The sequence below is a fragment of the Nyctereutes procyonoides genome, unplaced genomic scaffold, assembly GCF_905146905.1.
Source record: "Nyctereutes procyonoides isolate TBG_1078 unplaced genomic scaffold, NYPRO_anot_genome, whole genome shotgun sequence".
Taxonomy (NCBI): Eukaryota; Metazoa; Chordata; class Mammalia; order Carnivora; family Canidae; genus Nyctereutes; species Nyctereutes procyonoides.
Window position 1 is genome coordinate 49,999,837 of NW_026575126.1, and position 144,179 is coordinate 50,144,015.

Genomic DNA, 144,179 nt, shown 5'->3' on the forward strand with positions numbered 1-144,179 from the left:
AGTGTTATTTCATCCATAGGTTACTGAACAGGGGTTCTGATATGTGCCATATCAGAAATATAATACAGAAAGATGGTTGCTCCATGCGAAATGAAAAAAAGAAATTATAATACAAAGTAGGCTATGATATTTTTTGAAAAACAAACAAACAAACAAAAGAAGTAAATGCTTAGATTGGAGAAAGTAGAAAGTGGGGAAAGAAGTAAAATCTTTGCCGTCCTCTCCTGGGTCTTCAAGCCAAGTGTGTGTTCCCAGCTAGTAGCTCTTTTTGGAAAATCCTCTATGTGACATATATGCATAGATGAAAAATGGAAATGTACTCCAGCCGTAATCATGGGAATTCTAATTTTCTTTTCTTTTTTCTTTCTTCCTTACTGCCACAAGCCATGTATTCCTTTCAAGAGAGAGAGGAAAAGACAGCTTTTCCAGATAGACACAGTTACTCACTTTGGATGAAAAAGTAAAATCCTCTGCACTCCCCATGCTGCCTTGTCCCTTCTCTGCAGATCTTTCACTCCTGCCTCCTGTATGCCCTCCACTATGTGGGTTCCCCCTTCCTTTTGGGGTTTCTTGACCCTGGTCTGGGGCCCTAAGCCAGTCTTCAGCTGTCCTCCTGCCTGAGTCTTCTAGAAGAGCAGGGACACAAGGAACAAACTCAGTTGTGAAGCTAAGTATGGCAGGTCTGCTCTTTACATTTATACATTATGTCTGTTGATTTGAGGTGATTTTGGTGGAGGCTGATGGAAATTAGGGGGAAGACTTGAGCCCTCTCTCTCTGGGACTCTGCCTCCAATGGCATTGCCACAGTTCTAGTGCTTTATTTTATTGTAAATTTGAAGAGGGATTTGAGGGCAATGATGAAAATTTGAGAGGGAATATTCAGAAAGTGAGAAAGAACACAGAGGAAATCAGTTGGGTGAGCCAAGAACAGATCTCAGGGATCCCAAGGCCTACTTTCCAGTCCTCTGAACAGTACATGGCTGCATGCAGAGCCCTAGACAAGTCCCTTCCCACCCCCCAGCCCCGGGTTCCTATTCTGCGAGGTAAGAAGGTTCCATAGGCCAACATTTCCTAATTGGTGGCTTTCAACCCCTTGGGAATTTGCCAAGACAAACCAGGAATTTGTGCTAGGGAGAGGAAAGGGCATCTGTTTCTATCGTAGTTATGAATAACAAACCCCAGGGGCACCTGGGTGGCTCAGTCAGTTAAGTGACCGACTCTTGATTTTGGCTCAGGTCATGATCTCAGGGTCATGAGATCAAGCCCTGCATTGGTTTGCACACTGAGCATGGAATCTTTTTGAGAGTCTCTCTCTCCTTCTCCCTCTGCCCCATCTCCCTACTCTCTTAAGTAAATAAATAACCCCAATAAAGAAAATAATTTAACTAGTTTCTCTTTATAACCAAACACTTGAGGATTCCACTGTATTTCGAGAATGCAGAGTGAGAAACGGAGATCAGATGCACCCATGATTGAGATCCTCTGTGGATGTGTCATTCCATTGTAGCCGTTATGAAAGTTTTGTCCATTGCATAGTTTACACTCTCTGTGGTTCAGAGTTGTACATTGCTTAAGTCTTAGTCACAATGGCAAATTCTAGTGGGAATTTTTTTCTCTTACCTGGTCATGTAGAAACAAAATATAAAAACTATCACAATAAAGCACCTGATTCTTTAGTAGGACAAAATGGAAGAATTCCAATATCAGGTCAAAAGAGCAATTTTTGTCTATTTTGATGTGGTGATTTGCAGCTAAATTCAGTTTTTGTCATTGTAAACCTCTAGTCTTGGGACAAAACACCAACATGCTGAGATTTGAATTTATTTTCCGACAACTCATGCTTCAAGTCACAGACAGTGCAAAGTAAATTCACTGCTTGCATCTCTTGCTTATAGGAGGAAACCCCTCAAACTTGTTTCTTTGCAAATGTTATTAGAGCTGAGATTTAAATAAGTTCTAAATACACTTTTTAAACATTATGCTGATCTTAAATGACCTATGCATTGCTTTTAAAAAAGTATTGATCATTTATCACAGAAAATGCACCGGCTTAAATTCCTAAAGGTTTTTTTTTTAAGATTTTATTTATTTATTCATGATAGGCACACAGTGAGAGAGGGAGAGGCAGAGACACAGGCAGAGAGAGAAGCAGGCTCCATGCAGGGAGCCCAATGTGGGACTCAATCCTGGGTCTCCAGGATCACGCCCTGGGCCGAAGGCAGGCGCTAAACCACTGAGCCACCCAGGGATCCCCCCTAAGGGTGTTTTTGAGATTACATATCACCTGTGAAATATATGTGTCAAAAAGATTCGGGAAAGTTGTTGGCTACATGCATCAACATGAATTTATTTATTTGTGAGAGACACAGAGAGAGGCAGAGACATAGATAGAGGCATCACGACCTGAGCCAAAGGCAGATGCTCAAACACTGAGCCACCCAGGCGTCCCACATAATTCAACTTTGGAGTTTTTTTTAAAAGCTTTATTGAAATAAAATTCATATACAAAAGATTGCACCCTGTTGTGCCCAAGATTGTGAATCCGAGAAACCACTGAGGAGCTGACACCGAGGCAAACACACAAGGGTTTATTTACAAGCTCGAGTTTGGGTCCAAGTGTACCCAACACAGTGGAGCAGGGACTTGGACCCCGAAGTGGGTTACAGCTGTTTTTTTTTTACAGGCTGGTCTAGGGGATTTTCAGAAAGGGTGGAAGAATTTCTCAAGTTCTGTTTACATTCTGATGTGGGTCTTTCAAGGGCATGGAGCTCCGTTCTCATTCTAATATGGGACTTTCTACCACGGGCGTGGGCTCTGTTGTCTTTCTGATATGGGATTCCCTGCAGAGGACATTCTGCAGTTTTTCCTATAAAGTTCAGCTCTTATTCACAGGGGCCTAAGATGGCTGTACTTGTGTTAATGCTAAACTTGAGGTGGAATGGCCTTGATTTTTCTCAGCCTCCACACACTCCTTGAAATAAGTCAGTCGGAGAAGGACAAACATTATATGGTCTCATTCATTTGGGGAATATAAAAAAATAGTGAAAGGGAATGAAGGGGAAAGGAGAAAAAAATGAGTGGGAAATATCAGAAAGGGAGACAGAACATAAAGACTCCTAACTCTGGGAAACGAACTAGGGGTGGTGGAAGGGGAGGTGGGCGGGGGGTGGGGGTGAATGGGTGACGGGCACTGAGGGGGACACTTGATGGGATGAGCACTGGGGGTTACTCTATATGTTGGCAAATTGAACACCAATAAAAAATAAATTTATAAAAAAATAATTGCCAAGAAAAGCTAAAATGCTCAAGTGCTAAATGTTAATTATTGATTAAAGGAAAATTTAGTTAACATGAAAAAAAAAAGATTGCACTCCCTTAGTGTCCATCTTGACGGATTTGGAGTTTGTACCCTATACCGCACCGGCTAGACGGTGCGCGGAGTCCTCCGAGCCTGCAGGGGGCACACGTGAGCTCGTTTTTGTTGCCGAGCATGCGCTGTAGTTACCTGGTCGGAGCGTGGGCGTGGCGGCGGGGCGCGCACGCGCGGTGGCGGCGGGGGGGCGGGGCCTGGGCTGTCAGCCGCGGACCGAGGAGGAAGCGGCGGGCCGCGCGCGGGGCGGGGGGCGGACCCGGGAGGCCTGCGGCGGGTCGGGCGGCGGACCCGGGAGGCCATGCGGGCGCGCGGGGCCGCGGGGCCGCGGGGGCCGGGGGCGGTGGCCGCCGCTCTGCTGCTGCTGCTGAGCGGCGCGGGCCCGGCGCGCGGCTCCGAGGACATCGTGGTGGGCTGCGGGGGCTTCGTCAAGTCGGACGTGGAGATCAACTACTCGCTCATCGAGGTGAGCGCCGGGCCGGGCGCTCCACCTGTCGGCGCTGCGGCGGCCTCGCCCGGGCCGCCACCTGCTCCACGCTCTCGGAGGAGCCCTCGCCGCCCTGGAGGCTCCGCTTTGCGCGGGCGCTGCCCCGGGCCGGCGCCTCCCCGTCGCGCTGGCGAGGGAGGGCGGTGGGGGGAGGGGAGGGGGATGGATCGCGCCCTGGGGTCACCTGCCGAGTGGGGCCGGGGGGCCTTCGAGGATGCGCGCACGGGGTGGGGGGCGGTGTTGATAGCTCCCATCAGCTCCCTCAAAACGAAGGATTCCCCCCCAAATCAGGACACCCAAACTCCAGAAACCCCCCCCCCCAAATCCGGATCCAAGATGCTAGGGGACTCTGACCGTCCCCACAATCCAGGCCCCAGATCTCTTAAAAGCCACTCTCGGCAGGACCCAGACCCCCACATCCTCAAAACTCAGATCTCCTGGAACTTAGATTTCCCCAAACCCCGAGTCTGGAATCTAGAGGCTGCCAAGTCTGGACCCTGGCCCCACAGCTCAGAGCCCCTCCAAATGCAAGTCTGGACCCCTGGCCCCACAGCTCAGAGCCCCCCCCCAAATGCAAGTCTGGACCCTTGGCCCCACAGCTCAGAGCCCCCCAAAATGCAAGGCTGGACCCCTGGCCCCACAGCTCAGAGCCCCCCCCAAATGCAAGTCTGGACCCCTGGCCCCACAGCTCAGAGCCCCCCCAAATGCAAGTCTGGACCCCTGGCCCCACAGCTCAGAGCCCCCCCAAATGCAAGTCTGGACCCCTGGCCCCACAGCTCAGAGCCCCGCCCCCCCAAAGGTCCTGTTCCACTCCTCCTAAAACTGCCCCCCCCCGGGGGGGGATGCTTTTAGGGGGATCCCAACCCTGTACATGTCTTGGCATCTCTGGGGCTTGGAATCCGTGTTTTTAATCTCCCGCATCCCTCCCTTGGGGAAATCTCCCATTTTCCTCTGTGAATGGAGAGTTGTCTGCTGCCCTGATTACCTTGCTGGGTGTTGACTGGGGTGACACCGGAGATTTGTGCAGAAGTCTTTGTGTTAAGTTGTAAAACCCCATGCAGCTACGTGATTATCAGCCCAGTGAGACTGTGACCCAGAAAGCTTTTGCAAAGAGGAAGGTCACTTGTCGGGATAGATGGGAAGGGACCTGATGGAGGGCTTGGCCTCTATTTTAGGAGGGTACTGATGATGGGGCAGGAGAAGGGGATTTGAAAGGGGATAAAAGAAGGAAAGAGGCTTGGAGATGCCGGAGAGAAGGGATGTTGGGGGGACCTCAGACCCCAGAGACTGCCTGAAAGCCTGGTTGAGCCACGCCAGTGCTGGCAGCGGAAGGGCAGCGCTGAGGAATTAAATGTTCTTCGAATCTGGGTGCGGAGATAGGTTTGGGGAGGGGTTGAGGATCGTTTCCACACCCCACGAGGTCTTTCACCTGGCCTCGTTTTTGTTCCTGGAAGATGGGGTTGGGACAGAAGCAGCCCAACCCAGCACGCGGTGTATTTCCTAAAGAAGACCCTTCCGTCTGTGGCTGTGGCTCCTCTGCCGTGTCTGATCTTAAGTCAGGTGTTTAGCGAACCTGCCCACCGGCAGTTGCAGGGTTCCTAGGTTCTGCTGGGTCCCCGTGCCACCTCCTGGATTGCCTCCCAGTGTGTGGGCACAGGCAGTTTCAGAAGCTGCCTTGCAAGGCTTTTTGCAACTTGTAGTTTCCTGAGGCTCTGGGAGAAAAGTGAAGGCAGAGAGGAGATGTGAGTAATACAACATAGTAATATAGTAAAATAATAGTATTTTGTTTTTTGAATCATGCTCTCTGCCAGATGCTTAAAATGCATAGACGTGATCCTGTATAAACACAAAGGGAAGTGGCTCTTTTCCTTGCCCCTTATAAAACTGGACCTCAGGAGGCAAATTGACTTGCCCGAGGTCACACAGTACAGGGAAGACCCAGACTTTGCTGGGACATCTTAAAAAGTTAATAGATTGTGTTTGGAAATACCCAGGATGCAAGAGCTTTAGAGATCCTTGAGAAGACCTGTATTAAACCTCCTTTGCTTTGTTTTTGCCAGAGAATGAACATAAGAGAGAAGATTAAAAGTTTCTAGATGAGTGTTACTCCCAAGTATTTGGAATCATTTGGGGTTAATAGTTTCAGATCCTTGGCCCTCACCGCAAACCTAGTTTAGAAACAGACATGGGGCTCGGGGATTACATTTTAATAAGCACTTTACTAACAGCAAATTTGAAAGTTTGTTCTAGATGGAAACAACATAGGGACAGCCACTAAAAATAAACTGAAAAATATGAGTTTTGGAGGTAGTCTTTAGATGGTTTCTAACCAGAGAAATACCTAATCACATTATTTTTGGGATACTTTGTCTTCTCTCTAATGCCTGGTGGTAATAGCAGCATGTAGTAGGTCCTCAGCAAACGCATACTGACAGATTGCATCCTGGCATAATGTATGTAGATAATTCTCTTACGACTTCTTTCCTTGCTTTCTAGATAAAGCTGTATACCAAGCATGGGACTTTGAAATACCAGACAGACTGTGCCCCTAATAATGGTTACTTTATGATCCCCTTGTATGATAAGGTAAGAGACTACTGTAGTCATTTATGATGGGAAGTAGTAAGTGTGGCCCTCGGCACTGCACGAACCGGAGCAGTCTTGATTTGCCACACAAGTGAAAACTCATCTCTTTTGTAAATTAGAAGTGGTATTTGACAATTCTGGCCAAATTTTGAGGGGGACAGTTTCTAAACTGGTTTGATTGAATACAGTGGCTCCTCAGTGTCTGCAGGGACATTTGGCAATGTCTAGAGACATTTCTGGTTGTTACTACTGCTTGGGGTTGAGGGAGTGCTACAGTATCCAGTGAGTAGAGGCCAGAAATGAAGCTCGACTTCACATCATGCTGCACAGGACAGACCAAACATCAGCAGTGCGGACACTGAGAAACCCTGATTTAACAGGGTTAAGTTTGCAAGCAGCTTAACACACTGTTTAAAAAATTATACAAGTGATACGAGAATTTATGAGCTTTGTGGAAAACAACAAAACAAGGTCTTTAGAAGTATACGAAGTAAATTTAATCTTTACCCCCCAATTTCTCATCCCCCAGTAATGGTAATGGGTAGCCCCACTGATAAAAGTTTTAGTGTGTATCCTGAAAGACTGCTTTCTGTGTGCTGTGATTATAAAGATGTTTACATGTGTGCACGTGTGCATAGATGTATATCTGCCAATTCCTACTTGCAACCCAGCCTCCCCTCCTCCCACCCCCGCCCCCCTCCCCATATCAACTTTTTATTTGGAAACACAGATTTGAAGCACATTGAAGAAATAATCAATAGGCACACATCGTTTTGATTTTGGTTTTTAAAATATCAAATGGAGTTAAACAATAGAAATCATTCTGCAGTTTGGTTTTTCTTTTCCCTGTGATAATATCTTGATATGCTTTCAACATCAGCGTGTATGGATCTGTTGCCCTCTTTTTAATGGCTGCACAGCACATCAGAATCAAATGAAAATTGTAATTTATGTAACCACATCTCTGTTGGTAGGCATAGAGGCTTTTCCCAATTTAAAAAATTTATTACTGACAACACAGCAATAAATATTCTTGAACTTAGGTCTAGGCACAATACATAGGACTGACTTCTACAGGTTGATCTTAAAATTTGGTGTTTTTTTTTTTTTTTGTTGTTGTTGTTGTTTTAACATAGTCCTATCAATCTCAAGAAACCAGGGTATGTGAGTAACATCTAGTTTTCAGCAATGACTTTCATTGCTAAGGATACATGCTGACACTAGCAACCTGGACACGGGAGGGGTTAATAGACTCCATGAGTAGTGCATTTGATATCAAAAGACAATGAGTGGCTAAATATAATGCATTTAGAACTTTTCCATGGGCACTAAGTTGGTATTTTCTGATTGGTTGGATGGGGACTTCTGGGCATTCAACTTCAGCTTGCCGCATCTGAAGGCAATCAGAGAGCCCACAGCTACTTAGAATGGAGCGTGTGCTTGGAATTTCATTGCAGGTGTATAAATCCTAGATTAAATAGTAGCACTGTATTAAACTAGTTGAGAGGTCATCAGTTTTCATCTCTCTTTCTTTCTTCCCCTGTCTTAGGGAGATTTCATTCTGAAGATTGAGCCTCCCTTAGGGTGGAGTTTTGGTAAGTGAACTGAATAATTAGATACATACTCTGTACAGGATTAGATTATATGCCGAATATTAATTTAAATTGGCAGAGGGATCCCTGGGTGGCGCAGCGGTTTCGCGCTTGCCTTTGGCCCAGGGCGCGATCCTGGAGATCCGGGATCGAATCCCACGTCGGGCTCCCGGTGCATGGAGCCTGCTTCTCCCTCTGCCTCTGTCTCTGCCTCTCTCTCTCTCTCTGTGACTATCATAAATAAATAAATTTAAAAAAAAATAAAAAATAAAAAAATAAATTGGCAGAGTGCAGACACTGTTAAAATACTAAGGACTTATTCCTAGTGAGGAACAAAGCTTTTTCCCCTCCTTGTTACTTTAGAGTAGATTGGATTTACCTTGGACTTACCTTATCATTATTATTTTTAAAGATTTTATTTATTGATGAGAGACACACAGAGAGAGGCAGAGACATAGAAAGAGGGAGAAGCAGGCTCCTTACAGGGACCCCGATGTGGGACTCAATCCCTGGACTTGGGATCCTGGCCTAGGCAAAGGCAGACACTCAACCGCTGAGCCACCCAGGTGTTCCTACCTTGGACCTATCTTAAGGTTTTCTGTCATCTTTCTTTCTTTTCTTTCTTTCTTTCTTTCTTCTTTCTTTCTTTCTTTCTTTTTCTTTTCTTTTCTTTCTTTCTTTTCTTTTCTTTTCTTTCTTTTTTCTGTCATCTTTCTTGAGATAGGCATCTTGTCCTGAACCTTTCTCCAGAAGCTCTGCTTTTGTAGTTCTGTTCATAAAGTGGTAGCACAATGGTATCTAGAGTTCAGGAGTTGGGACTTTTTTCCTGTCCCAGGGTGGCTTCTTAGCCCCCTCGATCCTTTTTAGGACCGCAGTATTAAACATGGTGAAATTTCACATGAAAATCTGGATCTGCTTCTCAAAGGATATCAGAACATCTATCTGGTGACCTTGAGCATTACTGGTTCTGTGATGACCTTGGACAAACTACGTCCCCTGAGTCTGTGTCCAGTCTCCTTGCTAGGGGGCCAGGAGAGTGGTAGTAGCTGCCTCACAGCCTGACTTGGAGAACTAATGGGCCAGTGTATTTACAATGTTGAGAAAGACTGGCACATAATGAGCCATGAATAAATCCTTAAAAGCATTCTGCACACGTACAAACAAGAACTCAGAACTTACCTGATAATATCTGCCTTTTAGCAGAGCTGGAGATGTGGGAAAGGGGTTGAGATAAGAAGAGAGGGTTCTGCTCTGCCATGGCTGACGTTTCCAAAGAGTAGGTGTGTTGTGATCCCAGTTCTGTAGCTTCAGGAGAGGGGTCGGGGGCCATGGCTGTTTGTGTCAGGCTTGCTTGTCAGTTGGAGGAGGAAGAATTTAGTTCCAGTCATCACAAGGGCAAAGTGAAGCTCAGGTCAGCTGACAGCCAGTTGGACTCTGAGGGAGGTTCTTTCTCAGTTTATAGTAGGGGGCACCTGACCCATGCATTCCAGAGAGCAGCAGAGGAAGGGAACTCAACACAGTGCTAAAGCAGAGGTTGCAGATCACTGGCCTGTGGGGGTGTTTTTTCTTTCGAGAAGTTTACTTTATCGAATTGTACTTTCAGAAAAGTGTAGTCGTCGTAAGGGTATCACGTGAACGTTCCCCAAGTGAACACAGCATGTAACCTCTACCCGGATAACGACGTAGAACCAGTACCCCAGTGGTGCCCCCTTGCAGGCACTCCCCAACCGCTCCACCCCACCCGCAGGTGACCACTGCCCCGACCTCCTAAAGTTGTAGATGAGTCTTGTCTGTTTTGAACTTGTTATAAATGGAATCCTAAAGGGGTACATTTTTGTGTCTGGTTTCTTCCTCCCGACATTGTTAATGACACTCATCTCTATTATGTGTGTGGCTTCCGTTAGCTCATTCAACTGCTGTGTGAGTATAAAGTGACTTACCCCTTCTGTTGATGGACGTGTGGGCCGCTTCTCAACTTTGGCCACTAAGTGTGGTGCTCCTGCGAATGTCCTTGTTCTGGCCTTTCAGTACATGTGTTCTTGTGTTTGCATTTCTGGTGAGTATATACCAGGAGGGATTGCTGGGCAAGAGAGCACTTACCTGTGCAGCTCTCGTGGATAGTGTGAGGTATCCAAGGCGGATGTCACAGCTTCCGCTCTCCCAGCAGTGTGGAAGAGTTCTAGCTGCCCTGCAGCTCACCAGCACTTGGTAAGGGCAGTGTTTTTTCATTTTAGCCATTCTGGTGGTAATGTGGTGGTCTCTCACTGTGTTTTTTAAATTTTAATTAAAATTTTTTTTAAAATTAAATTCAATTAATTTAGTAGTAGTAGTAGTAGTAAATTAATTAATAATTAATATAGTAGTAGTATTAGTTTCAGGGGTAGAGATCAGTGATTCATCAGTCTTATATCACACCCAGTGCTCATTCCATCATATCCCCTCCTTAACGCCCATCACCCAGTTATCCCATCCCCCAAACCTCCTCTCCTCCAGCAAACCTGAGTTTGTTTCGTATCATTACCAGTCTCTTATGGTTTGTCTCTCTCTCTCTGGTTTCATCTTGTTTTATTTTTCCCTCCCTTCCTCTATGAGCCTCTGTTTTGTTTCTTAAATTCCACACGAGTGAGACCATTCTCATTGTGGTTTTGATATTTATTTATTCGATGGTCAATGAGATTGAATGCTTTTTTTTAAAATATGTTTATTGGCCATATGGATAACCTCTTTTGTGAGGTGTCTGTTCAAGTCTTGTGTGCATTTTTGTATTGGTATCTTCCCGTGTGTATGTAATTAATCATTTTACCCAAAATTCTCTTGATTTTCCCTTTTCTCTATTTAACACTCTACACTCTTCCTAACTTTTTAAAAACTTTAACCCTTATTATGATGACCTTTTCCGTCTTTTAGACAATTTGAATTAGTTGCTAATACTGAAACATCAGGAGATGACACATAAAATCCAGATGTCTGGGGATCCCTGGGTGGCGCAGCGGTTTGGCGCCTGCCTTTGGCCCAGGGCGCGATCCTGGAGACCCGGGATCGAATCCCACATCGGGCTCCCGGTGCATGGAGCCTGCTTCTCCCTCTGCCTGTGTCTCTGCCTCTCTCTCTCTCTCTCTGTGACTATCATAAATAAATAAAAATTAAAAAAAAATTTTCTAAAAAAAAAAAATCCAGATGTCTGTTTTTTCTTGAAAGTTTGAACCAGTGGCCCATCCCCTTCTTGGTTCCTGTGGGCATTAGAGTTTATGATCCTGGTTTAATGTGGCTGAGCTCATGCGGTTGGTCAGGACACAGTTTGGAGCCAGGCTTCTAGAGGTTGAGTTGGGGCTCCATCACTCACAAGCTCTGTGACTTTGGCAGGGGATGGGGGGCCCTTTAACCTTTCTGTGTGTCAGCTTAATCCTCAACCTGTTAAAGTAGTTGTGAGGTGCATATGCACCTAGCCCTGTATTGGGTATGTGATAAGCATCCAATAAATAAAACAATTTGGTGCTTGCTGAATTTTCAGTGGGACTCTGAGATAAGCACAGCCAAAAGACTGTTATAAAAGCATATTATTGGGACGCCTGGGTAGCTCAATGGTTGAGCATCTGCCTTCGGCTCAGGTCGTGATCCCAGGGTCCTGGGATCAAGTCCCACATCTGGCTCCCCTCAGGGAGCCTGCTTCTCTGCTTATATCTCTCCCTCTCTCTCATGAATAAATAATTAAAAAAAATTTTTTTTTAAAAAGCATATTATCCTCCACACACTGTTTCACTCTGGGACAGGAAACTGGGTGTCCAGGGGAAGAGGCGAGAGGGAGATGTCCCTGCATCCCTCTTGGTACCTTTGGGTGTTAAATCATGAGGGCGTATTAAGTGCTCAAAAATAAACTGAGGATTGACCAAGAAAAGGTGTTTTGCCTAGACAGGTTCACCTTCTGTCAGAACTAAACTTGCTCTTGTGTCTTGTACCCTGCTCCTTTCCCTCCCCCCTTCATTTCTTAGAGCCAACGATCGTGGAGCTGTATGTGGATGGCGTCAGTGACATCTGTACCAAGGGCGGGGACATCGACTTTGTGTTCACCGGGTTCTCTGTGAATGGAAAGGTTTGGCTTCGGAACATGGTTATTTTTAATGTTTGCTCTGTATCATGTATTGAGTCTTTTCTGACCTTTAAAAAAGCAGGACGTTTTAATGTGGGGACTCTTGAGTTCCCAAGAGACCCACAGACAGACTTCAGGAGGGTCTCAGAATGGGTAAAATTTGGTGTAAAAGGTAATGGGTGACTAAAACCCAGTCAGATCTGGGCTACTTGTCATTCTCTCGTGAGGGCAGTTGTAAGGGAATGCGAGGCCATTCCTCTGTAAAGCTTGGCTGAGTAACTTCCAGGGATGGCCCCTTCTGGGTGCAGGCTGGGAAGAGCGCAGGCCTCAGGACTTCTGGCAACCTGTAATCACCGTGGGCAAATGAAACCAGTCTCCTGCAGATAGGATTTGCATTTGCTTCATCCACTCCCCCAGGAGTTGTCTCAGTAAACTAGATTCTCTAAGAGGTTTTTGGGGTACCTTGGTGGTGTGAATTTAGGGGGCTAACCTGTGTGAATGGCAGCTCCAAGTTCAGATATTTCAGGGGAGTTCTTTTTCCTCCCTCCATCTGGCACCATGGTTGACATGTGCGAATTGCCCTGCTATTCGTTTTTTCACGGCAAGTTGATTTCTCCTTTGTCTTCAAATGAGAGTGAGGTGCTTGCTCTCAATGAGGCAAAGTGGTCCTGGCTTCATGTGTAAGTTTCTTGCTAGTGTGGAGGATCATGGTACTTTTCTTTCTCCATAGATTGTAAAATCATGGTGCATCTTTAGCTGATGGTGTCTTAGATTCGATGAAATAAAGTATTATTTCACCATTACCGTTGGCTCACTCAGCACCCCAACTAATCCCAGGGAAGGGTATGCATCATTTATCTACTCTTTGTGAAGGAGTCTTGACCCAAAGAAAGGTATAAGGTCCATGCAGGGAGCATGAGCAGGGGAACTCTGCTGATGGTTTGGGTCCTGATCTCCTTCTCCTTGACAGGTTCTCAGCAAAGGGCAGCCCCTGGGCCCTGCAGGAGTTCAGGTGTCTCTGAGAAACACAGGGACTGAAGCAAAGATCCAGTCCACAGTGACACAGCCTGGTGGAAAGTAAGTTGTGCCTGTGTCCTCCTGCCTCACAGCTGAGGGGAGGGAGGGAGGCTGTGACTGGGCCTGGGAGACCTGGGTTCAGATCTTTATTTGGCCTCTTAACTGCAGACGAGTTCATGCCTCTCAGGGCCTCAAGCTCTTCATCTGTGAAATGGAAGTTATCTGACCCATCACCTCTAGAGTTGACGGGATGATCAAACATGAGTTAATCTTTGTACAGCACCTGCTGCAGGCCTGGCACATAGTAGGCCTTCATTTAACAGTGGGACTGGCTCTGGAGCCTGAAAACCTGGGTGTGAATCCAGGTTCCTCCACTTACTGGGTTTGATCTGGAGCAAGTTACTTAATGCATTTGGGCCTCAAGTTTCTTATTTATAAATGATGATGATGGTGGAACCCACCCCTAAGGTTAGCAGGAAGATTAAATTAATAGTATTATTTCAAACTGCCTGGCATGGAATAGAGTGCATAATAGTGTTAGCTCAATATAGATTTGGTCAGTTATGATTTTTTTTTTTTTAATTTTTAAATTCTGTTTAGAGAGTGCATGGGAGGGGAGGGGCAGAGGGAGAGGGAGAGAGAGAATCCCAAGCAGTTTCCATGCCTAGCACAGAGGCTGGGGCTCAATTTCATGACCCTGAGATCATGACCTGAGCTGAAATCAAGAGTCAGATGCTCAACCAATTGAGGTGCCCCTTAATTATGATTTTTAAAAATCACATTATCACTATTATATCAAAATTATTTTGTGGTTGGAACTGACAACTATTTAATTAACTTCACTGAGTCAGATTTAAAGTGTTTAATGGATTTATATCGTTGAGTTGTAAATGTTACCAGATGTGCCAAGATTAACTCAGAGTAGTTCCAACTGATAATTTTGAAAGCATTCGAATCATTACTCCTTCAATACAAAAAACCAACTTAACTGCAGATTAGAAGCTTATAATGAGTCTGTTGCTCTCCAGTTTTTCAATGAGGATTGTTGAAATTATTTTTTAGTTTGGGGATAACATGTCTACTTGATTGATGCCTGCGGGAGGAATGCGGAGCTTCTATTTTCTCTGGGCTAGCAGTTTGCTCTTGACCTCCCTGGGTGAAGTGACTTGAACTTGTTCAGTCTCCTTCATCTGCACTGAGTAAAACAATGATCATAACTTGCAGGAGTAGAGGCTGTATCTCCCCACGGCCAAAATCCAATAGTAATTTCAATTTTATTGTAGCAAAGTGATTTCCAAGTCATACCCAATTATGACAGGCAATACTTGATATAATGAAATAGCACCACAGGAGAAGAAATTAGATGGATTTTTTTGGTAGTCTATTTTACTAGAATGAGCACTCATTGTCTGGTGCTTTACACATTTAAAAGGGTCAAGTGTATCAGACAGTGTTTCCAGCCTCAGCTTCTGTCACTCTGGTCTTGATTTGCCCATGGTTACTTAACTGGTATTCATTAGTGTCTGGTTTGGTCATTGTAGTTTGTGCAAGAGTCCAGAATGGCTCATTCTGTATTTGTTTCTGATAAGAGATCTAAACTCTTCTGTATAGGATTTGAAGCCTGTTATCATTTGCCCTGCCCACGTCATTAACATCAGCATAGGCCTCAGCCTTTCAGATCTGTTCTCTCTTCTGCACCCAGGACTCTTTCCTTCCCACTGTTCCCCTGGACACTTCCTTCCCTTCTCTTTGCCTATTCATGCCTATCACCTCTGCTCAAAGCAGACTTGAATGTTTTATGACTGATCCTTGCTGAACCAGGGACTGGTTTTTGTTTTTTTTAAAGATTTTATTTATTTATTCATGAGAGACTCAGAGACAGAGGCAGAGACATAGGTAGAGGGACTTGATCTCAGGACTCTGGGATCATGCCCTGAGCCAAAGGCAGACACTCAACCACTGAGCCACCCAGGTGTCCTCCCAATATCTGGTTTTTAAGGTCAGAAATCCTTGGGGTTAAGGGGGTTAAGGGAAACATAAAACCTTCTTCCTGGCAGCACACAGAATACCTGTTCTTGTACACAGGAAGTATTCAATAAGTGCTCCTTGATGTGGATTTGTATAGTGAACGACTGAATTTTTGTTTATGTTCATTTAACCAGCCATTGGCAAGTTTGTGATAATCCAAATATTATTTTCTTGTTCTTACAACATTAGCTATAAATTAGAACACTTGGGCTGTTGAGAGAAAGTTAATTGGTATTTTTTATTTCTTAGGTTTGCATTTTTTAAAGTTCTTCCTGGGGATTATGAAATTCTTGCAACTCATCCAACCTGGGCATTGAAAGAGGTGAGTATTTCAGTTGTTGATAGCTGTGCCAGCAGTGTTCTGGTTTGGAGACAAGGATAGAGGGCTCATTTCAGGGTATGAAATGAGTTTATGGTTTTTCTGGAAGTAAATGAGAAAAAAGACAATGCTGCTGATTGATTCGGTGGTATTTATAAGATAAAACTCACTGTAGCAGATGTTCCTTCTGTTGTTTTTGGTTTTAGGTGACAATACTGTCTTCCTGCTGTGAAATAGGTCTGTTATTAACTATAGCTATTTTAAGCTGAATCAACACCAGAAGGACCTGATGAGATTTATTTGTTCTTTTTCCAGTCTGAAACAGCAATCTATAAACATACTTAACATTCTAGAAACCATTGCACGTGTGCCCAAGGAGAATGTAAAAGAATGCCTATCGCAGTTTTGTTTATACTAGCAAAATATTATAAGCGACCTAAATGTCCATTAAGTAGAGAGCAGAATGTGGTTTTATCACACAGAATCTTGTAGGACAGCAATGAGTGAAACAGAGCTACGTGGATCAGTAGGAGTACATTTAAAAACATAAAGTTGAGGGAAAAAGGCAAGTGGCTGAGGGTAAGGAAACACAGTATTGTTTATACAGTAATTAAAAACACTCAGGGTACTTCCACTTACAGATAGAGTCCTATGTAAAAAAAGTATGAGGATGTGCATGAGAATGGCAGACACTATATTCATTATGACACTGACATCTATAGAGGGAGGCAGGAAGGGATGTCGAGGTATGCAAGACTCTTGAATTATACTTCTGCTTTTATTTCTTAGCTGGTTAGAGTGTGTATAGGTGTTCTTTAGAGTAGTTTTTATATCTTTTTTAAAGGTATTAGAGATACAGAGCGCAAGTGGAGGGGAGGGCAGAGGGAGAGGGAGAAGCAGACTCCCTGCTGAGCAGGGAGCCTGACATGGGGCTTGATCCCAGGATCTGGGATCATGACCTAAGCCAAAGGCATATGCTTAACCCAGTGAGCCACCCAGGCACTCCCAATGATATCTTTTTATTTGATGGAAATAGTTTATGATAAAAGATCAAAAAAGGAAGAAACAGACCCCAGGTGAGGTTTTGTAATCACTACAGGAAAACAAATTGAAGTAAGATTTAAAGGACATTTCAACACATTAACTTTTATTAGTTTTGAGGCTGTGTTTTGTTCTTGCTAAGGAACTATTAGAATCAGTATTTTAGTTTTTACTCTATAGTTTTTAAGCATTTAGAGTTGATGGTATGGTTTCACACCTCTACTTATCTGTATACTATTTATGACTGCAAGTTTTCAGGGGGTTAAAAATGTTTTATTTAGAACTCATGGCTTATACATTGATTAGAATAAATTTTAAGGCTTATATTGTTAATTGTATGTATAAAGGAATTTGAATCTATTAACATAAGATTGTATTTCAAAGTAGAGCATGCTATTAAAAGTCACGATAATGATTGTCTTTGGCAGATAGTACCTGGAAATTAGTGTGAAGGGGCTCCTGGGTGCTGGTTACAGGGCATGTTCAGTTTGTGAAGATCACTGCTCTGTACCCCTAGACTATATGCATTTTTTTCTCTGTAAACTGTGCTTCGACAGCTTTAAAGTCACATGCATATATACCATCAAACATGGAAAAAAGTAAAGGATGCTCATTTAAAAAAATTGCAACAGATAGACCAGAGTAAAGGAGTGGTAACAGAGGTGGAACATTTGGAAGGTGGAAAAGTGTAAAACAAACCGTTAGCGACGCAAAGGAGATCATCATTGTGATGGACATTTTGCCACATTTCATTTTATTTTATTTTATTTTTATTTATTTATGATAGTCACAGAGAGAGAGAGAGAGAGAGAGAGAGAGAGGGGCAGAGACACAGGCAGAGGGAGAAGCAGGCTCCATGCACCGGGAGCCTGATGTGGGATTCGATCCCGGGTCTCCAGGATCGCGCCCTGGGCCAAAGGCAGGCGCCAAACCACTGCGCCACCCAGGGATCCCACCACATTTCATTTTAATTCATTTTGCTTGCGAACACGTGGTTGTGATTCTATCACCTTCCCAGTTTTCCGTGTTACTCCCCACACCCTCATTAATATTTTAGCTTAAGCATATCTTCACGGTTGTTAAACACTCTGTGAGGATTTGTTATCTGGGAAGTTAAAATCACCTTCTTCCTGTAGGCAAGCACCACTGTGCGGGTGACCAACTCCAATGCCAACGCCGCCAGTCCCCTCATCGTGGCTGGCTACAACGTGTCTGGCTCTGTCCGCAGTGATGGGGAACCCATGAAAGGGGTGAAGTTTCTTCTCTTTTCATCTGTAGTTTCCAAAGAGGTATGTAAAAAAGAGCCAAGAATGGGTGAGATTGTGAGAATGCAGGCTGAGAACACACTGAAAATGCAGGCCAAGGTAGGGGTACAGTCTCTACATGTAAAAGCTTTGCATTTCTTGGTTGACTCACAAGAACCTGAATGTCTGTGGTGGGAGTGGGCTCCAGTGGAAAGTGCACAGGCTCTGAAATCTCAGACGCAGGTGCAGACAGATCACAGCTCTGCATCTTGCTGGCTGTGTGAGCCTGCCACCTGTCCTTCCAGAGCTCTATTTCCTTGACCGCAGAATAACGCCCCACTATAGGGAAGGACGATGACATCGTTTGTTCCAAGAAGACCAGGCCAGTTTTTTTAACTTCCCAACTTGAGTGTAAAAGTTTTTGTTCATTTTACCTCCCCTACTATGCCGTGGGTTTCAGAAATATGTGTTTTGTGATGTAAAACTTAGAAGAATTTTCTGCTAGTGTGGCCATTTGATGGTAATGAGAACGTAGGAGTAGAAAAGGAAGTCATTTTCTTTTCTCCCCTTGACATAGGATGTCCTGGGTTGCAACATCTCTCCAGTGCCTGGCTTCCAACCCCCAGATGAGAGTCTGGTGTATCTGTGCTATGCAGTCTCCAAAGAAGATGGCTCGTTTTCCTTCTATTCCTTGCCAAGCGGGGACTATACTGTGGTGAGTGGAGAATATTTGTGTTTTCTGGACATTGTAGACTCTTCAGACACAGAGAGAGTCAATGCTATTTGGGTGTTAAGGGGAAAAAATGATTGCCTTGCAGTTTCGCGACCGATTTCTTTAGCATTGTTATTTTGGACGAGACTCAGACTCATCAGTCGTGGCTGCAAAAAGTTTGGGCCTTCCTCTTTTAAGATCAGCAGCAGCTATGATTAATAGTTTCTCTTGGCTCACCTCGAACCCCTTGTCGTTTGTGGCTTCCTGGGTCGATTATTAATATTGATCGTTGAATCATGTTGTGGGCTCTTAGTAATTAACAGACCCTTCCTTCTAGATTCCCTTTTATAGAGGGGAGAGGATTACCTTTGATGTTGCTCCTTCCAGACGAGACTTCACAGTGGAACATGACAGCCTGAAAATTGAGGTAAGACCTCCCTCCAGAAGGGACAGGTGTTCGGGTTTCCCATCTCTGGGCACAGGTGTTGCAAACATGTTTACGAAAATCAGTATTTTATCTGGAAGGGCTGGGCTGTGGGAAGAAACCAGAATCTTGTGCTCTGTTCCAGTTTAGCCTGGGATCCACTGTCACAGAATTTCTTCACATGAGGAATGTGGAGGCCCCAGTTATAGCTACTTTGTTCGTTGAAATGTATTTATTGAGTGTCAGTCTCAGGTGGCGATTCAGGTACTATTCTAGGGGTGGATGTACCCTGGGGACCCAAAAAGCTGCAAATTTCTATTCTTCCGGAGTGCAATGGCAGAAAGAAACAATGCACTTATAAATAGGTATGTTAGGTAGTACATTAGGAGGTGGCAAGTGTTCCATAGAAAAATAAAGAAAGGAGGTGACACACTTCCAGGATTGAGACAGGCTGCAGTCTTCCTGGGTACTTGTAGGCAGTCCTTGCTGTGAAGGTGATGTTTGAGCGAAAACCTGAAGGGGGAGGGGGAGAGGTGTTGTGCCACACAGACTTCTGTGGGAAGAGTGTTCTAGATGGAGAGAGTGACATGTGCAAAGATCCTGAGGCTGTAGTGTGCTTAGAGGGTGTGGGGTGCCCCAAGGAGGCCAGAGTGGCTGGCGTGGAGGGAGTGAGGAAGGGAGAGATGATGAAGCTGCTTATACAGGACCCAGTGGGTCACTCTGGGTGAAGTTCTGAGCAGAAGAGAGGTGTGATCCTCTGGCTACCATGTTAGGAAGAAGTTGGCAGGGGGCAACATGGAAGCAAGTGACCAGTTGGGAGGCTGTGGCCATAAACCAGGGGAGAGCTGAGAGCTTGGGCCGCAGGGAGGGGGAGTGAGAGGTGGGGTGATGGATGGGGTGATACATGGCTTGACAAACTCCCTAGATCCTAGAATAGATGGCACATGTGTTTTCCATTGCATTTATATCTTTAATTACAGAAGTAGATAATGGCTACGATAGAAAATTTGCCAGATAGAGCAGATTCCCCAAAGAAAATAACAGTCTTTCATAAATGGACCTCCTAGTGTTACAGTTATTGAAAAAATTAGATTTTAATCGCGTTCTTTTAATGTTGCATTTGAAAGTACTGTGTTGAAGTAGCTGCGGTTGGTAGAAGCTAGCTTTTAGGTCACATGCTCAGTGGGGTTCTGACGGCTTTTTAAGATTCCTTAAATCACTTGCCGGCTTTGTGCACACTGGAGGTGGATGGGGGTGGGGAGGTGTCCTTGCTTGCTTTGTGGGGGGCTTGTGCATTTGATCTCGACTAAACACCAGTTTTTAAGTTAGAGACATGAATGAAATTTCAGGGAGTAGCCTGGAAGCCGCATGAGGTCAGGTGCATTAGTGATGTCTCATTCTTCACATATTCCTAAGGTGATTTAGTGCCTGGCACAGAGCAGGTGTCTTGTAAAAGTAGTTGTTGAGTGAATGCAGGAATTGGTAAGTAGAGAAACTACATCTTTTTAGAAGGATCAGGAAGGGCTACCTGAATTAAAAAAAAAAAAAAACATTGAATTTTTTTTTAAACCATTGAATTTTTAAGAAATCTCTCAAATGCTCTTGTATGTATGCGTGCATTCATTCATCTGTTCTTGGATTCAGAAGTTATTCATTCAGTGCCTACTGTGTACCAGCTGACTAAGACAGAAAAGGTCACTATATTCACGGAGGTTACATTCTAGTAAGAGGTAGACAAAGGAAGATAAATCAAGGACATTTGAGATATTGATAAAAGTTGGACCAAGCTAATGAAATAGGCTAGTGTGATAGACAGTGAGTGGCTGGGGTAGAAAGCAGGGGCAGGGGCCCCTGAGATGGGATGGATAGTCAGGGAAGGCCTCTTGGAGGTGGTGATGGCTTGAGTTGAAACTGAAATGATGGGGATCCCTGGGTGGCGCAGCAGTTTGGCGCCTGCCTTTGGCCCAGGGCGCGATCCTGGAGACCCGGGATCGAATCCCACATCGGGCTCCCGGTGCATGGAGCCTGCTTCTCCCTCTGCCTGTGTCTCTGCCTCTCTCTCTTTCTCTCTCTGTGACTATCATAAATAAATAAAAATTTAAAAAAAATAAAAAAAAAAAGAAACTGAAATGATGAGAAGGAGGAGCTTCCCCCCTGATCTTGTCCAGAGGTGGGAGAGAATGGTCCAGGCTGAGAGGGGCAGCTGGTGTAAAAGGTCCACGGGAGGGATGCCTGTGGTGCATGCGTGTAGTCAGCTTGAGGACCCAGGGATCAAGGTGGCTGGAACATAGCGACTCCAGGGAGAGCAAAACCATGGTACTCACGAGCTGGAGCATAGACACATGTAAATCAAGCACAGGGTGTGATAGTGAGTGCGGAAGGTGACCTCGGTGGAGTGAACCAAGATTTGAATTCAGGTTATGGTGGGAAAAGACAGGACACCTGGCAGGGGTAGGATGCATAGGATGGATTGATGTTGGAGTGTGGGGAGGGGGTCCCAGGTGACGCTGGGGTTTGAGGTCGGAAGACTGGAGGTGATGTGGTTCACCATATTGGGGGCATCTGGAGGGGAGGAGGCAGGACGGGAGCAAGTGTTATGTGGTGACGGGGGGAGCAGGAGGCTTTCAAGTTTGACTCTGTGATCTTTAACTGAGGAAGTAAGCCTGTAGATCTTTGGTACTCAGTTATTTGACAAACATCAGTGTGACCAGAGTGTAAGAAGCAGACAGACCCCCGGGGAACATGCAGAGATGTGGGAGCAGCAGGCGTCGGGGGAGCGGGTTGGGACCCGGCTGGGACTTGGGACTCCTGCACCCATGGCTGTGCTGAGCGCTGGTGTGAGTGGACAAGGAGGGCCTTACCACTCCGGCACATGCGAACCTTCTTCCTATTCTTCATCTTCCAGCCTGTGTTCCACGTCATGGGATTCTCTGTCACTGGGAGGGTCTTGAACGGACCCGAAGGCGAAGGCGTTCCAGAGGCCGTAGTCACTCTGAATAACCAAATCAAAGGTCGGCAGCTGTGTTGACCCCCCAGAACTGTTTGCCAGTGCTGGATTTTGATCCCAGAGAGAAGTGGAAGGGAAAATATCTTAATGGTGCTGTGAAAATATGCCAGCTTTTTGTCTCAAGAGGGGCTGGACAGCTGTCTTTGCCTCATCTTTTATTTGCATCTTTTTGTTTTATAGTCAAAACCAAAGCTGATGGCTCATTCCGCCTGGAAAACATCACCACGGGGACGTACACGATCCACGCTCAGAAGGAACACCTCTACTTTGAAACCGTCACCATCAAGATTGCACCCAACACACCTCAGCTGGCTGACATCATTGCCACAGGGTGAGGTCATTGTGTTTGGGTCTGGAAGTGCCTGTGTGGACGTTGGAGAACAAAATTACCTTTGATCTGCCTGTGTGTTTCTGCCAGGGATCCACATGGGGTCTTAGTCACCTGTGAGAAATTCAGGTGGGGCCGGGGAGGAGTGACCCCCCGAGGAAGATTAGTGCTAAGTCTTACAAACTGAAGGTGCTACTTATATGTGGATGCTTAGGGAAAACTGTCTTGCTTCAAAGTTAGAATGAGTCTAAGTTAGAAGAAGATCTCTCTATATCTGACTTCACATCTGCAAGACCTTCCATGGCTTCACTCTCGAGGACTTTGGAAGATAGTATAGTTGTTTGAGAAAGTTTGCTGTGAGATGCTTCCAGTCTTTGCGACCATTCTTCCTGCTTTGCTGTACTTACTGCGAGTATGAGAGGGGACATCTGGTAGTTGAATCTGTATGGTCTTATCCTACAGTGATACCATGTGGTGCAAAGAACCTGGGCCTTGGAGTCAGATCTCAGATCCTTCTCTCACCTACGTGTAACCCCTGGAATGGGGGAGCTGCATCTCTCTCTGAGATAGCACTGGATACTCACTGAACTGTAACTTTAATGGAGTTAGGGCAGGGTCTTCCTGGAGAGAGGTGGCAGGAGCAAAGGCACTCAGTCTAGAACAGCACAGTGTCTGTAGCCGGGAGCTTATGACTTGGTGTTGCTGGGCAGGCCAAAGAGAGTGACAAGGCTGGAGGGACAGATCTCAGAGGACCTCTGGACACCCCACTGGAAGAATGAGGCTTTCTCCAGCACGGTCAGGGGGCCAGTGATCCATTTTGAGCATAGAGGTGACATGATTAGATTTTTGTTTTCAGGGACACCTGGGTGGCTCAGTAGTTGAGCGTCTGCCTTTGGCTCAGGGCGTGATCCCAGCTGGGGTCTTGGGATCGAGTCCCACATCGGGCTCCACACAGGGAGCCTGCTTCTCCCTCTGCCTGTGTCTCTACCTCTTTCTGTGTCTCTCATGAATAAATAACATCTTTAAAAAAAAAAAAAAGATTTTTGTTTTCAGAGAGGCACCTCGGCAGTAGTGAAGGATGACTATGAAGGGGAAAAGATTGGGGCTCAAGTAGCATGAAAGCAGACTTGATGGGGGCTTGCCTTAGGGGGAGATCAAGGTCGGGTTGGAGTTCCCAGTTTGAGAAGCAGGATGGCTGTGGGCAGGGAGAGGAGCCTGTTAGGTGCTGAGGGTTGAGCAGGACCACCAGGTGGCGCTCTGCGCAGATGCCTGGGCAGGTTGTAACCCAGGGAGACCCCGCCAGGCAGCAGCCAGAACCCTAGATGTGTAAAAAGCAAGTAGAATTAGAAGAGCAGGCCCCAGATGGAATGCCGGTGTCCGAGGGGTGGCCTCAGGAGGATCCAGGCAGTGGGTTGTAGCTGTGAGGTCGAACCTGACGGTCAGGGAGGCTCAGGAGCTGAGCCTCGAAAGCACGCTCCATTGACTTGGTTACTGAGGAGATGTCAGCGACAACTTCTGTAGACAGGTGGGGGTCAGGGTCAGGGATTCTGTGACAAATGAGTGATTGGGAAGTACATCACCTGTGGGAACCCTGTACATCATTGCGTTAGAGCTTAGAAAATCATTTTGGATTCACAGCCTGCCTTCTTTTCCCTCATAAACATTTTTGAGCAGCTACTCTGGGTGAGGTGCGGTGACAGAGGCTGGTGTGTAGCAGTGAACTCATTTGGCATTGACAGAACCAAGGATTTCATCTTACTGGGGAGACAGGTTTGAACTGAGTAACTTGTGATTGTAAGTTCTGGTAGGTATGCAGGGAAGAGGGGCTTGACACTGAGAGGACTCGCACTGGGTCACTGAGCCCAGGGAGTAGCAGTTAGCTAAGTGAAGCACTTCCCAGGCAGCAGGAACAGCATGTTCCAAGGCCTGGAGGGGAGGGAACAGAGCTTTCTGGAAGGTGGCCAACATGGCTGGAGGCAGCTGGTGAGGTTGGAGAGCATGTAGCTGGATTGTGGAGGTGGGCTCTCCGCCCCCCCCCCCCAAATGCAATGGAAAGCTGTTGAGAGTTTTCAGCAAGGGAGCGAGAGGGATCAGGGCATTTTTAAAACAAAAATTTTTGTTTTCTCTTCTGGCTGCTATGTGGAGACAGGATCGCAGGGAGGCCAGGGTGTGAGTGGAGGGACTCGATTGGAGGCAGTGATAGTTGTCTGGAGATGTGGTGGTGACGGCATCCGGGTGCCGATCAGGAAGGGTGAGAGTAGTGCATTTGACAGATACTGTGGGGAGGGAGTCAGCAGGCCTTGTGCTCTTGAGGTCCCACATTTCTTATTTGAACAACTGTATAGATGGAAGAGATGCTATTCATGGAAATGGAGAAATATATTTATGTTTATTTTTTTCCTTCAAGTGGAATATTTGGGACAAAGAAAAATGATATCCTTGAGCATATTTGGGAAAATTCATTTTCCTTTTGGGTCACCATAGCACACTTGCCTTTTAATTCATTCTTATTTCTTACTTTAAAAAAAAAAAATCCCAATTTATTTGAGAAGGAAATGCTTTGGCTTCTGTCCAAATGACTAATGAGACTATAGTTATCTTGCAATGCACCAGAATTCCCAGGTTTTATCCATAAATCTTGATGAAGAAATTTTGTGACACAAATCAATTTTTAAGGGCTTCAGTATAATAAAACACCTGTCCTACCAGCTTTTTAGTTCAGTTTTTTATGTTTTTGTTTTTGTTTTTTTTTAACTAAAGCCAATATACATTTGAGGTTTGGGGTAACTGGCCACTTCTCTTTGAGAAAATGAGCAAAAACAGGTTGGATGGTTAGAATATTTAAAACTTGGAGAAGCAGAGAAGTTCAACGTGGATGAATAAGGTGACATTTCCTGGGATGTGTACACAAATCAAGAGACTATGACATAGATCCTTAAGAATAACTCCTCAATATTCCCTTTCTGCCCTTTTATTCTGAAATGCCCAGAAGAGGGAAATGAGAACCAAAATGTGTACCTTCAAATCTAGATCAGAGACCTGCACACTTTCTGTGTAGAGGGCCAGGGAATAAATATTGTAGGCTTCCTGGGCCATGTGGCCTCTGACAAACCCACCGGAACCAGCTCATAAATGGATGGGCGTGGCTGTGTTCCAGTTAATCTTTATTTGGAACAATGAAATGTGAATTCCATATGATGTTTATGTGTCAGGATATTACTATTTTGATTTTCTGCCCCTCTTAACCCTTCAGAAGTATGGTTGAGCCCAGTTGGTTGAGCCACTCCTGATTTTGGCTCAGGGCATGATCTCAGGGTGAGATCGAGCCCCTGTCTTGGGCTCTGCACCGGGCGTGGAGTCCAAGATTCCTCTCTCTCCCTCTCCTTTCAAAAAAAAAAAAAAAAAAAAAGAATGGAAGTAAAAGTGGGAACGACATTCCTAGCCCATGGTCCATGCAAGAGCAGGCTGCTGGCTGGACTTGGCACGTGGGCCCTCGTTCCTCGCCCGCTGCTCTTGATCGTGAGCTCATGTGGCAGGCTGGTCACTTTGCTCTAAAGAGGTGATTGGGTCGTGGTCATTATTGTATTTCACACACACAGTCTGCCACCACTTTGTTGTTTTCTACCACTTTTTATTTGCATCGGGGAGGGGTGGGGTGGGGTGGGGGGGTGTTCCAGCCTCGAATGTACCCCCATAATTATCCAGCATTCCCAGCCACCTTTTCTGACTCTCTTTCTGTCACAAGTATCAACTGATTTTTATCCAAAATGACTCTTGATTCAAAAATACAACCTTTAGTCAGTGGAGGAGACAATCATGGCCTCGGCTGTGGTGCATTATTACACTTTAACAGGTCGACTGCTAAAAAAGTGAAGAACGGCACTTAAGGATGATGGTCTTTCTCAGCCTGGGGATGCGCCTTTCATGCCTTTCTCTGGGTGCACTTTCCAGCACTGCACGCACTGCTCATTTAGAACCTCCAATCCGAGCCATGACCTGAATCCTGAGCCTTTCAATTTAAGTCGATTTTGTGGCTCCTAGCTCTTAAGGAATTCAGTTTCAGCTTTGTAATTATTTTAAACTTAATTACATTTTCTGTTCCCATCTCCTCGATCGCTTTTATGCACGAATTATATATAATCACAGGCGAGGAAGGCGTCTTCAGGGACCCTGCCCTGTTTCACGTGGCTGGTGCCATGGGTTTGGAGGGCTGCTTACAGCCCTTGCATTTAAGCTCTGGCCCACATTCTCTGTCTAGGGCTGCTATACCATCAATGATCCAATTTACCTGAAACATTTTTATCATCTACAGATTTTCTGAAAATTGCTTCTGCAGTGGGGGGTGGCACATGTCCCCCAGAATGCACAATCAGCCCCACTGTGGACCTCTGCTGTGCCTTTTCCCTCACACGGGGAGGGGTTCAGCCTTCCTTCCAAAGGTTGCTTTTTTGGAACTGGAGTCATTTGGGCTGCTTTTCTATCTCTCTGTTAGGGTTAAACTTGTCGCCAGGAGTGGGGCAGGAAGAGGGATGTGCAGTTTGGGTGGGAGGCTGCCTTTCTCCTGTTTTAATTGAGTTCTCATGCTGGAATGAATGGGCCCCTTGTTGCAGGTTCAGTGTCTGTGGCCAGATATCAATCATTCGCTTCCCTGACACTGTCAAGCAGATGAGTAAATACAAAGTTGTCCTGTCGTCTCAAGACAAGGACAAGTCTTTGGTCACCGTGGAGACAGATGCCCATGGATCATTTTGTTTTAAAGCGAAGCCAGGGACCTACAAAGTCCAGGTATGATGAGTTTTATTCTATATAAGATATTTGAAAAAAAACAGTGATTTTTTTAAAGGGTTATTATTAGCCAAATTGGGTAACAGTAGGGGCATTTCTAGTCCCCATTTCTTATTATGAGGTATTTATATTCCTGCATGTCACGACAGAGCAGACAGGCACCCAGTCTGGAAATGATACACAGGCTTCTCTTCCTTCCAGTCTCGATGTTTATTAGGAGTTAGTTCCAGGCTGCCAATCACACCTCCACCATCTCATGCTTTTGGCTACTCTAGAACATCCATAAGTCCCCAAATTAACCCTTTATTAGTGGCAGGTGCATGGCTGCTGGCACCCAAGGCCAAAATACAGCTGGTGTTTCTCCACCTCGCCCAGAATTGAAGATGGCTGATTTTCCCGTTGCAGCAGGCAGAGAAGCTGGGGATACCCTGGCGTGGGGTCTCACTGTGAGGGTGAAGGCCCAAGCACGGTTGTGGGCAGCAGGCAAGAGACGAGACAGAGTCAGGGGTCAGCCCACTGAGCCTCTCGGTGCCATGGCTGTGCCCACCTGCCAGACTGTGTCTCATTGGAGCTCAGTCTCCCATGTGTCCAGCCAGCTGCTACTCTTCCTCCCTGAGGAAGGGCGGAGGGGGGTAGGCTGGAAAGGGCCCCCCTGTGCCTGTGCTCTTCTCCAGAGCAAGTGGGATCCCCCTGAAGGAGATGGGGTGGGAGGAGATTGGTTTCCCTGTTCCCACCAAACAGTGTGGTGTGCGAGTTCATAGCTCCTCTACCAGGTAGCCAGCTCTTGTGAAGTTGGCCACATCGACAAGCCTTTGGAAGCCCTTTTGAACCATAAAGGTCTTTTTCAAGGAAGAGCAACTTTGGAGTATAATCTTTAGGGGACCACCTCTTCCCCAGCCCCTTTTCTTAGCCTAAGAAAGGACACAGAAGAAAAGGAAAAAGAAGGAGCACTGGGTGGCTCAGTGGTTGAGTATCTGCCTTTGGCTCAGGTCATGATCCTGGGGTTCTGGGATCGAGTCCTGCATCAGTCTCCCTATAGGGAGCCTACTTCTCCCTCTGCCTATGTGTCGTGTCTCAGGGATAAATGGATAAAATGTTTTTTTAAAAAAGCAAAAAAGAAGAAAGTGGCTTCTTTCTGCCAGGGGGACATGCAGTAGCATTGACAGACTCCTAGCTTACGTTATGAGTGACCTCAAGCCACTGGGGAGAAATTCTGGGGTTTAATGTGGTTTCCCCCCAGTGTACAGGTGACCTATGACAGCCATGTGCCCCTGGGGAGTGATGCCAGCTATACTTTCATGCACTTCGTGACAGGGCTGAAGGCTAGTTCTTCTGTATCTGAGTAGAAACACGGTTTCTCACCATGGCCTATTTGGGGATTTGTTGTGATTATAACACCAGGCCCAGAAGTGAACTTCTCTCCTTCAAGTATTTAGCCTTGGGCCCAAGGGAATGTTCTGGTGCCCTGGAGGCCGGGGAAGCCGCGCCTTGACGCAGACACTGACGTCCTGTGTGTCCTTGCAGGTGATGGTTCCCGAGGCAGAGACCAGAGCGGGGCTGACCTTGAAGCCTCAGACTTTCCCTCTCACTGTGACTGACAGGCCCGTGATGGACGTGGCCTTTGTGCAGTTCTTGGCATCAGTTTCTGGGAAAGTCTCTTGTTTGGGTAAGATGTCACTTGAAAGCGAAAACAGGTGGGATTTTGGTGAGATTTTCCCTGGTGGGTAGCGTTAAAGGTGAATGCCAAAACCACGCCTGGAGGTAGTTTTAGAATCCATATCGCATACGGTTCTGAGTGCCACACGGCATCAACTAGAAACATTTCTCTTGGACTATTTCTGCTTTGGCTCCTAAAAAAACCACATGGGTTGCTTTTTTCCCAGCTCTGTCACTTACCAGCTATGAGACAGTAAGCATTTACCTGCCCAGCCTCAGTTTTTCTTCTGTAGAATGGGAATACTATGGCTCTCAGAGGGTTTTAGTGAGGCTTTAATACCATCATGTTGGGCACTGTGGCCCAGATGTTAACACCCTAGAGTCTGAAACCAGACTGCAGGGGCTTGCACCCTTGCTGTGTGACCTCGAGCAAATTACTTAACCTCTCTGTGCTTTGACTCTCTCATCTTTCATATGCAAGTAATGACAGTACCTGCCTCACAGGGTGGTTGTATCAAAGGAATTAGCATATTAGGGCCTGTGTGAGGACCTGGAGCACAGCAAGAGCCATGTAAGAGCCATGTAAGAGCTATTATGAGTAATATTATTACAATGACAGGGCCCAGTTCTGTGCCTGGAATGAAGTGGGCATTCAGCCAAGCTCAGTCATCTTTCTTTTCTCTCTTTTTCTCTGGCTTATGCTGGTGTTCCATCAATACTCTTTCCCCCGTTTCACCTTACATCTGACTTAGTAGGTGCTCTGTAATATGGTTAGTAGGTGCTATGTAATATGGTCCCTCTCCTGCCTTCTCCGACTGGCACGAGATGTTGGATAAATAACAGGGTCACTTTCACTATCAGTGGCTCCATTGTTTGGTACTGATGACCTGCCCCAGGGGAGGGCTCTCAGAACCCAGTAGATGCATGATGGCTGTAGAGGAAGTCTGCTGGCACCGCCCCTCAGGATGTATGCCGTGGCCAGCAGCGCCCACAGGTGGGGGGTTCACAGCAGTGCTGTGGCTCATGAGGGCAGCCGAACAAGGCCCTCCTGCCTTTTCTCTGCAGATACCTGCGGTGACCTGCTGGTGACGCTGCAGTCCCTGAGCCGCCAGGGCGAGAAACGGAGCCTCCAGCTCTCCGGCAAGGTCAACTCAATGACTTTCACCTTTGACAGCGTGCTCCCCGGAAAATACAAAAGTAAGAACCAAAGACAGCATCTTGTGGCCCTCACGTACTTCCTGTCTTTTCTAAACTTTCCAAAACCCAGCTCTCAAATTGCATCCCAGATGCGTACTTGTCTTCCTTGCCCCTTGACCTTGAATGTGCATTATTTAGCAATGGGTGGTAATGCAAGAATCAGTGGTCCATGCGCTCACTGCCACCTTGTCAGGACAACGCGCACGTGTCTTCTGTTTGCAGAGGGTGCCCTCATTTGTGCCATTTTATTTCTAAATGCCTGAATAGAGAGCACGAAATAATCACACTGATGTGTTCCACCACTGAGCAGCTGTGTGACCATGACACTTGATTTCTTTGAGACTCAGTTTCCTCTTCTGAAATAGGAGTGATACAGTCTTTCTGTAGAGTGCAAAACAAATGAAATAGTTTGTACAGTGCCTGGTAAGTAGTAGGTGCAGGTGGCCAGCCTTAGTTCTCTTTCCCCTGCTGTTCTCGAGAAGCCACCCATTGGCTCTATTTCTGCTTTTTCCAAGCTCATTTTGGAGCTGCTGGCAGTGAATAGCTTAGAAGATAGGCTGTTTTATCTGGGGAATTATATTTTCTGTTCTATCAGATGTTGGCAAACTATGGTGGGGGGACCAACTGCCTGTTTTTATAAAGTTTTATTTGAACACAGCCACACCCATTTGCTTCTGTATTACCTACAGTTGCGTACATGCTACAAAGGCTGAGTTGAATATCTGCATGATGAGCAGAGTTGAAAATATTTACTGTCTGGCCCTTTACAGGAAAAGTATGCTGATCCCTAAATATCTTCTTGTGAGCGTGCTCTTTAGACACCATTGAATTTCTTTCTTGCTGATGTTAATGATCACTGGTTTCATTTTTCTCTTTAATACTTAAACTAGTTTTAAATATTACTGGTTTGTGTGTGGGTGTGTGTGTATGACATACATGTTAAAAAAATTAAGTCATCATAATTTTTACTCAGGGAGGTGATATGCATTATGCCCATGTGTGTCTGTGTTGTGGCTTTTCCAGTAAGCATCATGCATGAAGATTGGTGCTGGAAGAACAAGAGTCTAGAGGTGGAAGTTTTAGAAGAGGATGTATCAACAATTGAGTTTAGGCAGACGGGCTACATGCTGAGATGTTCCCTTTCTCACGCAATCACTCTGGTATGTGTGACTCCTGAGAGTTCTCTTGTTTATAAGGTCTTTTGGGAAGTGGGAAGGTACTAGCATGCCAAGAATATTATAATCATAGTTAAGTCAGATTTCCTTTTCTGCCCTCCGCTCACCCCCCTATTCAGGAAAGCATAGTCAGGAAGCTTTTAAAATCCCTCCATAGAAAGATGCCTTTGTTTGGGAGATTTTCATGTCCCGGCCCTGCATTAAATTCTAACTTTGATGAGTGATTTGGGAAAGCCATTGATGTAGCGTAGAACACATTGTTTTTATAGCCCTGGGATCTTAATACCCACTTCTCAGGGTTGTAGTGAAGTTTAAGTAAATCTCTTATGTATTTGGTTTCCTTGGCGTATGCTGCTATTATTATTAATAGGTCCCGCTGAGTCACTTTCTCTAGTATATTCTGGGGCAAAGGACGGATCGGGTACATCTTACTGCCTTGTTGATATAGTCTCCCTGATAGGCAGTGTGCCATGTGGGTTTCAGGAAAGAGAACACGTGTGTAGGCCTGTCTAGGACCCTTTGTGAGTTTTATAGAACTTTTTGGCTTCATGCAACAGTAGATGTCATTGTTGGGTTCTGGTGGAGAAACTGAGGCAAACAGCAGTTGAGCCACCGCTTATGTTAGACACTTGGCGGAGTGGTTGCTGGTGTCTCAGCTGCCAGTCAGCTGTTCTAACTACCACACCACAAATACTCAACAAGCAGTGTTGCTCCAGGAGATGGGTTCGTTGAAACCCAGTTGAGAGTAAGTGGTAGACATTTAGGAGATTGTTCCTTTCCTCAAACTGTTTAGCAGGTTTCTGGTTCCCTTAGGATAAGATCCACATTCCATAACATTGGCCAGCAAGGCCCTTCCCTAACCCCCAGCCTCCTCCCTCTCTCTCCACCTCACTGCCTGGGTCCTGGCATTCCAGCCTTCTCTCCATTTCCACCCCACGCTCGTTCCCTCCTCTGGGCCTTTGCACATGTGCTTTCCTCTGCGTGGAATGCTGCATCTTCTCTGGGCATTACACATGGTTGGTTTTCTGTCATTCAGGCTGCAACCCCAGTATTGCTTACTCAGGAGAGGTCCTACTCTGAGCCTGGCCAGCTGAGAAGCTCCTGCCATACTCATGCTTTATCCCACTTCCCTGGCTATTTTGCCCACCGCTCTATTACTTATTAGCTGAAATATAATTTCTTTGTGGACCACATTTATTTTCTGTCTTCCCGTATTAGAACATAAGCCCCTTGAGAGCAGGAGCCACATCGGCCACCAAGGCCCAGCCCTGGGTCTATCACATAGCAGGTGCTCAATAAATATTAGTTGATTAAATGAAAAAGAGCATGTTTTCGTGGGAAGTTTTTGAAGGTTTTTAATTTTCCTGTGGCACCCAACTGCTCAAATGATAAATGGGTAAAACAGATGACTGGTTCAGAAACAGAAATATTATTAATCATCTTGGTGTCTCCATCTCCCCTAGTAAGTCATTGTATTGGCTTTGGTCCCTCAGGAATTTTATCAGGATGGAAATGGACCTGAGAACGTGGGGATTTATAACCTCTCCAAAGGAGTCAACCGTTTCTGCCTCTCCAAGCCCGGTGAGTCTGGAGGGATTGATGGGCTCTGAATTAGAGAAATGGAAAGGCACCAAGGATTGTGGTAAAGGCCTTTGTTTCTCCTCTTGGTTCTCCTTGTGTCAGGCTATCAATTTCGGTGATGGTTAGCGTACTCTCATTTTTCTCTTTCTGCTGGAGAGAGTGGTGTTTTTACCCAGAGAATTAGAGCTGGGAGTTGGAGAGTGTTCCTGGTCTCCTGGGTTTGAGTTTGGTAGAGACAGTTGAGCCCTTTCCCCCTGAAAAATACTACAGCCAGTGAGCCATGGTCATCTTTTTGAAGATAAAAATTGGACCATCTCCCACCTTGCTTAAAATCCTCTAGTGGCTTATCTCCCTTTTTTTTTCCTCTCCCTTTTGAACAACTTTATTGAGGTGCAGTTTGCAGACCATAAAAGTCACCCATTGACAGCATACAAGGATTTTTAGTAAATATACCGAATTATATGACCATAGCCATAATCTGGTTTAGGGCATTTTCATTACCTTGGTGATATTCTTCATGCATATTGACAGTTCATCTCTGCTCTCAGCCCTAAGCAGCCACTAATCTATTTTTTTGTGTATAGCCATTGGCCTTTTTTGGACATATCATATAAATGAAATCTTACCATAGTGATATTTTGTCTGGCTCCTTTCACTTAGCATGTTTTTGAGGTTCATGATAATGTTTTGAAGTTCGTGTTGGAGCAGATATTAGTAGTCTGTCCCTTATCATTACCAAATTCCATTGTGTGGGCATATCACATTTTGTGTGTCCACTCACCAGTTAGTGAACATCCCCGGTTCTTGGCTCTCACAAATAATGTTGCTATGAACATTTGCATACAAAAGTCTTTGCGTGAATATCTGTTTTTATTTCTTTTGGGTTGGATACCCAGGAATGAAATTGCTGGGTCATATGGTAAATTTGTTTCATTTTTTTAAGAAACTGCCACATGGTTATGTGTGCCAGTGATGTTCCCACCAGCAGCGGCACAAGGGCTCCTGTTTTCCCACATCTTCATAACATCCGTTACTGTCTTTGTGATTTTAGCCATCCTGATGGGTGTAAAGTGGCATCTCATCGTGGTTTCATTTTGTATTTTCCTAATGAATAATTCAGTGACTTTTCTTGGTTCTCAAGATAAAATACACAATCTTCCCCTCAATAGCAGTCCCTAGCACAATACCTGGCCTGTAGTAGGTGCTGGTGCTCTGTCAACATTTGTAGGCTGAAAGAGGAAACAAAGTGAATGGAGAGACTGAAGTCTTTTTTTCTGCTGATAATTGCACAGGGGCTTATTCAGCGGGATGGAAACAGCAGAGGTAGTTTGATCTAATCGCAGGTTTTTGTAGGAAGTATGGCCAAAAGGTTGGCTCATGATCGTTCGGGAGAATAAATTGTTAAACTTCTCTCCTTCCTGAAATTGACTGTATTCCTTTGGCAAATGACTTACTCTCCTAATCAGAGTCGTTACTCTATGTGGGCTCACAGCATCAAAGTGTTCTCTGTGAGCGTTCCACAATTTTCTAGGTCTTCCTCTGCCCCATGCCCTGTTTTCAGACTATTTCTAGGAAGGAGAGCAGGCTGTGGCTGTCTTTTGGGACTTTAACAGAATCTATTAAGTGGAAAATTCTCAGTCTCGTCTGCGGTAGAAATATACTTCCCATTCCTTCACATGTCCCTATTAGCTGGGTTTTCACAGACTAAACTAGCATGAGTTGTTCAATTATGGAAAGTGAAATCCTGAGTTTGTGAGGGGCCATTACCAGGTCATTGGTAAGAAGCAGAAGCAGCAGCAGAAGAGGCATCTCTGATGCCATTATTGCACATCTGTGCGTTGTGTGTTCAGGTGGGAGGCTCTGCCTGTGGCTTCCCAGTGCTAGCTGGGTGTGCTCAGTGTGATAGACGCCCTCCTCTGAAAATGGCTTTTGATTTCCTGGCTGCAGGTGTGTACAAGGTGACCCCTCGCTCCTGCCACCGGTTTGAGCAAGCATTCTACACCTATGACACGTAAGCTGGGTGTTCACTGCCCTATAGTGTTTGTGAGCCTCCTGTGGAGTTAAGTGGACACACATCTCTTCTTCTGAACAACATAAGGAAATTTTTTTCTATATTTTTTTTCTGGAAGAGGTAAAGTTTAGGGCTATGTAATTGAAAAGGTTAGCAACACCAAAAAAAAAAAAAAAAAAAAAAAGAAGAGGTAAAGTTAGGTTATTAAAAGGAATTTCCATGTAAGGATTTTAAGACACTCGGATAAATTATCATGATTATTATTATTTTTCATAGTGAGAAGCGTGAGTGAAAGGTGGGAGGGACAGAGGGAGAGAGAGAATCCCAGATAGGCTCCATGCCCAGCGTGGAGCCCAACATGGGACTTGATCCCACCACCCTAAGATCATGACCTGAGCTAAAACCAAGTCAGGCGCTTAACCAACTGAGCCTCCCAAGTGCCCCAACCCTTGAATAAATTATTGAGGAAATGGAGCTGGGATCTGTTTCCCCAGAATTCTATAAACCCAGGGTGGAAGGCTGCAGTTCTCAAGTGGCATGACTGTCCTCTTGGTTAAATCTTCCAGCCCTCACTGATGGGTGTTTCTCCAACCTCGGCGTCCCATTTTTACATTTTTCTTACAAACACTCTAGGCTTTCACCGGGAATTGGAGGTGTCAAGTTTTGGAATGGAAAATTAGTTTACCCTTTAAAACACTGGTAACCACATCAGGAGTTACCTCATCCCAAGCTTAGAGCAATCTTGTATTTGTGTACTTCAGGGTCAGAATGGTTGCCCATTAAGGGTGTGTCTATGATCCTTTGAGAACAATGAGGTGATGTTGCTAGTGTTTTCTTTCCACTTTGATTTATAGGTCGTCACCCAGTATCTTGACATTGACAGCCATTCGCCACCATGTCCTTGGAACTATCACCACTGACAAAATGCTGGATGTCACTGTGACAATCAAGTAAGCCTCTTGCTCCACGGTGGTCTGAGCATGGGAGGGTGGTGTGGTGGACGAGCACTGGGGACTTGTCTAACAGACACTCTGAAAGTTATTTCTGATTTCTCATCTCTAGGTGTGCGTACACACGGCCTTCTCTTACACGACAGAGCTGTAAATTCACCACAGCCTTGATCCTCTCCTTTTATGATTCAGGAATTAACTATGAATTGAGGGAGAGCCTTCTGACAGCTCGTTGCAAGTGCCTTAAATTTCTGTTTGAACTCTCTACACTTCCTGTCTTTGCTAAGGGGGAAAAAAATCTCTGGCTTGTTCATTGTATTTCAAGTGTTTTAGCAAATTCAGAAAAATTGTCTATTTTTCTTGAGACCTTTTCTTGAAGACTGGGGAAATAGAGATGGCACCTGATATACGAAGGGTCAGGAGGGAGAAGGTATATGAAAGGCAGTCCCTCGCAAGGGTCAGGTTCATGCGAATGTCCCCTTTGAGAGGACTCTTTGCAATGGGTGAGGTGCATCTGACACCCTAATTTTCTTGAGAAATGACAGTTTTGGCCGCATGACCATCTTTGTAAGAATGGAAATCTGAGTAACTTTCCCTCTCCTTACCTTAAGCGATCTTCTCAGCTGTGTCTCTTCTTTTCTGTCCACTGCCTTTTCAACTCATCCACCCATGCAGAAAATGTGGAGAGTGTTGAGGGCCAGCCCCTGTGCTCACGGGACTTAAAGTCTCATGGGGGACATGGACAGTTGTCTGGGTGTCATACACGGGACTGTGAGGTTACACCTATAATGAGGGCTTTGAATTGGACCCCATGGGGACTGCGGGGGGGTGGGCACACAGGGGAGGTAGGCCAGTAGGACCAGCCCATGTTAAGGGTCTTTGCTTTGTCGTGTGGACACTATGACATGTTTTAAGTAGAGGGATTACTTTTTTTGCTTCAGCAAGATCCCCCTGGCTGCTGAGTAACCAAGTAGAAGCCACCTACGAGTGAAAGTTACTTGAGACTGGAGTCCAGGTGGGTTCAGCCAGACATATGGTAGTGGATGGGGAGCAGTGGACGGCTGGGAGGTTTGTTGAGCAGATGGAATCAACAGGATGTGGCAACACACTGACCAATGGGGTCAAGCAAGACGAATGTCTGGCTGAATAGTGTGGATTAAAGGAGTGCCCATATTCCTCAGGGTAGTCAGGTGTCTAAGAGAAGGACTTGGGAGTATTTCTTGTAGACCCAGGACTGTGCCTGGTGCTGGAACAAAGCCTTTTACTATTTTCCTGCCTGGAAAGTAGTAATTACTGGTTGGACTGGAAACTCATGTACTTACCAGTCGTGAACCCGTATTACTTTATTTTCAGTCTTTATTGAATTCATTTTTCTAACCTCAGAGGAAGTTTTGTTTTATTTGCTTGTGCTGAGGATTGTATGAGATGCATGTTCCAGCTGGACGTGGCCACCTGGATCCCTCAAGGGGATCTCAACACTCGCTGGATCCCAAACTGGACTCCTGGTTGTTGGCCTCCCCAGACCCCACTCTTTGTCATCTTTCTAGATGGTCCTTGACTCTCCTTTCTCCAGCTTCCTGGTCTCCCTGTTTGGGCTGTTGTTGCATGGTGACAGTGTGCTTTCCATGTGGAAGGCAGAGTTTATCCTTTTAAAGTAGAGATCACGTCATTCCTCTGTTTACAACTCCAGTGGCTCTCCATCCCACTCAGAGTGAAATCCAGGGTCCACACCAAGGCATACAAAGCCACCTGCTCCCTCAGGATCGTCTGACCCATCTGACTCTTTGCTGGGTCCCTCTGCCCAGGCTACCTCAGTCTCCTTGCTGTCCCCTGAACATGCCAAGGGAGCTCCCTCCCAGGCTCCAAGGGCTTTGCACTTGCTGTTTTCTTGCCCAACATACTCCTCACCCAGGGACATCAATAAAGAATAGTGCCCCCATGTGTCCAGCCTTCTCTCCTTCCAGGCTGCTTTATTTTTCTACACTGTACTTACCCGATATTGTTTTCTGCTGCTTGTCTACCTCTTCCCACTGGAATGTGGACTCCACATGGTTAGGAAATGTTGTCTTTCCAGCTTACTGGTTCTCTAGCAGAGTGGGTTCTCTGTTAATGATTGAATGAAAAAAGATGGTGGTGTGCAAAAACCTCCATGTCCTACAGGAAATCTGATATTTCTTCAAGACATAAAGCATTTCATCCCAGCTGAAAAGCTACTGGATACTGCCACCATCACAAAGAAGTTCAGTTTTTATTTCTTAAAAAATGATTGGTTTTTTTTTTCAAAACAGGAGCGGAGCATGCCACCATGGTGGTGTTACAGGGCATTTTGGTTTTTGATGGAGAGATGACTCCATATAGAAATGTCAGATTGCCGCCGACTGCAGGGATAAATAACCACATATACTCTGAGCTACTCCTTCCTTTCTTGCAGATCTTCCATTGACAGTGAACCTGCATTGGTCCTCGGCCCCCTGAAGTCTGTGCAGGAGCTGCGGAGGGAGCAGCAGCTGGCTGAAATTGAGAGCCGAAGGCAGGAGCGGGAGAAGAGTGGCAAGGAAGACGCTGGGGAGGGAAGGACCAAGCCCCCTGTCCAGGAGATGGTAGAGGAGCTCCAGGGCCCCTTCTCCTATGACTTTTCTTACTGGGCACGGTAAGCTCTGTCTCTTCCATGTCCTGTATGTCTTCTGTTTTCCAGTGGAGGGCAGAACTGGCCACGTGGAAGTATTTTCATTGTTTTAGGTCTGGAGAGAAAATCACAGTCACACCCTCGTCTAAGGAGCTGCTGTTCTACCCTCCTTCCATGGAAGCCACTGTCAGTGGAGGTAAACGTCAACTCATTGAGCCAGTGACACATCTCTACAACTGTTCATTTACATGCCTTTAAAAACGTATTCCATGTTGTTGTTCTCACAAAACTGTCTTTGTGAGGCTCCTTAAATCCCCTTTGGCAAAGAGCTGTGCCTACGTGGTGTGTGGGTGAGTGAATGGAAGGTCTCCATCGATGAAAGTAACTCTGGTAATTAGAATTTGGGCAGTCGTTCTGGAGAAGGACCCCTGACTTCTTCCTGACGTTTTTAGTTTGCCACCAAAGGTAGACAAAAAGCACAGATGTTACTTGTTGAAATGTGATCATTAGCCATCATATGTCTGGTGTTTATACGTATTGGTAGGGGTGAGGGAGAGTGTTTTTGGGACTGGACAATTAGAAGTGGTGGCTGTTGGAATATTTGTCTTTTGGCTTCCGACCATCTCCTCTAGCATTGTGGGTTCATTAGATCCTGGACATTTATGTGGTCTGTGTTTAGAAGGAAGGCATATTGAATAGTGTGGCTTTCCAGCAGGCAGCCTGTTTGGGGTAGGCTTCTGCCTCGGGTCCAGCCGCATAGCCTCCTATGCGCCAGAAAGACCTTGTGACCACAGACAGAGGGGTAGTGAGAACCCAGGCTTTGTTAGGTTTAACTGTTGACATTCCCAGCTGTTGAGCAAGGGATGGAGGCAGGCATGGGTCCCCCCAGTTATTGCAGTTTTATATAGTAAACAACCTCATTAGGGATGCCTGGGTAGCTCAGCAGTTGAGCATCTGCCTTTGGCTCACGGTGTAATCCCAGAGTCCCAGGATCGAGTCCCAGGATCAAGTCCCATATCGGGCTTCCTGCATGGAGCCTGCTTCTCCCTCTGCCTGTGTCTCTGCCTCTCTCTGTGTGTCTCTCATGAATAAATAAATAAAACCTTAAAAAAAAAAAACCCTCATTGGAACTAGCTTCAGATACCTCCGTTTCAGGCCCTCCCTTACTGGGAAGCCCCTGGCCCAAATGCCCCCTCCCACTACAGCTAAGTCTTGGCCTTCTGTTTGTTTCCTGTTTAGAAAGCTGCCCTGGGAAGCTAATTGAAATCCATGGGAAAGCAGGCCTATTTCTGGAAGGCCAGATCCACCCAGAGTTGGAGGGTGTCGAGATCGTCATCAGTGAAAAGGGGGCGAGCTCCCCACTGATCACTGTCTTCACTGATGACAGAGGTGCTTATAGGTAAGCCCTGATGAAGAGGCGACTTGCTGGGGACCAGGTGAAGAGCCCAGGCTTGTGTGGGGCCGGCAAGGCCTCCTGCAGGTGTGTGGCACTGCCACCCCCAGCATCTCCTTGCTTCTGTTCAGTGTCGGGCCCCTGCACAGCGACCTGGAGTACACTGTGTCCTCGCAGAAGGAAGGCTATGTTTTGACTGCGGTGGAAGGAACCATAGGAGACTTTAAGGCGTATGCTTTGGCCGGCGTAAGCTTTGAGGTAACACATTTTTAAAAGATGGTTTTATTGAGGTGTAATTGACATATAGTAAACTGCACATAAAGCATATGATTTGGTTGTCTCAACAGAGGCATACACTCATGAAAATAGTGAGAATCTGGCACCCCACTGTTTCCTTGTATCCCTTAGTACGCTCTCCTTCCCACCCTTCCTGCTGATCTGATCTGCCTTCTGTCACAATAGATTAGTTGGCATTTTCTAGAGTTTACACAAATGGAATCATACAGGATGTGCTCTTTTAGAGGGTTTCCTTTCACCCAGCCTAATATGGAGGCCTGCTGACCTCAGCTCATCTGCATACCTTTTGGCAAGTGTTTCGAACTCTCATCTTTAACTGTGTTCTGTGTAAAAACACAGAATGTTCCTATAGTGGTATTTGATGTCATTTCTCTCCTCTCCATCCTTCTTGGGAAGAAGCATGCTGTGTGCCATCCAGAGTACGGCTGGAGACCCTTGAGTATAAATATTTTCAACATAGAGGTTCAAGGAAAAGAAGTATAGATGACATCCCATACAAATTTCAAATTCTATTGTGCAGGATGTGTTTTTTACTTTTTTTTTTTTTTTTTAAGATTTTTTATCTTATTTTTGAGAGAGTGAGCAGAGGTAGTGCCAGAGAACATGAGTTGGTAGGAGGGGCAGAGGGCAAAGGAGAAGCAAATTTCTCCTCAGCAGGGAATCCGATGTGGGGCTCAATCCCAAGGCCCCAAGATCATGACCTGAGCAAAGGCAGATGCTTCACCAACTGAGCCACCCTGGTGCCCTGCAGGTTGCATTTTATTTACTTACATTTTAATTTAATTAATTTAATTTAATTTAATTTAATTTAATTCAGTTTGCTAGAATATAGTGCAGAATGCATTTTAAAGCATATCAAAAGACATTCCAACTGGGAAGAAATCTTTATGCCATAAATAATATCCTAGATTATCAGGAACTGCTAAAATTGATAAGAAAATGACAGCCCCATAGACAAAAGAACAACAAAGCATATGAAAAAGCAATTCACGCAAGTCCTACAAGTGATTAATAAACATAGAAGAAGTGCCCAACTTCCATGGTGACTGAGGAACTTGAAGGAAGTTACCATAGGAACACGGGGTTTTAGATTGCATTTGCAGTGATGACGGCAGCGTCCATGTTTTGGAGAGTGTATGGTCCCACGTGTAGATAATTCACAGAAGTATAAGTGGTCACAGCCACTCTGGTGTGCAACGTGGTGGCATTGTTTTGAATTCAGAGTGCACGATGCCCAGCAGTTCTCCTAGGAATAGAGGAAAACATAAATGCACACAGATACACACATTCTAGGATGCTTCGATGGTCTCCTTTTCTCTTGGAAAAGCAGGTGGCTGGTCTGCATGCGTTGGTCGGCCGCACCGTGCTTTAGGATAATGTGCATTAAGACTCGGTGTGTCAGATGTGTGTGGACTGGATGGGAAGCCAGGACCAGTGGTTGGAGGAAGACGGCCGGGTGTGGGGCTGTGTGGCAGTGCCCCATGTTGAAGTAATACCCAGTATTACTTCAAACCCATGATGAAGTTCCGCCCTCCCCTCCTGCACCACAAACTTGCTGGTCAGTCAGCACTAGCCATAACGTTTGTATGTTGGTGTAGGCGTAGAAGCAGTTCTGGAGCACCTGGGTAGCTCAGGGGTTGAGCATCTGCCTTTGGCTCAGGTCGTGATCCCGGGGTCCTGGGATCGAGTCCTGCATCAGGCTCCCCGCAGGGAACCTGCTTCTCCCTCTGCCTGTGTTTCTGCCTCTCTCTCTGTGTCTCTCATGAATAAATAAATAAAATCTTTAAAAAGGAAGGAGCAGTTCTGGAGGGCTACACAACACCTATTAATGTTAGTTACTCCTGGGGACAAGGAGTAGACCTTATGTTCCCCCCCACCTCCCATGGATAACAATAAAGAAAAAACAACCCAAAAGAGTTACCTCTTGACTTTCAAAATGTTCTCTTCAGTTGGTAATAGGCATCTACCTTGCTCTGCTGTTCCTTTCTCACCCCCAGATAAAAGCTGAAGATGACCAGCCCCTCCCCGGCGTCCTCCTATCCCTCAGCGGTGGTGTGTTTCGTTCCAACCTCTTGACTCAGGACAATGGCATTCTGACATTCTCCAACCTGGTAAGGTGTCCTGTAGTTTACCACCGGTGAGCGTGCAGGGACATGGCATGCGGGACTTGTGTAGTGCTTGACAACGTGAGAACAGAACACCAGCATGGAGTGTTTTACGTTTCTTCGGGGACCAAATGTAATTAGAGTACTGCTCTTACTAGAACTTACTGTTGCTGATTCATGTTCCCTTCCGCACACACTTCTTGTTTTCTGGCCACCGGCTTGTCACTAAGACGATGTAATTAATTACCTTGGCCACAGTGGCTCCCCTCTTAGGCATCCCTTTGTTAGACCACAGCATCACAATGTTTATGATGCTGAGTCTTGGTGGTGGTTAGCTTGTGTTTCTTCTGCAAACCACGTTCCACCTGGTGGGGGAATAGAGATGTTATCTGGGGCCCCCACTGGTTGGAACTCTGGAGGTGTGTGTTAATTGGCCCTTCCCTAGAGTCCTGGGAATAAAGTGACTGCTCCGGGAACGTCAGTGAGGCGTATCTGAAAGATCATGCGCTGTGCAGCTTCGAATCTTCCCTCTGCTGCTCACTTGCTGTGTCATCCCAGGGAAGTTACTTGACCTCTCTGAGCCTCAGTTTCCTTATAAAATTCAAATTGGTTTCTGTATCACAGAGGGACTATAAGGCCATAATGCTGGCTGCTATTGGAGATGTCATTGCTGTCTCCATAACCCACTCACTGGAGAGTTAGAGTCATCCTTTCTGTCTGTGCAGGAAGCCCTGGAGTTCTGGCCACATTCCCGTGTGTGCTGACCTCAGTCGCCTCCTGTTAAGCCATTACCTAGATGTGGCAGCAGGGGCTCAGTATGTGGTTGTCTCTTGGCAGAGCCCTGGCCAGTATTACTTCAAACCCATGATGAAGGAATTCCGGTTCGAGCCGTCCTCACAGATGATCGAGGTGCAGGAGGGGCAGAGCTTGAAGATCACTGTGACCGGGTACCGAACGGCCTACAGGTGCGCAGCCAGCCTGCTCCCCAGGCCTGTAGAGTCCTACTCGGGCCTCTGTTTCCCGGGAGCTCCACCTTGCTCCCCCACCCCACCCCCCATTTCGGGTTTTACGTGGGAGCCAGATGAGATGAGATAGCAAGTCTAGAGACTTTTAACTGCTGCCTTTTTCTTCTGATCCCTCAAATTAGTGATTCCGTCACAAAGTCCCTATTCTGAAATGGGCCTGAGAGAGCCCATTTCATTGCTTAAAAATTTATTTTTACTAGAGCTTGAAACTCAAATGTTTAAAAAGGAAGAAATGAACTCACTTGAATAAGGCTTCAGAATATTGAAGAGCGTATAAAATGTCAAGTTTTCCCCCATTCGTTGTCTCCCAGCCACTCATGTTTTCCATCCAGAGACGGTTTGCACAAATGGTTGTATACATATACAAAACATTGTATGTTAGCCGTATCAGCATTATGTAGCTAAATATATTGATCTACACACCATACATATGTATTTGTAAACATACAAAAACCCTTGAGATGAAGGTTGATTAATCAAAAAGTTTAGAAAAAATGGGCCATTTTCAAATGAATATGTAGAATGAGAAAGAAACTGATTTCATTTTATTGAATGTTTCATTATTTAGAATAAAGCTTAATGAAAATAAGATAAAATGGAATAAAATAAAGTTTAGCCTTTCTTAATTGGAATTTTCTGGAGCATCCCTTAAAATGTAAACGAAGAAAAATTGACAGTCTTCTGCCCAGCTCGAGCCTTCGGGCGGGAAGGCCGGATTTGGAAGTGATACAACCAGGACTGAATTGGCTGGGTCATCGGGGTACAGTTCTCCACTGGGCTATTCAGCACTGTAAATTGTTGGTAAACGGAGGGCACTTTACCACAAATCCTTTGTGTGCTTCAGAAAACCACGGGAATATCATGTTCCATTTCTTCTCTTGTCATTCTAGTTGCTATGGTACAGTTTCTTCCTTAAACGGAGAACCAGAACAGGGTGTTGCCGTGGAAGCAGTCGGACAGGACGACTGTAGTATTTATGGAGAAGACACCGTGACAGATGAAGAGGGAAAGTTCAGGTTACGTGGATTGCTGGTGAGACTTCGGACATTCTTTAGGAGTGGGTTTTTTCATGCTGTGTTTAGAGGTGACTGGCGGTGCCCCCAAGACTGCTAGGAATAAGCTGAGCAAGGAGTTAGGAGTCTGGAACCCTCCTAACCCCTTTCACCTGGCACAGCTTACCTTTCATTGAGCGGACACATTGGGTTGGAGTTTTGTGACAAAATACGGTTGGAAAATGGGTTTGGTGCAGCTTTTGCCTGGTTATGGGATAGGCCAGGGCTCTCAGACCAAATGCCTGTGGCCAGAAGAGGCTTGTGAATGGCCGAAGGAGGTGTGTGCTCACCTAGGGAGTGGTGAGTGTGGTCAAATCCAGAGGGCAGGACCCATGGAAAGGGGGCAGCTGCCATCCAGCTCTTTATAGCCACGTGGGAAGATAGGCTCGGCACTGCTAGATCATTTGAGTTGTTAAAAGTCAGAAGTTCAGAATTCCACGTGAAGACTCCTGACTTTTTGGTATGAACAACTAATGAAAAAGAAAAAAAAAACACCCCACAAACTCCCAACTTTTTTTGTATGGGAGCCAACGCATTTGCCCGTTGCTCAGTTGCCACATTCAGTTTAGGTTTTCTGGTGCTGCATCCTCCATTTTTATTTGTGCATTCACTCTCTTGCTCATTCAGCAGACACTACCTCTGTACTGTGTGGTCACTGAGAGCATGTGGGTTGGACAACAATGGCTGGATTGGGCCCCTTGGATCTCGGGTTGGATCCCTAGGCTTTTAGATTCACACACTGGATATTCCTAGCTGACTGCAGAGGCGCAGCGCACATTATCTCTGCAATGGGCTAATGTTTGCTCAGATCACAGGAGCTGAAACGTAAACCTGTTTTCAGTTTATTTAATAGGTTGGGGCAAAGCTCTTCTTTCCCCAAAACAAAAATATTCGTGTCCAGGGCACCCCAGGGTCAGATCCTGGGGTACCTGGGAGGCAGGTTGGAAGGTTGCCTGGTGAGCTTGGGGTGTTCAAGGGGAAGGGGGAAGGATGGACTTGGGTGTCTTCCTGGCTGTGCTGAGGACTGGAATTCTCATGGTCCAGCCCAGTGCACACCAACTGGGTGGGGTCCCCGCAGCCTGCTCTGCCCACCACGGGTGTGTTCTCACCAGTCATCAAGATGACGCTTACCTTGCTATCCTTAGGGGTCTGCACAAGCCTTACTGCCATGCTCCTTTCTAGCTATCCTCTGCCCTGCAGGAGGGCTCTGGCTCTGAGGAACATGCTGCCTCCAGGCCTGCTTCCCTTCCTGTAACGGAACAGACAGGCGGAACACCATGGCCTCGCACTCCTGCAGCCAGGGCCCAGGGACAGGCGTCAGGTCTCCGGGGCCAGGTCCTCAGAGAGCCTTGGCCTCACCAGTCCAGTGTGAGCCCAGCCTTTGCAAGTCTGTTCTTTGTTGGCCGCACGAACGAATGCCCTTCTGTCATCTGCTTGGGTTTAAATCCTGCCTCCGTCATTTCTTAGCTGTCTACTTTCAGGCAAGGGGTCCATCCTTTCTGTTATCTGCATCCTCATCTGTGAAATGAGGATGAGAGTGACACCCCCCCTCATAGGTGGGCTGTTGGTGTTACAGAAGTTCACATGTGCAGACATAGCAGTCCTGGCATAGTGATGCAGTTAAGTGGTTAACAGAGCCTTCCCCTGGGGCGGCCTTCCCCCGGACTGCCAGCTCTGGTTTTGGTGTTGCAGCTTTCTGAGGCCACAGCTTGAAAAGGGGTCTGGATAGGTGCCCGTGTAGGTCAGGCTTAGGGGAGCCTCCCTTCCCCTGGATGGACTCTAGCAGCGTCCTTGGCTTACATCACTCTTAAAGTTGTAGGAATGCAAAATCTACATCACCTCCTTGATTCCCTCAGCATCTTGAGAGCCCAGACGTGTTCTTCTAAACCCACCAACCTAACACATTGTTTAATTAAACTGAATATAGTTTCCTTCTCCAGCGCAGATTTCCATTTTAATTAATGCTCTGAAGACACCCTCATTCTTCTAATAGGTGTTAATTTATTAGCTCTCACAGTAGTTTTCGGAGTCACCCTGGTGGCCGCCCACACCTGCCACGTGCCAGACCACACATTCTGGAGGAATATCCTTAGCTATTCCTCGGCCAGGATTTGGGGCTCGAGTTTGCCAGTCTCCCAGAGGGTGCCAGGTTGGAGATCCCTCACTGAAGGTTTTCTAAAGATTTTAGCCCCAGTCAGGATGCGTTCATTCATTTCCCCTTTCCTGGCACTGCTGTCAGGCTGTCTTAGCCAAGAGACTGCAGCACTAGATTCCACTGCCAAAGGATGAAGGTGAATCCAGGAGTTGGTAGGCCTGAGCAAGGAGCGGTCCCGTCGGGATGGAACAGCCCCCCAAAAGGCTCCCACTGGCCCAGGTGTGGGAGTGAGCGGCCAGTGCTGTCCCCTTTCCTGCCCAAGTGACTACTCACATCCCTTCCTCTCTGGGGTGCAAATAGCTGTTTTGAACTGAACTCAATACTACTGTAAAGTCCTAACTGAGCTATAAAGTCAATGAATGTGTCTACTGGTGATCATAAATTTGTTCTCAGTTTTTAAAAAAAATAATAGTTTTATTGTCTTTGTAAAGATGCCCTGTGCTCATTATAAAATAGCTCAAGCAACATATCCAAACAGACAATCTTGAAAAGGAAAAAACAGCCTAAAGCTATCAAAGCACACATTATTTTAGGAGACCAGACTCTTTTATCCATGCTAGTTTAAAAATAAATGATTATGTCTTAGGGTTGTCCTCATTAGTGGCATATAGACACCTCAGAACTCAGCTCGATGCCTTAGATCCTAATGTGTGAGCGGATTAGTTATGCTATTGATCGGAAATTGGTCACTTTGAAAGCTTTCTTAGAGTAATGATTTATTTGGTAAACTCCATGTACACCTGTAAAATTGAGCAATAGAATACAAATCTTAGAACAGATATTTTTAAGAAGAAAATTCTCAGGTATCCCTTGGCAGAAATCCTGTCCATTATAAGCATTCGGGAATCTCATTGCAGTTGTCTCCACGCATATATGCGGGCAGAGGGGAGGAGTGGACAGCCAGGCAAGAATGATTTTTATCAGAAGAAGCATGTTGTGCTTAGCAATTTTAAAGTAGGAAGCCAAATCTAATTTTTCTTGGGGATTGAAGGAATCACAAACTTCCAGATAAATGTTCCTTCATCAGGGTGCTTCTAAAAGGGATTCTTACGAAGGTTAATAGGCCACAGACTGGAGGTGGGGTGGGAGTGGTGGCGTGGTCGTGACGAGGGCCTGCTTGGTCAGGGCAGGCTTGGGTCAGGTTCTGGGCGATGTCCCCTTTCTAGAGATGTGACCTCTGGGTTTGCTTGCAGCCGGGATGTGTGTACCACGTGCAGCTCAAGGCGGAAGGCAATGACCACATCGAACGGGCCCTCCCCCACCACCGGGTAATCATGGTAAGGCACAAGGCACCAACCTCTGGGGGGGGTGGGGATGGACCTCTGTGGGGGATGGCGGTGCGGGGGATGGCGGTGTGGTGGGAGTGCTTCCCCAAGCAGAAACGCTTTAGCACTCCCCTGGCTGGCTGCCTTTCATCTGTTGCGGGGGGAGCTCCGGGTCCTAATTAAGGGTCCTCTTAGAACAGTGTCATCTTCACAAGCGGCGTCTCCTGCAGGGTTTTAATGAGCAGCATCACTGTCATGAATGCAGAGGAGAAATTTGAGCTGTTGTCTCCTCACTCCCCGGGCAACCTCTGATCATTATTCTCCAAGTTGAGGATCTCAAGGTCTAAGTGGCATTTCAGATCAAGGGAGGGTAATAAAGACAACATGGGCTTAATTGGTGGCAGGGCCACCCGATTTTCTTATATCCAGATGACCTTGTTTTTTCCACTTGGTGGTGGAGTCTCTTAATATTCCGGATCACGACTGAGCTCATTGATCCCTAAAGAGGCAGCCGTCCTTCCAGGTCACGGGAAGGAGCCCAGGAACCATTTGAAGTGAAGCTTATCCCCCGTGGAGTGATTCTCGTTTGCTAGACTGAAGGGTTTGGATGAGATGGGGGAGGGGGTGGTGGAATCTCGGTGGCTTGATTAGGTGGCATTGGCATGAAGGTTGTGAGAGGTCAGGAGAGGGGTGGGCCATTGAGGACCATTTGGCTGAGAAGTAGGTTTTCTTGATGTCCTTATGGCATCTGGTATTTTAAATGGCTGTGAGGGTGGGATCTCACAGTTGTAGGTTTCCCTGCCATAGTGGGCAAAGGTCAGGGTCATGGGCAGTTGTGGGGACTACGGCCTGGCAAATATGAAAAAGTGACAGATAGGAGGGCACATACCCAGCTCCTGCTGTTGGCTGCCAGGCAAGTACATCTTTCTCTCTCTTTTTTTTTTTAAAGATTTTATTTATTCATGAGAGACACACACACAGAGAGAGAGAGAGAGAGAGAGAGAGAGGCAGAGACACGGGCACGGGGAGAAACAGGCTCCATGCAGGGAGCCCAATGTGGGACTCGATCCCGGGTCTCCAGGATCAGGCCCTGGGCTGAAGGCAGACATTCAACCACTGAGCCACCCAGGCATCCCTCTTTCTCTATTTTTAAGAGAAGCTGGAAAATCTGGCTTTTTTTTGTGTATGAGATTTCTCTTTAAGATTTTGGCAAATAATGGAAACTGAAGAAATATCCTGTGCCAGTCAAGCAGAATGTCTCTGTGGGCCAGCTGTAGCCCACCTCCATACTGCCAGCGTGTGCCGTTGGACTTGGGCCACTTCAACGGCAAAGTTCATTCCTTTCCTGAAGAAGTGAAGTTTGCTATGAAACAGCTCCTAGGACATCATCTAGCTAGAGTGGAAGTTCCTCTCCTGGCTTCCTCACCACCAACGTTGTTCTTGGTCTCTTTCTAGGTCGGCAACAATGACATCGATGATGTAAGCATCATAGTTTTCCGGCAGATCAATCAATTTGATTTAAGTGGAAACGTGATCACTTCCTCCGAGTATCTCCCTACATTATGGGTAAGGCCAGTTGTTTTTTTTTTTCCTACGGTTGTTTTGTTCTTTTCGGCTCTGAGAAGAGTGGGAGTGGGGTATGTGGGCTTGCCTGGCACTTGCTTTAGTGCGCTGTTGGTGGAGGTGCTGAGGGCTGAGCTTGAGATCCCAGCACATATCTAGGAGAATGGTTGCTGATTGCCCGGAGAGAAAGGCTTCGTACTTTGAGGTAACTTTGTTTAGCTGGCCATAGAAATAAATCTTTGGAAACATTGTGGTAGAAGCCTAACTAATGCTCCATTCAATGTAGAGTCTAAAGCAGGAAGGATAGTTTTCAGGCAGAGTGCCTTGTAACTTTTAAAATTCTGTCCAGGATGGAGGTGGTGGGCAGGGGACAAGGAGTCGGGCAGTCTGAGCTGTGTCCTGCCCACCCCACTGCCACGGGCAGGCCCTTCCTTCCTGTGGACCGTGGTTTCCTTCTCTGTGAAACGCAGGAGTTGGACTCAGTGACCTCTTAAGATCTCTTCAGGTTCTAACAAAATCTCCTTGCCTGCAGTTAACAAAATGTTTATACCATGCTCCAGGATCCCTTGAAAAATGTCAGTGAATTGTCATGGGAGTGTGTTTTTCAAAGGCGCTTGTAATTTTATGGATGATGACATGTTTGACTTGGGTGAGAATGTGCACTGAGTTTTTAACTCCCCTCTTAACTTGCTCTTCATTCCAGGTTTGCCAGCATGTTGCCTGTGGGGGCCAGGCAGGCAGCGCCAGGATGAAGCCGGCTGGGCGGGCTGTGGGCAAACTGAAGCGGACGGGAGGGGATGGCACCACTCCTCGGCTCCCTGGGATTGTTGTCGTGTTGGAATCCTGGCCCAGGGTTGGGATCACTTCCCAATTTTCCAGAGAAGCTGGAAATCAGAATTACTTAAAATCACCTGGTTTTTAAATAGAGGCAATGAATTCATATTTGCTTAGAACATCGTATAGGACAAAAGAACGCATATGTGATCTTGGATGTGACCCACAGGCCTCCAGTCTGTGACTTTCGTTTTAGGAAAACACCTTGTGACTTGTGTGTTCTATGTAAAAGTGTCAGTGTGGACCCTGAGGAGGGGTGGCTGTGGCATTTTCATGGCAGAGTGGAGCCCCCAAAGCCTTCAGCGTCAGCCAGGACTGTACCCCCTTCACACGTCCCATTGCTTATGGCAGTGAGAATGAGAACAGGCCAGAGAGAAAGGCTAGAAACACGGGACTGAACTGCTTCTGGAAGCAGCCTGGATAACCAGATGCAGAAGGGGATTGCATTTTGAGTTTAAGGAGTTTGAGGAATACAGCCTATGGAGAGGCAGTGCCGGGTGGGCCAGACCCTCAGTGATGTGTTGTGTCCCAGGCGCCAGCACGTATGAATCGTGTGCCTTTAGGAGATACAGGCTCCGGGCCTCCCTATGGGTGACAATGATGCCTATTCAGAGCCAGGGTTGGTGACCGTGTATATAAAGTGCCTGTTGCTTGCCCGGCACATTCTAGCTATAGTAGAAGCTATTCCTTTTATTATTATCAGTATACTAACTATTACCATTTTGAACATTAACATAAATTGCCAGAATCGATTTTAAAATCTTACATTTCTATGCAGGTCATGGAACTGTGAGTCTCCAGTGATTGAGGAATGTATTATGTATTCCGGCCGGGGGCAGGTGGTTTCTCTTTCAAATATCCACCTTTCCAAAGATCCTTTTCCCCCCGAAGAGATAAGTTATTCTGAGCATGAAGTGAAATCTTTAAAACGAAATGTTTATTGTGTTTTAATTTCAAAAGCACGTCCTGCTTTGTTTCTCCTCTCCAGGTAAAGCTTTACAAAAGTGAAAACCTGGACAACCCAATCCAGACGGTTTCCCTGGGCCAGTCCCTCTTCTTCCACTTCCCGCCGCTGCTCAGAGACGGCCAGGTAACTAATGCCTGTGGCTCCATTCCATCAGGTGTCTTTGAATAACTCCACTTCCGAGTTTAAGGAAAGTTTTTTCATTTTCCCCCCAAATACCTCTCTGCAGAAATGGTTGATGTGCTCTCCGACTCAACAGAGGTCGGGCTCTGTAGGGTTTATTTTTTAATTGGCTCTTTTCCTGTTTACAAAATAATACACATTCATGGCTGGAGATTTTTTGGGGTAAAAATCAGATACAATCCCATCATCTAGAAATAATCCCTGTTAATGTGCTGATAGGTACTTTGGTCTTTTTTCATTGTGTGTGCGAACATAAATATACATTTTTATGTATTTTAATATTGCAAGGCTGGGATTATTTTGTACGTTTTATAATCCGCACTTTTCAATGAAGAATATATTAGAACTCTTTTTCCCATCATTAAACCTTTATGACATGATTTTTCATGGTTGCCCAGTAGTCTGTCATATAGGAAATGCTATAATTTATATAACCAAGGCCTTACTTGGTGTCATCATTTACTGGTTATTTTTATTATCAGTTGTATTTGGACAGAGTCAGCTGTTGTAGTTGTCATGGTGAGAGCAAACTTTGCAAAGAATTTGATTCTTTCCTGATGGGCCTGGCATGCATTCATTAGTAGTGAACCTATGTATGCTGTTCTGTCTCCTTGCTTCTTACCACCTGCCATGGGAATGATAAACTGTGGCCTTTTTTGGGCATGAAATGGCTGTAAAATAATGAAATAGGTTGCAATGGACGTTTGGAGTCACTCCCCGTTTCTCGAGATGCCCTTTGAAATAGCTGCCGTATGCAGCACTGTGGAAAGAGCACAGGCTTCAGTGTCAGACTCCACCTGGACCCACCGCCCACTGTGAGATGGGAGCAGTAAACCCGACCTTGTCAGTGGTTGATAGCAGAACAGGTGTCTGCCTCATGTGGCGCTCATGGTGCCTGGCACACAGCCGGGGCTCTGCACACAGGGTTTGTGACCGCCACCGGTACCATTCCAGAGGTGCTGTGTTCTTAGAACTTGCCAACTAATGAGCCACTTAAGTATCGTCCCTTAAAAGTCAACCTCATTTTGGATTGAAAGCAGCCTTTCTCGGTTGGATCGTGTATCTCCCTCATCAGAAGTGGCTCGTAATAACTTGCTGTGTTTCATGAAATCAGATCCTCAAAGGACCACAATTATATTGTGGCTGAATGTGCTTATACGGAAGTGCCGCAGGCTCTGACGGCTTTATCAGAAGATGCTGGGGACACACAGCTGTCCCCGGTAGAAGGGCCAACCGCGGTTCCTGCTCTGAAGTTAGCGACCTTGGTTTGGATGTGTAACCTTGTGGGGTTCTATAAAGCATAAAGTCCTTTATAAATGGAACTTCTTCTCACTTGTACACAGAATTACGTTGTGCTGCTGGACTCCACACTCCCCAGATCCCAGTATGACTACGTCTTGCCTCAGGTTTCTTTCACGGCAGTGGGCTACCACAAACATATCACCTTGATTTTTAACCCCACGGTAAGGAGAAGGGGGAGTTCGGGAACAGCCTATAGGGATGGTGAGAGGAGGAAAACTGTGCAACCTGTGGTCCGGGTATTAGTGGAGGGAGGACACCTGTTGCAGGGCCCCCAACTTTGGGTCCCTTTTGCATTCTTGATTTCCCTAGATCCTTTTCTCCTGTTTTGAGTGCTCATGCCTTCAGTTCACTTTGAGGAGGAAGCCGTCAATGAGGGGAGGGGATATGTGTAGGTCAGTGGCTCAGGTGTGACTTTGGGGGAGAAGGTCACCGCTGTGTCGTGGTTGAGGGTGTTGTGGTCCTTCAGCCGGAGACACAGGACACCCAACCTGCCCAAGTTCCTAGAACCAGGTGCTGGTTTGTGAGAAATAGGACACAAGAGCATATAAAGGATGCCATGGGGTTGTGGGAAGCTACGGGACATGAACCTGGCACATGATTTATTTGACACATTGCAAGAGAGAAAAAATCCTACACAATGGGTGGGATACCTGTAGATTAAAAGGAACTTGCTCATTTAAAAAGTTTTTATTATTATTATTTTTATTTTTTTTAAAGATTGTATTTGAGAGAGAGAGAGAGAGCATGAGCAGGGGGGGAGGCAGAGGAAGAACTAGATTCCCCGCTGAGCCAAGAGCCTGACACTGGGCTTGATCCCAGGACCCTGAGATTATGACCTGAGCCAAAGTCAGATGCTTAACTAACTGAGCCACCCAGGCACCCTGAAACTTGCTTGTTTTATCAATTGTTTGCCATACATAGCGTCATTGGATCCTGTATCAAACAGACCAAAAAAAAACAACAGAACAAACAAAATACACATTCATGAGATAGTTATTTAGAACAGTGCTTCCCATAGCTGGCGTGCGGTAGGATCACTTGAGGATTAAACGCACAGAAGCCACAAAAATGGGCCCCAGGGCCCAACCTCAGACCTACTGATTCAGAACTTGGTAGTAAGGGTGGAACCCAGGATCTATGGTAAAACAGAAATCTGGCCTCCCAGCTGCCATATTGGTTATTGTCTTAGGGCATTTCAGCTCAAGGGTCAGAATTCTATTTTTTTTTTAAAGATAATTGTGCAGAGGAGTACATTCAGCCACTCTCTTTCCTTTTTAACAACTGTGCTACCTAGTACTCCTGTGGGTGGCTATTCCGTAGTATATTCAGTTAGCCCCTCTGCTCAATAGATGTTTGGGTTATCGCTCATGTTCTGCTGTTATAAACAACCTGTTAATGATCGGCCTCATGCGTGCATGTTTTTGAAAGTTTGTCTGTGTCTCGAATAGACTAAGAAGTAAAGTTGCTGACTCACAGGGTCAGTGCGTTTGGAACCTTGCTGGATGGTGCCCCTCCCTCCAGGGAGCTGTTCTATTTGTGTTCCCACCAGCAGTGCATGAGAGCACCTCCTTTCCCCAACAGAGCGTGTGGTCAAATTAAAGAAATTTTGCAGTCTGGTGGATGAGAAATGGCATCTCCTTGGAGCTGTCCTCTGCATTTCTCATCCTTCCACATGCTTAAGAACCATTTTTTGTTCTCTTTCTGGAACTGCTTACTTTTATCTAAATTGTTGGTCCTTTTCATTTTGGAAGCCCTTTGTATATGAAGGAATTCTAACCTGTTGTGATGTATGCTGTACCTATTTGTCCCAATTCGTTTTTTCGTTTTGATTATGCAAACATTTATTTTCTACGCTAAATGTATCGGTTTTCCTCGTTGCTTCTGAATTTTGAATCATAGTTAAGAAAATCTCCCCCACTTTTCAGTTTTTAGAGGAATTTCTTTTTACTCTAGGACTTGCATGGTTTCATTTGGTACATTTCCATCTCTGTCCGTTTGGAGTTTTTCCTGGTGTAGGGTGTGAAGAAGAGTTCCAAATTTATCTTTCCCCCATGCAATCAAGTTATCATTTTGTGCTTTTCAGAACACCATCCTAGCTGGGAGGTAGGTAGGAATTATTCTCCATCATCTAGAGATGAGACCCAAGGAGACATTGAGCAATCTAGGTCCCCAGCTCGTGCACAGCAGTGTAGGACTTGAACACAGCTCTTCTGCTGCTTTCTGGGCATCTCTGGCCAGAGGCTTGTGCTCGGTGTCTTGGCAAATAGGATCTTACCTGAAGTAGAGAGTCTTTCTGACAGACTCCAGGAGGAAGCACTTACCTCACTCCCTACAGAGGAGGCCTGGTTAGGAGAGGCCAAAGAGATGAGCATGTAGGGAACCATCTGTCTCTGTGTGGAGGCACACTGCCAGCCCAGTGAGAGCAGAGGGTCTCTGTGAAGGGCACTGATGGTAGCCGTCTGCGATATTCCCTGGGGCCCCCACCAGGAGGTTCATCTGGATCCAGGGAGACACGTGGGCAGCTGGTGGGGGGAACAGATGCTGCTGGTGGTGGCCAAGCAGCCACCACGCCCCAGAGCTGCTGCTGTGATTGTGTCTGTCACTTCGCTGCATGTGAGACACCTCCAAGTGCAGGGAGTGCCTGCTCCCACAGGGTCTGTGCAGGGCATTCACTCACAATGATCCTCACAATGGCCCTTGTGGGGATGTGCCTTTCTTGCATTTTACAGAAGCCCAGAGAGAATGAGTAACTTCCCTGCAGAGCCAGGACCAGAGCGAGCTGGTTTGTCTCACATCACATAGTTTCTAGAACACTCCACCTCCTGATGGGTGGCTCAGCGTTGTGCATTTGTGAGGGCCTTCCTAAGTACTCCACTTTACTCTTCTGTTATATGTAAGCCACATCATTGATTTTTTTTTTTTCTCAGTATTTCCTGCACTGCCTGGCACTTTACATTGCTAATCTCATTGAACCTCACCTTCCAAGACTTGAGCCTTGGAACTCATTGTCTTCATCCCTCTGCAGTGTCCCCAGTAAGCATTTACTTCTGGGGAGAATACAGTGGGATCTAAGACATGTCAGATGATCCAGGAGTAGGGAGCTGGAGGTGGAAATCTGTTCCCACCCGGAATATTTCATTTTTAAGAGACCATCCCATTCTGGCTCAACCATTCTTGGGTAAAATGGACCCAGAGTCATTCCCCAGCCTAGATGCTCTCAGATGTTTTATTTCTCAGGACCCTCTTACCCTGTTCAAAGTTGTTGAGAATATGAGAGCTTTGGTTTAAATGTGTGTCATCTGTCTTGATTTATTATATTCCATTAGCTGCCAGAGTGATGACACCATCACACGTGGCTTCTGGAACAGTCCACTGTTCACTTGGGAGAGAATGAGAGCGAAAAGGATGCGTAATATCTTAGCATTGTCATGAAAAGTTTCACCTTGAGTATCCCCTGAAAGGGAGTTCCTAGACCATACTTTGTGAACCAGTGCTTTGTCCCCTTACCTTATTCTGTCATTGTCTGAAAGTTTCCATTTATTTGTTTCCTTTGTGCGGGTGGACTGAGCGAGGGGGTGGGTTTGTTTACTGGTACAGAGACCCCCCAATTTCAGGGTCTTCAGGAAGATGGAAGTTTCTGTCTTCTATCAGCATCCAGGACCAAGGTCTAGGAATGGCATGGGAGCCCCAAGGTATCGGGGACCCTGCCTCCCCCACTCTTGGGGCTCCGCCATCCCTTAGCACCGCACCCCTCTCACAGATGGTGCAGCTGGCTGGCAGGAGGGGAGGGCCTGGGTGTATTACCAAACGGTTCTGTTCACATAGCCTTGGCCGGCATTTAGTCCCACGGCTATCCTATCTGCAAGGGAGGCTGGGAGGTGTGTGCACTCTGCTCGGCCCAGATGAAAGTTGAGGGTTCTGTTAGAAGAAGGGGGGGATAAAAAAAAAAGAACGGGGGGATCCCTGGGTAGCTCAGCAGTTCAGCACTGCCTTCAGCCCGGGGTATGATCCTGGAGACCTGGGATCGAGTCCCACATCGGGCTCCCTGCATGGAGCCTGCTTCTCCCTCTGCCAGTGTCTCTGCCTCTCTCTCTCATGAATAAATAAATTAAATCTTTAAAAAAAAAAAAGAAGAAGAAGAAGAAGAAGGGGTGATGGGCCCCTGGGACACAAGCCACAGCCTGCCTGCTCTCCTCACTGGGCTGACCTCTGGGACCCGCCTGTTTGTCGCTGCGTGCCTGAGCCTAGCGCGGCGGGTTCTCAGCACCCCCTTGTAGGAAGGAGCCCTGTGTGTGTGTCTGGAACTTGGCACAAGGAGGCCGTTTACTCCTCAGCCATAGGGATTGCCCGCCCTCCATGGCTCTTGCTTTCCTCAGTTAGTGGAGGCTCAGAGGGCGAGATGTTGGCAGCCTCTGTCCACCCTGGGGTGGCAGAGAGCAAGCCGGGAGAGCTCGGGAGGCAGAGGGTTCACCTGAAAGTGTATCCAGGTCACTGCACTTGCTGTCGCGTGGGACATCCGGGGTCCTGGCCGGTGGGCCGAGGCTGCGGGTGCTGGGTGGTGGGGGGAGCAGAGGGCCTGTAAAGCAGCAATGGTGTTCTCGGTGTCCGCAGAGGAAACTGCCCGAGCAAGACATCGCACAGGGGTCCTACATCGCCCTGCCTCTGACGCTGCTCGTCCTGCTGGCCGGCTACAACCATGATAAGGTAGGAAATCCAGGCGCCTGGTGAGAAGTGCCCTGTGCCAGGGAGCGCCCTCCCGCACAGCTGTGAGGTGTCCCGTGTAACGGAAGGTAGGACATTTCAGGGTCGGCAGGGACTGCGAAGGCCTCATGCTGTCCCCAGGTCTCCTTACTTTAGTTCTCTTTTTTTTTTCCTAATTTTAAATTTTTTATTACTATGTTTTAAGATTTCTATTTAATAATATATAGCAGAATATTAGTTTCAAGTGTACACCACTTGCATCCGTCACCTGGTGCTCATCACAACTAGTGCGCTCCTCAATCCCCATCACCTATTTCACCCATCCCCCCACTTCCCTTTTAGCAACTATCAGTGTGTTCTCTGTAGTTGAGTCTGTTTCTTAGTTTGCCCCCTTTATCTTTACCCCCTATGTTATGTTTTGTTTCTTGAATTCCACGTATGAGTGAAATCATATGTACTTGTCTTTCTCTAACTTATCTCACTTAGCATAAAACCTCTAGTTCCCTCTATGTAGTGGCAAATGGCAAGATTTCTTTCTTTTTGAGGGCTGAGTGATATTCCATTGATATACCACAACGATATACCACATCTTTATCCATTCATCAGTTGATGGACACTTGGCCTGCCTCCAAATTTGGCTCTCGTTGATAATGTTGCTGTAAACGTCGGGGTGCCTGTACCCCTTCAAATCAGTGTTTTTGTATTCTTTGGGTAAACACCTAGTAGTGCAATTGCTGGGTCATAGGGTAGCTGCATTTTTAACCTTTTGAGGAACCTCCAAACTGTTCTCCAGAGTGGCTGCACCAGTTTGCACTCCCACCAACAGTGCAAAGGGGCTCCCCTTTCTCTGCATCTTTGCCAACACCTCGTTTCCTGTGTTAATTTTAGCCCTTCTGACAGGTGTGTGGTATCTCACTGTGGTTTTCATTTGTATTTTCCTGATGATGAGTGATGTTGAGCCTCTTCATGTCTGTTAACCATCTGGATGTCTTCTTAGGAAAAATGTCTATTCGTGTCTTCTGCTCATTTCTTAACTGGGTTATTTGTTTTTTGGGTGTTGAGTTTGATAAGTTCTTTATAGATTTTTGTATATTAACCCTTTATCAGATAATGTTATATGCAAATCTCATTCTGTAGGCAAGCTTTTAGTTTTGTTGACTCTTTCCTTTGCTGTGCAGAAGGTTTTTATCTTGATGAGGCCCCAGAAGTTCATTTTTGCTTTTGTTTCCATTGTCTCTGGAGACAGGTCTAGCAGAAGTTGCTGTGGCCGAGGTCACAGAGGTTGCTGCCTCTGTTCTCCTTTAGGATTATGATGGTTTCCTGTCTCACACTTAGGTCTTTCATCCATTATGAGTTTATTTCTGTGTACAGTGTAAGAAAGTGGTCTACTTTCATTCTTCTGTATGTAGCTTTACCCAACACCATTTGTTGAAGACACTGCCTTTTTTCCATAGGATAGTCTTTCCTGCTTTGTTGAAGATTAGTTGATCATAGAGTTGAAGGTCTATTTCTGGGTTCTCTGTTCAGTTCCATTGATTTGTGTGTCTGTTTTTGTGCCAGTACCATGCTGTCTTAATGACTACAGCTTTATTATATGGCTTGAAGTCAGGCATTGTGATGCCCTCAGCTTTAGTTTTCTTTTTCAGGATTGCTTTGGCTATTTGGGGTCTTTGTGGTTCCATGTAAATTTTAGGATTGTTTGTGCTTAGTCTGTGAAAAATGCTGGTGGTATTTTGCTAGGGATTGCATTAAATGTGTAGATTGCTTTGGGTAGTGTAGACATTTTAACAGCAGTTGTTCTTCCAGTCTATGAGCACTGAATGTTTTTCCCATTTCTTTATGTCATCTTCAATTTCTTTCATAAGTGTTTTATAGTTTTCAGAGTACAGGTCTTTTATCTCTTTGGTTAGGTTTATTCCTAGGTATCTTACGGTTTTTGATGCAATTGTAAATGGGATCGATTCCTTGATTTCTCTTTCTGTGGCTTCATTATTGGCATATAGAAATGCAACAGACTTCTGTACGTTGATGTTGTATCCTGTGACTTTACTGAATTTGTGTAATCTGTTAGCAATTTTGTGGTGGAGTCTTTTGGGTTTTCTACATAGAGTATCATGTCATTTGGGAAGAGTGGAAGTTCGACTTCTTCCTTGCCTATTTGGATGCCTTTTCTTCTTTTTGTTGTCTGATCGCTGTGGCTAGGACTTCCAGTACTATGTTGAATAAAACATGATGAGAGAGGACATCTGTCTTGTTCCTCCTGCCTGTAGAGGAAAAGCTCTCAGTTTTTCCCCCTTGTGGATGATATTAGCTGTGTCTTTTGTATGTGGCTTTTATGATGTTGAGATACATTCCTTCCAGCCCTACTTTGTTGAGGGTTTTTATCAAGAAAGGATGCTGTACTTTGTCAAATCCCAGGCCTCCTTTTAAGGCCATAAACCTCTTGTGACATCTACCCCAATACTCAGTCCCCCTGTCTCTGAGACCCTCTGCAATGCAAAGGTCTCTGCTTTGTCTTGAACCAAAGCCACTCATTAGCACACAGTGGGTGATGACCTGGCAGGCGGAGGAGGTGTGCTGACATGTGAGGTTCTAATGCCCCTCTGGGCACAAGTGTTCTCCTGGCATCCCCCTCTCTCACTCTCTCTCTCTTTCTAGCTCATTCCCTTGCTGTTGCAGTTGACAAGTCGACTGCAGGGCGTCCGAGCTCTCGGCCAGACAGCCTCTGACAATAGTGGCCCAGAAGATGCAAAGAGACAAGCCAAGAAACAGAAGACAAGGCGGACGTGAGGAAGAAGAGGGGCAGGTGAATCTCACTCGGGATAGGCCACAGCTGAGGGGCCACCACTTGCCTTTGGCATCAAGCATGCATTCAACTGCCTTCACCAGCTGTCTGCCCTGTGCTCCTGTCACCGTAGCTGCCTGGGCCTGCCCTGCCTCCCTCTCCCATCCAGCCCCTTGGTGCAATGCAATGAATGGACCCTCCTGTCACTCTGCTGAGCACAATTTATTTTCTGAGTTGAAGATAATTTATTATTATTATTTTTGTCAAAGAAGTATTTAAGCTGTGCTAGTGGCGTGAGAATGTATTTCTTGATCTTCAGCATTCATTTGCAAGAATTCCAGGAAACACAGGTTTTCGATCCGCTGATGAAGTACCCATCGGATTTGCCTAGTCCCTTAACTTCCCTCTGCGTCTCAGATCCCTGCTGGAAACTGCACAACCTGTAACTACTACTAGGAGGGTTTGTGAGGAGGTAAAAATCAATAAAATTGCCCATTCATGTGTGTTGTAGCTCATCTCAGATGTGTCTCTTTGATGATGTTGGCATAAAGCAGGGATCATAAACAGAAATGCCTTGGGGGGTACATAGGTCCTGAGCAAAGGGCCGGGCAGGAAAGTCCTATGCAAGGGGGAAGTGACACACAGCAGCTGTGTTTGTTCTCGGTAGTAGAGAATAGGGGAGGGAGGCATCTGGGGCAAATTGAGTGCCCACCCCGTCTGAAGGAGCCAGAGCATCTGGGCACCAGCCCACCAGTGCTCTGTAGGAATGTGTGTTCCTCCATCTAGAGAAGCCGGAAAGACAATGGCTTTGTGTGAAACCCAAGTTATAAATGCTAGTGACAAATTTAATTTCTTAAAAAACCACATAGACCAAACAAAATGCATGTGTGGGATGGGTGAGGCTTGAAGGCTGCTCCTTTGCATGAGGTATGCACAGGAATTGCCAGCATTTATTGATAACCGCACTTGACCAGCAATGGGGATATGAAGGTGGGTGCAGTAGGCGATGCTCAGGATGGGGCCACATCTGCTTCATTCCTCGTTGCCTCCCTAGTGCTTGGCATGTGCTGAGCATCTGTGAGGAGTGAACGAGTGCATGCACACATGCACACACGGATCGGTGGGCACACAGCGCCTGCCTTCCCAGAGCGCACCCATCCCTGTATGGAAGACCAGCCGCTTGGGACAAGTGCAGTGTGATGAGCCGAGAGCCTCCTGGCAGAGGAAGCTCAAGTGGCCACAGGGTCTGATCCCCCGTTGAGGGATTTGGGAGAGAGGGCTTCCTAGGTGTGCTGTGTGAGTCTGGAAGGATGTGGAATGGAGGCAGGAAAAAGAAAGCACAGGTCTTGTTGGGTGTCGCTTGGCAATGCCAGCCTGAGGGTTCCCCAGTCTTGGTGGCCACCTGCAGAGGTGCTGTGCTTCCAGCTTGTGGCTCTTAGCCTTTTGCCATTTCATGGGTTTACTTTTTTTTTTTTTAGCCCGCAAGCAAAGGGTTGTGGGTTGGAGGAAAAGGGAAGATGGGACAGAGGGAGACCCCAGGACTGAATCTCAGGCAGGCTTCTTACTCAGTGTGGAGCTGAACTTGGGGGTCGATCTCATGACCCCGAGATCATGCCCTGAGCTGAAATCAGGAGATGGACGCTCAACCCACGGAGCCACCCAGGCGCCCCTCTTGGGTTTGCTCTTTTACTGTGGCAGGAAGTAATCGCTCAGAGATCTGGGACAGATGAGATACATAATCCAATTCTCGGAGTGTTTTCTAACTCTTATTCCAAGTGGACACCCAGAAACATCCCTTTTAAATGTTAATGGGGCTTTTTATTGACATGGTGTAAAGGTTAAGAGCTTGTGGAAGATACAACTAAATGTCAATACATCTCAGCCAGTCCTGGCCGCCGCCAGCAGGTGGCAGCGTTCCCCCGCCACTGGCCTGCGGGTCACCTGGGGTGCCGCCGGCGCTGCTAAAGGGCTCTGCTCCCGGTGGGGGGACGAAGTGGATGCATTTCTAGTCCATTTGAAAGGTAGGATTCCTCTGTGGTCTGTAATTTTCTCATTTTCTGGCACTCTCAGGACAGAATTCCTCTGATCCCTCCTGGGAGGTGGACAGGTGAATGGTGTTAGGATTTTGAATGGGGCCGCAGTTACATGAGAAATTGTTCCTTATCCCAGGAAATTTTTTAAATGTCCGACACGGTGGGTTCTTCACTCCCACTGCTTGCGCGTTTTTGCTTATTAAAGCGGCCATAACACTTGACTGAGGACACCCCAGAGACTTTCAGGGAAGTGTCATTCTCACATGCTGGCTGGATTTGGTTCTGAGTTTTCTGTTTCCTTTCCTGTTTTTTTTTTTTTAAACAAATACTTTTTTTATTTTTAAAGATTTTACTTATTTATTCATGAGAGACAGAGAGAGGTGGAGACACAGGCAGAGGGAGAAGCAGGCTCCATGCAGGGAGCCCGATGTGGGACTGGATCCCGGGACCCAGGATCATGACTGTGCTGAAGGCAGATACTCAACCACTGAGCCACCCAGGTGCCCCCCCTTCTGGGTTTTCTTGTTTGGAGTTTTGCCAAGGAAGCAGTGGGGATCTTGGGCATGGGGGGATGGGAAGGGCTGAAGGTGCACTGAAGAAGAGGCAGCCCTGTGTTAACTCTTCACGGTCTCCCTGTGAGGAAGGAATATTCATGAGAGTAGGCCAAGGTGAGTGATGGCCATCCCAGAGGAAGAGCACCAGTGGGAAACACTAGCCTTCTATGCGTGGCCACCGTGTGTCCCATGTGTGTGGTTCACTGGATCTCCAGGACCTACATGAAGCATACATGTTTCAGTCCTATTTTACAGAAGAGGATGTGGAGACTCAAGGATCTCACAGCTATTAAATGGCAGAGCTGAGATTCGAACCCAGGCCCAAGAGTTGTCCCCGCTACACAAAATGCAATAGTGCGGTTCCATGGGGGGCTGTTAGGGACTAGTTTGGGGATTTAGAGAAGGAAGGCTGTGTGTGGGAGATGGGGGCATACCTGTGGTAAAGTCAGGGCCTGGTGACATGTAGCAGTGTTTGCAACGGAGGGTCAGGTCACAGAGGGACCCTCAGCCTGGTGTCTGGGACCATAGAACTCTAGGACTAGATATTTAAATCCAGTCCCTTCATAGGATTTCCGTTTCCTTTGGAGCTGGAGCATCCAGAAGGGAAGCCTTGGTAAGGATTTGGGGGAGAAAATGATGGTATTCTGTTGAGCCTGAGGCCGGGTGCTGATGAGAGGTGAGAGCCACGTCTTTAGTCACCTGGCACGTGGTTGGCGCTTGAGACAGGAACCAGCCTCAAGAGGGGCCCCAGTGACCCACACTGCCCTCTGTGGTCCCCTGCCATTGCTCAACTGGGGCTGGCCTGGTGTGGCCCATGGAATAGGGCAGAAGCAGGGGCATGGGGGGAGGAGGTGATGTGCGGCTTCTCAGGCCAGGTCAGGAAAGGGCGCACCTCCTCCTTTGGCTGTGGGTGCAGCCAGCCTGCCTGCCTCGCGGGAGGGTCCTCATGCAGTCCTGTGGAGAGGAGCTGAGCCCTGTGGCCTATAGCCCATCCAGTGTCCCAGCCACCTGCGTCAGGCACCTTAGAAGTGACCCTCCTGCCCTAGTCAAGCCTTTGTATGATGCAGCCCCAGCTGACATCCGCAAGGCCCTCTTAGAGACCCCAGATGAGTGCGGTCCAGTCGAACTCCTCCCAAATCCTGTCCCACAGAAGCTGTGAGTACTGTACACAATTGTATTAGGCCTCCAGGTTTTGGGGTAACTTGTTCTGCAACCTTACATAACCAGAACTGTCACACGTGTGGTCAGTGACTGAGAGACTCCCAGCAAATTGATGCATTTCTGCTTGTGTGTTCATCCACTCTCTTTTGGTTTCAAGTAATAGAAACCCAACTCCAACTAGCTTAAGCAAAATGGGCCGTGTCACTGATCACATAATGAAGAAATCAGGCTTTGTGCGTGGCTGGATCCAGGGTCTGTCTGAGTCTCCAGGGTCTGCTTCCCTTTGTGTGTTGATCTTTGCTATTGGCTCCATCAAGGCTCTAAGGTTAGCTCTCTGTGGTGGAGTCTGAGAGACCCCTCTGTAGAAACCGATGGACATTTAAACTAGGCCCCAGGCTGTTTGCTCACTCACTGGTCTTGCTGAGGCAGGGGCAGGCGCCAGGCACACAGGACCACAGTTGACGGTGAGTGGAGTCTGGGAAACTGGCCTTTGGCTTCCACTGGTCCATTGTGCTTCTATGGAAGATGTTCACCCAGCAGTGTCCGGCCTTATGTCATCCCAATTTGTAGGCCCGACAGGAAGAGAACTTCATTTTGAGGCAACGCGTGTCCGTCCTGGGGAAGGGGAAAACTGCAGAACCGCTGGGGTAGACCTGAGGCACACCTACACCATGCCATCGGTAGCTGCCGTGACCGGGATGCTGCATTACCCAGAGAAGGAGGCAGTGTGGAGTGAGCAAAACTGAGAGAAGCCAGCTCCACTTTCTTTAAGACTTGATGACAAGGCCTGGTTGAAGTCAGCTACCATATTTGGCTTTAGCTTTTCATTAGCACAGTGACCATGACCTTATGACACAGAGGAGGGAGAAATTAATCCGGTTGTGGGCCTGCCATGTGCTAGCGCTGGGAAGCTCCTGGCCAACCCTGGAATTTGAGTGGAGCTGAGGAAGGTAGAATGTGGCCCCTTCCTGCCCCCCCTCTCAGTGGGAGGAGGTGTTTATGCTTCATGATACAACGGTAGGATAATGTAATGGTTGGGTCATGAACATACTAACTACACTCTTGCTGTAATGTATGCCTGGGGTTGTTTAAGATGCTACCCGTTTTCATATCCTTTTGGATGAGTGAATTTTTTTCACTGTTCCACTGTGTAGATGAAAACAGCAGCCTAACTTGCATTTGGTTTTTGGAATGTGAAGATTTTATAAAATAGATGAATGCATCGGAACAGGTGGTCCCCAGGTTGGTGCAGAATCTGTGCCTCCAGAGACTGATGGCTCCCACCTCACCTGGGGAGGTGTTAGCAAGAGGAAGGATCCCGCAGCGGCTGCATTTTTACCTTGTTAGGGCCCTTTGAGCTACGAGGAAGAGGTGGCCAACATCCCTGAGTGGTCCAACTTGGGATGGGCCTCTCTTGCCTCCTTTTCATGGATAGGGTGGGCAGGAATAGGGACAAAGAACTATTTGTTTACTGCCTATAAAAATGCCTCTTTCCTTGTACACTTGCAAGAATGCCTCATCTAAGTGATGATGGATAGTCGGTTATAATGGCAAAGATCTGTTCACATATAAAGATGAGGTCTAAGACCTGGATTGGTTTGAGTGCAGGGGTCAGCAAACTATGGCCCTCAGGCCAAATCTGGTTTACCACCTGTGTTTGTAAATAAAGTGTCATGGGAACACAGCCATCCCTGTTCATTTAGATTGTTCCTGGCTTTTTTTTTTTTTTGCCCTACAATGGTAGAGGTGAGTAGTTGTCACAAAGACTGTATGGCCTACAAAGCCTAAAATACTTATTATCTGGCCCTTTCTAGGAAAGGTTTGCTGACTTCTAGTCTAGCGGGCGCTTTGTAAAGTTTGATCTTTGCGGGGGGGGGGTCATTAATTCATTAATTTGTTCAGCATGTATTAACTGAGCATCTAGCCTGTGCCTGGCACTCCTCTGTATGCTGGGAAATTAGGGGTGAGAAGGGGCAATCAGGCCTCCTCAGTTCTCCTGAGGCATAATGCTGATGGAGGGAGGGACAATCAACAAGCAAATGAGATTTCTTGGATAATGATAAGCGTTATTTAAAAAAGTGGAAGAGGTGGTGTGGTAGAGGGTGACTGGTCTCAGGGAAGGCCACTCTGAGGAGGTGACATTTCAGCTGAGTCCTGAAGAAGAGAAGCTGGTTATGCCACGATCTACAGGAAGTGCTGCCCAGGTGGAGGGGCAGTTATTATAAAGGTCTTAAAAAGGAAATGAGCTTCATGAGTTTGAGGAACAGTAGAGAGGCCATGCCCCAGGATAGTTAAAATCTTCAGAGGATGGGCAGGAGGAAGGAACTGCTAAAGAAAGCAAGAAGTGGCCCCTGAGGTGGGGGAAATCCAGGGGTGGATGGTGGGTGAATGATTGGTGCTCTACCCACTCGGTGATGAATACTCATTAGTAGGAATATTGGTCATGATCAATCCACATGGACTCATATGGAGGCCATGCCAGCAACTCATGCTTGTCTTCTCTTTGGGATGAACCATATGAAACTACCATTTTTACGCTCAAAAACGGTCGAATTACCAACCCACCATACATGTATACTGAGATTAAGCAAGTAAATGGAGTGTGGATGGCAGGAGCTAGGTTTCTCACTGTTGGAGTAGAAAGTGATGGATCAGCTCCAAAGAGAGCTAGAATGATCCATGTGGGAATGGATCAGAGTAGGACACACGGTATGAACTGATGTTTACTTTCATATATATACAGATGGCTGCATGTAGAAATACTTATACCTGTGTGCAGACATACAGGTTAGTTCCCTGCTCTTTCAGCTGAGGCAGGAGGAGGTGCTAGAAGGAATGGCACTCCGGTAGTAACAACACCTAGCACCTGGATCTTCATTCTCTAATAAATACCACTCCTCTGATAAAAGGAATGGGGGCTCCTTGGGAAAAGTCTAATTCTAGGATGGGGGTAGGAAATACATAAGATGAGGCAGGAGCATCTTGCAGGGTTAAAAAGTAGGTGCTTTCTGACCTTTTGTGCTTGGAAGTGCTAAACAAAACAACGCAGAACACCACATTGATGGGTATCTCACCAGGACACAAAAGCCAACTGACAGAGGTCCCAATGGTCAAAGCTGGAACTGTCTGAACAACAAGATAAAGTAGCACTGGATTATAATCCAAAGTATAAAATCAGTACTATGATTCTGCATTGACATAAACAAATGCTAATGAGCAAATAAATGGTGGAGAAGAGACAAATCTGTCTTGTAATAGAACTCCAAATTGATGTAGCTCCTCCACCCTCCAGAAGATGGAGGATAACCCTTCCTCCTCAAGTGCTTCTTGTAATGACTTCCTTCCAAACGGGACTGTGTGAAAAAGGGGGAAAAAGAGTAACTTTGTAGTGAAGAAACCTAACCTGACACAACCTCAACCAAGTGATCAAGGTCAATGTCAACAGCAATAAGTCATCCCGAGAGTGCATACCCTTGATACAAAGTGATGTCAATGAGATGTCCTCTACGATCGTTCTTCTCAAAACACACAAGTCTCATCAAATGAAAAAAATATCAGACAAATCCCAATCTTGGGACATTCTAACAAAACACCTGGCCAGTATTCCTCAAAAGTATCAAGGTCGTCAATGTGGTATCCTGGCATAGAAAAAAAAAAAAGGACATTAAGTAAAAACTAAGGAAGTCTGAATAAATATGGACTTTAGTTAATAACAATACATTAATATGTGGGGCACATGGGAACTCTGTGTACTATCTTCACCATTTTCCTGAAACCATTGCAAAATGGTTTAAACATTTATTAAAAAAAATGTTGAGCTCTCAGCCCTAGAGCCATTTCTTGGAAACCTCCACATCACGAGAGCCAAGTAGAGGAAAAAGCACAGGCTGAATTGAAAAAGAAGAAAGCAGAGGCAGAGGTCCAAGCAAAGCACTAGCTTGTGCACCCATGGAAGCCACAGGAGCAGAAATAAGGAAAGCCAGGGGCAGGGATGCCAGTAGAATTTGTTGGACTGAGTGCTTACTTTCTAGAACTTGATTCAATGGATCAGAACATCCATCACCATCTGATGGCAATGATCACTTTTTTTTTTCCTAAGTCCATGCTGGGCGTGGAGCCCAATGTGGGGCTTGACGCTGAGATCAAGACCTGAGCTGAGATCAAGAGTCAGACACTTAACTGACTAACTTAACCACTAACCAGGCCTCCTGCAAAGACCACCTTTGAGACACCCACCTTGCTCATACCAAAACAGTCCCTTATGGCCATTAGCTCTGGACCTGTGACTTTGGGGACTAATTCCATTTTCATTTATGGCTGAATGTTAACATGTGTACAATAAATCATCTCTTCTGCTGTCTTAGCTGAAGAAAAAAAAAAGTTGAACACCAGCAGTGTCATATACTTGACCTAGTACATGTCTTACCTGGTTTTGTTTGGGAGCATGAATTTGTTTTGTGCCATCTGAACTCTGCTAGTTGATCCTCTCATGGCCAATGGTAAGAGACAAAATGACCCAAGTCAGGAAATGGCCCAGCATGCAGACCACACATATCGGTCTGCCTGAAAATGCCAAGAAGAAGATAGTCAGGGGTCAACAACCTATAGCCCAGGGGCCAAATCCATCTGGCTGCCAATAAAGTTTTATTCACTTATTCACTTATGTATTGTCTGTGGCTTCTTTTGAGTGACACTGCAGAACTGAGTAGTTACAACAGAGATCGGAGGGCCCACAAAATATTTACTATCTGTCCGGTCCTGCATAAAGGACACAGGCTCTGTCATCATCCTTAGCAGGAAGGTTGAGGAATCCCCATCTCGGGACAAGTCGGTCTTTTAACAACACAACACACAGCTGGGCAAAGCCCAAGGTTCTTTGGGACTGAAATGGATCATTAATATTGAATGTTTACAACCTTCTTGCTCCAGATGATTCAATTTAATTTCTCCCGACTGTTGTAACAAAGCTCCCACGTGCAGAGGTCGGGGCTGTATGTCTTCATTGGCTTTCTGAGGCTTGGGAGCATATTGATTCTGCAGAATGTACATTTCTCTGGAAAAAACATCTCCTGACATGACAGGAGATCACACATTGCTTGTTTCCTGTCCCTTTCATTCCCCTCTGAACATAATAAAATCATGATCCCAGCATCACTGAGGGACCCTCGCGTCTCTTGGAAGCAGGGCTCCTTTTGCTTGCTTTCTTTTTAAATCTCTTTCAAGCCAGTGAGGCAGGGTAGAAAAATTTTACTGGCGTTGGAGCCACACAGATGTGAGTGCAAATCCTGTGGCTGTTATTTCCTGGGTTGTTTGATTTTGGGTGAGCTGCCTCATGTCTCGGAGTCTTAGGCCGTCCCACTGTAAAATGGGGATGATGGTTGCAGTACAGGGTGCTTCTGAGGATTTGGTGAAGCGATGCTCACAGAGCACCTGCTACAGGGCTTGCTGCACGGTACCATCCCTTCGCAGAGGGACGACAGCTGTATGTGCTGGTATAACTGTGCCCGTGTTTTACAACCAGCCATTGGAGTTGATTGGTCAATGCCCATGCCATGACAGATGTTCAATATTTGAGAAATCACCCCTACGTAGAGACAACTTCTCCTCCTTTCAAAGTTTCAATTTCACTGGTCTACACTAGTGCAGACACTGGTTGGAGCCCTGCCCAGCTCCCCTTTACCTGGCCACCTTTCCTAGCCGCTGTGAGTGCTGGCTGCTGCAAGCTCACAGCTGTCCCCTGTTCCAGAGAACTGCCCTCTCCAGATGGAAGCCACCTTACCCCAGAGGGGATGCTATGCTCTGGGGACTAACTGATAGAGCAGTAGAGGCTGCATGGTGGTGCAGTTTGTGCCCCAGAGCTCGCCGTGGGATCGCACCAAGGCAAGGCCGTACAGACCACGTTTTCTCTTGGCTCTTTCCCCTTCTGCTTCTTGGGGCCTTCACTTCCCTTCTCTTGACAGTTCTCTCTTAAAAACCCACATCTGCCCAAGTCCATTTGCAGCTCTGCTTCTAGGAAATCTGGCTCTTACATCTTTCTGCCAGAACAATGGTCCATCCCTGGGGTCCTAGTGAGTGAGGAAGGGTTTGAGGGGTCATCTGCATGGAGCTGCTTTGGTGGAGTCTGCAGGTAGGCAGGGCCCCTGTGGGAGATATGACCCAAGGGTTTTTGTCAAATATCTTTGTCCCTTAACACATGCAAAAAAAAAAAAAAAATCTGGGATCAGACTCTAGGATTTCTTCCACACCATACCATGGCCCTATTGTCTGTTGTGCTGTCGGAAGGCTGTGAGTTTGGAAGGAGTGTATTTGTATGTGTGATATGTGGATGCAACTATGTGTGTTTGCATGTATTTATGTGTGGGGCCCCGTGTGTGTGTGTGTGCACATGAAACTGAGCCTGTGAACCCCACTTCTGGCCCTGTGCATCTGCCTGGGCTGACCCAGCCTGTCTGCTGCTCTACAACCCTCAGGTGATGGCCAGCTGGCAAAGAAGGAGGGCGCTGGGATGCCTTTTTCATTGGGACTCTTGACCATCCCCACCATATTGGGCCTCTTGGTCTTTTGGGCACAACTTGGCCTCTGCTGGCTTTGAGGACCTGCCAGAGATGCCATCTGGTCTGGGAAATGTTCTCAGCCTGGGCACAGCCCACTGACCACTGCCTGCTGATCTGTGACTCCTCCATCCAGGAAAACAGCAAAGCTTGACCTGAGTGAGCACTGGGATGGGGCCACGTCTTGGGAGAGGCTGCTTTGTGGTCAACCGGTTTCTGGACCTGGTGCTGCCAATAAAGTACAGAGAAGATTGTGTCAGTTACTGGCCACTGGCTCCATTCTAAGACTGACTAGGAGAGAGCTAGCCTCTCTTTGGGTTTGCCCAGTCTGGACCACTTCCTCCTGGGGAATGGGTGGGGGAAGACATTAACGTTTGGAGCAGTGTTGTATTACTCAGCACTCATGTTTGCAAGGGTTAGAAACCCAGCTTGACCTAGCTTAGGCAAATGTCTCCAAACTCGAAGGAAGGGCAGGATGTTGTTGTACTTCTAGATGGAACACTTGAACCAACGACTGAGCTCCTTCTTTATTTTAGGCACAGAACTAAGAAGTTTATAGTATTTTTCTCATTTGATTCTCACACTGGTGAGGGAACTGAGTTTCAGAGTAGTAAAGTGACCTCCCAAGGTCATAGAAATCATCATAAGTGGTGCCACTGACCCCAAAGCCTGAGCTATTAGCCATCAAGCATTGTATCAGGGTATTAGTTAAGGTTGGCTAAACTGCTGTAACAAATAGACCCAAACTGAATGGCACACACCCAACAGAAGTTTCTTTCTGACTCGTGTTACAGGTCAAGATGGTCCCAGGTGAACGGAGAGAGCTTGGCCCGTGTTACAAAAAGTTGTTCAGGGCACAAGCTCACACAGTTGTGCCATCTCCAATATGTGGCTTCTGAGATCACCTTGGAGACATAGCATGGTGGAGTACACGTGGTGGAATTTTATGGACCAGAACAGGAAGTGGCACATTGGTTCTATTCCCTTTCCACTGTCTTGAACTCAGTTGTGTGGCCCCACCTAGATGCAAGGGTTTCTGGGAAATCTGATTAGCTGTGTACCCAAGAGAAAGGGAAGGACCGTATCTGATGGGCAGCCTATAGTCTGCCACACAGAATAAGTATTACCACCATTTCTTGCTCTCTTTAGTCCTTGTTCATAAGTAGTTTTTGTACTCAGAGCCATAACATATATTCTAGTTTTATTTCTTTCATTTGTCATAATCCTTTTTCTGTGTGGCTCCGTTGAGTTTCCTAATGACCATGGTTATGGTCTGTGTACACCAATTGTTGGACAGTTAACTTGTTCTAGGTTTTTTCAGATAATAAAACAGTAAACACTTTTATGCAGAAAACCTTTGGTACTATTGAATTATTTTTTTTTAATTCCCAGGAGTGAGGATACCAAGTCGAATGAGTGAGCACTTTTATGGCTTTTGACACTGATCACCTTATTGCTCTCCATAGGGCTCACAGGCATCTACAATTATACCTGCAGTGCTGCCAGCACTGGGTGCGGCAGTTTTTTCTCATTTAGTTGCTGTGAAATGGTTCTTTAGTTTATTATGATTGCCTTTTCTAGGTCTCAGCCACTGGGCAGGAAGTGTTGGTGTGTGTGTATTTGGCCTAAGTCATACCTGCTGTAATTTTACCCTTTTCTTTTACCTTTGGGAGTGACAAAACTATTTATTCAGTCAACAAAAACTTAGGGAATACCTAAGTCCAGGCCCTGGGCATGTGGTGAATCAAAAAAAAGACAAAGACCTCATCCTCATGGGACTTTATATTCTGGTGGGAAGACAGACATTGGTCAAGTAACACAGAGATAAATGAAACCATTTTAGTTAGTGAGAAGCACCAAGAGGAAAACAGGACTGGGTGATGGGATAGAGACTGGGGCTATCCCAAAATGGGAGTGGTATTCAGAGGAGGCCTTTCTGAGAAAGTGGAATTCAAACCTGAGCCCTATGTGATGAGAAGGAGCCAGCCATCTAAAGAGCAGAGGGAAGAACATTCCAGGACAGCACATGCAGAGGCCCCAGGGTAGGAATAAGAAGGGGGAGGTGGTCAAGAAATAGCAGTTGGGACAATCTGGTGGGCACGAATGAGGGGGGAGTACTAAGAGACAGGACCAGTGACTTCAACAAGGATGAATCACCTATGACTTTGCAGATGGAATAGAGAATTGACACATTTTCTAATGGCCCCTGAAAACTGCTGGAGGACTGTAAGCCAGGGAGGAAAATGATCTGATTGCCATTTCAGAAGGATGGCTGTGGGCAGAAAGGACTGCAGGGCAGATATTGGAAAACTTGTCTGCAAAAGGCCAGATCAAAAATACTTTAGGCCTCATGCCCCATAGTCTCTATGGCAACTACTCAGCTCTGCCATTGTGGTGGGGAATCAGTCCTAGATGGTCTATACATGAACAGATGTGGGTTTTTTTTTTTCCAAAATAAACATGTATTTTCAAAAACAGGTGGCTGGCCAGATTTGATCTAAGGGCCATAGTTGGCTGATCTCTGCTGTAGGGGATTAGGAACCCAGGCAGGGAGACCAGCCTGGAGGCCACTGGATTAAACCAGAGGAGACACGTGATGGCAGCTTGGACCAGAGTGATGGAGGTGGAAATGCAGAGGAGATGATATAGGATGTGTTATGGAGGCTGAATTGACATGAACTGCTCTGCCTAGGGAATCCTTCTGTTTTTCATAGATGACTCTGGAGAAGAGTCAGGAAAGTATGGAGAGGTTTAACATTACAGCTTATGATGGGGGCTAATCATGTGCTTGAAATGTGGTCACTCCATCACTGAAGACCAAGTAACTGGTCTGAGTCAAGCTAAGGGGTGACAAGGATTTGACTTCAGTCACAGCCATGATGCTATGCCACCTCCCAGCTCTGGAGCGGACTCCCACCCTGTCCAACCTGTGGCTGATCCTCGGGGTTGTCTCCAGGCTGTCTGCCAGCAGGTGTGCAGCCTCAGTGTGACTTGGGGGCCACATGGCCCTAAGCCCCACTACTTTCTGGTGGTGTAACCTTGGGCAGGTCACCCTTAGCTCTGGGCCTGTTTCCTTAACTATAAACCAGAGTCAGCAGAGAGTCCCACCTCTGGTGTTGGGAGGACCAGGTCATCCCCAGCCCTAGGACTCACTCACAAATGGCAGGCAGCTCGTGATACTAAAAATTCTTCTTGTTATATTTCCTTCAAAGATGGTACCCCCTCAGAGCCTACTTCTCCATCTTGCCGTCTCATATTTTTAAAGGTCTTTCTGTGACTTTGGAACATCTCTGTTGTGTCTGATCCTTTAGGTGTCAGTTTTTACTGTTAATTCAGTTCAGCTTTATTTCCCAGCTTGGGTTGGGGGTGGAGGAGTCTTCCTCCTTCTTGAGGGTTTGAGCGGTCCCGGAGCAGAGCCTGGTTTTTTTTCAACACTGCATGCCCAGCCCCCAACGCATTGCCAGGCACATAGGGGCTGAAGGGTAAGATCATCAAATATTTGAAAAATCCCTAAAGGAAGCCCTCATGAGCCCAGTAACCATTGTATTCTATCCCTCCCCAGCACCTAGTGCAGTTCCCAGCACACAGTAGGGCCTCAGTAAATGTAGGTGGAACTGTTTGAGCTACATTCACATTAACACTCAGGAGAAGCTTGTTTGCTTGGAGCTTGGGATCTTTGCTTTTTCTTTTCTGTGCCCCACAGCATTCAGGCATGGGGTGGGCTAGGGCTCCAGGGCTAACTGGGGTTGGCAGGCCAGCGATGGCTCCTGGCCCCTTGGGAGGCTGTGTGACATGTGGACTCTCAGGTCCTGCCCCAGACCTACTGAGTGATTGGAATCTCTGTGGGGTGGGGCCCAGGAAGCTTCCTGGTCATTATCATGCACAGGAAAATTTGAGCCTTGCCTTCATTTCTCAGCGTGGGGGAAGTCACGGATCCCTGTCAGAGATAGAACCCTGCATGTGATGCTTCATTGGTCTGACCCAGGCCAGCATTTATCATGTAATAGTCTCCCTTTTGGTGAGTGGCTTTGACAAAAGGAGCCATTGCTTAAGTTGGTCGGGGACCAGGCACTTCATCTGCTGTATGTGTCCGATCCAGCAGCTTGCTCATTCTTCAAGTGCCTTCCTCCAGCGCCGAGTCCATCCATTGCCTTGGACACAGTGAAATGACTTCTCCTTAACAGGCTGCTTGAATCCCATCTGGGTCTGGTGATGTTGGACTCTTCAAAGGCTGGTCCTTTGTGGAGGAGTGGTGAGCTCCCCATCATAGGAGTTGTGCAAGGAGAGGCTGGACAATCCCCGAGCAGGGATGCTATCAGGAAGAGCCTGACATTCAACTTGAGGACTGGATGATTCTGAAAGTCCCTCTCAGTATTAATGCATAGCTCTGACTCTCTCTTTTTAGCACCAGCTTCTCCTTTCTCTTCCCCAATGCTTGTTCATCACCACCATCTATGCCCAGCCTCAGGCTGAGAAGAAATAAGGATAAACAATACCCACCATGGTAGAATGTAAAGACCATGGATTTGGGGTCATGCCCTACCGTGCTGAAGTATCCCAGGTGTCCTCTCAATAGCTGCGCGACTCGGGCGTGTGTAGCAGACACTCCTGTTGCCTTACCCACATCCCTCCAGTTTAGCCGTATGCTGAAGTAGGCTAGTATTAGCTCCCAAGAATCAACTGGTAAATTTTCAGGAATTTTGCGAACATTTTCAGGAACATTGCAAGCCAACTGACATCACATTGGTGGCTTGAGATTGGCCATCCTGGGAGTATTTATACCACAGGAATCAGCAAACATTACAAATCCAGGCTCCTCCTCCTCCCCAATCTGGAGAACCAGTTGTTAAACACTGACCACCACACGACTGCTCTAGCCCTGCTACATCAGTAAGCGTTGGTCAACTTCCAGTTACTGGTATATCTGCCTCTCCTTGTCTGACGGCTTTCTGCAAAGCTGTGGAATGCTACTCCATCCTTGCAGAGGGCAGGATGGCAGTATCTGGGAATTAATTTTCCTGAGAGCATCCCCCAGCCAGTGACTGACAGGTGTGTAAATACCTGGCTCCCTTGCCTCGTGGCTGGGAGGACTCTGAGATGTGTGTCTCTCACTGACATACAGTGTTTTCCAACACGATTAAGCTGCAGAGCCTACAACCAGGGGTGTCTTGAGAACAGGCTTTAGTTAGCTGCCTCTCTTCCCTGGGTCACGTCCCTGCTTCCCTATAGGTATCTTCTGCACCTCCCAAATCAACTACTTGTAGTTGAATCCTTGCCCCATGTCTGCTTCTGGGGGAGCCCCCAACTAAGAGTGCATATGATTTAACCTCTCTGGGCTTCAGTTTCCTAATTTAGACCTGGGGTATTGATGATCGACTCACAGGCAGGGGTGAAGGTTAACTCAGCACAGGGGAAGTATGAAGCTTGAGCAGAAATTGGTCTACTTTCAAGTGCTTAGAACAGCGCCTGGGGTGTGCCCAGGAAGCATGATTGATAGTGCCTGGTACATAGGAAGCCCTCAGTAAGGGGTCTGTTAGCATCCCCTATGGCTCATCTGACTGGTTGCAGCTCCTTCACTTACACGTAACCAAACCTACCCAAAGCATGCTGAAGCAAAGCTAGATCAAAGTGGCTCATGGAATGGAAGGAGTTGCTGTATGCACCAGAGACTAGGGACTCAGTGACACCAAGATGCTTTATAAATCTGTCCATCTCTCCTCTGTTGGAGTTCACAGCTCTTCGTGACTTGGGCTTATTTTAACCTACCACAGACCGGCTCCTCTCATGGATGAGAATGAATGAGAAAAAAAACCTTTGTGGCATTAAGCTGCTGACATCTGGGGATTTATCCAACACTGCCCCATAGTCACTCTATCCCGACCAATCTAGAACTTTCCCTATGTTATCTATAGTTCTCTTAACTGCCGTACAAGGCAGACATTCCTAGGTCTACTTATCAGGTGGGAAAAAAAGTTCAGAGAGGTTGAAGAGCTGGCCCAAGATCACCCAAGCTGGCAAGTGGCAATGCCATGATTCAAACCCACTTCTGCTCAAGGTCATGGAGCTTGCTTTCTTGCCCCACAGGCCCTGGTTGGGGGGGGGGGTGTCTTAAGATGTAAATCAGGATTGAGGAAGTGGGGTTGGAAGGCAGCAGAACTAACACATAGGATGATGTGGAAGTCAATGTCAATTTAGCTCACTTCCTGCCAAACTGCAACTGTGAAACATAACAGATTACATGATGGGTCCTGCGTTCATTTGGGGTGTTTTCAGATGAGCAGTTCTGGAGTGTTTGCTAAACACTTTGGATGTGTCTTCAAAGACCTCCTTCATATTTCATGCAGGCAGACAGAGCAGGATGATCATGCATGCTAATGCCCCTTCCTGGGAGTCCGGGAGGATGGTTCTCCTTAGATCCCCATTAACAGGGCATGTACACTTCTGAAGGAATGATGGCCAGCATCTGGACCGGATGTCAGAAGGACCACAGCTGGGAGGGCCTCACTTCTCAACTAACTGACTTTTTCCCAGTGAAGCTTCCTTGCTTGCATGCTTCCCTTGCTCTAGGGATGAAATAAATGCTAGTGGGAACCCAGCACATCTCCTTTCTCATGATAATGGCTTTTACCCTTTCTCATCCCTGACACTTTGACCCCCTAGTGGGTTCCTACCTCCATCTGCCATTGACTGATCTGACACCAAAGTCCTGAAACTATAGCGCTCTGCCCACCCTGGCCACGGGTGACTGGCCCGGAGGTTGGCACATGACTCACGCTGGGGCAATCAGAACCCTTCTTGGGATTCTGACCTTGGAAATAGAGTGTCGGTCAGTCCTTCTCTGTAGAGGAGGCTGGGAGTCATGAGGCTGGGAGTTGTAGGGAGCCTCATCTGGTGGGAAAAAAAAGTTCAGAGCCCAGCCTCATCTCATCCTGTTGGACAGAAGCACCTCCCCTCTAAGAAGAAAAAAAATGACAGAAGTAGAGCTGAAGAGTAGGTACTGTTGAAATTCACATGTTGGATTTCAATTATACCCGTACTTCTGCTTTCCTGGTTACTTTCCCTTTGATTATAGTCTAGTGGTGATGGGCGCAGCCTCTGCAGCCAGACAACGCAGGTTCAAATCCTGGCTTGCAGACTAGGTGTGTGACAGCAGTTGTTTGTCGTCTGTAAAACCGCATCAATGGGAATACCTACCTTATAGGGTGATTTGTGAGGAAGAAAAGAGATACAAGCAAAGTGCTTAGAATAGCACCTGGGAGGTAATACATGCTTCATAAATGTCTTTTCTTCTTTCCCCTCTCTCTCCTAATAATAATAGTGACAATAATAATAACAATATTGATGTTATTATTATAACATCTCAGCTCAGGTCTGGGTCTCAGGGTGGTGAGTTCAAGCCCCATGTTGGACTCCACGCTGGGCGTGCAGCCCTACCTAAACAGAAGATTCTTCACTATCCTACCAGCGAGTTGTGCTTCTATCACCGGCAACAAAAAAGCATTGAGAGACTCTCCAAAGATGAGAGTCCTTTGAAAGAATCTGCTGGGGCTGATGCTGGAGCCAATATAATGTCATTATGTCTCATCGAAGCAACAGTACTATGTCAGTTTGTCTAATAATAATCTAATAACGTACTACCACTAATACTATTATATCGGTAATAACCAATGTTACATCTAATAATAACAGTAACCATTAAGGTGGTAATAGTGATAATTAATAATAGTAATAATTACTAATAATAGTAATAATTCGGTATCCTACCTACCTAATTACAGATTCTTCCGTATCGAGCTTCTATCCCTTGCAACAACAAAAAAAACCATCGAGGGCGGGCACTTGGCTGGATGAGCACTGGGTGTTATGCTGTATGTCGGCAAATTGAACTCCAATAAAAAAAAATTAAAACAAACAAACAAACAAACAAACAAAAAAACATCCAGAGACTCCGGAGAGATGAGTCTTTCAGAAGTCGGTGGGGTTGGTACTGGTAGCAAGTCGGTCACTCATTGGCTGCGGGTTCTGACAGTCAAATACGCTCCACCAATGGCCCGAGGGCTGACGGCATCCTTTTGGGCAGGAAGTGAGCCCCGGGGCCCCGGAAACAGAAGAGGCGGGGCTTCTGCCTGAGCGGTGGGCGGAAGATGAGGTGGCTTCCTGTGGGCAGGCGAAGGTGGAGCTGCGGCTGAGCCTCGCGCGCGCTTTGGACCCAAAACTCTGGCGGTTTCCACAGTGAAGTTTGGAAGTGGCCCCTGAAGGCAAGGCGAAGCAGAAGGAAGAGGCAGGCCACTCCAGAGGGATAGGTGGCGGATTTAAAAGGCGACGGAACCTACTGAGGAGGCTTGGCCTGGGCAGCTGCGGCCCGGCGCCTTCGGAGTTTGCGCAGAAGCTTGGGGGCGGGGCGTTTGGTCACGTGCTCGCTCCACGTGGTACCCGCGGCACGATGCCCTTGCCAGGCTGCATCCTCCGGAGGGCAGGAAGAGTGGGTGGAGGGCACCCCCTGGGACCCGGGACGGCTGAGCGGTCTGCCGTTAGGCCCGGCCGGCTGTCTCGGCTTCTCCATGGCATCGAACAACAAGCCGGAGCCCGAGGATGAGAAGCGAGCCCGCTGCAGGGCCGAGCTGGCCAGATGAAGAGAAGAGGCCGGCGGGCACTGAAGGCTGCACTCCCGGAGGCTTTGCTCCATATCCTTCCGTTTGCTTTTTTTTTTTTTTTTTTTTTTTCTCCTTTTCTTCCCTCCTGGCTGAAGGCCTCTCCTCTGCGTTTCACACCTGGGGTCGCCAGGAGCCACCACGTGGGAGCAGTGCTATGTGCTTCCACCACGTGGAAGCAGTAGTATTTATAAGTTCAGTTGCATTTATAGCTCACGTGGCTGTACCGGGGAGGGGAGCAGAGCCAAAACGATGAGAAGCAGATTCCCACCTTGTTGTTTGGGCTCTGGAAGCCTGCTGCTGTCCCTGAACGTAGCTCTGCACCTGGACTGCTGAACACACGGTAAACAGTGACCCCCGCCCTCGGCTGAACTGATTCTAGTTGCGTTTTGTCTTGGTGATGCAAAGAGAAGAGACCCTGGTCTATACTACCTCCAGAAGAAGCAGGCAAGAGCCAGCTGGATTTAAGGATCTGGGGCAATCCATTCGAAGCTTAAAAGGAAAAGAAAACCGCAGGACTGCAGACTCTGAGCACACCTCCTGGACAGTCCCCACCTGAACCGAGGAAGAGTGTGGGCGGCCAAGCTGCAGTCAGCAGTCTGGATCCAGAGCAGGACTGGCCCAGGTGGGGAAGGAGGGACCGCAGACTGACAGTCGGGAATGGCAGTGGCATAAATCAAGGCTTGAGGACGGGTAGCTGTGTTTCCTTGGAGGAGGAAGGTGCAGCGCTTGATGGATGAGAAGGGCTCCGCTTGAGTCTCAGGGACCCTGATCATTCAGCGGTGCTTCGTTTTACGTGGTGAGGTTCTTGTTGAAAGGATGGTAGAAGCGAGAAGTTAAGAAGATGAAGTTTTATTTTCCGGTTTCTGTATATGCAAGAGTTTCATTTGTTGAGCCCCTACAGTGTACTAGACACTCTCTTTCCTATGGATATTTTACTCCTTATAACCAGGGCTGCCTTGCACAGCTGTCCATATTGGGTACTGCACAACTCCAGGGGGAACCATCTGCAGCACAGTTTGTGACTAGCACCCCTTGGAATTGTGCAGTGTACAACCTCTGCTGCAATATGGGCTAGTCCCATTTCCAATGGACTGTAAGTTAGGTGATGTTATATCCCCTACCCCTTTTTTTTTTATTTTTTTAATAGATGAAGGAATAGACACAGGGTAGGCAACTTGCCCAAGATAACCTAGCTAGTGGATGAGAGAATTCTAACTCAAACCCAGGTCAAGTTCACTTTTGTTTTTATCTTTCAGCTGTTTGTTGGTTAAAGTATTCTCTAGGATAAGTTCAGTTGCATTTATATCTCAGACTTGGAATGTGGATGAGTGGTCTCATATTATTGGTCTTGTCTCTCCCAACTCTTAGCACAGTACCGGTATCCATTGGGCATTTGGCAGCAGCTTGTTGAATTGAATTGGCAGTGGACAGAGTGGCTGTGCTCCATGAAGAAAACCTCATCCAGGAGGCTGGACAGAGGGAAAAGGATTTGGAGAGGACTGGGTGTTTTCTGGCTCCTGGTAGAAATAAATCCATCAGTATGCTTTGAACTTGTTGATAAAAAGGCTGGTTTCTGCAGACATCACCAAACCTTGAGAACTTCCTGGGAGCCAGCCAGCGTCTTGATGGAGCACACAGCCAGGCCTGTCTGGCTACTTGGTGGAGACTTGTTTATCACATTGGCGTATCCTCCACTGTCCCTAAAGTGCAGTAGGAACCCAACAATGTGTGTGGAATGGGATTGAAAATAGAATTGTATATTTGTGGGGAAATGTTTCCCTGAGACGCTTATCTGGGGGAAGATAGGGTCTGGGGACTGCAAATTCACCCGAAGGTAGAAAAACCCATTTGTAAGACACTAGAGAGGGATCCCTGGGTGGCGCAGTGGTTTGGCGCCTGCCTTTGGCCCAGGGCGCGATCCTGGAGACCCGGGATCGAATCCCACATCAGGCTCCTGGTGCATGGAGCCTGCTTCTCCCTCTGCCTGTGTCTCTACCTCTCTCTCTTTCTGTGACTATCATAAATAAATAAAAATTAAAAAAAAAACTTAAAAAAAAAGACACTAGAGAGATTTGCTGTTCCTTTCTGAAATTGGGCTTTCTGTGTTTGACCACTGTTTTAAGTATATTTGAATTAAAAGCAAACATGTTAGAAGAGTCTACATTAAAAATCCCAATTTTGAGCTCCTCTTAAACATCAGACTGTGGAAAAAAAATCAGACTGTGGACCTGCATTCGTGTAGGGCAGTAATCAGTTGGAGGTGAGAAGCAGCTGCCCGCTTTAGCTAGAACATGGGCTGTTTGGTTGGCCACTACTCCTTATGGTGTTATGCCCAGACTGCTCCCTTCATTTCTGCTAGTGACTAACCCTTACAGACTTTTGAGTTTGGGAATCTTATCTCAGAGTGTAGACTGGAAGATCAGCTGTTTTTGGTTTTCACTATAGCTTGATTTTTTATTACTTCTAGAGGGAGTCACAAAGATTGAATAGTTTCTGATTCCTTTTTGGAGACGGAGCCCAAGTAGAGGTTAAACCACATGAGGCCACGTGGCAGGACAATCAGGTGTCTTTTTTCCTTGTAGACTACAAGAACAGCTTCTGCTGTTTTTGACTTGGCCTTCGGGGAACTCAGAGCCACATTTTCAGACCTAGTAACTGGCCTGCTGACCTATAAATCTTTTTTCTACCTTCCGTCCCCTACTTTTCCTGTCATTAGACCCCTTATTTTAAATTCTTTTTCTCCAAGTCCAGATTTAAAATTCATATTTAGTAATTTTGTCATATATCTTCTTGGAGTCTACTGTGAATTCTGTGTGGGTAGCGAATGAATAAATAAAATGTAATGAATTTTAAAATTCCAGGAAGGGCCTGAGTCACATGCCAAGCTTCACACTGGATGATTATCATAGACTCAGGATGGGGCTCCCTCCTAACCAATTGCCAATTTTTTCTTTAATTATTTTTTCTTTTTCTCTAGCCTTTGCCAACAATATATTTTGCTCTCCTGGCATCCAAGTGGCCCGGGCTGATAGCTTCAGCCTTGAATGGCTCTGAGGAGTTATTCTGGGACTGGGGAGCGGGGGAGGTGTCAGCCAACTCCATCGTCAGGCTGTACGGGTGGAGGTGGATTGGAGACAACTTTACTACCTGCCTGGCATCTGGGGCTTGGTTGGAGAAAGAATTCTAAGCCCTCCTGACTTCAATTCTTTCTTCTGCAGTGGCACCAATATGGGCCTTCCTGCAGAGATCTAGAGAGAACATTTCCAGCCAGGAGTTTCTGGCTTGTTTGATTTTGAGCTGTTCCCTCATATCCCTGTTTCTATCTTATCTCCCCCTGGTCTATAGACACTTTTTAAAGAAACAGTTGCAAGGCAAAATCAAATCCAGAAATTCAAAGCAGAGGGGCCATTTTAATTTATTTGGGCCATTCCAAGGTAGGGAAGTGAGCTCACATCTTTTGAGCTCTTACTCTGTACCAGCCATCGTGCTACGTGCTTAGCTTGAGTGCCTGCTGCTCTTTCATTTCAGAATAAGTTAGAAATGGCTTAGCAGACGCGGCATGCCATGATCCTGGCGGCATCTCCCTTGCTTCCTCCAGCCGAACTGGCCTCACTTCAACAACCCACCACCCCAGGACAAGCCCAGTCGTCCCTAGCCTTTCTATGTTTGCACATACTGGTGCTTTCTATACCAGAAAGGCTTATCCCTCCTGCTCTTTGCTTGGCTGCCTCCTTCATACCCTGGATCTTGGCTGACATATCCTTTGAGGCCTTCTCTGATGCTCAAGTAGATGAGTATCTCACAGAAACCTTCTTCCTTCACAGAACTCTTCAACCACTTTAAAGTTTTTTATATGTGATTTTTTTTTTTTTACAAATCTATTCCTTTTGTTCTGCCATAAGTCTGTTTTTTCCATTATATTATCTGCTTCATGGAGGCAGAATCATGTGTGTCTTATGTCTTGCTATATGCCTATGTGCCTAAAACATAGGTGCTCATTAAAAATTTGCTGAATGAAGGGACATTCAGTTCAGTCCCATGATTTGAGTGTTATCATTGTTGTAATTATTATTAACAGCTACTGTTTACCAGGCACTGACTATGTGCCAGGCACCATGCTGATGTTTTATGTTTAACATCTCATCCAATTCCCCCAGTGATCCCAGGAGGGTGGGTCGCGTTATCCCCATTCTTCAGAAGAGGCTCAGGACTTTCTTCTCAAAGCCACCCAGCTAGTTAGTATTGAGCTGGGATCTGGATTCAGGTTTTTCAGTGCCAAAGCTGGGATCTCTTCACTCGTCTGCTGTGTTTCTTTGCAGAGGAGGAGTCCTCCTCTACTGCCAGGACTTGTTTGATGTTCACTGAGGCATGTGAAGGGATGGAGGGATGGGCTTGCCCCAGGTGGGAACACCCTTTACGCATCAGCCAGGCAGAAAGGCCGAGGGAGAGGTAGGAGAAAGGATCTTGCTCCATATAGCTGGGCTAGCAGGATGAATTGGCCGAGGGCTGGGCTCTGGTTGGTTTCACATCAGCTCTCTTAGCTCAGGCTACCGTGACACAATACCGTAGACTGAGTAGACATTTATTGTTCACAGCTCTAGAGGCTGGAAGCCCAAGATCAGGGTAGCAGCATGGTCAGGTGCTAGTGAGAACTCTGTTTCTGGCTTGCAAATGGCTGCCTTCTTGCTGTGTCCTCACATGGTGGAGCAAAAGAGGGGGAGGGAGGGATCTCTTCCTTTTCTGACAAGGACACAGTCCTATTTGATTAGGGCCTCACCTTTATGATCTCATTAACCTTAATTACCTCCTAAATTCTTTTTCCAGATAGAGTCACACTGGGGATTAGGGCTTCAGCATATGAATTTTGGGAGAACATAATTCAGTCCCTAGCAAGACCACAGGGGGCTTTTGGGAGCATGAGCTTTGGAGCCAAACATAGCCTCAAACCCTACCTGGCCATTCCCTAGTTGTTGGACTCTAATTTTTCCATTTCCCTGGCTGTGATTTGGGGATATCACGATCTGTCCTGCATGCCTTATAGAATGCTAAGGAGTAAGTGGTATAACATATATGAAAATGCACTTCTTTGTATCTGTATTACTTATTGTCATTATCATTGCTCTTGAGCAAGCCAGGTGTAATTTCTTTCTCTTTTCTGCCCACCCTTGAGTTGTTTGGAAGTTATTTTTAAACATCTTTGAAATGTCCTTTTCTGTATTTGGCGAAAGCAAAATGGAAATTGATAGCATTGTCACCGGGGAGCCCCCCTCCCTCCAGCTGCCTGCCTAGGGGAACAACTTGGGGAAGAGGTGGAGGTTTCTGTTGAGGCAGCTGGTTTGTTACTGCGGGTGTGTTTTCTGCAATACCTGACCAGCTCTTGTCTAAAGCAGTTTCTCCTTTTCTTGTTCTTCCTCTGTATCACATCTGGATTCAGAAATCCAGGCAGCAGAAGTTCAGAACCCACTCTAGCCATGTCCATCTGCAAAAACCCTCCAATATTCTTTCCACCCCAGGGCATTTGCATGTGCTCTTCTCGCTGCCTAGAACTCTACCACCTTCTGTCATGGTTATCCCCTATCCCCTTCATTGACATCTCTGTCCAAGTGTTATCTTCTTAGAGGTCCCTTCCCTGACCCCCAGTTGAAAATAATTCCCCTCTGCTGTTGAGTCATGGGCATAACCTCTGTTAGGGTTACCGGAGAAAAACAGGGTACCCAGGTAAGTTTGAATTTTGGGTAAACACCAAAAATTTTCTAGTATTGCATGGGATTCTTATTGATTGTGTATCTGAATTTGAAATTTAACTGGATGTTCTGTATTTGCCCATTGTGGCAGCCCTGCCTTCAAAGACACGTGTTAAGTGAATGAATGGGAAGCTCTTGGCCCAGAGCCTGGCACCCAGCAGGCTCGAGGTAAATTGTAGCTGCCATCTTCATCCTCCTCTTCCTCCTCCTAATTGCTTCTTGGAACTACAGTCTCCTTGGTCCCTTCCCTCTTTGGAGACCGGCAAGAAAATGTTTCCTACCAGAGGGCCATCACCTGACTCCTTAGAATAGTATAAAATATTCTCTGCCGCAGCTTTGGAATCCGATTGCAGTGCCTGTTTGGCAGGGAAACGCAGTGAGTTATCACAGAGCGTTCCCTCCAGCGCTGGGTCATGCAAATATTTATTGCAAGCGTTAAATAATAAATGGAACAGCCTGCCCAATGGTAAATCTGTCATGTTTGGTTTCAGCCAGAAGTTGTGACGGCTCTGGAATTGCTGCCCGATCCATTGCCTCCGCCTGCCCTCCAGAGGGGCAAGGCAAACATCCGAGTTCTCCAGGGCTGAATCGGCAGGGCTGATGAGACAGCTGGATGCCAGAGGGGGCGGCGGGGGATGCTCAGCCAGGCATGCAAGCTGGCAGGTAAGGCTGGGCTGTGGCCCAGGAACCAAAGCCGACGAGATGCCAGGCAGGCCCAGACCCTGGCCATCATGCTGCTGCCATGGTTCTCAGGGGGGCATCATCTCATTGTCCACATCTTGAGTGATCTTGCAGTATCTCCCTTGATGCTCATGTCAGCTTTACTCTGCCTGACTGGTCAGAGCTGGCAAGCTTTTGAAAAGAGTTAACTTCCCACCCACTTTTCTAGAATGAGCCAGTGAGTAAGGAGAGGAATGAGACCTTGTGTCAGATGCTTAGATGCAAGAGTGTTTCCTGAGCCCCTGTGTGCACTGAGGGCTCTCAAACTTACCCTCTCCTCTGTCTCTGGTGTTACAATATCGAACTTAAACACATGGGTTCTTGAGCCAGACAGATCTGAGTTGGAATCCTGTCAACCTTGGGCAAGCCACATCACCTCCTGGAGCCTCTGTTTCTTCAGCCATAAGATGGGGGAAATGATGGTGCTCATTTCCTAGAGTTGTTTTGAGGATTCAGTGAGATTATGAAGGTGAAAAACTTAGTCCCGTGCCTGGGACCTGGTGATGTTTGCCAAATGTTAGCTCTAGTGGTGAATAAGGGACCAGAGAAAGACCTTGCCCAGACCCACAGTCAGGGCTGCTTCAGTCAACTAGGCATGTGTAAATCCCTTCTTGGTGTATGGGGTGAATGGGCACACAGTTACACAGTGGTGGAATTCAGGCTCTGCCCTGGGGTTTTATGGCTCTAAAACAGTGCTTTTCTTCTTATCCTGGGTCTGCTCTATCCACTGGCCCATATGCTGACCCCAGCCCTTGTGTCCTGGGATTGGTGGTGTCCTTGCAATGGTGGGGAGTGGAGTTAGAGCCCCAAGTGAGGCTGCAGAGAGTGGAAATATCACGTAGGACAGTTTGGCTTCCACCTACTACAAACCCAGCTTGAAGAGGTTTACACAATGGCAATTATAGTTTCACAGAAGGTGATCCTGTGGTTCGTGAACCTAGTGGTACACAACATTAGTTATGTAATGGTGGATATACTCTCTTTCTACCATTTCCCATTCTTTCTACTATCTGTAACAGGTTGCTCTTATCTTCACAGTCTCAAGATGATATAGAAAGGGGAGAAGAGGGTGCCACTCTTTCACTTGCCCCTTTTTTCTTTTTAAATTTATTTATTTATTCATTAGAGACAGAGAGAGAGAGAGAGCGGAGATGCAGGCTCCATGCAAGGAGCCTGACATGGGACTTGATTCTGGGACTTCAGGGTCATGCCTTGGGCCGAAGGCAGGTGCTAAACCACTGAACCACCCAGGGACCCCCACTACCCTGGTTTCTGATCACTGCCCCACAAGCTCCCTGTGGCCTCCTCCTTGAGTCTTATTGGTCAGAACTGCATCACATGTCCTTTTCTCAGCCAATCACTGGTAGGGACAGTGGAATTTATCATGACTGGCTTAGACCAACAGTTCTCAAAGTGTGATAGTGTGGTCCCCAACTATATGGGGACCACCACCAACATCATCAGCTTTACCTGGGAGCTGGTTAGAAATGCACATTCTCTGCCACTGCTCCCCCCCACCCCGGAAACTCTGAGCTGAGGCCCACAATCTGTATTTGAAAAAGTCCTCCAGGTAATTCTGATGGACACAGAGTTTTAAAAACTCTGGCTTGAACCGGGGATCTTTTCCTGTGAAGAACCAGATAGTAAATATTTTAGCCTTGCAGCCACAGCTTGTAGTAACTACTCAGCTCTGCTGTTGTAATTCAAAAGCAGCCATATATAGTACATAAGTGAACAAGCCTATTTATGGACACTGAGACTTGAATTTAATATATATATATGTATATATATAAAATACACATATATATGACTTTTAAATTTAACTTTTAAATTTTAGGAAATATTATACTTTTGATCTTTTCCAACTGCTCAGAAATGTACAAGTCATTTTCAGCTCCTGGACCACAGAAAAGCAGATGGCTGTCCAGGTTTAGCCTACAGGCCATGACTAAAACTGATTGAGATTCAACTCCTGAAACTGGGGAGGGCCTTCCTTCTTTTGAAACACAGAGAGCCAGTTTCTTAAGGAAGTTGGAATTTGATTTATATGGAAGAAGGGGCATGTAGTTCTTGTGTGTTCCCTTGCAGTGTTTGCCATAGTAGGGCTCCCAGTATTGGTCAGCAGAACCATTCCTGGCAAGAGCCAACTTAATATCTTGCTTTTAAAGTCTTGACTTAGTTTTATTTCTTAGGCAGATTTTTCACATGTTTACTGAAGACAGTCTTTCCTGTCCTTAAAGGCCTAGACATAATCCATTTTTGTATCTGAAACTGCATCTCCTCTTCCCAGGTGGCATCAGAGCCTGGAAAGGTAGCAGTACATGTGTTCGGGACACTGTTTCAAGCTTCTCACACGTTCTTTGTGATCCTCTGAGATGGAAATCTGACTGTACTTTTGTAGGTGGGCAACTGAGCAAGCAGGTATCAAGGAGGTTAGATGTCCAGCATCTAGAGCTGCATGACACTTCCCCTTTTCTGCTACTTTATGCCAGTTCTGTGGGCTGCTCTTTGGGGGGGGGTCACTGGTCTCCCCCTTTCCTTAGGAAAAGGTAGTGAACATGGCAGCAATAATCATAAATTGCCAACATGTGACTAAATGCCATTTTCCAGATGCCATCCTAAGCCATTCATATACATTACCTCCTTGAATATAGATCTGCATTACAGGTAAAGAAACCAAGGCACCTAGAGGTGAAGTAAGCCACGGTCACCACCAGTGAGTGGGTGGCTACCCATGGGCCCCAGAGCCCAAGCCTGATTAATTAGGAGGAGGAGGCCTGTTATTAAATTAGAAGGGAAATAAGTCAATCAGAGAAAGACAGTTATCTTATGACTTCATCCATATGTAAAATTTAGGAAACAAAACAGAGGAGCGTAGGGGAGGGGAAGGGAACATAAGATAAGATGAAATCAGAGGGAGACAAACCATCAGGGACTCATAATCATAGGAAACAAACTGAGGGTTGCTGGAGGGGTAGGGTGGGGAGATGGAGTAACTGGGTGATGGGTATTAAGGAGGGCATGATGAGCAGTGGGTATTATATAAGACTGATGAATCACTGACCTCTATCTCTGAAACAAATATTCTATATGTTAATTGAATTTAAACTAAATTAAATTTGCAATAATGAATATGGAGACCACTTTAACTCTGCCATTCTCCACCCCCTTACCCCCTGCTCTGGGTCTTTTGGACTTGGACATAATGGTTTAATTTTGTTTTTTTTTTTTTTTTGCTTTTTGCCTGACTACTTGATGTCTCGTACCTCTTTTAAAGAAATATACCTTTAAATTTTTGAACCAGCTCTACAGAGCCCTGTCTATATTAAGACGATAGATGGGAAAGGGGAACACTGTGTTGTTTTCCCCTCTGGGTCACAGAATAGAGAATTGAAGTTTCTGGGATTTGGCACATGCCATGGACTGAATTGTGTCCCCTCAAAGCCCTGACCCCTAGCATAAAGGTATTTGGAGGTGAAACCTTTGGGAAATAATTAGATTTAGATGAGACCATGAGGGGATTAGTGCCCTTATAATAGTAAGAGAGACCAGAACCCTCTCTTTCTCTACCATGTGAGGGTACAGTGAGAAGATGGCCATCTGTAAGCCAGGAAGAGAGCTCTCCACAGAAGCTGGCCATGCTGGTGCCCTGATCTTGGACTTCCAGCCTTCAGAGCTGCGAGGAAACAGACCTCTGTTGTTTGAGTCAGTCTGTGGTATTTTTATTGTAGCAGCCCAAGATGAGTAAGAGCATGGGAGTCTGGCCCTGCTGGAAATGTCACTTCTCAGAATAAAGGGTGAAAGGTGACAAGGTCAAAGCTGCCCAGTTCTGTGCCCTCCACCCCTCATCACCGCCAGCTTCTCCAGATAAGGGGTGCACCTGATGTGGAGATGAGAAAGATTGGAATTCATGAGAGGAGCCTTGGGAAGTTAGAGCAAACAGAGCATCATAGGTAATGGCTGTCTCCCTAGAACTTACTGTACTTGAGGCACGAGGCTACAGGTTCCAGGAAACTATGGTTTAAGGCACAGGGGTGTTTTTCTTCTATCACAAGATGTCTGGAAATGGGGCGCTTGGGGTTGTTTCTGTGACTCTGGTTAGCATCCCTGAGACTCCTGGCCTTCCTCTTGAGGCCTTAAGATGGCTGTTGTGGTGCTCACCTCATGTCTTCATCCAGTGAGGTCAACGGGCAGGAGGGCAGGATAGGGAGGTGATTGAGTGAGTGGAGGCAAGGAGAAGCAATCAGATTGTTGCATTAACAAATTACTCCAAAATCCAGCTGTTCTTAAAAGAACAGACATTCAATATCTGTGGCAATCAGGACTCAGAAGCAGTTTAGCCGGGTGGTTCTTGTTCTGGGTGTCTTGTGAGGGTTCAGTCAAGATGTTGGCCAGGGCCGCAGTCTTCAGAAGGCTTGACTGGGGCGGGAGGATATGCTCCAAGACGCCTCACACACATGGCTGGCAAGTTGGTACTAACTGTCCGCTGCAGACCTCTCTCCTCTGTATGTGGGCCTCTCCACAGAGCATGTGAGCGCTGGCTCCTCACAGTGTGGCAGCCATGTCCCCCAGAGTGAGCGATCGAGAGAGCACAAGGAGGAAGCAGCAATGGCTCTCATGTTCTAATCTTGGAAGTCACACATTGTCACCTCTGCCATGTTGTGTTCATTGCAAGTGAGCCACTAAACATAGCCCACACTCAGGAAGAGGGGAGTTAGATATCATCTTTTGAAGGGAGGTGCATTGGAGAACTTGTGTACATATTTTAAAATCACAGCACTCCTTATCAACCCATCTCTTACCAGAAGGGGAAGATCTTTCCCAGGGGCCCCTCTTCCTCAGATGCCCCTTCTGTCTTAGCAGCTAGCTCTGGGTTCCATTCCCACCCACAAGGGACTAATCCACCATTCCTGAGAGAAGACTCTCTGAACTGAACTGGGTGGAGTTCTTTTAATTAACAAGAAGAATTAGGGTGGACAAGATGGCTTTTGGGTGCCTATTGACAACGTCTGCTGCAGTATTTTTACATTTTTATCTCTAACAACCTTGTAAAAGTTTGCTGACTACCCATAATTTGCAAATAAAGAAACTGTGTTTCCCAGCAGTAAGTAATCCCTCTTAGGTCACACAGCAAATAAGGCGGGAGAACCCAGGTCCATATAGCTCCAAAGCTTTCAGTCTTTTGTCTATACTATCAAAACAGTGATTCTCAACTGTGGGGAGGCAGTGGGGACTATGACCCACCAGGGGCTTTTGGCAATGTTTAGAGACATTTTTGGTTGTCACCACTGGGGGTGCTATTGGCATTTAGTGAGTAGAGGCCAGAGATGCCAGTCACTATCCTATAGTGTGCAGGAACCCCCACAAAGGATGATCTGACCTAAAATGTGATTAGTGCTAAGTTTGAGAACCCCCGTATTAGAACAAGTTCTTTGAGGGCAAGGATCGTGCTTTCTTTGTCACTTCTTTTTTTTTTAAGATTTTATTTTTTTATTTATTCATGAGACACACACATACACAGGGAAAGAGAGTGAGAGAGAGAGAGAGAGAGAGACAGAGACAGAGACACAGGCAGAGGGAGAAGCAGGCTCCATGCAGGGAGCCTGACATGAAACTCAATCCCAGGTCTCCATCAGGCGGGGCTGATCAGGCCGGGCTGAAGGCGCCACTAAACCACTGAGCCACCCAGGCTGCCCTCTTTGTCACTTCTGAGTCCTCTCTGCTCAGCCTGATCCTGGCACATTATAAGTGCTTAATAAATACTAAGTAAGTGAACAAATGTGCTACACTGAATTCCAGATTCAAAGAATCATAGACTTGCAGAGCTGCAAGATTGTGAGGTCTTGGGAGGAACACTCCGACTCCCAATGGACTCATCTAAGCCCTCAGCTTCTCCTGCTTGTAAGGGGCCTGGTGGAAACACGGTCCTGCATTTGAACGTGGTCCAAAATAGCCTGTGCCCCCCCATGTGTGACAGGGGCTGGCTGTTGGATGGGTTAGTCACCTGCTCATCTCTGAGATCATGGAAATAGAGGGAATAGGCAAAGACACACTTCTCTGAAACTATGCATTTCTATATGGACTAACCACCAGGGAGGAAATGCAATAATTTCTCACCACCCTTCATTCCTAGCTCTGTTCTTTGTAGGCAGTTGCTGGTGCTCCCAGGCAAAGATAATGAAAGTTCTTTCTTGTATCAAACTCCTTTCCCCAGGAGACAGAGCCCCAGCATCAGCCAAAGCAGAAGGCTGTGCTCTGGGAGCCTGGCTTGGAGGCCCGGAGTGGCCATGCAGGGGCTTCCTTGGGAAAAGGCTGGACTTGCAGTGATTACTAATTATCTTAAAATTGATATTTCAGTGCCCGCTGGCTTCTTCATCAGATGTCTCTGTATCATGTCAGGTTATGAGAAAAGCAGTAGTCTGTAATGACTAGGCAAGCCCATTTTCTTTTTTTTTTTTTCTAAAAGGTCAATTTTTATAGCAAGGAAAGATCTCTGAATTTACTCTGAATGTGTCCCTGGGTTTGTGCCACAAGCAGAAACCTCATCATTTCTTCACAGACACTCACGAGTTACTATCTCCATCTTGCAGTTGAGGAAGTGGAGGCTCAGAGAGGTTGAGGGGCTCACTAGAGATCCCATGGACAGTAAATGGTCAAGTAGGAACATGAAGCCAGGACTGTCTGTCCTCCCCCCATCCCCAACCCTGCACTGTATTCCCTCTGCCACTACTTTGTTGCCACCTGGGCCCCATCTTCCAAGCCTTGTCTGCTCCTGTTGACTGAATGTTTGCGTCTCCTCCCCTCCCTCATATGTTGTGATGGTTTTGGGAGGTGAGATCTCTGGGAAGAGATGAGTTCATGAGGATAGAGCCCTTGTGAGTGGATTAATGCCCTGACTCAAGAGGCTTGGGGGAGCTCCTCACTGCTTCTTGCCACTGAAGTTCTGTTTTACAGATAAGGAAACTTAGATCCAGGGAGGTTAACTTATAAAAATGCACAGACTGATAGCTGGGATTTAGCCCTAGACATGTCTCCAAAGCCCACATTGTCCACACCACTGAGATGCACTGTCACAGACAGTGTCTCTTCCTTCCACATCCAATGGGGATGGCAGGCAGTGAGGCTGGAGGTAGGTTGGCACTAGTCTGATCAGCAGGATCAAACTAATTAACTGGGTGCATCTCAGATGAGTGTAGTGATAGGAAGGCATGGAGAGAATGGAGCCAAGGAAGAAGCACCCTTACTCTGGGAGACACCTGCCTGCAGGATCACTGCTGTGGGCCTTTAGTCTCAGTGGGTGCTCAAGCAGTCACACACCTGCTTAACTCTGAATGCCAGCCCTAATGGTAGTTGGTTATCCAAATCTGAATTTGTAACTGCTTGGGAACCACGCAGCTGGACAGATCTGGTCACTGATCTTTTTTTTTTTTTTTTTTTTTTTTGGTCACTGATCTATTAAAGGCTTCCTTAACTGTACATCAGTTTTCAAACCCTAAATGTCAACTGATGCTGGCAACAGGAAGTCTAAAAAGTGGGGGCATTGGACATATCCTAAATGGAATTCCATGTCCATCACTGGCAGTCCAGGTACCCTTGGTTGTCTACTAGTGCTTGTGTCTCCAGGTAGCATCAAGGAGGGCCTTTCTGTATCAGCCTGGGAAAAGAGACATTTCTTTATCTTTCTCAGTCTCATTCCCCAAGATTTACCTGAATAGCTCTGTTGCTAAGAACCACCTCCTCAAGCAGTGGCTTCTTTTTGTCCTACACAGGCATAAAATTTTCAAGGATAAGTTAGTGTTTCTTTTTCCTGCAGCCTACACTAATTACTCACTTGCTGTTGGTTGGCCAAGGACTGACCTGCTGAGCCCACTATAGATAATCATTGTTGCAGGCATTGTTTTGTTGAATAACTAGTCATCGCCACCAGTCAAGAGAATTAGTTTAAACACCCATGTCAAAACAAAGAGTTCTGAACATAACACATTCTCACTAAAGATCTGCATCCTGATTGAGAGGATATTGATTTCACCATCTCCTGAGTTATCTGGAGCTTACCATTGACCTAGAGTGTTGACCTTACCATCTTCTAAAGATCTGCGTCCTGATTGAGAGGATATTGATTTCACCATCTCCTGAGTTATCTGGAGCTTACCATTGACCTAGAGTGTTGACCTTACCATCCTGGCAGAGTACTGGCATGGTATTTGCTCAAAAAAAGGATGGGTGATGGGATTTAAGAATGAACCAACAGCCTCACTTTAGCATGTATCCTGAGAAAGATCAAGCAAATTGTGAGGAGTTACATAATGTAATGGAGGTGTAAGCATTATAACTTCTAGTGTATCAAATCAACGCTTTGTATACCTAAACTTACACAATGTTATATATCAATGTATTTCAATATAAAAATTACATTTGAGGGACGCCTGGGTTGCTCAGCAGTTGAGAGTCTGCCTTCCACTCAGGGCACGATCCCAGAGTCCTGGGATTGAGTCCCACATCGGGCTCCCTGCATTGGAGCCTGCTTCTCCCTCTGCCTATGTCTCTGCCTCTCCCTCTCTCTCTCTCTCTGTGTGTGTGTCTTTAACGAATAAATAAATAAAATCTTTAAAAAAAATTACATTTGACCAGAATAAAAAGAGTTAAATAGGTGACATTTGTGGAGCCAAATTTGGGGTTCCACTACCAAATTGCTGTTTCTCCCAGAAACATAAACTCCCTTGCTGTGCAAATCTCCAACTGAATAAATATGGCCACAGCTCCATGGATACAGAGCTGACTTTCATATCCAGGTGAACTACTCTTAAAAAGACCCCATGCGAAATACCAGAAAGGGAGACAGAACATGAGAGACTCCTAACTCTGGGAAACGAACTAGAGGTAGGGGAACAGAAGGGGGGTGAGGGGGTGGGGGTGACTGGGTGACGGGCACTGAGGGAGGCACTTGATGGGATGAGCACTGGGTGTTATTCTATATGTTGGCAAATTGAACACCAATAAAAAATAAATTTACAAAAAAAAAGACTCCATGCAAATCCAGAAAGATTAGGGAGTAGGCCAAATAATTTACTTTCTTGAAACAAGGTTACCAAAGCACGAGACATATGAGTGATAATGAACATATATTTTTCATATTGGTCTCCTCATGCCTGCTTTCTCATTAATTTCTTTCCTTAGCCTCTTCCCTCAGACCTGCAAGGGTCCTTCTCTGGCTTGTTATGGGAAATGTGGATGGAACAGAGAGAGCTGGCCTGTGTCTCCTCAAGGCCTGATCACAGCTCTTTCCCATGTTCTAGGACATTTGAACATCCAGGGGCTACCATATGCCCAACTGGCAAAGAAGCTCAATTTTTCTCTCTCTTGAGGATCTGATTTGTGGATTGGGCTGAGATCAGACAGCCCTTGGGATCTAGGTTGGTGAAGTCTGGGTACTGGGCTGCTGGAAGGTGCCATCTGGCTCTTCTGGGCATGTGAGGGAAGTAGTTCCTACCTCGATAGTGTCTGAAGGAAGAGCGAGTGGAGAGTTGGGTGGTTGTTGGGTTTGGAGTTGGCGGGATGGGAGCAGGTGCAGAGTGTGCCAGAGAGGCGTGGCCAACTGCTCTCAGGGCTTTCAGGGCCTTTGCCAGGAGGCTGTATCTAGACAGCTTTTGTTTGATCCTTCCTCCTCTTACTCCACCATCCTCAATCTGCATCTCTCTGGCCTGAGACTCCCACAGGCAGTGGTCCCAAGGATCCCAAGGATGTGGTGTTGAACAAAGTCTAGATTGGCTGTGCACTATACTGGGCATCATTCAAAGAGTGAAAGCAGCCTGTCTTAGCCTGATGGGGCTGCCGTAACAGAATACTATCGACCTGGTAGCTTAAACAACAAATGTTGATTTCTTATGGTTCTATAGTCTGGAAGTCCAAGATCTAGGTGCTGGCCAATTTGGTTCCTAGTGAGAACTCTTCTTGGCTTGCAGATGTCCATCTGGTTACTGTGTCTTCACATGGCTGAGAGGGAGAGAGAGAGAGAGAGAGAGAGAGAGAGAGAGAGCGAGAGAGCTCTTCCTTTTCTTACAAGGTTATTAATCCCATCATGAGAGCCCTTTCCCTTATGATCTCATCTATTCCTTTTTTTAATAAATTAATTTTTATTGGTGTTCAATTTACCAACATACAGAATAACACCCAGTGCTCATCCCGTCAAGTGTCCCCCTCAGTGCCCGTCACCCATTCACCCCCACCCCCCGCCCTCCTTCCCCTTCACCACCCCTAGTTCGTTTCCCAGAGTTAGGAGTCTTTATGTTCTGTGTCCCTTTCTGATATTTCCCACACATTTCTTCTCCCTTCCCTTATATTCCCTTTCACTATTATTCATATTCCCCAAATGAATGAGAACATACACTGTTTGTCTTTCTCTGATTGACTTACTTCACTCAGCATAATACCCTCCAGTTCCATCCACGTTGAAGCAAATGGTGGGTATTTGTCGTTTCTAATGGCTGAGTAATATTCCATTGTATACATAAACCACATCTTCTTTATCCATTCATCTTTCGATGGGCACCGAGGCTCCTTCCACAGTTTGGCTATTGTGGACATTGCTGCTAGAAACATCGGGGTGCAGGTGTCCCGGCGTTTCATTGCATCTGAATCTTTGGGGTAAATCCCTAACAGTGCAATTGCTGGGTCGTAGGGCAGGTCTATTTTTAACTCTTTGAGGAACCTCCACACAGTTTTCCAGAGTGGCTGCACCAGTTCACATTCCCACCAACAGTGTAAGAGGGTTCCTCTTTCTCCACATCCTCTCCAACATTTGTTGTTTCCTGCCTTGTTAATTTTCCCCATTCTCACTGGTGTGAGGTGGTATTTCATTGTGGTTTTGATTTGTATTTCCCTGATGGCAAGTGATGCGGAGCATTTTCTCATGTGCATGTTGGCCATGTCTATGTCTTCCTCTGTGAGATTTCTCTTCATGTCCTTTGCCCATTTCATGATTGGATTGTTTGTTTCTTTGCTGTTGAGTTTAATAAGTTCTTTATAGATTTTGGAAACTAGCCCTTTATCTGATATGTTATTTGCAAATATCTTCTCCCATTCTGTAGGTTGTCTTTGAGTTTTGTTGACTGTATCCTTTGCTGTGCAAAAGCTTCTTATCTTGATGAAGTCCCAATAGTTCATTTTTGCTTTTGTTTCTTTTGCTTTCGTGGATGTATCTTGCAAGAAGTTACTGTGGCCAAGTTCAAAAAGGGTGTTGCCTGTGTTCTCCTCTAGGATTTTGATGGAATCTTGTCTCACATTTAGATCTTTCATCCATTTTGAGTTTATCTTGAGTGTATGGTGCAAGAGAGTGGTCTAGTTTCATTCTTCTGCATGTGGATGTCCAATGTTCCCAGCACCATTTATTGAAGAGACTTTCTTCCAGTGGATCGTCTTTCCTCCTTTATCGAATATTAGTTGAGCATAAAGTTCAGGGTCCACTTCTGGGTTCTCTATTCTGTTCCATTGATCTATGTGTCTGTTTTTGTGCCAGTACCACACTGTCTTGATGACCACAGCTTTGTAGTACAACCTGAAATCTGGCATTGTGATGCCCCCAGCTATGGTTTTCTTTTTTAAAATTCCCCTGGCTATTCGGGGTCTTTTCTGATTCCACACAAATCTTAAAATAATTTGTTCTAAGTCTCTGAAGAAAGTCCATGGTATTTTGATAGGGATTGCATTAAACGTGGAAATTGCCCTGGGTAACATTGACATTTTCACAATATTAATTCTGCCAATCCATGAGCATGGAATATTTTTCCATCTCTTTGTGTCTTCTTCAATTTCTTTCAGAAGTGTTCTATAGTTTTTAGGGTATAGAACCTTTACCTCTTTGGTTAGGTTTATTCCTAGGTATCTTATGCTTTTGGGTGCAATTGTAAAGATCTCATCTATTCCTAATCTCCAGCAGCCTCATCTCCTAATATAACATTGGGGGTTAAGGCTTCAGCATATGAATTTTGGGGAGGGGGCATATTCTGTCCATACCACAGATCTGTAACACAGCCCTGCCCCCTGTGCAAGGAGTTGCCAGTCTTGCCAGGAGCTTTTATGCCTTAATGAAATCTGAGGAAAGCTCTCTAAAATATCCACCCAAGGATTATGGGCCTTTGTAGAGGTTGTTTGATCTAAGCCTGAGAGCCTAGGTTGTGAGGAATCAGAGGCCAAACTCATGGAGGGAGGCAGGAATCTGGGAGGACCACTGGGGCAGAGGTTAGCTTCCAATGGAGCCTCAAGGAAGGAACTCTAGGGGTTGGATGTGTGAGGAAGAAGTTGGGTGTATGTTTATGGGCTGGAATGGCCCAGGTAAGGCTTAGGGTTGGGGTGGGAGTGGGGTGTAGAAGCTGGATTGGGTGAAGACACAATGAGTCAAGTAGGGACCCACTGGGTGGAGATAGGAACTTGAATGCTTCCCTGCATCTGGCTTTTCTCCCATACACATATTCTCCAACCATGTGGGCTTTGGATACATTCAAGAGCAGAAGAATGAAAGCCAGAGGCTAGGGCTCAAAATCCTGCTTGTCTTTTACAGCTACATGACCTGGAGCAAGCCACTGAATTACCAGAGCCTTAGGCTCCTCATTAGTAAAATGGGGGAAGTCACCGGTATGCCTCACGTAGCTCTTGTGAAGATGTTGGGCGATGATGGATGAGAGAGTGCCTTGTAATTGGTGGAGACATTCAACTGTGTCTTCTGAGTGTTGTTGGGGGTCCACAGAAGGGTTTTGGGTGGGTAGTGGGCCAACAGGGCTTGTAGGCTCATGGCTGGGGCCCCAGGCCTCTTCTGGCCTGCCCTGGGCAGGAGTGAGTAATGTTCACTTCACCCCAGGTTTGGCAGAGGCATTCTCTGGTCTGATCCTTTTGCCTCTCTGGGGCATTTGCTAATCATGGCATGATTAGAGCTATTTTGTGGGTGCCATACTCTCTCTGTTGGGGCCTATGGGAGGTATTGATGGGTCTTGCCCTCCCTCTGGCTGTCCCATTAAGATGGGAAAGTGAGGAGTATTACTGTCTATCAAGTCTGTTTGTCCATCTGATACATGTCTTCATCAATCCTACCATCTTTAGACTTAGGGAATTTTATGAAGAAACAACCTTTTTGTAAGCAAGAAGACTGAACCTGAAAAGGGAGACTATATCTCAGCATGAATGACTGAGCCCCATTCTTTGGGCAGGTCCTCTTTTAAGGATTTGGAGTTGAATCTGTTTTCTTTCTGTTTCCAGGTATTTCAGTCCCAGAGCTGATATGACCTCTCCTGAGCCTCTCAAACTCCTGAGCTGTCACACCCACCCTCCCACTGGAACCCTACCCCAGGTCATCTCTAGTAGGAAGGCTAACAATTGTACTGCCACAGCATTCCAAAAGAGGTGACTGTTCCACCTTCCCCCAACCATGGGGCTCTGCCTGCCAGCAAGCAGTGGGTGAGACCACTCCAGAGCATATTTTAGAATCTGGTTCTTAGGATCCTTCTTGATATCAGCTACTAGGTTGTGTTCTTTGGAGTGAAACTCTGAAGTGGAGATTTGCCTGCAGGAAGTTTACTGAGGAGACATCCTATGAAGGAGTGAGGGAAGCAGGATGAAGTGAAGAGAGAAGCTGGACTGGGATGAGGTGGCTGTGGAAACCTCAACTGATCCCACTTGGGGCTCTGAAGCTGGGAAAGGCCTTCAACCTTGTGCCCAACTAATTAGTCATGAGATGGGGACTTCCCCCTTGGATGAGGCAGCTCCCTTTGGCCAAGGGGTGGTTTCTGAGGAAGACTCAGCAGCGAACCATCAGGAACCAACCTCCTGGCAGCTGGGGAATGAGCTCTGCATCCCTGTGGGGTGACCACCATAGTCACTCTCCATCCATGTCACTGTGATGTAGAATGAACTAGTGGTAGGTCTCTGGACCCAAGTATGTGTAGGACCGTACTGCTCTCCTGCAACAGCTTTGCCCTCTGTGAGACTGTGGTGGTGGCTGCTATATTCTCCCATGGTAACCTTCTGGCCAGAGTTGCCTTCTTCAGGGGAGGGCATCTCAATGAAGCTGGCCCATTATGATACCTGTCTTTATGGCCACTGGTGATTGAGCAGTATGGGCACTTGCACTATGCTGGTACAGTCACAAGTCTTTCCTTGGTGGGGGGAAGTTGTTTGTAGGACAGAATATTAATCCACACTTCCTTGAGGATGAGAGGCCCATGATGTCAATCTTGGGAACTTTGGTGGTTGGAGAGGAGGCCGCTATACAGTGGGAGAGATGAATCTGATGTACTGAGGGAAACAGACATGCAAGACAGAGTCATATGAGCCCTGGTGAGCTCTAGGGCCCTGGTTCCAACTGTGCCTGAAGTCCACCTTTTCTCTTCCTGCCCCATGGTTTGGTTGGTTAACTTTGCTTTTAACTATCATTTTATTAAATCCCAGTTGTTGCTTAGTCCATTTGAGTTGGATTCCTGTTAATGGCAACCATGTGAATCCCAATACATGTGACACTATAAAGAGTTATGCTTTTAAATGTGGCTTGGTCTATCACGATCAACCCTTTTGTCAACTCCATAAAGTTCCAACTTAATGAACTTCTCTGGTCACAAGCTGAGGTCTTAAGGGCCATTTCTGGCCCTCAGCTGTATTTTGTTTGGTACGATGTTTTAAAAAATCCATTTATAATCATTTAATAATTGGGAAATTTATATAGTATTGACCTTTTAGTTCCTCTTAGTATATGGAAGACCTGGCTGCATTGGGAGTGGAAACAGCTGGCAGGTACAAGCCAAGAAGCAGCTGACCCACCTTTCAAAGGGGCATGCACTCCCTATTACTCTTCATTCCTCCCTCTTTGTTTATGTACCTGCCTGTATTCTGTAGCCATTTTAGGTAGTTGTTCCTGTTTTATGCAAATCCCGCTAGTTAGATGGCCTTTTCTGACATGGTCAAACTTTCAGTTCCAGAGGGGGCCAGAACAGATACTGGATACTGTGGAGGGAAGAAGAGATGCAGTAAAGTAGGTAGGGGCTCTTGGAACGCCCGAACGAAGCTCTCTGAAATCAGAAAGCTGCACAAATGTGAATTACCATCATTGTTATTAATAACAACTGAAAGGACAGGAGATGTGGAAGTCAGCCCCTACTTCGCCACCTCCCCAAGCCCAGAAGGGTATTTATGCCATCACGATGGCATTTATCATTGGCATCGACAGTTATTATTAAACTATGTCAACGTGCAAATGCAAAATGTTTACCAAACGAACTAACATGAGCTGGCAGAAATAATATCTAGGCACTGTCTACCTTTAACTGTTCTTTCCATAAATTGCTGTGGCATTTCTCCAGGGCTCAGAGTCAACGAAGAAGAAAAGAAATGACTCTTCTGGCTTGTTGAAGGTGTTACTTGTTATTCCAGCTGGTGTCCTGTTTGTTCCATCGTCTCCCTTGCCACTGCCGATGGTAGTCCCTGTCACTGATTTAGGATACTGGACACTGCCGGCCAGCTCTCTACCCTGGTCCCATATATTAAAAAGCAGGTGAAGTGTCTCTCCCTTTGTGTCTGTCTCCCAAATCAAAGTTGATTGACTACAGTGCGTCATTTTTAAGCTCCCAAGTGCAGGCAGAGGCTTAATAAAGCATCTTGCTGTGATCTGCCAGCAAGCCACACCTCGAAAATGTGGTTTTATATAAACGTGTGTGTTTGTGACTGCCTTACTGTGCCTAACTCCCGTGTCACTGAGGCTTTATTTAATGCACATGCAGGACCAACCATTGCCTGGCCCACCTGTCCAGGTCTCCACTTTCTCTGACCTCTTCCCCTGCCATGTTTATGGGTGCACCAGGTAGGTTCACTCTTCCATGCTGTTCCTCTGTCTGAAAAAGATGTTATTTCCTACTGTGACTTGCTGCAACATCTCTTCCTCTTACCAGACGTCCTTTGAAGTTTAAGGAGTCCGCAGGAGCAGAGTTTCTGTTTTTAATTTTTTTTTAATTGAAGTATGGTTGATACACAATGTTACATTAGTTTCAGGTGTAGTCAGATTCAAGTTCTCTGCATGTTATGCTGTGCTCACAAGTGTAACTCACATCTATCGCCATGCCACACAAGTACCATTGACTATATTCCCTATGTTGCATCTCTCATCTCTGTGACTTATTCATTCTATAACTGGAAACCTCTATCACCCACTCCTCTTCACCCATTTTGCTTATTAGAGAAAGAATCCTATGCATTTGAGTGAGTCCTGGCTCCTCCCTTTTTTAGCTATGCCATTTGGGACAAATTATTGACCTGTGAGCCTCAGTTTCCTCATCTGTAAAATGAGGATAGTGATAGGATTTAATCCTGTGAGGATTAAATGTGATAATGTGTATAAAGTGTACATCATCACATGCCAGGCACACAATGAATGATCAGTAGGAACAATTAATATGTACGAGATGGGTCCAAAAATAGACTGACCTGAGGTAGATCATGGAAATCATTTAAACTGAAGTTGCATCACCTCATGTTTTGACTCCTTAGCTCCTTTTACCTGAAACATGAGTCCAGAAAAGGACATAGCTAATTGGAAGTTTTGGCAAATCACACCTTGCTGCCCTCTGATGGCTCTGTGTTGATTTTGGGATAAAAATCCTCAACATGGTTACAAGCTCCTGTATGTTTAGGTCCTTGTTCATCTCTCTAGCCTCATATCCTGCTTCTCACTCCTTTGGTTTGACACACTGCCACAGGACCCTTGAACATGCTTCTGCTTCTGTGGAACCACCTTAATCCACATTAACTACTCATTTAACTCCTATTCATTCTTCAGCACCTAGACACTATTTTTGGAAGTCTTCTACAACTACCTGTTATCAAACCATATCCCTTCTCTACAGAGCAATTACTTGGGTTTCTTTTTTTTAATTTTTATTTATTTATGATAGTCACACAGAGAGAGAGAGAGGCAGAGACACAGGCAGAGGGAGAAGCAGGCTCCACGCCCCGGGAGCCTGACGTGGGATTCGATCCCGGGTCTCCAGGATCGCGCCCTGGGCCAAAGGCAGGCGCCAAACCGCTGCGCCACCCAGAGCTCCCACTTGGGTTTCTGATTATACATCCTTTACTATGTTTATTTGACTAAAGTCTCATTCCTGCACTGAACTGTGAGCTCCACAAGGGCAGGGGACCAAATGTGTGTATTGCTTGCTGCAGCATCACCAGCACCTGACCTAGCAAATGGCCTGGAATGGGCATCCACTAAATAATTTGTTGAATGCATGGGTAAATATGTGACTTACTGTTTTTAGGAATGTGTACAGTTGGGATATTTGCTTGGGATCATAAAGTCCTAGTCTTGAGGAAAGAAGGGCTTAGAGACAGGGGCACCTGTGTGACTCAGTCAGTTAAACGTTCAAATCTTGATTTTAACTCAGGCCATGACCTCAGGGTCATGAGATTGAGCCCTGTGTGGGGGTCTGCACTGGGCATGGAGCCCGCTTAATATTCTCTTTCCCCCTCCCTCTCCCTCTCCCCTGCTCATGCACTTTCTTTCTCTCAAAATAAGTAAATAAATAAAACTTTCTAAGAAGGGCCTAGAGACAAACCATTGCAAGATAGAAAATAGCATGATAGAACTGGTTTGATCCTGGCACCTGGGAAGTGGACTGTTAGGATTTGTGAAGAGAGTGAGCATGCTGAGTTTCCACTGATGAACCTCTTTCCGTGGTAAGATTGGCATCTAGTTCAGAAACAAAGTTTTATTTGAGAATAGGGCTGCTGCTAGTCAGGTGTTTTTTTTTCTTTTTCCCACCTTGCCCCTTCTTATAAGTGGAATGTTGGTAAATAGATGGCCTAACCCACATTAGAGTCTTACGTGGTTGAAGCAAATCTTTCATTTATTCACCCAACTACTACTTGAGTGGCTGACACATACCATGTGCTGAACTAGGGGATGGGGACTGTAGGGAACAAAAATGTGACTTCATTTGGAACTTACATCATCCCATTTACACATGCAAAGTGCTTGGCATGGAGCAGACACTTGAAGCAGGACAACCCCAGAGATTGGCTTTCATTACTTTTCTAGGATCTCTTCCATGGTTAGTGATTGTTCCCATGTTACCTAATTGCCAGAAAAGGCAGAGAGCTAAATTTTTGTGACATCTCATGTCCATACAAATGTTTGCTGCAAATATATGTTGCCCCCCTTTAATATGTGCATAACTAATTGAAAGTGAGCAGTCTATGGTGTGGTATCCGTGAAACTAGCTCCGCCACTATTAACTTGAGCTCTGTTACATTATCGAGCACACTTTCCTCGGGGCATTGTGATAAATTATTGCTCCTTCAATCACATCATGGTCCTTGGAGGACCAACCGGTAGGCCAACTTTTATTACCTTTGTTTTTTTAATCACAACAGGGAAATGATATGAAGGCATTGGGAAGGGAGACTTTTTATATAAGATGAAATGAGCCAAGATTGGAAGATGACATTTTTATGTGGCTTACAAATGGAGTGGATACAGTGTGAATGGCATTGTGAATGTGATAAAGGGCTCTGAGATCAGCAAACCCAAACCATTCACCCTCCTGCACAGGCAGAGAGGCTTCTGGATGGGTTGGGCTCTATTGCAGTTAGCAGCTCTTACTTTTCTGTGGCAAGGAGTTTGGAGTTGGAGGGTATGTATTTCATTGCCAATCCCAATTAGCTCTGATTCCACACAAAATATATGTTGTTAATCTGTTTAGAGTCAGGGTCTTTCTGGGATTTGTGAGTTTTTCAAGGGTCTGCCAAAATGTTTGTGACTCCTCCCCCAAAAAATTATTGGCTCCAAAATGCAGAAAGAAAACAGCAAAGTTGAAGTTAATGAATATTTTAAAAAATTTACTGCAAACTGTGCTACTTTGTCAATATTGCTAATTGTTAAATTTAGTGTTCATAGAGATTTCATTACATCTGAAAACGCTGGTAGATTAACATTTCCCACTTTCAAGAGCTTCTGAATATGCAAATTGCCAAGAAATCATATCCAATCAAAAATTAAGTCACTTATTGCCAAATAATTTCAGAAGCAAAATTTAGAAATTTTCTCAAAAAATATTTGATGGCAAAAAATCCATTTAAAGTAAGATGTAGGTAAATTTGTAATATGTTTGTAATGCCATCTGGTGAGGCCTCCAAAAATAAGTGTCTTTGGGTATACAAAATTCTTATAAAGGCCTTGTCATCTACCCGCCCCCTCACCCACTAGTAAAATAAATTAGATAGAAGATTTTCCTAACTGTGGCTCTTTTATGAAGTGTTTGTACTTTATGGTAGATTAGATTATTGTTAAGTAAATATTCATCCTCTACCTCTTGACCTCACTGGTGTAGGGGGAGGCCATGTAACTTTGCCCTGATGGTGACTGTAGGTTACTTCTCCATCCTTTGCTGAATTGATCATGACTTTCTTTGGCCAATGTGATGTGAGCAGACCTAACTCTAGCAAATGCCTGAAATGTGCTCATATGATAAGGCTTGCCTTCTTGTGCTTCTACCTTCTCCACAGGAACAACATGTCTTACTTAGTTATTGGCCTTGGAAAAAGGAGAGACTCATGGAGCGGAGTTACTCCAGCATAACTCCCAACCAGCAGCCTCAAGCAAAGCTGCCCTAGATAACCCACAAAGGCATGAATGAGAAATAAACACTTGCTGAGAATTTTTAGCTGTTTGTTATGCAGTATTATTTTGGCTGTAGCTGACTAATACATGAGTCTACTTATGGTGGTCCTTACCTATGTTTCTTTCTTTTTTTTTAAATTTCTTTTTATTGGAATTCAATTTTCCAACATATAACACCCAGTGCTCATCCCATCAAGTGCCCCACTCAGTCCCCGTCACCCAGTCACCCCCACCCCCTGCCCACCTCCCCTTCCACCACCCCTACTTCGTTTCCCAGAGTTAGGAGTCTCCCATGTTCTGTCACCCTCTCTGATCTTTCCCACTCATTTTCTCTCCTTTCCCCTTTTTTCACTATTTTTTATATTACCCAAATGAATGAGACCATATAATGTTTGTCCTTCTCCGATTGACTTATTTCACTCAGCATAATACCCTCTGGTTCCATCCACGTCGAAGCAAATGGTGGGTATTTGTTGTTTCTAATGGCTGAGTAATATTCCATTGTATACACGTACCACAGCTTCTTTATCCATTCATTTTTCGATGGACACCGAGGCCCCTTCCACAGTTTGGCTATTTGGACATTGCTGCTAGAAACATCGGGGTGGGGGATCCCTGGGTGGCGCAGCGGTTTGGCGCCTGCCTTTGGCCCAGGGCGCGATCCTGGAGACCCGGGATCGAATCCCACATTGGGCTCCCGGTGCATGGAGCCTGCTTCTCCCTCTGCCTGTGTCTCTGCCTCTCTCTCTCTCTCTGTGACTATCATAAATAAAAAAAAAAAAGAAAGAAACATCGGGGTGCAGGTGTCCCGGTGTTTCACTGCGTCTGTATCTTTGGGGTAAATCCCAAACAGTACAATTGCTGGGTTGTAGGGCAGATCTATTTTTAACAATTTTGAGGAACCTCCACACAATTTTCCAAAGTGGCTGCACCAGTTCACATTCCCACCAACAGTGCAAGAGGGTTCCCCTTTCTCCACATCCTCTCCAACATTTGTTTCCTGTCTTGTTAATTTTCCTCATTCTCCCTGGTGTGACCTTACCTATGTTTCTGAAACAATCACAGTTTATTTTCAACCACATTGCTATTTATTTGTTATTTTCAACTACAATGCAGGGGTTATAACTCAAATTCAGCTGCCTTGCACATACTATTTGTGCTGCCTGAAAAGTTTGTCTCCCTGCTCTCATATAGATGGCTCTCTTTTTATCTTCGGCTTTGGCTTTAAATATTACTTCCTTGGAATTACCTCTTCAGATATAGTATTCAAGTACCATCTGTGATGGAGCCTGTTATCTGCATATCCAAACATCCATATTCCCTTTTCCTTTTCTTCTCTGAAATAAAGCCCTAATTCTTTCCTTTTTTTTTTGAAAGATCTTAAATGTATAAAAAAGTTACTACAGTACAAATAATTTCTCAACCCCTATCATTTGTGAATAAGTTTCTGACATGATGCCCACCATTTTCCAGTACTTTACTTGTATTTCTTACAATAAAGGATCTTATCCTATATAATTATAATAAAACCATCAAAAGCAGGACATTCATACTGATACATTGTCACCATCTAATCTACAACCCCATTCAATTCTGCTGACTGTTCCAATAATGTCTTTCACAAAAGATCTAGGCCAGAGTCCTGTATAGTATTTAGTTATCCTGGATGAGTTCTTTAGTCTCCTTGTTACTTTCTTGACCTTGGTACTTCTGAAGAGTACCGGCCATTTATTTTGTATAAGGTCTCTCATTTTGGGGTTGTCTGTTTTCTCATGATTACATTCAGGTTATATACCTGTTTCAGTCTTCAACAGCTCATGCTGGGCCTCTGTCCTCTGTCATGGATGGTGATCTTGTTTGATTCCATTTAATGGCTTTAAGACTGAATAAATGAGGAAGGAAAAAAGCCAAAATCCAATTTTACTTAGTGTAATATGGACTTGCTAAAAACCCCAAAAACAAAACCCCCCGTTTCCAGTTTGTCATGAAACTAGCTGTGGTCCTATGATTTAGCTTTGGCCAATGAAATGCAAAGAGAAGGGTATATGGATATTTTCTCAGCGAAAGGGGCATACCCTTTTTTGCCTATTCCTACTGTTGCTGGCCTGGGATTTGTATGCGATGGCTGGATCTCCAGATGCCATATTGGATCAGGTAGGCAAGTCCAAATGAGAAAGGAGAGTTCCCAAATTAAGCCCATGGTTTAGGAAGTAAGTTAAAGAGAACATGGCAATTGGTTGAATGTGGAGTATGAGGGAGGAGGATTCAGAGATCATGTTCAGGCTTTTGGCTTGGGTACCTGGGTGAATGGTGATGATATGAGAAAGGGGGCCAGAGGTAAGAGTAAAATTATTTGGGAGGTGGAATAAATTCATTTTTGGACAAGCTGAGTTTGATGTACCCAGCAGACATCTGATGGGAAGGTCTCTAGGATCACAGGCTCTGTAAACAGGTGTCACTACCAGGACAGTAGACAGAGAGGTCACATGATTCTGCTCATTGGTGAGGAAAGAGGCTGAAGGTGAGACCTTGAGTACCTTGTGCTTCTCAGTGCCATCCATGCTTCGTGGTTACTGAGCACTGAGCATGAGTTAGATACTGTGGAGACTGAGCTCCAGGGGTGACAATGACTGGAGGACACTAGTACAAATTACTGGAGTCTTTATTCTAGAAGGCTAGAGTGGGGGCACATTGCTTCTCTGGATCTTTAGTTTGTCTGGCCTTCCTGGGATGTGTGGTCTGTATCTTTTTTTTTTCAGTGAGCCGAATCCTGCTCTTTGTTTCTGGTGAACATGTCTCACCATACCCTATCCACAAATCACGTCTGTGGGAAAGGTACTATTATTATACCCATGTTACAAGTTGGGCCACTGAGGCTTAGAGGAATTAAGTTGCCTGAAGTTATTCGAACCCAAGTAGCCTGACTTAAGAGCTCCAGCCCCTAAGCACCACGTTGTACTGCCTCCTGGGAGCTCCTACCCAATGAAGTTTGAGTCCCGATGGTGTTTCTGAGGTTATGAAGAACTTTCACATCTCGGTCTCATGTGGTTCTCACAGAAGCACTATGGGACGAGTAGGGCAGACACTGTGATTCTCTTCTTGGAGGTGAGGGACATACCCAAGATGACCCAGCCCATGAGTGGCAGAGTTGTAAGAATTACGACCTTCTGCCTTCCAGAGTACTTTACCCCTGTACCATCTTACCTGTCCTTATTAGCATATTTGAAAGAGATATGCCCTTTATTTAGGCACTTTTAGCTACTCAGAAGCAAATAATACCATAAGCTGGCATTGTGATATTCATTTATTTTTAAAAATGTGCCTGGGATTTTGGTTTTATTCCAGTTGGGAGAGATCAACAGTTAAGAGGACAATTGCCATTGAAAAGATAGTTTGTTATCTATAGTTACCAATAGTAGGAGCATGCCCTCCTGCTACTTAGGGCTGTGTGGAGAAGCACCAAGGTCAGTCAGAAGGCAGGAGGAACAAACCGAGAGTATGGGCCCAAGCATTTATTGTGCTTTCATGGGCAAGAGAGGGTCGGTACACTGCGCAAACATGGGACTAGCTAGTTTGAATAACCTTGGAAGGCTGTGGGCTTAGGTACCTGTCTGATCCCTGGTCTTGGTGGGATGTAAGGCAGAGGGATAGTGTCCCAGATGGTGGGAATATGATAAAAGAAGATGGACAGGGAGATGTGGATTGGGGATTGGTTGGTTCATATTATCAAAGGCATGCTCAGAGGAAAATTGTTTGCTGTCTATGGGGATAGCTAACCCTGGGAGGGGCAGTCCTCCCTGGGTCCAGATGGCCCCCTAAGTGTCAAAGCATCATAAAATATAGAAAATGAAAACATGACTAATCCAGTTTCACAGAGAGAAAATGCAGGCTCAGTGGATTGGGGAATTAGCCTGGTTTATCCAGTGTGTCTGCCCTTCCTGTGGCACAACTTAGTTGTGGCAGATGCTCTGTGTACAGTGAACCACCGCTCAGCTGGCTGGTTGGAGGTGAGGGGGTCCAATAATCAAATTACTCCAAACAGAGAACAGTGTAAGCCCAGACATTCTCCCAAACTAGGGATTATCACAAAGAAATAGGGGGAAAAAAAAAAACCACGTTTTTTTTTTTTTTTTTGACACGGTTCTTATGACACACAGCCAGTCTTTATAACTTCAAATTCACAAGGATATTGCAACAAATTTCCAGTTGTATTAATTAAAATTGGCCAGTCCTTTATAACGGAATCGTTCAGACATCAAGAAAGCTGTTACCTGTCTTTTCTGGATAGTGCAAGGATTCAGTGTCATAATAGACAGTCTCAGCCAAGCCTTCAAAAAGCAGAAAACTGCAAGAAATTGATTTTCATTAATTGGAGTTGCATGTTTGGTGAAAACATGCTTGAGATTGCTTTATCTCGTGGTCAGTCACTTGTCTCGACCCTCTTTGTTTTTCAACAGACCTTTTCTGACCTGAGCGAGCCTGCTGTTTCAAGACCTCTGGTGCCCAGAAGGATTGCTGGGGAAAAGGTGCATCAATTTGCATAGAGAATTTTCTAGTAGGAGGTGGGCCAGAGAGACTATCTAGCATAATGCTTTTTTATTTTATTTTTTTTTTTTTTTAGCATAATGCTTAAAAGCTTGGGCTCTCTTGTCAGATTGCTTATCTTCAGATCATGTTTCTTTGACTTATTTGCATATGATATTGGGCAACAATCTTTCTGTGTCTCAATGTCCTCATCTGTCAAATGGGATGAGATGATGATGATTAAAACTATTTATATTTATTTAAATATGCATTCATGTTCCTCAACATAGGGCCAGGCATGGAATAAAAGCTTAATAAATACAGTCAAATTATTCATTACTCATTCCTCTCCTAGCCATATCTTTATGGGGTTTGGAGATCTATTTGGATAGATGGAATATTCCCAACTAATGCCTAGTGGTAGAGAAAGAAAACAAAACTCCAGAATTAAAATTATCTTAGATAAAAGGAGGTGGCCTAACCATTACCCAATTTACACTAGACTAGGAATAGATTGGGTGGTGCCAACTCAGGTCTGTAAGATAAGATCCTAATGGCCCTAGAGGGGAACGGAAGATGAAAGTCTTGAGTGTTTGCATGTAATTCAAAGAGCAGGAACCCAGGAGCTAAAGTGTAGAGGAGGACTGTTGTGTTCTTTGTAGGGACTGGACCCTGTGGGCATCCTCACAAAGTAGGCAGACAGCCCAGCTGTATGGAACTGGCTATCAGCAGCAACACCCTGTGGCAGCCCTGGGGATGAGGGGGACCCATGTGGGGTGGCCAGTCAGTGGATCAGATGCCTCAGGTTTCTCTCTATCTGGAGTTCGGAAGTTACCTTTTGACTAACTACATCTTCAGGATTTTTGGACCATGGCAAGGAAAATCTAGATGGAAATACTAGATTCCTGGCTCCTGTAGGCATAGTAGGATGGCATGAAATTAATTGGTAAAATTGGAGGTATGACTGTTTCCTGGGCTAACAGAACGGGTCATGCCTGGTGAACACATAGGATCTCACTTCACCCTCATAACAAATCTTCCAGAGTACATTCCCATCCATATCCTTTGGTGAAGCTGCACAGGCTTCACCTGTGAATCAACTGCATGATTCTCCCATAGCTCTGTTCTCGTCCCCAGTTAGCTTCTGACCTATGTGCTCTGACCCAGCCACACTGGCTCCATTCTCTTTCTTACCTGGAGGCTTTCGCAGCTACAGCTCCTTGTGCCTGGAATGCTCTTCCCCAGACCTCCATGAGACACACTCATGCTCATCTGTTGGTTCTCACGTACCCTAATGGGACCCTTTCAGGGGATTTTCCCATTCATGCCCCTTCCCCTGAGTTGATCTTTGTCATGTCACCCTCTCCGACTCTGAAATGGCCTTTGTTACTTGGTGGTTTGCATGGTTAGAGGCTGGAATGTAAGCCCTGTAATGGTGACTTTGTGAGTGTTGCTCAAGGTCACATCCCCGAGGTCTTCCACAGTGCCGGCCATGTAGTAAGTGCTCCAAAAATATCTGGCACAAGTAGATGAGTCCTTGTTTTCCAGATGAAGTGCTGAGGGTGTAGACAAGAAACAGATCTTCCACAATTACACAAGGCAACAAGTGCTTTCCATGCTCCTACATATCCTGACCCTTAGTGCTAGTGTGTCTGCTGGCCCAGCCAAGTGCCTTTGTGTTTCTTTGCCTGAGGACTTTCTCTGGTTCTAAACTTCTTTGTCCACCATGTGACACAGGGGAGTCTGGGGGAGTTGCCCCTCTGCTGAGGAGCATGCCTCTCTTGGAGACTGCTGTGTGCTATGAGTAGCTACCACCACCCCTTCCCACCCCCCACTCGCACCAACACTGTGTGAGGGCTGGGCATGTGCGTCTTTCCCCAAGGTCATCAGTTTGAAATCAGCCTTGGTGGGAGTATTTACACCATGGAAATGGGCAAACATGACACATCAGGGCTTTTTCTTTTCTTTTCTTTTTTTTCTTTTCTTTTTTTTCTTTTCTTTTCTTTTCTTTTTTTCCTTTGAAGAGTCAGTCACTGCAATGAACCAGTGCATGGCTGGCTGTGTCTCAGCCTGTCCCTGTCTCCCAGGCTTTCTCTGCAGAGTTCAGCTCCAGTTGTCCAGAGTGGTAACTTGCTTGATGGTTTGCCTTCCACTCCCTGCCCTCCCTCACCTGTCTCATTTTCTCTACCATGTTTCCTTTTCCTCCCAAATAAATGCACTTGCATTCTTGTCTCAGGGTCTGTTTCTGGGCGTAAAATAAATAAATGATGGAGTCAGATTTAAAACTAGGCCCATCAGACTCCTGAGCCATGCATATTTCACCCATGGACATGCCCATCTTCCCTGTTCTCTGCTTGTTGGGGTGGCAGACATTCTCTGGATGTGGAGGGACCTCTAAAGAAGTGAGACAAATGCATTCTATTGATGAAATTAGCTGGCAATTAAGAAGTTATCCTTATGTTAAGGGCTGCATTAATTAGATAAAACATGAAGAAATCTAATTTGCTTAGTAAATTATGTGTGTGTATGTGTATATATATATATGTGTAAATATACACACACATATGCGCATATGTATGTATGTATATATATATGTATATATATGGTTTTAAAGCATAGTATTGGTTCCCATAAAACTTGTAGGCAGCAAGACAGATCTTGTTGCTCTCTTGTGTGATGATCCACATCATGCTTCCATTTCATGCTTGTTTTAATTGACTGTTTATAGTTTCTAACTCTTTTAAAGACTGGTTTGAATATTCAAGGGCCTCACCAGGTGGTTTAACAGATTTGACACACTGATGGTGTTAGGTACAAGTTAAAGAGACCCTCAGAGAGATGTTAGGTCCAAACTGATAGACCCTCAACTGAAAAGAGGCCAACAGGCAGACTAGAAAGAGCTTAGGCTTTGGGGCTATTGCATTGGTCAGGACACTTTTGTTCACAAATGCAGGAGACCCAGCTTGAACTAGTCCTAATCCTTCAGGGAATTGGGAAAGGAAAAGAATAAGTCAAGAAGTTGGAAAGTTCATGGATGTAGCATTAGCTTCAGGTATGGCTGGATCAGGGGTTTCTTGCTTAATAAAATCTCTTTCCCTCACTAGAATCTATGCTCCATAGAACAGGGATCTTCTCTGTTCTATTATTGCTTTATTATATAGAACAATGCCTGGTATATAATAATAGTAATAGCAAATATTTACATGGCATTTTGTAAGGAGAGAATAGTGTTCTAAGTGACTGACACATATTAGCTCATTTAATCCTCTCAACCCAACGAAGCAGACAACTATTAATTATGTTCTTTATTTTTCTAGAAAGGGAAACTGAGACACTCAGAAGTCATATAACTAATAAGCAGGGGAGCTGGGATTTGAATAGAGGTCCTCTTGTTGCAGAGCTGCACTTGTAACTACGGTGCTACATTAATTCAGTACATAGTTGTGGATTGAATGAATAAGTGTATAAAGATATAACTTGCCAGATATAGAATATTCAATAGCTAATCAAAACAGTGTTTATTTGGGCAGACTTTGTCTCCTGTGTCCCATTATCTCAGGGTCCTAGTGTCTTCAGTCTTCAGGACTCAGCATACTTGGCCCTGACTGGGGAATGTTGGAGGGTCAGATAGGTCATGCTCAAGGAAATGAAGCTGGAGATAGAATCATTTTTCTTTTGAATGAGGAATTTGGGGATTCTGGATAGATAAATCTTAGCCTGGGTTTTGAGAGGTCTTGACAGAATTATATTCTGAAACAATAGTCTGACAAATGGGAAACACTTGGAAGGAAAGCACCCTAAACCCAGACTTTTTAATATGTCTTTCTGGACAGCTGTAGGTAGTTACATGTCTACCCTCCCCACCTTTGTGACCAGGAGCCAGAGACAAAGACACCTGATGTTATCTGGATGGGAGTAAAATTTGGTAAGGTCTTTGGAGCCCCAGGGTAGTCATTAATGCTGTTCACCAAGCATTTCCAGTTCTCTGTCCTTTGTGCACATGGAGGTGAACATGACCATGTGACTTGCTGTGGCCATTGACATAGGCATAGAGGTGATGGTTATCATTTTCTGGTGGAAGCTTAAAGGGCCCTTAGGTGAGGCACCAAACACTCTTTTCTCTGCTGAAGATGCTGGCAGCATTCCAGATAGTGGCTGCTCTGTATGCTTGGGTCTAGGAGTGAGGTCAGCAACTGACCTGAAAAAAAGAGTTAGTATGAGTTCTGCTCTTTTAAGCTATTGCTAATCAGAGGATGTTTGTTACTGAAGCAGAGCTTGCCCATCCTAGTTATAAGCTGTTACACGTGTAGGAAGGGGTCACTGAGTTCAGAGAGGAAGGGGTAGAGGGAAATAATCACAGACTTTAAAATCTGAGGGATCAAGTTCAACTTTCTATTCATTAGCTGTGTGACCTCTGGTAAACTGTTTACCCTCTCTGAACTTCTATTTGCTCTTCAGTAAAATTGGAGCCATAAGAAATGCTTTATGGGATTATTCTGTATCAGAGTAGATGATGATGAATGTTAGCTCTTATTTTTGCTATTTTGTAGTAAAGAGTAGATTACTTTGGCTATTTTTAAAAAAATCTGTCCATTAAGGATAGAGTGACTTAATTAAGTAAACTCGGTAAGCAAACAGTGATGGGGTCTTTATTCTTCACTACTCTCCACTTATGGCTGGAATTGGACAGTTATCTAAAGGCTACAAGCTTGAGGACCACAACACCTGTATGTTGTAGACTCACCTTACATTCTTCCTTTCAGCATGATTGATTGTTTTAGGACATCCCTGCTAACCCATTCTCCCAAAAATCCATCTAGCCTGGAGCTTTTATGGCCCTGATTATGACTTAGCTTCCCATGAGGGTCTTTAAAGTTAGACAATGGGATATTCAAAGTCAAAGCTGTCTTGATATCCAAAAATCTCAGATGCTCAGAAATAACTAGGATTTCTCTATAGATGTCATACAGAACATATTAACTTTGGCAGAAGTGGATCTAGGTTTTGTGGGGCCTGAAGCTTACAGATCTCTCTTTAGGAGAAAGAATTCAAAATTATGAATATAAAATTAGAAACAAAAGGGAATACTTTTTAAAATGAGAAAATAAAGCAAAGTTCTTGGAGCCTTTGGATTTTACATTCCATTCTTCTGAGATCTCTATAAGTGATTAATCAGCAATGTGAATCTAGAGGTGCTTTATTCTTGCAAACTGGCTTTCCCTTTCCACCTAGAGCTCTCTAGAGGTATGCCATGGAAAGGGACCCATGCAAGAGAAAGGTCCAGAAGCCTAAGTTTCATTAGCCTCATGGTAAATTCACCTCTACTCTCCAGAGAAATGGAAAACAGAGGTCTCCTCTGAATATTGAGAAATATATATGTGTTTATGTTTGTGAGATCCAAATGTGTGCAGAAAGCTGGCCTAGTTTTCTTTTGGGGTGAGCGTGAAGCTTTGGGTTGCTCCCTTTCAGACAATATAAAATCATTTTCCAAAGTCATAAAATACTCTGTCCTGACCTTTCCCCCCATCATCTTGCCTGACCCCAGGGTTTGTAATTTTGTGCTTACACACACACACACACACACACACACACACACACAGACACAGACAGCAGTCCTGCCATCAGAAGGTGGCAAATTCTCTGCCAGTATCTTAGTACAACTCTTTTCATTACCTGACATCTTTCCATTTTTACGCTGGTTTCTTTTTTTCTCCCCTCCTTTGCCAAGACTCTAGTTAAAATATGATATAGAATTTTTTTCCATATCAAAATACAGATAGGGTGTTGGGTGATAAATACCTTGTCTATATTTGATTTGGAAGCTTCTCCTGACTATCAGGTGTAGATTGTTAGAGTGACAGGGTGTTCATGTGAAATGTTTCCCCAGTGGGTATGGAGGGCCTGGTGGGATGGAAACTGTAAACAAACCAGATTCCCTGAGTGAACATCAATTATTCATGCACTGCTATCAGTGTGGAAGCAATGTACACTCATTCTCTATTCTAAAAGTGTGTGAGTGTGAGTGTGTGTGTGTGTGTGTGTATGTGTGTATACACCTACTATGTTCCAGGAGGTGATGGAAGTAGTCATGAGTTACCACATATATTCGTTTGCTGGGGCCACTGTAACCAACAGCACAGGCTGGGTGGCTCAAACAACACAAGTTTATTTCCTATGGAAGCTGGAAGTCCGAGATCAACGGGTTGGCAGGTTTTGTTTCTTCTGAAGCCTTGCTCCTTGGCTTGTAGGTGGCTGTCTTCTTGCTGCATCTTCACGTGGTCTTTCCTTTGTGGGTGTGAGCCCCTGAGGTCTCTCTGTGTGTCCTGGCCTTTTCTCCTTATGAGGACAACCAGTCAGATTGGACTAGAGTCCCACCCAAAGAGCCTCCTTGTAATTGACCTCCTTAAGTGCCCTGTCTCCAAATACAGCCCCATTCTGAGGTATAAGGGGTTAGGACTTCAGTATGACATTTGGGGTAGACACATAGTTCAGTCCATAGCACCATAATGGATGGCTGAGAGAGTGCCACCCTGCCTCTGAGCATGTGAGAGTGGGCTGGACTCAAACAGAGCTACCACTCCCCATGCTTCATACTTTGTGAAGGACACCCTAATTAGTGGTCCCCTGAGCTCCTTCTCCTCCTTCAGGCCCTGGTTCTGTCTTCCCCTCGTTATGAGAAGAGGTCCTGTGTCTGTGTCATCACATAGTGGGCAGGAGAGCGGGCTCTGGGTTTAAGCTGAGCGACCCTAGGCAAGTAATTTCACTTCACTAACCTAAGTTTCCCCTTTTGTAAATTGGGAATTAATATAAGTACCTTTGCAGAGAGGGTTCGATGGATCAATGGGCACAGCACATGAAACACTCACTGAATTCTAGCTACTATTAATAGGATTATTTTGGTTGCAAAGGACAGAAACTCTTTAGAATTCATTTAGACAATAAAAGAATTTATTGACTCCAGTAACCAACTCTGGGAAGGGTAGAGGTGTGGTTGAGCAGGAGAGGCAGCTGGAACTAATGCAATAAACCTTTCCCTGTGCCTCTTATACCTGTTTTCACTCTGGTGGCTTTGTGGTTTCAGATTGTTTTCCTGTACTTAACTAGAACCATGGCTCCAGTAATCTGCCTGTCTTGGGATGGAAGAGACCTCAGATGGCTACAGTGTAAAAAATGCCAGGGAAAGACTCTCACTGGCTAAGCTTAGTTCACATGGTCACCCATGTGGCTAGGTCAGAGGCCAAAGTGCAGGTTCCAGGAGAGCTTATTAGAGCAGGGGCTGCTTGGTAGACCCAAATAATGAATGCCTCCTATCTCATTGAAACATTCTCCACATTGTGCCTGGCACTGGGTAGAAATTATACAAACTCCCCCCTTTTCCCTGTTATTCTCACCTTCACGCCCACTGTCTATTACACAAAAGAGTAATCCAGAAAAGAAAGTCTGAGGGATATCAGTAGTGAGGAAAACACATCTTTAAGGACATGAAGGGAGAATGGTTGCTGAGCCTGGCATGGGCTTCTGAGGAGAGGCCCCCTGAGCTCAAGGCAGGCAGGTGTATCTCTCCCTAAAGACAAGACACATTTTGGTCTGTGATTCACATTTAAGTTTGGAAAGCTGATTGGAAATAGGCGTGAAGGGTTTTAGCAATGCTTATGCCCCCTAACCCCTCTAATTTACCTCTGGAGTATCAAGAGCCATGAAGGTCAGAGATATTACCCTACATGCAAGCTAGCAAATTATTTCGCCACTGTTTTTGTGGATGCAGGCTTCTGGGTCAGAGACAAAGGGCTTTATTATTCCTAGCTTGGCAAGAAGCATGTGCTTCATGTTTGTGCCAGGTCCCCTGGGCCCCTAAGGTAGACTCAGGCGGATGGCATGCACACAGTGGGTTTGCATCCCAGCTGAGGAATCCCATTCTTTTCATAAAGGTGCTGTCCAATCTTGGCTTTGGAGGGAGTCATGTCCTTTGTAATCCTGGTCAGCAAACAGATCTGCTTTCTGCTCTATTACATCTGTTTTCCAACACTTAGCCGTACAGACATCCTAGTAAAGAGAGTTGGGAACAAAAGCTGATACAAGATGTGCAGCAACATGAGAGATGCATGGAGAATTGTCTTCCAATAAGGAGAATCTTTCCTAAGGAAGTTCAAAGCACGAGCAAAAACTTGTTCACAAACAACCAAAAGATCCAACATTAAGTGGGAGGTTAAGCAGGCTGTTGTTGCAAATATGCTGCTGTTTCTAAAAATGTTCTGAAGATCTTGGAATGGCAAGTGGAAATGTTCAACTTAAAATATAAACTGGAAAGTTTAGGCTACGAAATAGAATATATGTTTTTGTTAACTATGTAGGACAATCTATTATAGAAAATAATTGGGAGAGAAATTTGCTGAAATCTCAGTAGTCTTTCTCTGGGCAGTGAGTCCAGGGGCAATTGTGCTTCTCCCCACCTTTTGCATAAATTTTTTTTTCAGTTTTTTTCTAATGAACATGTATTACTTTTATAATAGGGAAAAAACCCAAGATAAAATGATTTTTGAAAGCAGTGCCTAGCATTCACAATTTGGCAAAAACAAGGGAAGAAAGCATGAAATAAGCAGGAAAAAAAAAGGTTTCAGTTAAATTAGATGTCCAATTAAGCGATTTGCTTGGCTGCAAAATATCTTTTTGACAGACAATTAGTTCTGGGGAAGTCAAATGTTTCAACAGTGCGTTCTTATGGGGCAATTAAAGTAATTCATATTTGATGTGCAGAAGTGTTGTGGTAATTGGGAAACTTTCCTGAATGGCAGTTGAAGCTGCGCTGGTTGTGTTTTATTTTTCTTCCTTGAAGTTGTCCTGTTTGAAGAATTTAAGCCATTTCTCCAACACGCTATGTGGCTGGACCTGCTAAGGGGGCTGGTGGATTGTAGGACAGAATTTCCTCTTGGGTAGAGGAAGTTGTGGTTGTGATAGGATACACAAGGTTCAACAGCAGTAACATTAGCAACATTCATTATAGGATCACCTGCATTTATTATAGTAACAAATAAATAGTCATCAGCAACAATCATATATATACCCAAATCTTGAGTGTTTATGCTGTGTCAGAACTAAGTGAACTAACCACTTTATAGATCTGTTGCTTTCTAAAACTATCCTATGCAATAGATTTGTCCACGGCCTCCCTATTATAGGTGAAGAAACTGAGAGCCAGAGAGGGTAGGCGACTTGCCCAAGGTCACACAACAAATAAGCGATGTTGCTTGGAATCTGAATCCACTAGTCTGATTCTAGCACACTTGTTCACATATTCTTGGATTTATGTACTGGAATTTCTTGGAAAATTATAAATTTTTATGCCTTTCTCTGTACTTCCCTGGATAAGGTAATCTGACCTCCCCCCCCCCCCAAGGCAAGCAAGGTATACTGTACATGCTCCATTTGAGAGAGATAAAAGCCGGAGTAGGAATTTCCATAGGCCACATAGTGAAAGAAGAGAAAAATTCTGTGTTTGACGTTGCAGGGCTTTTAAATCAATGCTGTTTGTAAATTTTAATCGATAATGTCTTTTATATTCCATGAAACTGAACCAAAGGTCCAGGGGTGAGGTGCTGAATTAGCCAAGATAGTTAGATCTTGCTCCTGTTCTGCAACTCCAAAGCCCATAAATAGAACTGGACTTCAGATATGGCTGGGTCCAGGTACTGAGGTGATGTACTTTGGATTCTCTCTAATCTGTAGCTTTCAGCTTTGTTTTCATTCATGTTGGCTTCATTATCAGGTTCTTTCCTGTGTCATCAGTAGCTCTGACTTACCTGTTACCAGCTTGTGAAAAACTTAGAACAAGAACTTATATCACCAAGGGTCTTGACAGAAGCTTTGGGGTTAACTCTAGTTGGACATTTAGAGTCATGTGACCATCTCCAAACCAATGATTGTGGCCATGGAAGTAGAAGATGGTGATTGGCCAGTACTTGTCATGTGCTCACACTTAGTGGCAGGGGATGGTGTTAATTCTATCCAAACTACAGGGATGAATAATGCAGGAAGGATTTTTTTTTCCCCAAAGAAAGCAAAAATCCTGTTACCAGCAAAGGAGAGGATGCTAATTGGGCAGAAGTAACAGTTGTATCTGTAGCCAGTTTGGAATATTAGAAAGAACTTTACATAGGGCATCAGAAGAGCTGGTGCGCTCTTTTTTTTTTTTAAAGGTTTATTTTTATTTATTTATGATAGACATAGAGAGAGAGAGAGAGAGAGAGGCAGAGACACAGGCAGAGGGAGAAGCAGGCTCCATGCCGGGAGCCCAACGTGGGACTTGATCCCGGGACTCCAGGACCGCGCCCTGAGCCAAAGGCAGGCGCAAAATCGCTGAGCCACCCAGGGATCCCCAAGAGCTGGCTCTCTAATCCTGGCTCTGGTGTAAACCAGCTGTGTGGCTGTCATCAATTATTCTCCCTGAGCCTCAGTTTCTCTAACAGTGTGATAAAAGGGGCTGGCCCAGAGGCCTGCTAGTTAGTTTCATTTTAGAGGTTTCGGAGTGTCTGGTCTTTTGATTTGTAAGGAACAAGATACTCTTCTTGCTGACTTCTAGCTTTCCTTTAGAATGTCAGCTTTTGTTGCATGTCAATAATGCTTGTTCTCAGGGTGGGTAGAAGTCATTTTATTAAACCAGGTGTGTACACTCGTAGTTGAAATTGGATGCTTGCAAAGCTTTGTCAGGTTCATGCCCAGGGGTTTGAGATTGGGCCATGCCTGCCTTGATTGTTATTTCTGGTCACGATGTCTCTGCTGCTCCAGGGAAGCAACAGCAGCATCCATGATAGCAAATTTAATCAGCAGATGTCATTTGGCAATTGGTTGATTATGTTTGAATATTTACTGCTAAAGAATAGTTTGTTTAGTTGTGATTTTTTTTAGTCTTAGAAAGGAATGAAAGAAATGGCAAAGTTTGGGAGGAAAGGCTGCCAGCATTTATGGAGTCCCTTAACAGCTGATGTAATTTTTACAACACTGCCTGGGAAGCTGGTGATGGTATCTTCCTTTGACAGATGAGGAAACTGAGCTGAGTGATATTGATCTGTTAGCATATCAGATTCACATCTTTTCTTGATGCTCATTCAGCAAATACCTGCTAAGTTCCCTCTGTGTGCTAGGGACTATTCTAAGTGCTGGTGATGCAAGAATGGCGAGACAGACACATTCTTTGCACTCAAAGAGCTTACAAAATAGTTGGAAAGGTCAAAAATAAAGTAGCAAGTATATAAAGATTTCCAAGGGTAAGAAGTACTCCAAATAAACCAACACATGCAACACTGTGTTGTAGAATATCTAATGTAAGGAGTGGGTAGTGCCCTTAGATGGGGTAGGTAGATCAGGGAAGGCATCTATGAGAATAAGAGGTGACCCTTGAATGAAGGAAATCAGATAGCTAGGTGATGACCTGGGGAAAGATGTCTGAGCAGAGAGTAGAGAAAGTGCAAAGGCCCTGAGGCAGGAATATACCTGGGACTGAAAAAAGGGCAGTGTGTTGGAGGAGAGTGAGTGAGAAAGGGTAGTAAGCAGTGATATTAGGGGATAAGTCCCCCACTTATCCCCTAATATCACTGCTGTGTGGCCAGATCACACAGTCTGGGAGGCCAATGCAAGGAGTGATTAAGAGAAGATCACCATCATTCTTTTTATAATTTGTTTTTTTAAGCACTTCTTTGAGGTGTAATGTACATACTGTAATTTTTGTCAACTGTAACTGTACAATTCAATAATTTTCAGTTGTTCATATATAGAGTTGTGTAACTATGAAAAAACCCCAGTTTTAGAACATTTCTATCACCCAAAAGCTCCCCCCCATATCCATAGCCATCATTATTCATTCATTGTGCTTATGTTTTAGCCTTTATATTCCCCGCAGTTTCTGCACAAGAGATAGGGTGTTGGGGATAAGGGATTTGGAAAGTAAATAGAAACAGGCTGTCATGAAGGCTCTCTTGTTCTCAAGGAGTATTGGCAGGAAAGTTCAGATCATGTCTTTGGTGAAAAAGTTCTTATATGTGGGCACTAGAGTCATTCCAGGATTATGTGTGTGACCCTCCTGCAATCAGCAGAGGGGCCAAATTCATCCCCCTGCATGGAGCCCTCTGGGATGTGAGTGGGTGGTAAGTGTGGGAATCCCATAGTGAGGGGTGGTTAGGATCCAGTGGTGGGAGCTGGGAATTAGACCCAACTAGCCAGAGTTTGGAGGATTTAAGTGAGTGTGAACTGAGAATCGAAAGCAGAATTTACAAGATACTGTTGTTAGTCTAGCTTCTCTGAGAAATAAACTCTACTGTGGGATTAAACCTGCATGACTTTTGTTAAGAGAAATGCCTGGGACAGAGCTTTCCAGAAGGCTGGGAGAGCCCCCAGAGAGGCCTCACATGACCTCTGGTGAAGGAGAGAAGGAAGTTAGGATGCAGTCACCATAGGGGAGTCCTCAAGCCATCTTTGGGGATAGGAACCTTGTGTCTCTCAGGGAGTAACCCTGCCATACTTGGTCGTCATACTTGACAGCCTGTGGAAGCGTATGTGAAAGTCACATTCAGCCATGGAATGGAATGGGTAAGAACAAAGCTCGAGATTGGGAGATAAGGCTAGAGATTGGCCAAACAGGAACAGAGCAGAGCATAGCCAGGGAGCTTGTGTGCTTGCTGGAGAAGTCACTGAGAGTCCAGGTGGAGAGCAAAGGGACCAATTCCCCTGGAGGAACTGTGGTTGACACAAATGTGTGATCACATAGATATCCTGCTCGTGTCGGGTTGGTATAGGTGTCACCTTCTGCATATGATGCTGTCGAGAGCTGTGTTTCATCCCACCCCTCCAGCCCAGCAATGAGGACCAAAGTAGATCTAGGTTTGTATTTGCCTTGCATCCTTTAGTTTGGGTAGCACTCCTCCTTTCTGTGTGGGTCAGCAAGATTGCCAGTCCTAGGCATCTTTCCTCTCCTCTGAAAGCCTGGGTGTCTTAGGCTGGGCTCCCCCGGAAACAGGCCTTGAGATGAGGATTTGCATGAAAGTGGTTATGTGTAAGGTGACTCTAGGAAGCATAAATGAGCATAAATATGTATTAGGGTTCTCCAGAGCAAGAGATCCATTGAGATATATGTGAACATACACTTATTTATTTAAAGATTTTTTTTATTTAAAGATTTTATTTATTTATTCATGACAGACAGAGAGACTGAGGCAGAGACACAGGCAGAGGGAGAGGGAGAGAAGCAGGCTCCATGCAGGGAGCCTGACACGGGACTCGATCTTGGGTCTCCAGGATCATACCTCAGGCTGAAGGCGGCGCCAAACCACTGGGCCACCGGGGCTGCCCCACATATTTATTTAGTACATAATAGTACATAATATGGCCTATGTACATATTTATAATATAAAACATGTAATATTTATTTAATTTATTATAGGGAGGTGGCATGCAGAACTGGGTCACACAATGATGGAGGCTGACTAGAGCTGAGTCCTATAGGATGAGTTAGCACCCTGGAGACCAAGGGGAGCCAATAGTGTACTTCCAGTCCAAAGGCCAGCAGGCTTAGGAGCTAGGAGGAGCTTATGTTTCATTGAAGTCTGAAGGCAATAGAAACCTGGTTTTTCAGCTCAAAGGCAGGCAGACAGGAGGAATACTCTCTTACCTGAGGGAGAGTTGGCCTTTTTTGTCCTATTCAGGCCTTCAACTGTTTGGGTGAGACCCACCACATTAGGGAGAGCAATCTGCTGTACTCAGTCTACTAATTCAGATGTTAATCTAATCCAAAAACACCCTCACAGAACACATTCAGAAAAATATTCGACCAAACACTGGAAACCCTGTGGCCTAGTCAGTTCTTAGACACATAAAATTAACCTTTACAGGGAGAAATGAGATAAGGGGATTTAAGCCAGTATAAAGTATGGTAACAAGCAAGCTAGTTTTATGGGCACCTGAGGCTCATTTCTTTTGGTGAGCTCTGGTTGATGGTATGGAACACAACTCAGAGTGTCCCCCTTGAGTGGTAAGGAAATTGAGATACCCATCTTCCATCTCCTGTCTGACATTGCCTGAGGAATACTGCTAGGGACTTCTACTTCCTGTGACTTCTCTGGGCCAAGAACAAGTCCTTAGGTAGAGAATCTCAGATATCTGCCATGGGATGCCTTTGGCTTGTATGAAGATGATGAGGGCCCAGGGGACACAGATGGGCATTGCCAGCATCTGCTATGATGGGATTCCTCTGTCTGTCTCTCGAACCATGGGGTGGCATATAGCATGAGCAGGGTCCATCAGAGTCTCCCTCTGGGATTAATTTTTTGTGGTCCTAAGAAGAGAGGATGTGAATATGGACTGTCAACATCTACTTTTCCTCCCACACAGAGAGATGGAGAATAAGGCTGAGCAAAGACAAAGAAGAGGAATGGAGAGAAAGTTTGTGTCTTGGTGGGTGTGAGTTTTGTTTCTAGCCTCTGGAGCTCTGCTTCTTATCCCTCCCTTATGTAAACTACCACCCCAGCTGGATAACCCAATGTATTCCTTTCTTGATTAATTTAGCTAGAGTTGGATTTCCGGGCACGCAGTCAAGAGCTCTTACAAACAGTTATGGCAGAGTGGAAAGGTGGGGGCAGTGAGATTGGATTGAGAGAGAGATTGCCCTGGGCCTAAGAGTTTTCTCTACTTATTAGCTCCCAGTGCCTCAGATTTAAGGCACTGGAAGGAAGATGAGTTTATGGTGGAAATTTGTAACCGACCATTAACTAGAATGGCACATCTAAGCCCCTGTGCCTGACCAATTGTTAGGTCTTAACGAAACAGTGATAAAAAGAAGAAATTTTAGTTTCGGCGCTTAATTAGCCATTCTTTTCCTTCCTGACTTTTAGCTTTATGACTTTAGTTTCTAGGATAGGATTTTATTGTACTCAAGTACGAATTAAGCCCAAACAAGGAGTTTCCCCATGTTTCTGCTCCTTCAATTTAAATTTAGTCTCTGTAGAACGACACGAAGTGCTACATTAAATGTCACATGTTAGGACTGTAAATTTTTTAAAAGAGAGGCAGAAGCAAACATTCATCATTGTGATCTCTCTTCTAAACACAATGGGAACCCATATTAGTTTAAAATAAAAAGAAAAGTGAATGCTAGTTTGTTGCCTTAAAAAAAAAAAAAAGGTCTGAAGTACTCTAAGAAAAGGCACCAAAATATGCAGTGATGAAAAGTAATAGTAGCTACCATTTGTTGAAAATACATTAATACCCTGCTAGGTCCTTGATATTCCATATCTCCAGTCGTCCTGAGAGGCCTTGAGGATGGTTGCTCTCGAGTTTCTGTTGAGCAAATGGCAGCTCAGAGAAGGCTTAAGCAGAGTCACAGATATAGAAAAGATAGGGCTGAAAGCCAGTTTGCATTAAGACCCCTGAGATTCCAAAAATCTACATGCTTCCCATTTGGAAAATGTGTGGTTTTATGCATATGATGGTGTAAGGTGGTAGTGTCTGTGGTGTGTGTTCCAGTGCTGGACATTGTGTTGGGTACTGCACATAGTAGTACTTTTGTTCAGTGAATTGGGAATATGTAGGTGAACAAACCCCATGAGACTGAGGAGGGAGTTTATCTTTCCATTATGTCTGAGCAAGGGTTTGTTAAGTAATTATATGTATGTCTTCATGGAAATTGTATTTATGCCCCTACAGAAAACAAAGATTCTTCTTTCTTTCTTGAAATTCAAGATAAAATAGAGAGCCTTACTGACATCTACCCCAAGTCCTATTTTGTAACAAGACAGAATATAAATAAATCTGTAAGAAGAAGGGATTAATGGTGTCTTGCATTTGCACAGCACTTTGCTGTTTAGAAAGCATTTGCTCACCGTGTCCCCTTTGATCCTTCCAGTAGGCCTGTGAGGTGAAAACAAAGATTTGGAGAGGTTGGGGGGGTTGCCAACCAAGATGACACAACAGTCAGATGCCCAAACCAGGACTTGAGTGGGGTTCATCTGACTCATAGTTCACACTTCCTGAACAAGATTTTGGAGTGGTGTAAAGCTCTCTTGAGAAAAACAACTGTTTTTCAGGCATTTATAGTCCATTTTAGCAGCACTCAACTGCATGCCTCTGATCTATATGCTAATTTTGGATATGCCTTATCTCTTAAATAATCTGAGGGTATGCATGTGGATGCTTCTTGATTTGAAATCCTCATGTGCTTATAACTAATGGGATTGTAAAACGTGCCCCAGAATTCACACTTACTTAATTTAGCCTGATTTCTCCCATCCTTCGACATTAGTAGGGCTACCCCTCCCCCACTTCTGCTCTTGATTGTCCAGAGGGAAAGCACAAAGTGAGGCACTTATGGTTTTTCTCCAGAATGTTGGAGCCCAGGGTAGGCAGATGGGAGACAGTGGAAGAATTTGAATTAGAGTAAACATTTCTAATATTCTTTTCTCTTGAGCATAGGAAGTTACATGTTGTCTGGAGGGTGTGTATTCACTTTTTTTTTTTACATATAAAATTAAGGCAAAACAAAAATGAGAGATTCTGTCTTTAGTTGAAGTAATCAGCCATGTTCTAAAGGTGGAACAGCTAAACCAAAAATCAGTGGCCAATTGCTGGGATTCAGGATGAGTAGGCAGAGAGCTAATGCCAGCTTTATGTCTGCTTACAAAAGTTAATACTTGTTTACTCTAGAAAATTGGGATTCTAGGGAATTATAAAGAAAAAAATGTAAAGTTTTATCAGTCTCTTGTCAGCCATTGGGCTGGTTGGTCAGAAGTCATTACTGTTGTTGTCATTAATTGCTTAATGAGAATTAACTTATCAGGAGTCTTCTCTGTGATGATGATGATGATAGCTAATATTTATTGAATGGCTGCTCTATGCTGAGTCCAGCCTGGATCTCATGCATACTTTTATTTTAATTTTTTCTCCTGGTGGAGGAGAAACATGCTCAGAGAGGGTAAGGACTTGCCCAAGGTCACAGAGGAACTGAGTAGGGAAGCTAGGGTTTGGGCTCAGACCATCAGACACCAGACCCCAGGGTCTTCAGCACTTTACCATCCATGTGTTCAGAGGATAGCATGATTCACTTTGAGTTCGAAGGGGAGAGCCTGGGAGAGAAGTAAAAGTACCAAATAGCAAGGAAACCAAATGCCATTTGCTGGGCATGAGCTGTATTAAGTAAATAAAGCAAAGCTGATGACTTCACTTGAGAATTGCCACTTCCAAGTAGCCATTGTTGGGAGTATGTGCCTTATACTGATGCTGCCCCTGAAGCTAAGAACACGTGCAACCTCTTTTACCTGTAATCTGTAGAATTAAGAGCATGTTGGTCCTCTGAGGGTGGATTGGATTTTTAAAGAACAGTTGGAAGTCACTTGTGGCCAACTCAGGTGACAATGGCAGATGATGAAGCTTGTTATTGTAATTTCTGTTGAAATGAAATTTACCTCATGGTAATGAGAGTGATTTTCTTGTGCGATTCTGGAGAGCAATTAGCCCAAAGCAGTGGTTTTAAAACTTTTAACAGACTCCCCCTCAGAGGAAAGGAGATGCATTCAAGCTCCGCGGAGTATAGCCTGAAACAATCTCACCAAGGGTGAAAATGCCTTTGAAGTCTCATGTTTTATCTTAGATATTTGTGAATCCCGCATTCTACCTTGTGCCCTGTTTTAAATTACTTATGGAGTAAAGAATACTGATGCTCCAGGAAGATGGTCATGTTTGTACTGCATAGCTTTGCTTGTCCCCAAGATACAGTAGGGTACCTCTGGGGGTACCTGTGCCCCAGTTTGAGAAACATGGCTCTCTAGAGGGAGTCTCAAACTCTGATCTCGGCTGCTGGTTGTGCCTGAGGACATTCTTTCCCCTCCCCTGCACTTTATTTTATTTTTATTTTTTTAATAAATTAATTTTTTATTGGTGTTCAATTTACCAACATACAGAATAACACCCAGTGCTCATCCCATCAAGTGTCCCCCTCAGTGCCCGTCACCCATTCACCCCCATCCCCCGCCCTCCTCCCCCTCCACCACCCCTAGTTCGTTTCCCAGAGTTAGGAGTCTTTATGTTCTGTGTCCCTTTCTGATATTTCCCACACATTTCTTCTCCCTTCCCTTATATTCCCTTTCACTATTATTTATATTCCCCAAATGAATGGGAACATACACTGTTTGTCCTTCTCCGATTGACTTACTTCACTATGCTCAATCGGAGAAGGACAAACAGTGTATGTTTCCCTGCACTTTTAAATCCCAATGTTTTGAGTAGGAAATACAGTTTAAAATTTAAAAATAAAATGATATTAAAAGTACAGTAAAAATCTGTCTCCTATCCCTGTCCCTCATCTGCTCAGTGCTCCTCTGAGGTAGCCAGCTTCCAAGATGGCCTCAGTGATCCCTGCCTACTGGCATTCACACACTTGTGTCTTCCTCTCTTACATTGTGACAGGGTTGGTGTTTGTAACTAGTGCTGCAGAAGTGATGGCATGTCACTTCCAAGATTATTAGGCTATAAAAAACTGCACTTTCTGTCTTGAGGGCTTCTTCTCTCTCTGGACAGACTCTCCTCTCTCTCTCTCTTTCTTCCCCTTTCCCTCCTCCCTCCATCTCTCTCCCTTTCCTTTCTTTCCTCATCTCTCTCTTTCCATCTCTCCCTTCCTCCTCCCTCTTCATCACTCTCTCTCCCTCCCTTCTTCCCCCTCATAACTCTCTCTCTCTCTTTCTCTCTCTCAGCCATTGCTCTGGAGAAAGCCAGCTGCCATATTGTGAGAACACTCAGGCACCCTAGGCAGAGGCCCATGTGGGGAGGAATTGAGGGTGTCCAGCTAATTGCCAGTGAGGAACTGCAACCTGCCAACACCACGAGTGAGCTCAGAAGCTTATCTCTCAGACCCAGACAACCTTCAGATGACTGTAGTCCTGGCCAACATCTTACCTGCAGCCTCACAAGAGACCCTGAGCCAGAACCACCAGCTCAGCTGTTTGTGGCTCCAGATTCACAGCCACCATTAGATAACATTTGTTGTTTTCAATTGCAATGTTGTAGGTAATTTGTTCAACAGCAATAGATAACCAATACATTCCACTTTCAAGAGTTCCTTAGGTTCTTTCTAAAATTTATATATGTGAATGCCAGCAAATGGAATTACAAATTCTTCTTTCCCCGTTTACTCAAAACAGTCTGCTACAATACTCTTCTGTAGCTTGCTTTCCCCAGTATGATATTTTTTGGAGATAACTAAAAAATAGTCTAGAGAATTCTCTGTTTTGTTTTTTGTTTTTGTTTTTGTTTTTACAGCTGAGTAGTTTTCCATCGACTGGCTACACTATAATTTGTGTACCCAGTTCCTTATTGATGGCATTTCCAGTGTTTTGATAATACAGTGTTTTTGTGAATAATCTTGTACACATGTGTGCAAGTGCACTTTTAACATCTATTTCTATAGGGTGAAATTTCTTGGTCCAAAGGGTATAAACATTTGTGATGATGATATTGTTAAATACCCTTCCATAGGGATAGTACCAAGTCCCGTGTTTTCTGCCCATCCCCCAATCCACCAGCAGCAGCCTGTGTGAGTTGTTGGCCAATGGTGGTTGAACCTGAACTGGTTCAAAAGTGAAATCCTTCAGTTCCAATGAGTTGATGAAGTGCACATCCAAGGGCTGTTTTACTTAGGACTAAGGCAACCTCCCACATTTAAATGGTTTTTAAATTTGGTATTTATAAGTGAGACTAGTGTGTGCTTGAGTTTGCCAAGGTTAAAAAATTCAAATTTTCTTTTAAGAAGAGAGTGGTGACAAGATGGGCACTTGGCCACTGGAGTCTCTTTCCCTGCAAAATGAGCTGAGTCAATGGGAACATGTAAGTAATGTAGTCCCGAAGGATTCCAGGAGGATTTTCAACAGTGGCAGCATCACTGGAATGAGTGGGTGCCTTCCCAAGGTGACAGTGTTTTGCTATTTGTTTATAAGGTACCAGTGATTGTAAGTTAGATCACTGATTTGATGACAGCTCTTTGGGGAAACGGAAACACTACATTAAATGCTCACATTGATTGTAAGATGACTATGTTTTAGAAATGATGGAATGTGAAAAAACCTATAGCTTAGATTCATGGAAACACACTCGATTTGACTCTGTTCAGTTCAACCCAGTTGAGTGCAAACCTATCTATACTGGGTGCCTCTCCCTTACCTCTTTGTTTTGTTTTGTTTTGTTTTTAAATTTCATGCTGGAAAGGCATAGCTAAGTCCATTCTGAAGATAACTGATATGATGGGGCAGAGTGAGTCTGCACTGGAACCACACAATCCTGGGTCCATCTAGATGCTAGCTTTTACCATATACTACCTGGGAAATTTTGGACAGATTACTTATTTCACTGTTTTTTTGAGCCTTAATGTTCTCGTCTGCAAAGTAGGGATATTTATTCCTGTCTCAAGATGTTTGAATTATTTGGAATGTTTGTGGTTGCAAGTGCCAGAAGCCTAACTTAAGATATCTTAACTGCAAAGGAGGAATTTATTGGGAGGATACTGGGCAGTGCATAAGAATAAGAGGCCACAGAAAGGCAGGACAGCCACCAAGCCATGGAAAACTGGCTTTAGGATTGACGCTTCTCCAGGATTGTTTTGTATCTCTTGTGTAGAACAACATTTATCCATGAAACAAATTTAAAGTCTTATAACTTATTGGTTCAGTGACAGGAGGGAGATAGATCCCATTCTCTTGGTTCTAAGGTCCAAAACCCCACAGAACTCCTTTGCCCAGTTTGGGTGATGTGTCTGTCCGTGGGTCAAATCAGTCAGGGCAGGTGTCAGGCAGTCTTTAGAAAAGAGATGACAAGGCAGAAAATACCATAGATATGGAACAGAGTTACAGTGAGGATCGTGTCCATAACATACCCAGCCCATAGTAAATGCTCAAGAAATGGCCACAATCAACAAGAATGATAAAGTAAACAGTGATGGCTGGCATTTATTGGATGTTTTTTTCCATGTTGGGCACTGTGAAGCACTTTACTTGCATATATCATCGATAAAAAACATTGCATTTTTACTCCATATCACTTGTAAATTTTTCTCCTCACCTTGAACTGTTTAAAAATTGACAAGCCATAAGTGACTTCCTAAGGGCTTAGTGGACACAAAATGAGAAGAAGGGGTGCTCGAGTCCATGTTTCCTGCCCAGAAATGAATGAATGAGCTTTTGATTCCTGTGCATAAAGAAGAGACCGTGATATTGGATGACACTAAACTTTTAAAAGTAATTGCTACCTCCCAGTTTGAAGCAAAGGGGCCACAGTGAATAATAAATGTGTTTGCTGCTTTTTTCTTGGGGTGAAAAGGAGGAGACCCTCCACTTCTGTTGGGGAAGCTTACCATGTTGCCTGTTTGGGGTCCAGATTTCTGACATCGATATGAATCTGCTTCAGAGCCAGAAGGCCCCAAGATTTCTAGGCTCTATGATTACTCTGGGCTTTGGAGACCAGTTTCCCTTATGAGCAAAATAATGGTGGAAACTTGTATAGATGGAGGAGACACCCTAGAGTTTGGGGTAAGCCTGCTGCTGGTTGATGATGCTGGTGGCAGTGGGGTGGGATTAACTTTCCAAAGAGTTTTATCTCCTTTAGGTCTAGGAGCAAAGATTTTTTTTTTTATTCTATCCTCTCTCTGGATAGTATCTGGGCTGGATGTTTTACATTTTCCTCTCCAGATTAACTTTTCATGTCCCTACTCCTGCTGTACCCCAGGAAGCTTGCCCTCCATGGACTGTATCACCTGGGCTCCCTCACTTCCTTGTGGCTGTTTGGGCTTGGCCAATGGAGGACCCTCATAGGACAGTGGAAAGTGGGAGGAGAGAGAGGTTGGTGTATTTATTCCTCGGGCTCTTCCCAGTTGAGTTGCCGTGGGTTGGCTGCCTCTCTCTGTTGAGGACCATACAGCTCCTATTAGACAACTCTCTCTGACAGCTGTAGCACCTCCCCTTGAGCCCCGTAACTGTTTCCTCTCCTTTGACCTCAGGTCTAGGGATGGGAATGACTCCTCACTGTTGTTAGTTCTGGGATAGTACAACATTCTAGTTCAGTTACATCATCAAAGACCTGGACTCTTGCCATCTTTCTGCTCTGACTGGTAGAGTGTGGCCTCTGACCTAGTCTTTAATGTTCACAAGATGGTTGCCACAATGCCAGACAACACAGCCTCACACAACGGTTCTAAAGACAAGAGAAAGCGTGTCTCCACTGTATCCCTTTTTAACAGCAAAGAGAGATCTCCCCAAAGCGCCCAGCACACGTCCCATCAGCTCTCATTGGTCAAGGTGGTTGGCATGCCTATTCTTAAAGCTATCACTAGACAGGTCACTCCATGGCTGGTTTGAATCAGTCACGATTTTCCCCTGGGGACAAAAAGAACCTGACTTCTCCTGAATCATGTTACTGTTCAGCACCTAAAAATTGGAATTCCTTTAACAAAGAAGAAGGGGGCTCTTTCTTAGGTAAACAATAGCAGCATCTAACAGATGAAGGAAAAGCTTGAGGGGGTGGTGACTGGTGAGGCCAGAGACTGGGAAGGTTCCAGGATATGGCATTCTAAACAAGCTAGGCAGCCCAGGAATCTCAAAAGCAACTGTCCCAATAGTCACAGATTCAGTGGCTGAGGAGTTGCACCTGGATGGACTCATTTTCTCATGAAATCCTTTCTGCTGAGACCAGCAACCTTTAGCTATAGAGACACCCTCATGGAATCAATGACAACTGAGGCCTCCTAAATCAGTGGTAATGCCTAGAATGAGGCTGTCCTTGGGCCTTCATTTGTGAGGCAGTCAGTGGTATACAAAGTGCTTCCACATCTGTGGTCTCATCTGCCCTCTGTTTTGTAATGGGGAAACTGAAGTACAGAGAGTGAAGTAGGACCTTTTATTCAAGGTCCTACTGCTGAAAAATAGGAGTGTTTGGACTTGAACCAAAGACCTCCTTTAAGAAGGTCCCGGTCATCTGCTTTCTTGCCTTCCAGATAACTTTGTATGTTCTACAGGGTAGATCCTCAATCACGATGCACTAAAGGTGTGGATGAACGCGAAAACAAACAAACAAAAAACAAAAAGAAAGGTAAGAAAAAAGTTGGGCAGAGATAGAAACCCAGTTGTGACTCTCCTTGTGGGCCCATGAATAAAGCAAAGTTATCAAATAGAGATGTATGAGCTGCCAAGTAGAACTCACTGTGTTTATAGGGCTGTGTCAGGCACCTCTGACAATACCACGTATTTACCTTGCAGATGAATGACTTCATTTCTTGTCCCAGATGCATCACTGGTGGATAATATTTATGCAGATAGAAAGCCATTCCCCTTACTTTATTTTGTCCTGAGATGTTTGTACCCATTTGATTTTCTGCCTTTTGACTTGACACTGTTCTTCAGGGGACCACGTTATGGGATGCATTTCGATAAACAATGCTGAAGTGACAGATTTCGGCTTTAAATGAAATTGTGTTCCATAAAGTGGGAGACAAAGGCTTATAACTCACCGTCGGCTACAGACATTTCAGCGAAAATTATCTTTCATGCTCTGATCTCCACTGTATCATTTTACTGAGTGGCCTCGTGTGCTCTATCAATCAAACCCACTGAAGATGCAGGAGAATCACATTTAAAATCAAATGCAAGTCATAGATTCATCTGCCCAGGAGGAAGAGAAATGTGTCATGAATCCTCGTTTCAATCTTTTGTGATTACAACTGAATTAGTTTTTGAAAACTCCAGAGGATGAAGTTTTCCACTTTCCAACTTTCATATTATTATTATTTTTTTTGAGGGGGGCTGATACTAGATCTGTATAGAGCAGACTGAAATGATTTAGCTGTGAGATCACAGTCTTGCCTTCCATCTAACTGTAGGTTAGGGCCTTTTAATATTCCTCTGACGGGGATTTTTCATGTAGGAAGGGATGTTAAGAAGAAAGATGTTTCCTAACAAGAAAACATTTAGACAAGGAGGATATGACCTCACTCACTCATTCTTGCCTGCTTTCCTGGTGTACGTGGCAAAAGATGGAGAGTCAAAAAGGAAATGCTATCTGTGGATCTCCTTTCTCTTTTTTGTGGCACTTGGCAGGGGCTGTCTCATTCAATATCCACATATCCATGTGAAGTGGGCAATCCACAGCCCTGTTTTATAGATGAGGAAAATGAGGTCAAAAATCATATTGAAGGTCAATAGAACTGAGATGGGACCCCACGTCTGCATGATTCAGAATAACACGATTTAAAATTTCTTTTTCTTGATTTCTTGTTGATTGCCTTTCCTCTCTATAATTTTAGTGCCTGGCACACTGTAGGTGCTTGAAAACACTCATTCAACATCTGAACCAGGCATCAGCACACTTTTACAGTTAAGACCTAGGTAGAGAATTTCTTTGGCTTTTCAGGCCATAAGGTGTCTGTGGCAGCTATTCATTTCTGCTCTTGTAGCATGAAAGCGGGCACAGACAACATGTCAACAAATGAGTATGGCTGTATTCCAGCAAAACCTTATTTATAAACTCTGAGGTTTGAATTTCATGTAATTTTTGCATCACTAAGTATTCTTCTTTTGATCCCCCCACCCAACCATTTTAAAGGTAAAAATGATTCTTAGCTTGAAGGCCACAGAAAAGCAGGTGGCATGGATATGAACTGCAGACTATAGCTTGCCAACCCCTGGTCTAGGTAATAATGACAACACTTTAATCATTCTGCTAGTAGAACAAGATCTATTGTATCTCAAAGGTCTAGCTTGATGCCAGGCACAAACGTTTCTTCTGTAGGGGGGAGAGGTTCATTTTGAGAGTGTTCATAGACTTCCCTGCTTTTCAAAGAGAGCCCAGCTCTTGTTCTGGCTGACGCCTGGGATTTTTATGATGTAAAAATCTGAGGAAGAAAGAGAGTGAGGATAGCTGAAAAGTAGAGACAGAGGGTTAAGTTAGTCCCCTTGACAAGTGTTGAGAGGCATTGGGGAAGGGACAAAATAATATCAGCTGTCTGAGGGTAAGAGATATTTTGGGGTTTGTCCTAGGGAAACTGAGAAATGCAAGTAAGGGAGACAGGAAAGGGACTTTAGGACTATCACTGAGGGTTATTTATATATATATATATATATATATATATATATATATATATATATATATAATATATATATATTTTAAAAGAAAACCTTAGTTTAAAAAAAATCTATGGTTTTGGATGTCCTAATGATGGGAGGCATGAGGAGATAGTTTTGTTAGATGTCCTGCTAAAAGGAAACAAAAAACCCAAATTCTGCTTGACATTTGAGTGGATTAGAAACCAAGCATTCATTTGGGTTAGAAACCTGTATTTATGATTTTCTGAATCTAGAACCTTGTGTTTTACATGTAAACATTGAGTGAACACTGAAGTTTCTAGGAGCAGAGCTATAGTGTACATCCAGAGAAGATTGTGTGTTTTGTATGGAGTGTTAAAATGAAGGAGTCACCATCTTGGGAAACCATGACACTTGCAGTAACACCACAGTGTCACATTTCTGCTCCTTTTGGATTTGTGACACATAGGTGTGAGCATCCGACTACCTCATTCTGTCTTCTTAACGGAAACCCATATTATTTCACTATACATTATTTTATTATAAATTCCTTTTATTTCATGTTTCCTTTGTATTATAATCAGGGCTCAATAGCAGTGGATTTGTTAGAATGAGGGTAAGTTGTTTCTATTATCAATGAATTTCTTTGTAGGATGATAAAGAGAGCTTTTCAAAATATTAGCTAAAACATGTGGCCATTGGACCCGGTGGTGCTGACAGCTCCTGCCTTGTGATACTCATTGGGTTGATGCACAGGGAACTGTTTTTAAATTACTTTCAGATTGCTGGAATATGTTTCTTTGAGTGCAGAGACAGGGTTCCTGATTATATTTTGGAACCCAAAAGCATCAACTGTAGGCACCTGCCAGAGTAAAAAAGACAGATGGTTCTTTCAGGAGCAACCGCTTGCTTACCTCCCCTCTTCCTTTCCTTTGCCATGTAAGGGCCAGACTCTTCAACTTCCCTCATCAGTGCTGCTTGCTCTGGACAGAGTTTTTTAAAGTGCTTTAAAATCTCCATAAGTTCCTTTCAAAGACAGCCTTCACTACTTGGAGCTCACTGTCAGCTCAGGCCACAACCAGCTTCTCCTCCCTGGGGGGCTGAGGATCTTCTCCCTCCCTGGAAGGTGACTGCTGGCAGTTTTCTCCTGTAGGTAGGGAGAACCATCCATCCTTTTACCTTGTGGGACCTTGATCAAACTGGCATCTCTAGTCCTTCCTTCTTTAGGTTGGTTTTTCTTCTCCAAAGGGCCCAGACGGATTATAAAGGAAAGGTTGGCTGAGGCCAGGCAGGCATTTTATTCTGATGAAAAACTCCACTGGGATTTTCTCTTATTACAAGAGAGCATGGGATTTGGGATCAAATCCTGTCTCCACAACTTACTAGATTTTTGTAACTTCAGGTGAGTGACTGAACCTCTCTGAGAGGTACTTTCCTTATCTGCAAAAGGGTAGTGATAATATATGAGGATTAAATGATAGAGGGCACAGAATATGCTTAGCCCTCAGTGCTTGGCATAAATGATCCTGTCAATGAACATCAGCTTTATAATGGCAGTTGTTATTTATCAGTAAGCAGAATCAAGCTATAAGATTCCATACTGCTGTCTTCTTAAATGTTCTCTAAATTATTCAGTCAAGCAAAGAACTCTTCACTCATCGTGTGTGTGTGTGTGTGTGTGTGTGTGTTTGTAGACATGAACCTAAAATCCCTTAGTAAGTTTTCCAAAGTTACTGTATGTTCTCAGGGGTATAATTCCTTTGACTTTCCCATCTTTTCAATACCAGTACTGGGTGCATTCAGCACAGGAATGCCCACATCCGTGAGGTGTGCCTTCTTTCACTTTCCCCATTGCCTTCCTCCAGGTGGTCACTGGAAAGGAGAAATGTTAGAGGAAAGGCCGACCATCTCTCTTGTCTTAGTTAGACATAAGGCTGCTAGAATGAAATACCGTAGCCTGGGTGGCTTAAACAGCAGGTATGTGTTTCTCACAGTTGTAGAGTCTGGGAAGTCTAAGATCAGGGTGCTGTCAGGTTGTATGTCTGGTGAGGACCACCCTCCTGGCTTGCAGATGGCCTTCTTGTTATGTCCTCACATGACAGAGAAAGCAGGGACTTTGGTCTCTTCCTCTTCTCATAAGGGCACTAACTCCATCTTGGTGGGCCTATCCTCATGACCTCGTTTAAATTACATTGCCCCCCAAAGGCCCCATCTCTAGGCACCAACACTGGGGATTAGGGCTTCAACATATGAATGTGAGGGAACACAAACATGCAGTCCATAGCACTTTCTTTTCCAGAAATCTCCTTGAAGCCCTCTCTGTCATCCTCAGTATCCTTATTTAATAAATGAGGAAATTAAGACTTTAAGACCTGAGTTGAGTGGCCTTGTGGTGTCCATAGCTGTACAAGTTATAAGTGCCACTCCTTAGATAATGGCATTCAACTGTAGGAATGGAATGAATGACTGCATCATACCCATCTAGGGAGCATAATCCCTCATTAATAATAACAAAGTGGGGAGACCTAGTGTGACCTGTGTCTATGGTTGGGGTTCAGGTTCATTTGAATCTCAGATCTGCTACTCAGATGTTCAACAAGGTGTTACGGCACCTCTGGTGCTCTGGGAATAATAATAATGGCTTTTTATTGTTGAGAGGCTTTTGTGACATGATGCAGGTAAAATGCTTATCAGGAGCCTGATATACTCACTGTTCAATGCCTGTTGGACATTTTTAGCCAAGATATATCATTAGGAGAGGTTAGGCTTTTATTAGTGGGTGGTATTCCTTTTGTCATTTAGGGAGAGCAGAGTCCCAAGAGGATGGAGACACAAGTCGAATTTTGAGTTGAGGAATGTTTCCATCTACTGTCTAACTAGTGGGTAAACCCAAGGATTTCATGAGACCCCTTGTCTTAAAGCAAAAAATGGACATGAAGAAGGAGGAAAAGATGCTAGGGAAGTTGTCAAGGAGGCGGGAAGGGAGAAACCATTTCCAGAGCGCTCAGCAGGTGCCAAGCATCCTCCTTTTGTTGTACTGCTTAATTGCAAAACCACACTGCAAGGTAGGTGATATTTCCATTTTACAGATGAGAAAAAAGAGGCCAAATTAATGACTGGTTCAAAGTATTACAGCTAGAGAGAGGGTGGAATCAAAGTTAGAATCCGCTGTTGCCCAGACACCAAAGCCCATGTCTGTATAGTGATGCAAGCTTCGTCTCCAGCTAACCCGGTCAGGTAAACTGAGGCATGCTATGACAAGGAAGGCTTAAGGAGAAGATGTCATGGCTGCTTCTTAAACATCCTTTCCTTCCCATTGCCACTTGCCAACTACAAACTCTTTCACAATGTAATAATGCTTTTGAATTTTCCTGTCATGTCAATTTGATATGAGAAATTTGGGATTTCCAAATTGACAGAGAAACCCGATTTTAAAGATGCTGGAAGGCAAACATCTGTGAAAAATCACAGGAACAATGTCAACATCTGTCCTGGTAAAAAGAAATTGCTGAGGTTCTCAATTTACAGCCAATCAATCTTGGGAGGCCAGGATGCTTGCACATTTAAATGCATGTTGAAGCTATAGGAATGGCTAATTAATTTAGTTTGCATGCCTATAAGATTTTTCATTGTTTCTAGTTAAAAACAATTCTTTTTTGAATAGGGAATGTGTGCATATGGCAAAAAAAGTTGAAAGAATATAAAAGAAATGTACAGTGAAAAGGAAGTCTCCATTCCTGTCATAATCACCAGTTTCCCTTCCCCAAACTTAACAGGTCTTACAACTCAACTTCTCTTGACACTTTCCAGAAGATACTCTCCTTATATAGAAGAATGTATGTATATACAATCTCCTTCCAGTTTAAAAAAGTATATGGGCAATAGCATACTGTACACATTATTCTGTGTCTTCATTTTTTTTTCACATGACAATATGTATTTGTTGCATATCTGTTGTTGCACACATGAGGATGCCTCATTCTTTTTAATGGCTGAATGGTATTACAGCATGGGATGTGTATAAACTAACCAGTGCCCTTGTGGAGAACATTGAGGCTGTTTGCCGTTTGTTTGTTTGTTTGTTTCTTTCTTTCTTTCCTTTTCTTTTTTTCTTTTCTTTTTTCTTTCCTTCCTTCCTTCCTTCCTTCCTTCCTTCCTTCCTTCCTTCCTTCTTTCTTTTTCTTTCTTCTTTTCTTCTCTTTCTTTTCTTTTTTCCTTTGTTTTCTTTTCTTTTTTTCCTCAGATTTTATTTATTTACGAGAGACACAGAGAGAGAGAGAGGCAGAGACACAGGCAGATAGAGAAGCAGGCCCCATGCAGGGAGCCCGACGTGGGGCTCGATCCCGGGTCTCCAGGATCACGCCCTGGGCTAAAGGCGGCTCTAAACTGCTGAGCCCACCCGGGCTGCCCTTGCTGTTGCTTTCTACTACAATTTATGCCTATATGTATATCTCGTGCACATACGTGTGTTCGTCTGTTGGATAAATGCTTAGAAGCAGAGCTGCTGGTTAGAGAGGTTGTGCATTTATAATACTGTATCTCCCAGTTTAAAAGGAACATTTTCTTACTTAACCTTTGGAGGGACCATCACCTTCTTCAGGGAGATCAGGTTGGTGGAGCTTGGTGACCACTCACAGATTCTGTGACCATCTTGCTCTGTCCCTGGTTCTTCATCAGTGCTGAGGGATGGAGTGATGTCTGTGTGTTACATCTTTGGGGTTTTTCACTGTACCACGAGGTCCTGTGCGCAGTGAAAGATAATCTCTGGGTGTTTACTGCTCGCTACCCCATTCCACAAGGTCTCATGTGTTTCCTCCCTTTACTCTGAACTTCTTTATCCTGTAATTACTTTCTTCATCCCAAGCCTGCCCAAGCCCCCTTGTACTCTAGGCCTCATGCACGCAGTCTTGCCCAGTCAAGGTAATCCTAGTCCCTTCTGGTTTAAAACCTAGATTTTTTTGAGTAAAAAGTCAGTTCAGGATTCTCAAGGCAGCCTGGCTCTTTAGACCTAGTCAGTTGAAGGTTTCTCATATTTTTCTCTTCCTGCTTTGGTCTTGGGCTTTCTGCCGGGTGCTATACTACCCAGCCCCTGTGCTGGACCACAGCGGCCCTCTCACCACAGCTGCTGGAGAGGTGGCTGCTGACATCTCAGGACTAAGTTGTGCCTCTGCTGAAGGAAGCTACATAGTTTTCGGGAGTCCTTTCTCCTCCCAGTGACATCCTGTATCCAGTGACTGATTCTTGAGGGTTACAGAGGTCATGACCCTTGCCTCAAATTGGGATACCTCTGAAGGGATGCCCCAGTTTCAGGGCTCCCGGTGGGATTGCCTCAGATGTCTCTAGCAACTGTTCTACAGTTTCACTCCTCCCTCTGCCTGGTGCTACCTTCCCCCTGCTGTATAGATACTGCTCCCCAGTAAGCCTCCTGCACATAGGTTTCCACCCCTGCCTTGGTCTCCCTGACACCTGACCTCTGATAGGCTTGCCATAGCAGAATGGGAGTATGGAGTAGGGAGGCTTACCCCTCTGGCCTGCCGAGAGACACCTGCCTTAAAGTGTCCCTGGGGAGGGGTAATGTTCCTGATGCCCATGGGGTGGATCCTATGTAGAGAGGGGGATGGAGGTGGCCACTGGTTCTACCCGAATGCGTCTTCTTTAAACCAGGTTGCATTTGTGTACTCTGCTACCCAGAAGATGAAGAATGTAGCATCTTCCTCGTTTGTATACTGAAAGGTTGACTGAGTAGGTCTGGGCTGTTCAGATCCTGTGCATTACAAAGAAAGGTTTAGCCTTTGACCTCTGCTGGGAGATAACCTCACAGTCCTTGGAATGTCAGCCTGATAAGAGTGTCTGTGTTTACCTGGGTCTTTAGGACATGCCAGCTAATCTGTGCTAACAATGTGATTTATGGTGAATGTGTCAGACTTGGAGCCTCATGGTGGTATCCTTTTGCCCTCTGGAGGAGCCATCCATGAGGATGCTCCATGCCTGTGTGACCAACCCTTAGTATGAACTCTGTCCACCAAGGCTTTGGCGAGCTTCTTTGGTTATCACCACTTTGTAGTGTTGTCACACATCTTTACTTGGAGATACAGAGGTTGTCTACAAGACTCCACTGGGAGAGGACAACGGGAAGCTTGTACCTGGTCTCTCCTGGACCCAGCCCTATGCACTTAAAGTTTTTTTTAATTAACAAATTTTTAAAGTCTAAAAAATTTTTTTCTAGCTTTTTTGAGCTATAATTGACATATCACTTTGGGTACTTGTAAGGTGCACAGTGTGATGATGTTATGAACAAATATTGTGAATGATCACTACAGTGAGGTTAGTTAATACTTCCATCACCTCACATGTTACCTTAGCTCTTATGAGGAAAACATTCACTATAGTTGCCATACTGTGTATTAGATCTCCAGAACCTATTTATCTTAAAACTGGAAGGTTATATACTTTGACCCACAAGATCTCACTTCTCCAGCCCCTGACAATCACCATTCCTACTCTTTGTTTTTAGGACTTAGGCTTTTTTTAGATTCCACATATGAGTGGGATCACCCAGTTTTTGTCTTTCTCTGACTGACCTATTTCATTTAACATAATGTCCTCAGTGTCCATTGATTCCATTGATGTTATTGCAAATGGCAGGATTTCCTACTTTTTTTAAAAAATTATTTATTTATTTGTTTGTTTGTTTGTTTATTTATTTATTTATGATAGTCACACACACAGAGAGAGAGAGAGAGAGAGAGAGAGAGAGAGAGAGAGGCAGAGACATAGGCAGAGGGAGAAGCAGGCTCCATGCACCGGGAGCCCAACGTGGGATTTGATCCCGGGTCTCCAGGATCGTGCCCTGGGCCAAAGGCAGGCACCAAACCGCTGCACCACCCAGGGATCCCCGATTTCCTACTTTTTAATGGCTGAATGATATTCCATTGTATTCATGGATTGTAACTGTCCATAAAAGGGCATTTAAGTTGTTTCCATGCCTTACCTCTTGTTAATATAATAATGCTGCAATGGACATGGGAGTGAAGATACTTATGTGAAATATCCTGATTTCATTTTCTTTGGATATATACTCAGATACCTGGAAGTGGGATTTCTAGGTCATATAATAGTTTTACTTTTAATTTTTTGAGGAACCTCCATACTCTTTTCTATCATGGCTTTGCCAATTTACATTGCCACCAACAGTGCACAAGGGTTGCTTTTCTCCATATCCACACCAACACTTTGTTATCTCTTATCTTTTTGATGATAGCCATGCTAACAGGTGTGATGTGATATCTCACTGTGTTTATTTTTTCTTTTAATGGTTTTTATTTATTTGAGAGTGATTGAGTGAGTGCACGAGTGTGATGGTAAGGGTCAGAGGGAGAAGAAGAAGCAGGCTCCCCACTGAGCAGGGAGCCCAAGGCAGGGCTCAATCCCAGGACCATGATAACATGACCTGAGCCAAGGCGGATGCTTAACTGATTGAGCCACCCACAGGCCCCCATCATTGGGTTTGATTAGCCATGGTGAGCACCTTTTTTTGCCTGTTGGCCATTTTTGTATGTTTTCTTTGGGAAAATGTCTATTCAGTGCTTCTGTCCATTTTTATTATAACATTTTTTGAGGGGGGATGTAAACTTTTAGATTTATTCTTTTAGTAGCTTCCAAATACCCAATGCAATATTGCTGTATTCACCATGCTGTACATTACATGTACATGACTTATTTATTTTATAACTGGAAGTTTATGTCTTTTGACCACTTTTCCCATTCTGCCCACTTCCCACCCTCTGTCTCTGGCAATAACCCATCTGTTCTCTGTAGCTAGGAGCTTGATTTTTAATTTTTTTTTTTAAGATTTACATATAAGTGAGATCACATGATACTTGTTTTCATTTCATTTAGCATAATGCCCTCATGGTCCATCTATGTTTTTGCAAATGGCAAGATTTCATTCATTTTTTATGGCTGAATAGTATTACACACACACATACATACACACAGACATATAAATCACATCTTTATCCATTCATCTATTGTTAGACACTTAGGTTGTTTCTGTATCTTGGGTATTATAAATAATGCTGCAGTGTCTACTCAGGTCCCCTGCTCATTATTTTATTTTTTTTAAGATTTTATTTATTTATTCATGAGGGACACAAAGAGAGAGAGAAAGAGAGGTACAGACACAGGCAGAGGAAGAAGCAGGCTCCATGCAAGGAGCCCGATGTGGGACTTGATCCTGGGTGTCCAGGATCACTCCCTGGGCTGAAAGCAGCGCCAAAACGCTGAGCCACCGGGCTGCCCCCCCGTCCCCGGCCCATTTTAAAATCAGATTATTATTCTTATGTTTTGCTAGAGTTGTATTCATTCCTTCTATATTTGGGGTGTTAATTTCTTTTCAGAAATATGGTTTGCAGATATGTCCTTCCATTCTGGAAGTTGCCTTTTCATTGTATTGATGGTTTCTTTTCTTGTGCAGAAGCTTTTTAGTTTGACATACTCTCAGGTGTTGACTTTTGCTTTTGTTGGTTGTGCTTTTGGTATCAAATGCATCTGCAAAGGCTTGCTCTCACCACCATTGGGGGCCAGCCATGGGATCAGGGTGTATAGGTGACATACAGAGAGCATTGGGGGTTCCCAGGGCCCAGTTGGGGGGTTCTGCTGGTACAGCATTCCCAGCAGCTCATGAGCAGGCTTCCTAGTGGAGTCCACAACATGCTCAGTAGGATCTGTGTCTCTTTGGTGGCCTCTGAGAGCCCTGTGTCTGCTGTTCTCCTGGCCTCTGAGTTGACCAGCACAGTCAGTATTCTGGATGGGACAAGAGAGAAGTGGTGGTCTCTTTCGAGTCCTGCACAGCTCAGGAAGCTGGGCACTCATATGCTCTCACTTCTCCTATGGGAGAAATCTCGGACCAAGAAGATTCCTTCTGGCACTGAGCTGTGCCACCCTATGGGAGGCGTGATGTGGATAAAGGAGATTGCTCCTTTTACCTTCCTTAATGCATCCAACCTCAGATTCCCCCCACCTCCAGTATTGTGCTAGAGCTTCTCTTTTGGAAAGCTGGACTTTGCAAAGGCTGTCTCACTTGGTCATTGTCTGAACTGATATTCTTTGGAGGAAAGATGGTAGAAAATGGTTATCTGCTGTGTTGATCTGCCCTATACACTCTTTTCCTTTGCTGTTTTAATCTATATCCATAATAAGCCATAACCGTAAGTATGATGGCTTTTTGTGAATTCTGTGAGTCCTTCTAGCAAATTGTTGAGCCTGAGTGTGATCTTGGGAACCCTGGTAATGGTCACTGTAGGCTATCTTTTGTTTAGCTTCCTGGTGAGGGAGAGGTTATGGGCGATGGGTGTGGTGGTGAGCAGGAGAACATCCCAAAAATCTAGGTATTAGTGATAGGTGTTCCAGGTGTTAGTGATAGAGCTGTGAACCAAATGTCTCTGACTTCATGGAACTTATGCTCTGTGGGTAAGATGGACAGAAAACCCTAAACACACAAAATCAAAAACTTGAGAAATGCATATTAGCATCTTATGAAATATTGATGAGTTTCTGTTACCTGAGTGAGCTAGCTCCTGCTTGCCTTTCCAGCTCATCTCTTACCACATTCTCCCTGTCATTTTTAACATCCAGTTTCCTCTAAACATGA

At 45.2% G+C, this 144,179-nt stretch overlaps 1 protein-coding gene across 1 annotated transcript; it reads left to right on the forward strand.

The window, feature by feature from the left end:
* Window positions 1–3,659: 3,659 nt before the first annotated feature.
* LOC129519502 (BOS complex subunit NOMO1) lies at window positions 3,660–60,362 on the forward strand. Its single transcript, XM_055340053.1, has 31 exons — window positions 3,660–3,836; window positions 6,354–6,443; window positions 7,993–8,038; window positions 12,025–12,125; window positions 13,093–13,199; window positions 15,417–15,489; window positions 17,664–17,816; window positions 18,349–18,486; window positions 18,821–18,910; window positions 21,813–21,918; window positions 22,095–22,245; window positions 26,853–27,027; window positions 28,552–28,693; window positions 29,749–29,880; window positions 30,904–31,040; window positions 32,549–32,636; window positions 34,584–34,647; window positions 35,502–35,597; window positions 38,029–38,247; window positions 38,337–38,419; window positions 39,463–39,622; window positions 39,748–39,874; window positions 41,911–42,024; window positions 42,856–42,983; window positions 43,934–44,075; window positions 47,444–47,527; window positions 48,971–49,081; window positions 50,901–51,002; window positions 52,403–52,522; window positions 56,973–57,065; window positions 59,721–60,362. The coding sequence occupies exons 1-31, from the start codon at window positions 3,672–3,674 to the stop codon at window positions 59,850–59,852; spliced, it is 3,669 nt and encodes a 1,222-aa protein (XP_055196028.1). The 5' UTR covers window positions 3,660–3,671; the 3' UTR covers window positions 59,853–60,362.
* Window positions 60,363–144,179: the final 83,817 nt, after the last annotated feature.

Excerpts from the sequence above, each read along its gene's own strand:
- LOC129519502 (XM_055340053.1), top strand. The coding sequence starts at position 3,672 with ATGCGGGCGCGCGGGGCCGCGGGGCCGCGGGGGCCGGGGGCGGTGGCC. Across the intron at positions 38,420-39,462 it reads GGAAGCCACTGTCAGTGGAG|AAAGCTGCCCTGGGAAGCTA; the intron begins GTAAACGTCAAC and ends TTTCCTGTTTAG. Across the intron at positions 42,984-43,933 it reads GGGTACCGAACGGCCTACAG|TTGCTATGGTACAGTTTCTT; the intron begins GTGCGCAGCCAG and ends TTGTCATTCTAG.